A 144179-nucleotide genomic window follows, 5' to 3' on the forward strand; every position below is an offset into this window, starting at 1 on the left:
TGAGGGTTATGTGAGAAGATTAATTAGCCATCGCAACATTTCCTTAGATATTTTCTTCGAAGGAAGCAACTTCATGAAGTGGTGGAAAGAATGGAAAAAATACCAGCAAAATCAAATTCCTGGTTGGAGTTCTCCTTTATATAAAAGAATGGAAAGTGAAAGTTGGAAAGGATTATTTAACAGACTCTTTGGATGACAATTTGTTTTCAATAAGACTTCGATCCAATTAATGCTTTAGAAATGATGTAATTTCTTTTGATTAATCATTTAGTAATTAGAAATCTCTTGTATGACTTTTATTTAGTTATTTCTTTTGAATTGACGTAATTTCTTTTATTCTCATGCTCTTCGATTCTTATGCAAAAAAGGTTTTTTTATTACTAGGTGATTTTGTTCCCACAGTTGCAGAAATAGAGTTTTTTTTTTGTAAGTACAGATATTTTTATTGTTAAATATTTTTTGATTTTTGTGTAAAAAAGATATTTTTATTATTGGGTGATTTTGTTCCCAAAGTTGCATAAATGGAGTATTTTTTTGTAAATATAGATATTATTGTTCCCAAAGTTGCAGAAATGGAGTGTTTTTTTTAAGTATAGATATTTTTATGGCTAGATATACTCTAATTCTTGTGCAAAAAGGATATTAAAATTACTAGGTGATTTTGTTCGCAAAGTTGGAGAAATGGAATTTTTTTTTGTAACTAGATATTTTTATTGCTATGTATTTTTTAAATATTATTGCCCTAAGTAACCAATCTCCATGTCAAAGTTTTGCAGTCACAAGCCAAGGCACCGCTAGATATACTCCAATTCTTGTGCAAAAAAGATATTTTTATTACTGGTGATTTTGTTTCCAAAGTTGGAGAAATGGAATTTTTTTTTGTAAATATAGATATTTTTATTGCTAGGTATTTTTATTGCCCTCAGTACCCAATCCCATGTCAAAGTTTTGCAGTCACAAGCCAAGGCACCGCTAGATATACTCCAATTTTTGTGAAAAAAACATATTTTTATTACTGGTGATTTTGTTCCCAAAGTTGGAGAAATGGAATTTTTTTTGTAAGTATAGAAATTTTTATTGCTAGGTATTTTTTAAATATTATTGCCCTCAGTACCCAATCTCCATGTCAAAGTTTTGCAGTCACAAGCCAAGGCACCGCTAGATATACTCCAATTCTTGTGTAAAAAAGATATTTTTATTACTAGGTGATTTTTTCTCAAAGTTGGAGAAATGGAATTTTTTTTGTAAGTATAGACATTTTTTTTTTGACAAATTCGGTTGCTTTTATAAATTTGAAAAAAAGAAAAAAGAAAAAAAGGGAGACTGAGCTCCTGAAATACATGCTGAGGTGCCAAGAAGAGGTAGGGAAGAAGGAGTTACAGCTTAAACAAAATTCCTCCTTAATCCTGCCTTTTGGGCTTCTAAAACCCAAAGACCAAAGGTAAATCTTAACAAACTACAATAATAAATAACAACATTTACAAAGCATATCAATCTATATTATTGTGGCTGATATGTTGAGCAATGGACTCTTCAGGTTTGTCGTCGGCAATGACTTGCTTCAAGCTTGACGAACTTGTTGGAGCTGTGTTTTTATTTTTTTTTGTTCCTTTTCTGCTGTATTTTCTGCGGTTCCTTTTCTATTGTTCCGTTTTTTCTGTTGTTCCTTTTCTGCTGTTCCTTGGGGAATTTAAAGCCAACAAGCATATCAGGATTGCTGTAGATTTGGACAGAGCACGCCTTATAGTTTCGGTCAGGTGTTAGCCTCAAACGATTTGTCATTAGTTAAGAAAGAGATCAGGGGAGATAATGAAAGGATTCTTTGTTGTTGCAAAAAATATTTCCTTTGGTTCTGGTACAAGCTTAACTTGCGAGCTTGTCTGCTTCTCGGTTTAAGGTGCGAAGGACATGGAAAAAATTTAACTCCCAGGTTTGGCTGATCATGCTTTGACATCTACTGATGATTTGTTGTATATGGATATCGGAAGGCTTTCTCTTGTTGTTCATGAGACTAATGATAATAGCAGAGGCCCCAAAAATCCAAGCTTTTTTGATTCCGTGGATTTGAAGCTAGAGTAAGCTTTGATAGAGAACCAGGGCCTCTGCTCTGTTGTTGGAAAGAGTTTCCAGTCCCCACTCAAAAGCGACAAGGGGGTCTCCTTTGGGCGTATAGATGATTCCCCCTGCCCTCGCAGCTCCCGGATTAGACTTGGAGGCACCATCAAAGAATATGATATGAGTGTTGCTTTTGTAGATCCAATCAGTGAATTCACCCTGCTTTAATCTTATTTTCTAGTTATGACCGAGGGTGTTAGAAGAGCTGTTGTAGGTAATTTCTGGAGAGAGGATGCTACACTTGTCTATCAGATTTCTGATGAAGTCTCTCTCTTCATTACAGAAGCTAGCCATGTCAATTTTCTTTAGATTCTTGGCAGCTATGGTTTCTATTGCCAGACTTTTGGCTTTGCTACAAAGATGTCTGGTTAAAGTCTCCTGGTCCCTGAAAACCTTGCGGTTTCTGCAATCCATATTTTCCATAAGAGTGCGTGTGAGAGGGCATCCCAGACCCTCTTGGCAATGTTATTTTTCTTATTTTGCCAGGGATAACTTTTCTTCCAGATGCTTAAGGCTTCGCCAATGCTTTGATGTGAATTCCAGGTGAAAGAGTCAAAGGGGGCTATGCATTTCCAACAGGAGATGGCGAAAGGACATGAAATGAAGAGATGTTGCATGGTCTCTTTAGCTTCATGACAATTCGGGCATCAGGAGGGACCCATGATACCTTTCTTTTGCAGATTTTCTGAGGTGAGAGTCTTCCCTTTTAAAAGGGCCCACATGAAGAATTTAACTTTGGGGATAGCTTCAGCTTTCAAGATTGCTTTCCAATACGTCCAAGGAGAAGTAGGGTGATCCCTATTGCACAAATAATTGTAGCCTGCCTGAATTGAGTAGCTTGAACCCGTAGGGTCCCAACGGAAACCGTCGACACCATTTTTAGCTATAGGCGCGATGTTATGGAGATGGATCTGGAAATTGTTGAAGGCTTCTTTGAGATGAACAGGGATGGGAGGGAAGCTCCATCCCTTCCACGCCTGTGAATCTATATCCCAATGTGAAATTTGATTTAAGTGGTATAATCCCTTGCTTTGGAAATAGAAGATGATTGGTTCCATACCTGGGAAACTGTTGATGGCTTTATTTCCCATTATATTATCGCTTCCAATGCTGATTTTACTGCCACCTTTGGGAACCATTGAAACGTTTTGTGCCATAAAAGAGATGGCTTTTTTGCAGAGTTTCCAAATACCTGTGCTGCTCCTTACAGGTATTTCACTTGTTAGCAGTTGTTGCCTTGGACTGTTAAGATATTTGACCTCAATGACTTTTTTCCACCAAGCTTGCTGCTCCTCTAACAATCTCCAAATAATCTTGCCACCAAAGGCTAAGTTAGTGAACAATGGAGATCTGATTCCAAGCTCGCCTTTTTCCTGGCTTTGGATAACTTGTTTCCAACTAACCAGGTTATATTTTTTCTTATCATTTTTTCCACCTTGCCATAAGAATTGTCTGAGAATACTCTCCATTTTATGATGAAAATAAGTTGGCACCTGAGCTAAGGAGAACTGATATAAAGGAAGAGAAGATGTTACACTAAAAAATGTCACCGTGGCTATTAACAGTTAGTATGGCTCTATCAACAGTCATGCTATCCTCTTAGGCAAGTCTTATGCCTCTGCTCTCCATGTCAAACTCCAAAAAGAGAAAGTCTTTATAAATGTATTTATCTCTGGGTACGCAGGTTCTCTCAACCTTACCTGCGGGTACGCACCCAATGTTCACAAAAGCTGCGTCCTTGTACGCTCTGTATGTAAAGGGGCAGGTGCTTCCCCCTGTAAAGGTCAAAATGCACAAGTTTCATCTTTAAAAAGTTACTTGTGGTCATTTCTAGGGCATTCTAGAAGGTTGTTCGACGTGTATTGAGCGCCTCCAGATGGTTCATGTACCCCTACCAAAGAGGAACTTATCCCATCAATAAGGGAGCTATCCCATCCAAAGAGGGGATTATCCCATTGATGGTGGACCTGAATAACTTCCTCTAGATCACTATAAATACAGGCATTGGGCCAGAAGGAGGGGAGGTTGGAAGCTAAACATTTCTAAGGGTAGATGATGCAGGAATTAGGACTCCCATTTAGAAGCTTGTGAGGAGAGATTGCCATCTTTGCTTGTTCTATTTGGAAGTGGGTGAGCTTTGTCAAAGTAAAGGAGAACTCTTGATGGACCCTGGGAGGGACTTGCACAACACCAAGGCTCAGGTTGTAATTGTTCCTTTTGTTTCCTATTAATGCAAATGAGTCCATTCTTCTCAATAACTTGTTATTTATGAGTTGTTTCATGTACTCCTTGGTCTATGTGTTAAATATGTTTTATTCTATGAGATTATCAAGTGCTATTTAATCATTTGATTGTTAGTGGATGCAGGTTTCAAAGTGAAGGAGGAGCTCATCCGGATCAGCGGAGCTGGACTGCTACAACAGCGTTGGACTACAGGTAGGATCTAAACACTTGATTTCTTATATAGTAAATGCATGTTTAGAGAAGGATTGCTCTTGTTTGTCTTGTTTGTCACTAGAGAGTCTTAGGCTCCTAGGGAGGTTGGTTGTGTCCGCACTATCGACTCTTTCCGCCTGACAAATTGGCGACTCCGCTGGGGACTCCATTGATGTGAAAGTCTTTTCCTTTGCATGCAACTTTGATCTGAGAAAAGTCATTTATTTTCTGGTTTTTGGCTCTGTGACTTTGTTTTTCGGTGGGTTAGCTTAGGGTTAGATTCAATTTAGTTTTTCTTGAATTTTCCAGTAGGACGCACCCTCTGAGTATTGCACAGTGCGTCCCTGTACGCACTGTCGCTGTGTGCACAGAGCGGGCCCACACCTGTCTTAACAGGTTGCCTGCGTCCCCTGCTAAAATTTAAGAAAATTCCATTTTTTGCATTTTTTCTCTTAGATTTTGCTTTTTCTTAGTTTTTACTGCCCAGATCCATTAGTCTCTTGTCAAGGATCTTCACCTGAACTTGTTTCGATAGCATTGAGTGTTTTAGTGGATTTCATAGAAGTTTAAGCCCTAGGGTTTGATTTTTGAGTAGGTCTTGTAGTGACTTTGGCGGTAGAAGTTGTCAAGCCTTAGATCTCTCTGGTTTTGTCAGCCTTCTTAGAAGTCAGACCTGTCATAAAGTCTACCTGTGAGAGCAACTTACCTTTGAGTGGTCTCTTTGGCAAATTTCGAAGTGCTTGTTGATTGAGTATTGAATTCCATTTTACAAAAAGAACAAAAAGATTTGAGTTTTGTTTTGACTGGTCTTTTGATTCTGCATTAGCTGGTCCTTGACTTGATTTTGGTCAAGTAAAACAACCTAGAATCATCCTTGTAGGCTTTTGCCTCGTTAGGTTTGCTTAGAGTAAATTTCTTTTTGATTTGCTTGTGAGTCAAGTTTTCATAGATTTTATAGCTTTTGAGATTGATTTTCGTTAAAATAGATTTATATGCTTTATTAAATAAGAGAAAATACAAAAACATCTCCTTTGAAAAGTTTTGTTTCAAGTAGCTTTGAAGAGTTTTGAAAGAAAAAGAGTTTTTCGTGCACGTAAGGAGTGGTCATGTTTGTATGCTTGGAAAGATAAAGAGAATTGTTTCTTTGATTGTCTTTACTAAGAAAGTTGTTTTCTATAAAATTTGCATTTCTCAACTCTCTTAGTTAGGAATTTCATTGAAAGAGAAAAGTAGCGTAAATCATCTTAGGTGCATCTTTGTAGTGGTTTGAGTCGAGTCTACACACCATTGGTTTCACTTCCGCTACCTTTTGTCTTTAAGAAAAACCATAAAATTAACGCTTAAAGTAAAATCAACGTAGTAACTTTTATTTACTAGGGCTCTGAAACACCAATTTAGATCAGGCTAGTGTCTTGGAGTAGGAGAGTAATTAACTCTCCAAGACAACAAAACCAAACAAGTAGCTTATCTTGTGATAGAATAAATCCAATTGTCTCATTTGTACTCTGGGAAAGCTCCTCTTAAAGGAGAAGCACGAGCTCGTGTCCGAACCAGTGAGGGGATCAATCCCCCTCGTTGGGAACGACGCCAGACACGCACGTATTACAAATGGTAAACCTCGGATTAACCATTGTCGAGGAGCCAGGGGTCACTTGTCGGTAAACCTTGGATTATTGTCAAGGAACCGGCAAGGGGATTGAGCTTGATACTCTGCCCTTGCGTGCTGTCGGAGTGTAGACTGTTCCCCCAGGTGCATTTGTTGCGGTTGGTAACCTTAGTGACCATTATCTTTAGGATTCTACCGAGGTGACGGTGGAGGGAAGATCCCACTGTACCTGGAGCAGACGTCGGCTAGACTCACTTGGATTTTCCGGGGGGTTCACTTCACTCGAGACGGTTAAAGTGGAGGAACTTGTGCCGGTCTATTCATTAAGCAGGTTGCCGGGGTAACTGTTCCACCCGCCACTTCTGTACTGAATCCGGCGATGTTGGGTTTCATCTCCAACTAGCGTTTTTGGTCTGGAAGGCTACTGTTTGTGCTTGGTTTGACGCCCTAGATTCTTTAGGCGTGTGATTCAAATTTGTTTGGTTCTTTAGAGACTTTAGGTGGTTTGATTTGAGATTTTACTTTGTTTTCGTGTGTAGTAGTTAAAAGTTTTTAGCTGTGGCGGAATTACCGAGACAGTCCCGTAGACTTCGGGGCCAGTCTCCTGAAGTTGTTTCTGTGGCCGAATTGTTGAGAAGATCCCGTAGACTTAGGAGCGAACCTCCTCGAGACGACCCCAGTAATCTAGAGGGTTTGAAGGTCCTTGTAACTCCTCCTAGTGGCAGTAGAGTAGGTTCACCTGAAGAAGGAGAATCTTCCTTGGTAGTCCATTCAGATTACCAAGGCCTAGAGACAGGTTATAATCCCGAAGCTGTTACAGTTTCTGAGCTTGTTGGTAGTTTTTCGTCTGCTAGTGATACAGGCGAAGAACCTGAAATATCTGAACCTGTTACTCCGACTTCTAGTGTTCCAGATTCACCAAGAGTAGAACGAGTTATCACCGAAAATCTTCCTACTGGTCTGATTGCTATCGAAGAACTTGCTCCAGAGGAAGAAATAGGCGTCTCTAACCTTGAAGATCAACTTACTATTGATCTCAGGGAGCGTGAATCTATCTTTTACAGTCCTCCTAGAAGTACTACTTGGTACCTTTCGTTAACCAATTATTTAGACAACTCAGGGATAGGTTTTTCTACACCTCGTACTCCCTTTCCACCTGGAGGTATTTATACTCCTGTAAATATGTCTGGTCAGTCGTCCGTGTTTACTCAAACTCCTGAATCTTTCTTACACGGCGGTCCTTCTGTTCCCACCGGGTATCAATCACTTTCTGGTACCTTTGCGGGGGCATCTCCTCAACCCATTGATCATGGGTTATTAGCTGGAAACAATGGTAATATACCATTGGGTGTAGGAGACATTTACATGATGTCAGGTTCAGTTCCCGTTTCCCAACCTCAAGGTGGCCAATTACCGCCTGGGGGGCAGCCTCAGTTAACGCCTGGGGGGCAACCTCAAGGTACACCATTCGTGTCTGGGGGCAACCTCAAGGTCAGTATGTACCTATGGTGCAATACATGCCTCAAGGTCAACCCCAGCCTCAATATGTACCCCAGGGTCAACCTCAGTATCAATATTTACCCCAAGGATGGCAACCTCAAGGGTATCAACCCCAAGGGTATCAACCTCAAGGTCAAGGTCAACCCCAGTATCCGTATTTACCTCAAGGTTATCAACCTCAAGGTCAATACTCAAGTCAAGGTTATCAACCACCTCAAGGTCAGTCATATGTTCAAGGTATGGGAACTGCACCTTTCAATTATCAATCCTATCCTCAATCCGGTTATGGATCTCAGTATCCTCAACCTGTTACGGGTCAATACCCCGGAATGTTAGTGTGGGATCCATCACAGGGTCAACAGGTGTTGCAGCCAAGTATACAGTTGGTACCTCAAGCTGGACAACCCGTAGTTTCTGGTCCACCCCAGCAACCGCAACCTGTCCAGTCAAATGTTCAAACTTCTGTAACTTCGGTAGTTACTCAGCCGCCAATTGCACCTAGTACTCCATCTCAAACGGCTGCTGCAACTACCGCTACATCTGCCACACTTACTTCTGGAGTATCGACAGCTCCGGTTTCTACTGTCTCTGTAACCACTCCTCAGACATCTTTACCGTTGTCTGGATCTACGATTCAAACCACGGTCCAGATGCCTACAGGTCAGCCTGGTATAAGTACGGTTGTCACTACTCAACCTCAATTTGTTCATCAACCGTACCAGGGACAGTACCAACATGGGCAAGCTGTCCAACAGCCGGTTTACCAGTATCAACCGTATCCTGGGTACACTTATCAACAACCTCAACAACCCCAGTACGGTCCGGTTAATCCTGGTTTTCCAGGAGGATATAATATCCCTAATGCGACTCCTGTTCCTAGTTATCCTGGATATCCTCCTCCTGGGACTGGTCTTGTGACCCAGAGTTTTAGAGATCCTAACCGGCAGTTACCGTTTATCGCAACTTTGGATTTACCAGACTTGACGCGCCTAACGAACGATCCAATTCAATATCTTCCGTTCTGGCCGCCAATGCCAAATAAGTTGCCCAGTGATATACCCAAGTTCGAAGGTAAGTCTGGAGAGGATCCGTCCAATCATGTGATGACTTACCACCTCTGGTGTGCTTCAAATTCTATCTCGGATGATTCGATCCGCTTACGTCTTTTCCAGCGTACACTCATTGGTCTCGCGGCCAAGTGGTACATTGAGTTACCACGGGCCTCTTTTTACAATTTCAGCCAGTTAGCTACCTCGTTCTTAACTCACTTTCAGTTGCCGGTCAGATACGATAACGGCACGGAGTTATTAACTTCACTAAAACAATCGACGTCCACGTATATTTCTGATCACATTCATGAGTGGAGACGTCGAAGAAGGTTAGTGAAAGTTTTTATTCCGGACCAAATCTTAGCTGAATGGTTTGTTAAATCATTATTACCGAAGATTACTGAAGATGTAGCTAAGGCCGGAGTAGTTACTGAGGAGCAAGTCATTGCTCAGGCGCAATACCTTGACTTAGTTTATACTCAGTCGGGTACGTTACACGAGAAGATTCCAGATCTTCCAAAATCGAATCAAATCGCTGCTGCTCCTTCGGGATCTCATGCCGCTGATGGTATGATTGGTATCGTGAATACAAAGAGCAAGAAGAAGTCTTCCAAGGCTTCAACTACTCCTATAATCACTTTGCCTGATTCCCCGACAGGAGAGTCTTCTCCTGAACTTTCCGCCGATATTCACGCTGTAGAGTCATCTACGGCCAAATCAAAAAACGGTGGAAAGAAGAAAGGAAAGAAGAAGGCTAAAGCAGACAAGGCTCCGAAGGAGAAAATAGAAAAGTCGGAAACCAATGACGAAAAGCGCAAACCTCGATATCCTTGTCTTATTTGTGAAGAGGATCATTTTACGAGAGATTGCCCTCATCGGGCCGAGGTTGTGAAAATAGTCAAAGGTTCTCCCACTCCTGCTGTGTTAAAAGATCCATTTCCAAAGCAGGAAAGTAAGATGATAGGTTCTTCCTCGACTGCCAGTGAAGAACCCATTTTGATGATGTCTCATGTGAGGATTGCGACTCGATCGCAAGATTATGGTAGTAAGAATCCTGTTGATGGTAAGGAAGCAGAATCTTCTCATTCTAATCCATCAACCTCAGCTCCTGGTTCCGATCCACTACAGATCGAAAAACCTAACCCGGACTTAGTAATCAAACCGCCCGCCAAGGGTGTACTTCGAAGGTCTGCTTTCAATCCACATGCGAGAGCAGCCCAGAATTACAACATTGTTGAGGACTTAGCTGTTTCACCCTCAGCAATGTCGGCTTTAGAAGTGCTGCAATCATGCCCAGCACAACGAAAATTACTTTTGTCGGCTATCGGAGCTGTTGATGTTCAGGACCCGAACCTGATAATCTTCGATCTAGAAAATAGTACACCGCGTCTACCCCATCAAATGGCTTTCCAAATTCCAGTGATAGTCAAAAACAGGCCTATTCATCGGACTGTGATTGATGAGGGAGCTTCTACGTGTATTATGTCGATTCAATGTTGGAGATCGCTTGGTTCTCCTTCGTTGAACCAATCCCCGACCATCCTTAAGGCCTTTGATGGCCGTGGGTTCCGTCCGTTTGGTATTCTACAGGAATTGCCTATAGGGGTAGAAGGTAAAACCGTTAGTCTGGATGTGGAGGTGGTTGATGCCCCTCTAGACTACAACCTTCTTTTGGGTCGAAGTTGGTCATATGCTATGACAGCGGTCGTTTCATCGGTCTTCAGAGTAATAAAGTTTCCACATAACGGTAAGATCGTGACCATTGATCAGCTGACATACTTTTCATCCGACCCAGCCTCTTCAGAGAGTATCCAGCATGTCGGTAAGACGACAATCCCTTATAGGGACGTTGGCGTAGGTTTAGTTAAAGATTCCGGTTTACTGGGAACTTTTCCTTTCCCTCCAATCAACGCAGACCCTTCATTTGCATCAATTCATATGATTACATCAGAAAACATTATTTATGATGATCCTTGGATTGTCCCATCTGAATCTGAGATAGACTCATTCGGTGATGCTATGCCTTTGAGTCCATATGAAATTGCTTATGAAGCCGTCATGTCTTTTACCGACTCGCGTTCAACCGAAATCGACCAAATGAATGTGGTCAGTGAAGAATCACTTTTCACATCAACCTTAGAACGGATAGCGTTTCCCGAAGTCGTGTCATCTGACGAACAACTTCGCGAAATCCTAAGTGTAGACGATCTACCATGGGAAGATCTCCATCACAGATCTTCGTTTTTACCTAAGGATGATGCTTTTGAAAATGATTTTTCATCTATCTTTACCGCTGAATATGTCAAAGACGCTCAGGATCCAACGAAACATTCTGATTCAGAGTTGAATTTAGGGAATATTTCTCGCACTATTCCCATTGATATTTCAGTGAAGCCCGGAATTGAGGAAAACATTCATATAGGTGCCTCATGTACAGAAGATGAAATCCAAACTTACAAGGCCCTATTCCAAGAATTCCGCGATGTGTTTGCCTGGTCTTACGAGGAAATGCCGGGAATCGATCCTGCCATTGTTGTTCATGAAATAAAGACCTACCCGGATGCTAAACCCGTCCGGCAACGGTTGCGTCAGATTCACCCTCGGAAAGCGGCTGCGATTAAAGCAGAAGTCGAAAAGCTGTTGAAAGCAGGTTTCATTTATCCAATCCCGTTAACGGATTGGGTATCGAATATTGTTCCGGTCAACAAGAAACAAGGAACAATAAGAATCTGTATCGACTATAGGGATATAAATCGAGCTTGTCCAAAAGACAACTATCCTACGCCTTATATCGATCAAATTATTGATGATTGTGCCGGAAGTGAAATGTTTTCCTTCATGGATGGTTTTTCGGGCTATAATCAAATCAATATTCTACCTGCCGACCAACCAAAAACGGCATTCATTTGTCCATGGGGGACATTTGCTTATTGCAAATTACCTTTTGGGCTTAAGAATGCCGGGGCCACTTTTCAACGGGCGATGTCTTATGCATTTCATGACATCAAGCACATTGTGCAACCGTACCTCGATGATTTGCCTGCTCATTCTTTACATCGAGCTGATCACCTTGTCCACTTACGAGCAATCTTTATGAGGTGTAGGCATTATCGAATTCGGTTGAATCCCCACAAGTGTGTTTTCTGTATAGAGACGGGTCGATTGCTGGGATTTGTTGTTTCAAAAGCCGGCATTCGCGTCGATCCCTCGAAGGTCGAAGCTATCATCAAATTGCCTCCTCCTTCGAGTTTGCGCCAACTCCAAAGTTTGCAAGGGAAAGCGAACTTTTTACGCCGATTCATTCCAAACTACGCCGAGGTCACTAAAGGTTTTACACGGTTGTTGAAACAGAACGCTCAATTCTTTTGGGATGAGATTGCCCAACAATCTTTTGATGCACTTAAACACGCGTTGACCCATGCACCGTTGTTGCATCCTCCCAACTACAACCAGGACTACTTCTTATACCTCGCAGCTTCGCATTCCACCATTGGAATGGTGTTAGTTCAAGAAGATGAATTCGGAGCGGAACATGTGATATATTATCTTAGTAGGACATTAAACCCCACTGAGCTAAAATATTCGCATGTGGAGAAATTGGCCCTGGCAGCCGTTCAAGCTGTCCAGCGTTTTCGTCACTACATTCTTCTCCGTAAAACTACAGTTATTTCGGATTGCAACCCTATGATTTATATTTTGACAAAACAACTGCTAGGGGGCAAGTACTCTAAATGGATCGTTATCCTGCAAGAGTTCGACTTGGAGTTCGAGAAGTCCAAGTCTAAGAAATCCTTAGTTTTTGCGGAATTGATGTGTGATTTCCCGCGTGCTGACACAGAAACTGTGGCAGAGGAGTCCATTGCGGACGAATCTTTGTTTCTTATCAGTACTTTAGATCCGTGGTACGGGGATATAATCATCTATCTCCAAACCCAAACCTTTCGGCCTGAAGCTTCAAAGTCGGAACGTCGAAAAATTCGGTTTCAATCCCAGCAATACAAGATTATTGGAGATACACTTTATCGCCGGGGGGCAGACTTAGTTTTTCGACGTTGTTTAACTCACGAAGAGGCTGAGAGGTTTTTGAATGATTGTCACTCTGGAGCATGTGGCGGTCATATGTCTGGGTATGCCACAGCTCAGAAGGTGTTGCGCGCTGGCTATTTCTGGCCGTCCATGTTTAAAGATTGTATCATTGCAGTCCGGAAGTGCCACAACTGTCAAGTGTTTGATCGCAAGATGCGCGCACCACCTGCTCCTCTCCACCCTATAATTTTCGTTGGTCCATTCGCCAAATGGGGTATCGATTTTATTACTTGTAACCCTCACTCGGCCGGGGGGCATGCGTATATCATCCTCGCGGTTGATTATTTTACTAAATGGGCCGAGGCGATGCCTACATTCGACGCAAGCGGCAAAACAGCTGCAGTTTTCGTATTCAATCATATTATAACTAGGTTTGGTGTCCCACAAGCAATCATCACTGACCATGGGAGCCATTTTCGAAACATCATGATGACTGAGCTTACAAGCCAGCTTGGTTTGCGCCACGATAGCTCTACTCCTTATTATCCGCAAGCCAACGGTTTGGTTGAGTCTATCAACAAAGTTCTGGTTATCATGATCCGACGAACCATTGGTATTCATCGGTCGAATTGGCACAACATGTTATTTTCAGCGCTATGGGCATACCGAACCTCAGTGAAAACTTCAACAGGGTTCACTCCTTTCCAGCTAGTTTATGGCTTGGAAGCTGTGTTACCCATTGAATGCGAAATCCCATCACTTCAAATGGCTGTCGAATTACTTCCAGCTACTTCCGAAGAGGAGAAGCGTTTATTATACTTAGCTAAATTAGATGAGACTCGACGTGACGCTGCATTGGCAATCGAGACTCACGCGAAACGAATGAAAGCTCAGTATGATAGAAATGTGACCCCTCGAAGTTTTTCGGAGGGAGACCTAGTGCTATTATATGATCAAGCTAACGATAAGCTAGGTGCTGGAAAATTCGTTCCTATGTGGCATGGACCCTACATTGTAAAGCGAAAGCTAGCAAAAGGGGCTTATGAGCTGGTAGATTTTGATGGGGACTCTTTGGGTAAACCCAGAAATGGACTTTACCTAAAGAGGTATTATGCTTAAATGGTGGGTATGGAGAATTTTTAGTTAGGTTAGGTTTTCTTTCTAGCTAGTATGTTTGTTAGTTTAGTTAGTGTGCTTAGCTTAGAGAGTGTGTTTTTTCGTCGTTATTCTGGCTTATCTTGGTTTTACTCTTGATATTGCAGATGTCGACGCCTCTCCAAACATACATTGGATTTGCTGATGGTGCTTGTCGTAGTACACGGAATATCTCTTCCGCAGCTTGGGTTATCTATTCGCCCTCTGACGAGTTAGTTTCTATGCATGGGGTAAGCCTCGGTCAAACGACGAACAACATTGCAGAATACAGTGCAGTGGTTGAATTATTATCTGAATCTATTTCATTTGGAATTCGACGTTTGATAGTGAGGTTAGATTCTGAACTTGTTGTATTACAGCTTAATAGAGTATATGCCATTAGAAATCCTGTGTTATTAAGGTTTTTTTTGAGAGTGCGTCTCTTGGAACGTGAATTTGATTACATTGAATATCAGCATATTCCAAGGTCTTTAAATACATTAGCAGATGCAATTGCTTCTCGAATGTTGGACAGACATTTACGATAATCATGCAAGTAAATTTAAAAACATTTCATCACATATGTTAAACAAGATAAGCCGGTAATAATGATATATATATATATATAGATAGGAGTGTGTCAAAAAATATACATCGTCTTCGATCATAGGTTGAAAAACACCTTATGATCGGCAAAAATGATAAGTACAAAAAGCCAAAAATGTCATATGTGTCTACAAAAGTGACTAGCCAATCACTGGTGGTGCTCCCTATACGACACCACTGCACGGGCTACCTTACACAAAAACCTCCTAAACGGTCCAGGGACTGCGACTACATAGCGCTGAAGTCTGATAGGAATATCATCTATGGTAGTCTCAGGTATATCCACCGTCAGACGCTCTAGATCCTGCTCCAACTCAGCTAGTGACTCTGCAGCCGCGTCCTGTGGAGCCGGTACCGGTGCAACTGGATGTCTCCTCTCAAAAGGCCGGAGGTTGGCTGGGCGCTGTGGACCAACATCTGCATTTTGAAAATTTTTACTGTCAGTTTTGAGACGATATATATAAAAAACAAAAAAATATATATAATTTGAAAACTTGTGAAAAATAAAGTACCTCTGTCGTCCCATTGTTCTCCCTGTGGAAGAACCATGTCCGGATCACCTCGAAAATCTACTCCGGCATACGGAAAGTCCTGGATCGAAAAAACCTGGTCCTCTAACCAGTGAAAATAACTATCAGGGAATCGAACAACCGTCGCGCCCTCGTCAGGATGTCGGGCCATCACCGTAACCCATCGTATCAGCTTTGGCTCCCGAGGACCCAAGATATCAACAGTGAGTTGCTGAGGGATCAGCATCAGAACTCTCTCTAAGGCAAAGCTCACAACTAGAGGCCCATATCCAAAGGTCTTCAGTTGTCCATTCTTTGCCCTAGTCAGTTGGCCCTTCATATTGGCCGACACAGCATCACACCAGTTGAAAATGGTGCCTTGGAAACAGTCAATCGCCATCCGCATTTGGGACCCGGTGGCAATATGTAAAGCGGCTGCGCCGCAAATTCTGGTAACCGTGAAAGCTATAACCTTGAGTTCACGCCGAGAGATGTGTTTGATTTCTACGCCTTTCGCATGGTGTCGATTGGGTATGCACCAATCTGCCCGGAGACTAGCAAGGGATTGGCCACCCGGCCTAGTCCCGGCTAGATTGAGTTGCTCGCCCCTATTTGGCAAGCCAGTGAGAAAGTATATGTCAGAGGGCTCTATCTCGAGCTGGTGCCCTCCGATGTAAAAGCATTGCTCATGAATGTTCCATCTCTCAACCAGCCACTCCAAGAATCTCACCTGAGCCCTCATGCCAGGTATGGCCCAGTATTTATATAGTCCGCATGCTTTTAGGGCATCAATGGAAGGTTGATGATTAATTGCAGCTAAATCAACGTCCTCGTGCTCTCTTTCTCTCCAATCCAACATGGTGAGTGCCCTACACACCAAGAAATGAAGATTAGAATTGATTGGGGAAAATTCAAATGGTTATTTTTGGAGTTTGGGGTTTCAAATTCCGCCCTTCGCGGGGGACGCACCCCGCGTTTAGGACACAGAGCATCGGGACGTAGCTGGCCTGAAGGGGGGCTGTGTACCCCGACCTTTTTCCTGTGTGGGAAAAAGTCAGGGGACGCAGGTCACCCTCAGGGCACCTGCGTACCCCGCAGAGCGGGTTTTAAAACCCAAAACCCCCCAAAAATCAAAACTAAAACCTAAAACAAAATTTTAATTGGATGAAATTGAAGAGGAGGATGTTGTGAAATACCTGGAAGAAACGGCGTTCGATTCTGACGGTCGGATTCTCCGCAGCGACCACGGGAAGTTTCTTGCCAAAAGCCCTTTTTTCAACCTCAACAGTAAAATGGTAAAAATGACATGGTAAAAAGTCTTTTTATAGGTTTTTTGGATGAATGAATGCTAGGTTTGTTCATTTTTCACCATGGAAGGATATTTTTCAATGCATTTTTGCCTATCTTAAACAGGTATGAGTAATGTGTCATTTTTGTGCAGGACAAAGGGATTTAGAGGGAAAATTGTCATTTTTCACGAACCAAAATATCAGAGTCATCTTTTAAGCCCTTTTCTGACTCCTAAAATATGAAAAGATTGCCGAGCGTTTCTTTTACACTCGTTAAAACGGAATTAAAAGACGGTCCCCTTATAGCTCTTTTCTGACCGTAAAATCAAGAAAAGATTGCCGGGTTTTTGTCGTTTCAAACTCGATACTGGAAATAAAACGACGTGTCCTTGATCGCTTTTTACTTTTCAGGTCAGTGGAACTAATTATGAAATTACTCCTTGGTCCAAGATCAAGCGGTTCCCCTAGGTATTATTTTATACTTTTTCGGGCTTGAGGGACACAAATCTACGAAAAAGTTCAACTTGGAGTCTTCTTAAGTTTTTCAGACTCTCTAAAATTGAAAAACGCCGAGTTTCTCCTATACTGGACTCGTTAAAATTTCACAGTAAAGGACCTGTTCAATTACAAACAGGAACGAACCACTCCTTCCTAGGGTTCGAATCAAAACTAGGTTGGACTCATCCGAAGGATGAGCTTATAATCAAGCATATGTTATCCTCCTCAAGCTTGTTAAAAATAAAGAGGTACTTGCCAGAAATGGTGGGGGAAAAGAGAGAAGAATGAGCCTATTTGTTATCCTTTGTCTCAGAAGAAACTTTATTACCACTCTTGGACACGACACTTTTCATTCACCTGGGTTGGGAAATCCTTTACCTCACAGTTGATCAAACTACTTTGAAAGTCTTCAGCCGGGTTCCGGGGATTAACTTTGAGTCGTTTATCACCAAACCATCTGTCGTGTCGTTATGTGTTCAAGAGGTCTGCAAACAAAACTTTCATCTGCAAAATACTTGTCATCCATTTGACCATCCCTGAGTCAGTCCTTACAGCAACATTTCTTCAACTTGAACAAATGATTTCGTGTTGTGGGCTTGCCTGCAACAGGTCGCTTTCTATCGACATCAACACATTATCTAGAGAGATGACTTAGAAATCGTTAGTACCTTGAAGTCTGCATGCATCAATGGCAGGTTTCTCGCCTTTGACGTCAGTTTACATCATTGACTTTCGATCGAAGGATTCCGTGAAATGTTCGACATCAACTCATTCATTCACATCTCATGGATTGTACTGGGTACTTTGAGAACCATTGACATTACTGGTGGTCTCTCTCACACTTGTTAACAGTTTACATCATTGACTGGTAATCAAGTGGTTTCTACCATGTTTGACATCAACTCATTTATTCGCATGGCTAGAATCGTACCAATTCGGGAAGTAGAAATGAAGACCCTGGATCTAGTTTCCACCATCCAGGTTGCGAGGAGTTTTGTATTCATTATCTAAGTAGACTAATCATAAACAGATGGCTGCGCCCATACTGTGTCTACAAAAGTCTATGATTATGATGTACTGCAAGATCATTCCTGTATCAGAGTAGTTAGTCTGTTAGTTAAAGTTTTGATCTGAGTATGGGAATGCCTACCTCAGTGATGATATAATCTTATACATGTATTTTGTGTTGAAAATTGCAGGTTCTGACCAGGCTCTCCACGAGATAATCCTTGAAATGATAAAGCGCTTCACCCTTCCTAGATAATACAAAACCCTAATCTATTACAGGCTTCGCACTTTAGGGGGCAATCTGTTACACTAAAAAATGTCACCATGGCTATTTACAGTTAGTATGGCTCTATCAACAGTCATGCTATCCTCTTAGGCAAGTCTTATGCCTTTGCTCTCCATGTCAAACTCCAAAAACAGAGAAAGTCTTTATAAATGTATTTATCTCTGGGTACACAGGTTCTCTCAACCTTACCTGCGGGTATGCACCCAATGTTCACAAAAGCTGCGTCCTTGTACGCTCTGTATGTAAAGGGGCAGGTGCGTCCCCCTGTAAAGGTCAAAATGCGCAAGTTTCATCTTTAAAAAGTTACTTGTGGTCATTTCTAGAGCATTCTAGAAGGTTGTTCGACGTGTATTGAGCGCCTCCAGATGGTTCATGTACCCCTACCAAAGAGGAACTTATCCCATCAATAAGGGAGCTATCCCATCCAAAGAGGGGATTATCCCATTGATGGTGGACCTGAATAACTTCCTCTAGATCACTATAAATACATGCATTGGGCCAGAAGGAGGGGAGGTTGGAAGCTAAACATTTCTAAGGGTAGATGCTGCAGGAATTAGGACTCCCATTTAGAAGCTTGTGAGGAGAGATTGCCATCTTTGCTTGTTCTATTTGGAAGTGGGTGAGCTTTGTCAAAGTAAAGGAGAACTCTTGATGGACCCTGGGAGGGACTTGCAGAACACCAAGGCTCAGGTTGTAATTGTTCCTTTTGTTTCCTATTAATGCAAATGAGTCCATTCTTCTCAATAACTTGTTATTTATGAGTTGTTTCATGTACTCCTTGGTCTATGTGTTAAATATGTTTTATTCTATGAGATTATCAAGTGCTATTTAATCGTTTGATTGTTAGTGGATGCAGGTTTCAAAGTGAAGGAGGAGCTCATCCGGATCAGTGGAGCTAGACTGCTACAACAGCGTTGGACTACAGGTAGGATCTAAACACTTGATTTCTTATATAGTAAATGCATGTTTAGAGAAGGATTGCTCTTTTTTGTCTTGTTTGTCACTAGAGAGTCTTAGGCTCCTAGAGAGGTTGGTTGTGTCTGCACTATCGACTCTTTCCGCCTGACAGAAGATAGGCCTGATTTTAGGAGCACCATACGGCCAGCTAGGTTGAGCCAGAAGGATCCCCAGTTGTGGACTTTCTTTTTCAATTTATCAAGCATTTTGTCCCAGATTTTAGCTCTAGCACGACCCATGCTCACTGGCATTCCCAAGTAACTAAAGTGGTCCCAATTTAATTTGCACGACACCCCAAAGATGTTGGATAGATTTTGGAGTGTTTGAGCTGAAGCATTCCAACTGTAAATGCAGCTTTTGAGATGATTTATCATTCCCCCAGAGTATCTCATAAACTTATCTAATAGGATCTTGAATCTTCGGGCAATAATTGCAGATGCTCCTCCTATTAGCAGGGTATCATCAACAAATTGGGAGTGATTGATGTTTTTAACTCCATCTTCAAAATTGATTCTGGTGATGAGGCCTGCTTGTCGCTTATGATCGAGGACACAACTGAAGGATTCAGCCATTAAGATGAATAAGTAGGGGGAGAGAGGACAACCTTGCCTCAATCCTCTTGAAGATTGGAAAGCAGGTCCGGGCCTTCCATTAATAAGGGGGGCAATCCAAGGTCCAGAAATGCAGGTTCTTATGAGATTGATGAAGAGGGAAGAGAAGCCCATTTTGTGAAGAGTAGCAAATAGAAAGAAGTGTCGGACTCTGTCAAAGGCGTTTGCCAAGTCTAATTTCAGAATGAAGCCCTTTTCCTTCCTAGAGAGGCTTGAGTGGATGGCTTCCTGGACTAATAGGATGGAGTCGGAGATTTGTCTATTGGCCATAAAGCCGCCTTGATTTTCAGAAAAACGACTTGGTAAGAGAGGCTTGAGTCGTGAAGCGAGGACTTTTGTGAAAATTTTATATGAAGAGTTGCATAGCGATATAGTTCAGAAGCGGGAAAAAGAAGAGGGGCGGTTCTCTTTGGGAATGAGGACAAGATGGGTTGAATTTGTGAAGCCTCCCATTTTATTTTTCCTTTGTATCCATTTGTAATACTTGATGAGATCCTTTTTGATGGTTTCCCAGTACTCGCTATAGAAACAAATTGGGAAACCATCCAGTCCTGGAGCTTTGTTAGGCTGGAGGCCCCAGATTGCTCCCAAGATTTCTTCCTCCTTTATCTCTTTAGTCAGTCTTTCATTGGCTTCTAGTGTTATTTTATTTGGAAAATGTTGTAAGAAGTCAGCGTAATTCTCTTCTTCCCCTTCTTCAGATAGAAGCTCTTTAAAATGTGTTGTAGCCGGATTTTTAATGGAAGCTTGATCATTGTGTTGATTACCCACGCTATCTATAATAGCTTTTATGTTGCTCCTAATTTGTCTAACAGTTGCTTGCTTGTGGAAGAAGGTTGTATTCCTGTCCCCACTTTTCAACCAAACCTATCTTGATTTTATTCGCCATTTTTCTTCCTCTTCTCTTCTGATACTATATAGTTGACTGTAGAGGTCCTCTTCTTGGATTTTCCTTTCTTGAAGGTATTCTTGGTTTTCCATTGCATGGTGTAAATTTTCAATTTTAGCTTTCACATCTAGCTTCTTTGCTTCTGGTTCTTTATATTGAGATTTTGCCTAGTTCTTGAGAGCGTTCCTTACATTTCTTAGTTTTCTTTCCCATATGAAGCTTGGTGAGCCTTCTACATGCTGGTGCCAAGTTTGCTGGACAAGAATTTTGGCAGCTGAAATGTCGTTCCATAAAGGACTGTATTTAAAAGGGATAGGGCCCAGGGGGTGATGGGATTCAAGAAATAAGGTAGTGGGATAATGATCTGAAGCATCGAAGGGGAGAATAGAAGCATGGACAGCTGCAAAAGTGGAGAGAAGAGACACATTTACCAATATTCGATCCAACCTTTCCATTATATTTCTTTTTCCTAGCCTGTCATTGCTCTAGGTAAACTTGCGATTCTTTGTAACAATATCAACAAGATCTCCAAACTGCATAACATTCTCCAACTGATTTCTATAGGGATCAGGAGTAAAGCTACCTCCTCATTTTTCGTTAGCATTCAGGATAAGGTTTAAGTCACCACCTAGAATTATATTACCGTTCTCTTCCTCTGCTATGTTATTTCTGAGTGAGTTCCAACAAGCTTCCTTATCTCTATAATGATTCGGAGCGTAAACATTGTAGATGATTAGCTAATAACTGCTCATATTATTCTTCAAAGTAATCTTTATCCAGTGTTGTTCCACTGTTTCTACTATTTTGTTCCATTTGTCTTGAAGCCAAAGTGTGGCGATTCCTCCTGAAGCCCCTCTGGAATCACACACACATCCTTTATAAAACTTATGCTTCTCAATAATTTGATTCATCTCTGCCTGTCCCAGTTTTGTTTCTTGAAGTAGAACTATCTTTGGTCTTTCTTGGATTAAAAGATCTTTTAAGGCGTTTGTTTTGGTGGGGTGCCCCAATCCCCTGCTGTTCCAAGAGAGCATTTTCATCATTTCAGAGGGATGTGGGGAGTTGCTCTTCCTCCCAAGTCTTTATTTACTGAATCCTTGTTTATCTGCCCTTGTATATAAGGTTCTATAGGGTTTTGTATATCCAATGCTATGTCTTTTTGTGCATTTTCGTCTCTGTGTTGTTTGGTAGATTTTCTTCCAGGCTTCTTTTGATTATCAGGAATGGATCCATGCTCCTTGGAATTGCTTCTTGTGGTTCTGAGAGGGGGAGGATCAGAAGGGAGGGAAGAGGAAATGGACAAGGGAAGGGAAGATTCAGAAGGGGATTGAATCTTTGGAGAAGGGGGATCCTCGGGTTGGGAAAGAATGTGGAAGGGATTGGAGGAAGGAAAGGAGGAAAGGGGATCAGGCCGGCTAAGAAGGGGAGGAAGGGAGGAGGAGGGGGGCGGAGATGGGGGAGTGGGATTGGGAGGGGGACGAGGGATAGGGCCAGCTTCATGAGTAGGGATGGTATTAGGGGTTGTCTTTTTTTTTTTTACTATTTCCCATTGTTTTTCTTGTGGAGAACTGTCTACATTAAGAAGTTTAGAGCATCAATTTGCAAAGTGGCCATATTCGTGACATACCTTACACTTGAAGGGGATCTGTTCATAGTCAAGCTAGTGAATGTGGGTCCAGTCATCCACCTTTAGCTTGATGGCTTCTGGCAGGCCTTTGCCCAAATCAACTTCAACACAAATATGAGCACAGGCCTGCATGTTGTCTTTAGGTTCGCTCCGGTCAATATATTTCCCTACAGCATTCCCTATAGCGCGCAGTAACTCATCTCCCCAACAGTGCAGGGGGAGGTGTGGAAGAAGGACCCAAACAGGCACAACACTGGGGATATCCAACTTCGGATCAAAGTTTGGAGTCCACTTATTGAGGTACATTCCTCTGGAATCCATAAAATAAGGCCCATTATGAAATATCAAGTCCTTATCTTCCTTAGTTTCAAAATGAAATGTAAAGTATCCTTTTCCACAAAATCTGATAGAGATTTTCCCTTGAGTTTTGTCTGACCAGTTCCTTTCCACCCACCTCTGCACTGTTTTTGGAGAGGGCCAGAGACCTGTAAATTGTCCAATAAGGCCTCTTTCAACTAAGGGAAGTGCAGCCATACGGGGTAAGGTTGGAGGCAGATAAACTTCCTGTAACCCTTCCAATTTTTTCACAAACTTCGTAACTGAGGGACGATTTCGCTGAGGCGGAAGAGAACGAACCAGGTCGGAAAACGCTTGCTGGAAAGCCTCCTCCAGTGGCACCTCCAGAGGGGCCATAACGGACCGAGAGCCGAATCAAGATCACAGGAACAGTCGAGGCGTGGGCAAGCCAAAATCAGAGACGGAGAGCCCAACAGCAGGGGCTGCCGGGCAGAAGGCCTATAGAGATCCGTAGGGGCCAAGGATGGGCAGGGTGCGGGAGATCCGGTTCTGAAAAATTAAAACTAAACTTCAATGCTAAGAAAAGTATAGACATTTTTATTGCTAAGTATTTTTTAAATATTATTGCTCTCAGTACCCAATTTCCATTTCAAAGTTTTGCAGTCACAAGCCAAGGCACCGCTAGATATACTCCAATTCTTGTGCAAAAAAAAAAACTATTACTAGGTGATTTTGTTCCCAAAGTTGGAGAAATGGAAATTCTTTTGTAAATATAGATATTTTTATTGCTAGATATTTTTTAAATATTATTGCCCTCAATACCCAATCTCCATGTCAAAGTTTTGCAATCACAAGCCAAGGCACAGCATTTGCAGTGCCAAGGCACCACATTTCACCAATAAAAACAATCTCCATGTCAAATTTTCGCATTTCCAGTGCCAAGGCACCGCATTTCATTTCACCAATAAAAACAATTTCCATGTCAAAGTTTTGCAGTCACAAGCCAAGGCACCGAATTTCAGCAATAAAACCAGTCAAAGTACACCAAATCTAGCGCCCATACAAGGCGCCAATATAGGAGCTCACGAAAGAACCAATACATTGCTCAAATGGTCGATTATGATTGAGAATGTTGGGTTATATAAAGGCAATAAATTCCTGGACCTACCAATGTGGGATAAAGTAAAACCTCTGGACGCGCCCATGCAAATGAATGTGGTTACTACTTCTCATTCTAAAGCCCACTCTCGCCAAAGACTCCAACCTGTTAAGTTACAATGCTAATCAACACATTCTTTGGATGGAAACAATGGAAATTATTGACACGTTTAATTCCCGACATACCTGAGCATTTGAAACATGAGCTCCCAAGACTGGGGAGAAAGCGATCACAATGTTTATTACTGTTTAGGGATATGGCATGCCCAAAACAATGTCGTTACAAATATGTTGGTATTACGTCGGACTATCAACAGATAGACCTGCGGAAACCCACAAGAGGTCGATCAGTTTTGTTAGAGTGAGATTAAGGGATACAATATCAATATGGGGAATCTTGTGGGCTATGAAAACAATGACCCAGAAGATGACTCTCCTCGATAAAAGAATGCAACCCAAGTTAACGAATTCTCAGGAATGGAACGTGTTAAAAAGGAGAATGGAGACTCTATATCTACTGTTATGTGGTAGCCACTCTACCTCGAACCATTCTCCCCCAACACATATGATGCAAGCTCATCGAGCACGCACTCGAGTAGCATTAAATACATTAATCAAATATATTATTTTCATAGTGGTTATGTTAGAGGAAGGGGTACAAATGCAAAAGTCAAATTCTTTGGTTTATGGTCCCTCCTTTATTTCAGAAGTAGGGATTAAAGAAAATTAAGGTGATGGGGAGTCCAAAATAGTGATCGATTGGGCATACCAAAAATTTGTTAATCAAATTGCTTGTTTAGGCTTCTTTCTCTAGAAAATTCAAAACATCTTGCTTTCATTCTAGTCTATTTCCTCCACGCATATTTATAGGGAACTGAATAAAAAAGTATATGAGTTATCTAAAGCCTCACCTTGCTTTCATTCTAGTGGACTAACTCCACACATATTTATAGGGAATTGAATAAAAATGCAGATGAGTTGTCTAAAAAGGCTTTCGAAATGCAGTTTAACTCTTTCATATTTTATGAATTCTATAATGTAACCCTGCCATGGAAATGGTGGAGTTTGTTTTTAATTTTATTGATGTCCTGTTTATCTCATGTTTTTTTGGTTGTTTTATTATTTCTTGGTTAAAATATTTTTGGAACAATAATTATTGTAAATAAGTTTGGGATATGTTATGCTTTCGATATAGAAGATCAAAGAGGATTAAAGGAAGCACTATTTTGTGAGAATTTTTGAACAATTTGCGGTGGGGATATTTACTATTGCCACTATTTGCAAATGCAAGTTGGTTTTCCATCTCTATTCAAGAAAAACAACACAAACTAAAATAATCTATTAATAATAGGTAAGAGGCAAGTCTTTCAATATTTCCACATGTCTCTAAATCATAAATTAAATAGTTTTTTTTTTTAATCAAAATCCAAAAAAACATAAATATATATATTTCTCTATTTTTTTATTTTCTAAATAATAATTTTGAAGTTGATTTAGAAAAATGAGAGATATAAGGTGCTAATAAATATGACTAATGAAAATTAAAAATTAAACACAAGAATGAAGCAATATCCTTCTTTCGTCGAAGGAATTAGAATAAAATTATGTAATTTATATTTATAAGAATACAATGGATATTGATGGGTATCATCATTGAATTCCTATCAAGAGCACAACATTAACAAGCTTCACACTAAAATCATCAACAATATACATTCTTATTACACAAACATTACTAACCATAAATACTTTTAGAAATCATGAAAATATTGAACAACCACCAAACCATGACTTCTAGAAATTCATGAAAACATTAAATAGATGCCAAACCATGATCCAAATTATCTGCACCTCTTTTTACGTTACATTTTTTTTTTTTTTTTCCCGTAGAAAAAGTCGTAATTTCTATTATGAAAAAGAGAAATTACATTCTGTAGATGCTGTGCATATGCATACTGAGGTTGTTTGCCTCTCAAGTAACTTCAAACCAAAATATTGTTCTTTGTTTCAGACAGCTAAAAACCAGATAAGCTAGACAGTAGTCACTCCTCTCACCAAACTGTTTGTCCACGCAGGGAGTTTGTGAGGTATATATCCAAAAATAAATATAACCAGCAAAACAGATTTGCACAAGTTTCCCATAGTTTCGGTTATCACTATGCAGCTGTTGCTTGCTGCCCGAATATAAACATAAAATAGTTGTGTTTTACCACCATAGTCCGTAACAGAAGTATATATAAAGTATGTAAACAAAAAAACCAGTAAATACTGAGCATGTTGGGACCCCTTTCAAATGAGAGCATCCCTTTGAGCCTGAAAGTCATCAAAGGGTCTGTGATAGTGCTGAAAGTAGGTGCCATCCAAATCTTCTTGAATTAACCAGTCCTCTTCTTGCCTCTGCGCTGCTTGCTTGGATAGGTAGTCCGCCCGAGTGTTGCGCTCCCTGTATATATGGCGACAATCAAATTTTTCAAATGCAACTGTTAGTCTGAGTGCCTCATCCAGGATGTGTCTCAAAGAGAAAGCAGTGCATGATGATTTTCTGGTGAGCCAATTGCATACAATCATTGAATCTCCAAACAGTTGTAATTTTGTACAGCCTTTCTCAAGTGCAAAAGATATGAGGTGTTTGGCAGTAGAGAGCTCCGCAAAATTATTTGTGCCTCTACCCAGGGGAATTTGGAGGGAGAAAGAGTGATTTTCTCGCAAGTAAAGGAGGCCCCCCCCCCCACAGCCTTCCTCTTGGGCTGAGCCATCGAAATATGCCCAGGGGAAAGATTTGTCTATGAATTCTGGGGTGATGGACCGAGGGGGAGCAGATGGAGGATCATCAGGAATGAGAGCCAGGTCTGCAATAATGTGGGCAATGGTGATAGGCCAGTGGGGAAGCTTTTGGTCGAAAATTGCTCTGTTCCTTGCAATCCAGATAGACCAACACATGAGGAGAGGAATATTCTTGTCTTTTCCAGAGTGCTGGGCCAGCCAGGTGCTCCATGCCTCAGAGATAGATTGCCCATGCCACTGGTGGAGGGAAGGGGAGCGAAAAGAGAGGAGTGACCATAGATCTTTAATTGCCGGGCAGGTAAGAAAAAGGTGTTCCGTATCTTCCTCATTACTTCTACAAAGATGGCATCAGAAGGGTCCGTGGAAGGATCTTTTTTTCGAATTTGCCCCAGTGGGAATCTTGTTGGAGAGAATAGCCGACATAAGAAGCCTCGTTCTAGGGGCAGCTTTTAGGTTCCAAATAGTTTTCCACCACTGTTGTGAGTTGTCTGGCTGGTGATTTTGCATAAGTTGCATGTAACCCTCCTTTGGGGAGTATGTACTAGATTTTGCTAGGGCCCAGACTATCTCATCTTCTCCCTCCGATATTATGATGTGAGCTTGTGAGAGGGCCTCAGTGTATGATGCCAATTCTTGTCTCCATTGTTCCGGAATGTGGAGGTCTAGTGAGGTCCTCCAGGCCTAGTGGAGGAAACTGGAGTTTCTTTGGTCAGCAATGTGGGCAATATGCGTGGCGCCTTGATCCCTTAGGTGTGTTAGGAGCTGCTCTGATAGTCTTTGCATGTTTCCACAACCTATCCAGGGGTCAACACCAATGCGGACAGAGTTCCCCTGTTTTATTTTCCATGTCAGTCCCTCTTAGATAAGGGGAAGGGAGTTTAGGACAGCTTTCTAAATGATGGAGTGACTACCACTTCCCCTGTGTTCCCTTCGGATCCAGCTGAAGATACTTTCCGGAGCAATATATTTTTCCATAACTACTTTCTGCCAGAGACTGTTTGATGTAAGGAGTTGCCATCCCATTTTTGCTGCTAGAGCAGATGCAAATAAATCTAATCTTTTAATTCCCCATCCTCCCCATTTTTTTGGTTTTGCTATGGTGTCCCATTTGACCCAGGCAAAAAGATTTCCTTGTTTTGATCCCTTCCATAAGAATCTGCAGCATATTTTTTGTAGCCTAGATAAGATTCCTCTTGGTATCCACGCCAGGGACATCCAGTATACTGGCGTTGCTTCCAGCACAGCTTTGATAAGAGTGAGTCTGCCTGCCCTTGTGAGGTATCTGTTATACCAGACATTGATCCTTTTCTCCACTTTAGATATTAACCAAATCCAATCTGCAATTCTGTAACCTCCATGTTTTACTCTGAAGCCCAGATACTTCAGCCCTTCCTCCATGGGGTGTATCTGAAATGGAAAGCGATTGTTTGTGAAGATGACTTCTTGTGGGGAGCAGTTAATCGCTGTAAGGGTGGATTTTTGTACATTTATTACCATTCCAGTTGCTTTCTGAAAGAGTTCAAAAACCTGATGTAATGCCGATGAGTCTGCCATACTGCCATTTAAGAAGATCAAAACATCATCCACAAAGAGTAGATGTGTAAGGAAACAGTTGTCCGTGATCTTGATTCCTCTTATTCGCCCTCTTCGGTGTTCAGCTGCAATCAATCTACTTAGCCCTTCCATAATAAGTAAGAATAGAAGGGGAGATAGAGGACAACCTTGCCGGAGGCCTCTTTCGACAGTAAAAAAAGGGGTGGGGGAACCATTCAGGAGGACACTGTAAGGAACATCGGTGATGCAGCTCATGATTCTTTTGATGAAAAGGAAAGGGAAACCCAGATGAGTGAGGAGCATTCTGATGTACAGCAAGTTTACCCTATCAAAAGCTTTTGAGAGGTCCACTTTGAGGATCATTCCTTTCAGATTTTTGCTTTTCATAGAGTGAAGGAGCTCTTGTGCAGTACCTATAGCCTCATGGATCTGGCGCTTATGGAGGAAGGCAAATTGTTCAGAGGATATGTTGGCCGATAGGATGGGCTTGATCCTGTTTGCTAGGATTTTGGCCAGGATCTTATAGAGACAGTTGCAGAGCGAGATGGGCCTGAAATCGTTAAACGATACAGGTTTATCAGATTTGGGGATGAGAGCAATGAAGGTGGCTTTGATGCTAGAGGGGATAGATCCATTTAGGCAGCAGTGGTTTATGGCTTTGAGAATATCATTACCTATTAGCTCAAAAAAGGCTGAAAAGAACTCAATTGTCCAGCCATCTGGACCCGGGCTCTTGTCCTTTTGGAAGCATTTGATAGTGGCTTCCAGTTCCTCCAACGAGATATCTTTAATAAGCTCCTCCGCCTCATCCTCATCCACAAATCTCGGGAAAAGTTCTGCAACCCTCATTATTTCTAAGAGATTTGCTTGACCTGGAGCTTTGTATATATTCTTAAAATGAGAAGAGGCAAGATAGGCAAGTTCCCCTGGGCTGCTGATCTGATGTCCTAGCTCATCTTGCAACTCCCAAATAGTGTTGATCGCTTTTCACCCATTTGCAAAACGGTGGAAAAATTTAGAGTTCTCATCCCCCTCCTTGAGCCATATGGCTCTGCTTCTTAGTCTCCAGGAGTCCTCTCTGTCTCTGAGAATCTGGGTTCTCTTTTTGATTAGATCTTCATACAAGGTCTTCTGTTCTGGGGATATATAAGTTCCATCTGAAGATGCTTCAAGTGCCTCTATAGCTTGTTCCGCCCCAGATATAGTCTGATCATCCTGTTTTCTCTTTGCTTTGGCCCATTCTCTTGATTTGCCTTTAATTTCAGAGAGGTTTCTAACTAAACCTTTGGTTGGGTCCATATTCTCTGAGATCGGATGTGAATGCCAGAAATCCGATATCAATTTTATGTAAGAGGGATCCCGGAGCCAAGTTGCATTGAATTTGAAAGGGGCATTTTGGGCTCGTTGTCTAGCTTCTAGTTCCAGAAAAATGGGCCTGTGGTCTGAGATCCCTCCACTTCCCACCCATTGACGAGACCTAGGATATTGGGAGCAGAGCCCTTCCTTCATGATGAATCGATCCAGTCTTCTCGCTAGGCTTTGATCCCCAGTTCTATTATTCTTCCAAGTGTATTGGAGTTTTGCAGAAGGGAGATCTATCCAATGGCGATCTTCAAGCAGTTGCCCAAAAAATTCAGAGAGGGGGTCAATTTGGCCCAGATGTCCCCAAGATTCGGAGAAGCTTAATGAGAAATTTAAATCTCCTCCCAAGATAGTATTCTTAGCTTGTAGGAGAGGGGAGTCTAGGAGCTTTTGCCAGAACAGCTCTCTGTTTTGACAGGGGCCATAAACATTTATAACTTTGAGATTTTCCTCCAGATCTCTCGAGTATATATCTGCCCCCAGAAAACCCCCTCCACCCCAGATGTTATTTAGAAGAATAGAGTTGTTCTTTGATCCCATAGCAATGCCTCCCGAACGGCCAGATACATCAATGGCTGTAAAGGTCCACCCGGGTAACCATGAGCCAAGTATGGAAGATGCGGTGTCCGCTTTGCATAAAGTTTCTAGTAAGAAGATAATGTCCACAGGGTTTGTGAGTAAGAGTCGCTTCAGGGCCACTTTTTTCTCCGGGCTGGCCAACCCTCGACAGTTGAAGGATAAAATTATCATGGAGGGGGATGGGGGAGGGTATCTTGTGCTCTAAGGGCCTTGGGAAGAGTTTGCTGCTTGCCAAGGAGGATGTCTTCCTCCGTTTGTTTTTGTGCTATTGACTTTGAGGAAGGTCGACCACGCCCCGGCTTGGGCGAAAGGAGATGTGATTCCAACGGCAGCCCTATGGAGTCCGAGACTTTTAGCTTAGTGGTCGAACGGGTTGGGTATCTCGGGGACGAGTTTACAGAGGGAGACGGCGAGGGAAAAGAGGGGTGGGGGAAGGAGGGGACAGAGGATAATGATGGGAGGCCCGGAGGTCGAGGGATGGGGCAAGATACATATAACGAGCCGAAGGGGGAGAGGGATGAGCAGGCCACCTTTACCAGGTCCTGGGCTGACGGGGATGAGGGGGGGGGGGGGAGCTTAATAGGGGGGGGGGGATGCCAGCAGTAGATAAATTCAAAGATGTAAAATGTAAAACAGAGGCAGACGAAGAAGTGGACATACCCGAGGAGAAGACCGCTCCCTTTGCAGCTTTGGAGCACGTCAGAGGAGGAGATGGGGGCCGGGGCGCATTTGATGCTTGCTTCCTGCGTCGAGGTGCCGAGGGCGCTTCCACCGTATCCGAAGTGATGATACGATCCATTCTCGGTGCCATAGCAGCCTGAGGGTCTAGCATCCCCTCAGAGGAGGGTAAATCCTGGCCTGTGGCTGTCTGCTGAGTCTTCTGGAGGAGGGGGCAGTCCTTATATAGATGTACCACCTGGTGACACCTTCTGCATCTGTAGGGTATGCCCTCATAATCCAGCTTCTGCTTCCTAGAAGTGGCTTTCCATTGAATGGTAATGTGTTCAGACACTCCCCCTCGGGTATCCATATGTACTAGGATCCTTGCAAAAGCCATAGAGCCTGTCGAGATATAGGATTTATCTGTTTCCATGAAGGTTCCAAGGGCATTTCCAATTCTTTTGAAAATATCTTCCGACCAGTACTGCAGGGGCAAGCCCGGAAGCCTAACCCAAACAGGCCCAATGCCCAAAAGCTCCGTCTCTGGGTCGAAGAGGGGCGTCCACCGTTTGAGGAGGACCGGGGCCTTCTCAAAGTGCCAGAACGAGGAAAGAACCCAGCTCGTGTGGTCCGCCCTTGCAAATCTGAGCGCGAACCATCCTCGAACGAACGTCTGTACCGATGGGATCTCCACAAGATATTGCCCCCAAATCTCAGTCGCCCATTGCTTGATTTTTGCAGCCGTTGCATGTCTGCCTCTAATCCGTCCCACAAGGACACAGTCCACCAGATCCATGGCTTCTCCCCACTGAATATCCTCTTCCAGCTGCAGGAAGACGTCCTCCGCAGTGGATTTGAAACAACGTTGCTTCTTGGCAGGTCGGGAGGACATGCGGCCCGGGTTAGCAGTGGCCTGAGAGCCCACAGGGGGGGAAACAGGGGGGGGGGTAAAGGGTTTTCCCCACAAGAGGGAATGGCTTCGGGGAGGGGAGGGACTGCATTGTAACTACCCGAGGGAGTGGAAGGGCCCGAGGGGGGGTTTGAAATCGAGATGGTAGGGTTTGCTGCCGAAAGGGAAGGGAGCCCCAATGTGGTTTCCGGGGGCAGGGGAAGGGAGGGGATAAACAGCGCTTGGGGGGATATTCCAACTGGAGAGGAGTGTAAGAAGTTCTCCAGGAAGCCCAGAGAAGCCGGCGAGGGGACCGCAAAGGAATTCCAGGAGGAGGGCTCGCCAGGGTAAAGAGAGGAGGGGAGCGACGGGTCGATAGTGGGCAACAGATGCTCAAAACTAGCAGATAAGTTCCCGCTGTGCAAACCCTCTGGTGAAGTAAACGTGGAGTGCCAGATGGAGCTTTCCACCAGCGGGGACTCCGAATAATCAACTAGCTCAGTGTCCATGTTGACAACTGCAAGATGCCCTCCTCGAGATACTGGTAACCGCCCGATAGAGAATTCCTCGAAACCAGGTAACCGTATGGCGACGGCACCGACAACGGGGGGACCGTTTGGGGCAGATCCTGAAGAATAAACTTGTTGTGGGTCACGTTCTCCTTTGGCAGAGAAAATGACGCCGTCAAGCTGTTGGCCAAGCTGTGGGTCGCCGTTCCGATGCAGAGAGGGCAGCGAAAAAAACTTCGGGGGGGAATAACCAGGGTGAAAGTGCGGGGAGCGCGGGAGGAGCTAGGGTAAAAAGGGAGGGGAAGAACAGGACACGGGGGACCCAAGAAACCGCTCGTGGGCCAAAGAAAAAACCAGAGGATGATGGGGGGAGAGTACAGGGGTTTACAGGGCCGTGGGCCGGCCTGCAAACCCCGTCAGAGGGGAATCATGGGAGTTCATGCAGCATCCGGTTCAGTCCGCCATTGCCCAACCTTCAGTTGTTGTTCGATTTCCTGATCTCAATTCACCACACCAATGTTTTCATGTCTATGTTACATGCTATTATCCACTCTCTTTTTTTATATTATTTGAGTCACTAATTTTGCATCAAAACAACATCATCTTTTGGCTATAACATTACCTTAAGGCCATATTGCATGAAGATAGTCAGCCCTAGCTTGGGATTCACGAGGTTCTCGGGATTGATTCTCATGTGGTAATGGAGAGCAACCAAAAAAATTTCATATCAACATAATACATCTCCGTTCTCAAGCATAGAAGAGGCTCGACAATGAAGACGATATATTTATAATTTGATTCCCCTGTGCAAATTCCATCTTGACCAATCCATCTCTTGGGCTTTAATTCCTTGCAATCCTTACCCCACATGCTCTCCATTCAATTTCTTGCATAAATAAAATATATAAGCTTTGATCCCTTCTTCCCATGGGTTCCATCTGGTAAAATGCTGTCGCGTATTTCCTTCTTGTAGCTGAAGGGAATAGGAGGATAGAGCCTCAAAAATTCAAACAGAGCAACATGCAAATACTACATGCCTTTCAAATCATCATGACTAAAGAAAAGCATATTGATAACATAAGGGTTATTATTGAACTTAACCTTTAAGATATGGTAGATTTATGATAGGATTTTTGACTCTACATTCGGATGTTGGTTTAGTAGCCAAAAGAGTAATTATAACACAAGAGAAGATATATTTTTGGCAACAAGAATTATGCTGAGACAAAGAACTCATAGCCTCCCCATCATTTAACCCTCTCGACGAATGACTTATCATCCTCATTTATTATGGAGTCCTCTGATGTAGAGGATCTCATTTATTTTTCTAATAACTTTCCTAGATCCCCTATCTTATGCCCACAGTTGAATTACTCAACCCATGAAAACACTAGACTAAGGAAAAAAAACTAGCATCCCTCTCATTCTACTATGTACCATATTTAATTACTCATGAGTTTCCTATAATTATGGCCCCTTGATCCAGGTGGATCTCGAGACACCAAGGGGATGGATAAGGCTCGAAATTCAAAATGGCAGAAAGGAGAATTTGGTGGCATCAGCTGAGAGGGCTCGTCTTCCTGATCGCGGTGGTGTGAACGGTTCGTCAATCTGAGCTCGTATGCAAAAGATAAAGCTCTTCAAAGTTTGGTATGGTAGGGGAAAAATGGGGCCCACAGTGCACCACATGACATCCCAGTCAGCACATGGGACCCACATGGTAGCCTTCAAGTTTTGACACTTGGCATCCCTCTAGTGGCCTCCTAAGCCTGCAAAAGAAAACATGGGATATTTTGGTTATAACTAAAATTTTTATATAGTTATCCAAATTAACTATATAAATAAAAATATATATAACCAAATTTAAAAAAAATACATATAAAACATAACCAAAATATATGTATCCCAATGATACAATCAAATTCGAAAACCATATATGGTTAAACAAAAACATATTGTATATTAATATAAACCCAAACCATTTATAACAAAAAAAAAACGCACGGTGGAGCCGTTCAAAAATCAACGCATATGGTATATAGTTAAAGGGTAATATATATTGATTGGTTATATGGCATGGGTATAAAAAAAACCGTATGGTCCACTCCATTTTCAACGCTGGCATATCCGTGACATAACTGTGGGATGGTCAACGAAGGGATTCAGTGGGGATTGGTTAGGCAGCCACGTAGGTGGTCCTGCCACCCAAAGCCACCCACCATACCAAACATATCATATGACAACCGCCGACTAAACAAAATCAATGAGCGCTGCGGGTTCCATATCATGGTTGTTGGATGAGGATGGGTGCGGGTCCCATGAACTACGGGCCCACCCTCGAACTTTGGTTAAAAAATATATGATATGTCCATTTAAAAAAACAATGCGGTTGGGGGGTAAAACAAATATATGTTAAAATAGTTGGGGGGTAAAACAAATATATGCTAAAATAAACATTACCATAACCACCTCTATGGTAACTCCGCCTCCCATCTTATTAAAACATAAAATATTGCCAGCACCCAGGGGGGAGAGCAGAGGTACAACAGCCCAGGCACGGAAATCAAGACAGAGGCAGTGGAACCCTAAGTAGTCAAAAAACACTAGTGGAACCATGCTTGGCTGAATTTTTGCAAGAGGGTGATTTTTGTCCAGACTCAGAATTGGGAAAATTTTATATCGTTTTTACACCTCTTGGTGATAGGAATTCGATGGTGGTGTCAGTTTTTACAACAAAGCTCTCTATTTTTCAGGCATTTTCCAGCATGGAGGTATAATGCTCCATTTTTGTAACTGATGAATGTAACTTCTTTTAATGCCATTTTTAATGAATGAAGGCCTCCCCATTGATCGAGCAGGGCCTAGAGACATAGTCCAGGAGGGACGAACTGCGTTATCAAGTTCTTGTCTTCTTGTCTTCTTATGTGTTGCTTCTTCTTCTCACATGTGCACATTTAAGTTTCTCTTTGGTTAAGCTACAAACTATTTATGTAATTCTTTTAGTGCGTCTATAAACAAAAGATAACCTGGATCAAGTGGTATCAGAGCAAGTGTTTTTAGATGTGATTTGCATGTTTGTATGTTAACGAGAAACAGGCTCTGAAGAGGCGAAAGAAAATTACAGTCTTTCGATACCAAGGCGAGACGTGCAGATCAAAAGAGAAACATGGCAGATGAAGAGGATCGGTATGAGGAGGAGCTCAATTTTTTCAAGACTTTCTATATGATGGCAGATCATGTTGAGAAGTTGTTCTCAAGGCTCGAAAAACCGGAAAATGCAAAGGGGAAAACTCCAGAAGGGCAAGGTTCAGTACATGGAGATGATGAAGGAGATCCACCTCCTTCTCCTTCCACAAGTGGAAGTTCTTCCTCTTCTTCTCACCATCATAATAATCGAAATTCAAAAGATACATCTAAGAAGCCCTTTTTTAAATTAGATGTTAACTTTGATCTCCCCATGTCCAGTGGTGAAAGCAATGCAGAAAAACTTAATAATTGGATTAGGTAGATTGAGATCTACTGCAGGATTCGACATATCGTGGAGGATGAAGCAAAGATTTAGTTGGCCTCTTTGTGATTAACCAGCACTGTTCTCATTTGGTGGGAAAGAAAAGTGCAAAGCAGTAAGAATGTTGGTAATCTTTATTCCTCTTGGCCTAATTTCATTTCTGCATTAAAGGCACAATTTTATATGTTGGGTTACATGCAAAAAGCTTTAATGAACTAGCAGTATTTAAGGCAAGACAAAGGTCAGGATGTTCAGATTTTTACAGAATAATTTAGGAAGCAAGCATTAATTTGGGTATTGCACTTGATACACCTAAAATTGTAACTAAATACATTGGATCATTGCATAATTATATTAGGCACTCATTGTTATTGTTTGAACCAACCACCATTGATGCGACCAATGTAAAGGCCATTCACATTGAGAACAGGGGAAAATATGACAGAGATGACCAATCAAAGAGAACGGCAGCAGTCAAGAGAAAGGGAGCAAAGCCCTCTTGTACCCATTGTGGGAAAGAGGGGCATGATGAAGAGAATTGCTGGAAGCTGCACCCAGAACTGAGACCTGAGAGGAATGGCAGAAATAGGAAATAGAAGGTCGTCGACTCCCTACAGCAAAGCCAAGATTCCTAGTCAAAGGAGGATGAGAAAGTCACAGCTACGGGATTTGCACGAGGTAGGCCCGTTGACTTGGGATCTGACTCCGGTGATGAGATGAAGTTTTCAGCCCTGGGGGTCGCGACAAGAGGGCCCATAGATTTGGGGTCTGATTCTAGCTATGAATCAAGGATTTCAACTGATATAACAAAAAGGACACTCCCCTTAGTAGAACTTGAAAAGATCAACCACCACATCCAATCAGAGAATGTCGAGCTAAAGAGGCTTCTACAGGAGGCAAGGGATGAAAATCAAAGATTACTACGCCAGTTGCAGACCGAGGACTAGTCGCAACATAGCTATCGCGAGGTAAAAAGCGATTCTCCAATTTCATATGATTTTCATGATGATGAGTTTGCTGCTTTTGAAAAACATACTACAGGGATTGGATCCAAATTAATGAAGAAAATGGGATATCAAGGAAAGGGCCTCGGCATCAAAGGCCAAGGCATCATGAACCCCATCAAAGTCCAGGAGATGTCGCATTATGCAGGACTCAGATACGTCCGAAAGGAGATGGGGAAAAGCTCCGATATAGCCAGTAACCAGCCAACGACAGATGATGAAATTCCTTCCTCACCATCCAGCGATAGTGAAGGCTCCATGAACACCTTTCGAAGGAACACCAAGGGTAGGCGCCCCAAGGCAGTTTGGAGGAGAAAGAATCGTTGTGATCATTGCAACAAAGAGGGACACCAACAAACCACGTGTTCGATGCTCCATGTTCCAGACACATCGCTGGAGGAGTTGAAAGATGAACATGTTCAACAGATGAATCCACACCATTCACGATGGTCTGCTTTGATAAGATGGTTTTTTTTAGGTAGTAGCTTGTTATGGTCACCATTGTAAATCATACGTTGCAATGTAAAAATGATGGCGTGTTTCCCATCACTTTAAGATGCAACGATGATATTTTGGCCTTTCCTTATTAGTATTTGAGGCATTAATTACTTTTTATGTAATCCTTGGCCAATGAGTGTGTGCTATGAACTCTTGGCAAGGAGGGGTTTTTGAGTCATGTGTGGTGTGCATAATTGCAAGAATGTACCAGTTTCGCATGCAAGAGAGTGACAGTGTGGATTGACAGTGTGCTAATGCTTTTGGAGGACCAAAAGTTCCCCAGTGCGGAGGAATTATCCAGGTGGATCTCGAGACACCAAGGGGATGGATAAGGCTTGAAATTCAAAATGGTAGAAAGGAGAATTTGGTGGCATCAGCTGAGAGGGCTCGTCTTCCTTATCGCAGTGGCATGAATAGTTCGTCAATCTAAGCTCATATGCAAAAGATAGAGCTCTTCAAAGTTTGGTATGGTAGGGGGAAAATGGGGCCCACAGTGCGCCACATGGCATCCCAGTCAGCACGTGGGACCCACCTGGAAGCCTTCAAGTTTTGACACTTGGCATCCCTATAGTGGCCTCCTAAGCCTGCAAAAGAAAACATGGGATATTTTGGTTATAACTAAAATTTCTATACAGTTATCCAAATTAACTATATATATATATATATATATATATAACCAAATTTAAAAAAAAATACATATAAAACATAACCAAAATATATGTATCCCAACGATACAATCAAATTCGAAAACCATATATGGTTAAACAAAACCATAATATATATTAACATAAACCCAAACTGTTTATAACAAAAAAAAAAAACGCAAGGTGGAGTCGTTCAAAAATCAACGCATATGGTATATAGTCAAAGGGTAATATATATTGATTGGTTATATGGCATGGGTATAACAAAGACCGTATGGTCCACTCCATTTTCAATGCCGGCATATCCGTGACATAATTGTGGGACGGTCAATGAAGGGATTCAGTGGGGCTTGGTTAGGCAGCCATGTAGGTGGTCCTGCCACCCAAAGCCACCCACCATACCAAACATATTATATGACAACCGCCGACTGAACAAAATCAATGAGCGTTGCGGGTTCCGTATCATGGTTGTTGGATGAGAATGGGTGCGGGTCCCGTGAAGTACGGGCCCACCCTCCAACTTTGGTTAAAAATATATATGATATGTCCATTTAAAAAAACAATGCGGTTGGGGGGTAAAACAAATATATGTTAAAATAAACATTACCATAACCACCTCTATGGTAACTCCGCCTCCCATATTATTAAAACATAAAATATTGCCAGCACCCAGGGGGGAGAGCAGAGGTACAACAATCCAGCCATGGAAATCAATATAGAGGCAGTGGAACCTTGAGTAGTCAGAAAACACTGGTGGAACCATGCTTCGCTGAATTTTTGCAAAGGGTGATTTTTGTCCAGACTCGGAATTGGGCAAATTTTATATCGTTTTTACACCTCTCGGCGATAGGAATTCGATGGTGGTGTTAGTTTTTGCAATAGAGCTCTCCATTTTTTAGGCATTTTCCAGCATGGAGGTATAATGCTCCATTTTTGTAACTGATGAATGTAACTTCTTTTGATGCCATTTTTAATGAATGAAGGCCTCCCCATTAATCGAGTAGGGCCCAGAGACGTAGTCCAAAAGGGACGAACTCCGTTATCAAGTTCTTGTCTTCTTGTATTCTTATGTGTTGCTTCTTCTTCTCACATATGCACATTTAAGTTTCTCTTTGGTTAAGCTACAAATTGTTTATGTAATTCTTTTAATGCGTCTATAAACAAAAGATAACGTGGATCAAGTGGTATTAGAGCAGGTGTTTTTAGATGTGAATTGCATGTTTGTATGCTAACGAGAAACAGGCTCCGAAGAGGCAAAGGAGAATTACAATCTTTCGATCCCGAGGTGGGGCGTGCACATCGAAGGAGAAACATGGCAGATGAAGAGGCTCGGTATGAGGAGGAGCTCAATTTTCGCAAGACTTTCTATATGATGGCAGATCGTGTTGAGAAGTTGTTCTCAAGGCTCGAAAAACTGGAAAATGCAGAGGGGAAAACTCCAGAAGGGCAAGGTTCAGTACATGGAGATGATGAAGGAGATCCACCTCCTTCTCCTTCCACAAGTGGAAGTTCTTCCTCTTCTTCTCACCATCATAATAATCAAAATTCAAAAGATACATCTAAGAAGCCCTTTTCTAAATTAGATGTTAAATTTGATCTCCCCATGTACAGTGGTGAAAGCAGTGCAGAAAAACTTAATAATTGGATTAGGCAGTGTTATAGACATTTTTGGGCACTGCAACCCTAATCATAAATGTCCATAAACCAAGGGATCTTAAGTCCCTAAAAGTGTTGTTCCAACCTCTAAAAGAACAAAGTCAACTGATTACATCTTCTCCCAGAAGTCCTCCATGAAAAACTGCTCAGAACTGGTCAAAACTGGACCATCTCACCTGCTCCATTATCAAAGTGCGTTGCATCCCACCTAAATACACACGGGAGGTGCGATGCATCTTGAAAAGCCCTTCTATGGGGTGCGATGGGCGAGAGTGGACAAATGGCAGGGTCAATCTGCAAGGTGGAGGATCATGGAATCTTCCAGAAACTTCTCCTGTGACACTTTCCTCTCTGCATTCGCCCAGGGATGAGTAAGAGATCATCAATCTCCAAGTGGAATCAAGAACTATCAGAGAGAGAACACTAATCAAATCTCAAAAGCTGACTCACCGCCCTTGCAAACATCTATATATGGATCCCTCATCCCAGAGATCCAGAGGCTGGAATTTTGTATCTTGTAAGGAAGTGTTGTTGGTTTCTTGGTGTAACATCATAGTGTTGGGTAATCTAAGCTTTTCATGAGGTGAAGAAGGGATTTCTTGTTGAGAGGATGATGTTGGGTCAGAACAATTGGTTGTAATCCTCTTTGCTATTCTTGATTATTAATAAAGCTATTCAAGTTTTCCTCCAAATTCTTGTATGATTGATGATATATGCATTTCTGTGGTCAATATATATCTGGTCCTATATTGTTTATGATAGTAGATCTATGTTCTTGGATAGTGTTATGCTGATTTAACTCTACAGGTGCTCTTTGAAGCTGGGTAGACGAGGAAGCAAGTGGCAAATATCTATCAAAAGGGAGAGGAATCAAGCAAGGAACCAAGCGCAAGACAGAGGTTGGTCTCCTTTATTCCCCTCTTATCTACTTCTCATAAAGGAAAAAGAAAGTGGTTTTAGTTTGTTTGTTTCTAAGGTAGCTACCAGCCTTAGTGGGACTAGCAGCTCTGCATAGACACTAGTTTTCTCGATAACAAAATGGCGACTCCACTGGGGAGCGAATAAATTGTTTGTTTATCTATATTTGTTTACTTTATAAACTTACAGACAGAGCCTGAAGTCAAGCCAGCTAGCCTTCGAACTGCATTTGCTATGCAAGAGCAAAGTAGATCAACTCTACTTCAGTCTATCTCTGGGTTTTGTTTATGAACTGAAAAATTGATTTACAAGCTCTCTAATTGCCCTTGTGGTGGCTCTAGTAACCTCTTTAGATCTACCCCTGTGATTGATTTACTGATTACCACTTTCTCGGCCTAAATCCCTGAACTGAGCTGTAAACTATGACCTGAAACCCAGTTAAAGTCTTGTCCCTGGTCCAGAACACTGTCTCTTCTTTGGATTCTAGATGCATCGCACTTCCTGAGTGTAGTAGGTGCACTGCATCTCTTTTTCACTGTGTTACAGGTGCACTGATCAGACAAGGCATTTTCTGCTCTTAGATTTTGGTTTTTGTTTTCACTCTTTTTAGCTCTATTCAGGAGTTTTGCTGCCTGTAGTCAGTACACCTCTGTTGAAACCCCCTTCCTTGCCATTATTCTGCCTCCATTGTGCAAAGAACTGTAAATGTTTTTATGTATTTTGAGCCATTTTTAGTTCTCTTTTACAAAGAAGTAGCATAATTGTATTGTCGATTCTTGATTTGAAAGTGTTGCAAGTGTCGTTTTCGGTCGTAGAAGAGAATCTGAATTTTCTTGATAGTCGATTACACTGTTACTCTTGTATTTGATTTGAATTAGTATTTTTTCAAGTGTCAAAAGCAAGTTTTCAATTCTAAATTGCAAAGTGTTGTCATTATCTTCATTTTGTCTTGAAAAGAAACTTGTTAGTAACGTCACTTTGGAAAATAATTCAGATTTGCACTTAGCTTTCTTTTTATCATTCATACATTAAGAAGGCTGAAAACAAATACATGCACGTGCATTTTCATTTAGACTGTTTGTTGGTTTGATTTAGGATAGTGCATATAGTGTGTGCTTTCTGCTCTATGTTGAAAGAACGTCATCTCTCTTTCCTTAGTAGCTAGGATTTTCATTGCAAAAAGAAGATTAAATGATTGTTTATCATCTTAGATTGCATTTTAGGAATTGTACATATACATCACGCGGTGAACCTGAAAGGCAAATTTCTTAAGCAAGATCAACTGTAAAATAAATTTAATGAATCTAAAAACGCTTTGGAACCTAACGCACAACATTTAGAAGTCTAGGCTAGAGACGTATTTCGGCGTTGTAAAGCCTGGTAACTGTTGTTTTCATTGTTGGTTGGGTGATTCCTCCACTTTGAGACGATAAGTGTCAGTATGGACTTGTTCTCCCACGTACTGTCGAGTATATATTGGGAGACCACAATAGGCTTTATCCTTTATCCATAGGAAGTCGTGTCTGCCGCCCTATCGATCGCAATGCACTGAACACAACATTCGGGAAGATTGACTGCCATACCGTAAAAAGTATTCTGCAGTTTTGCGATTGGTTTGGTAATCCCTCTGTCTAGATTTCTAGAGCAGTCTCTTTCATTCCTTTTCAGACTCCTTAAAGGAAAAGGTCCATCTGAGCACTTGTCACTTCAGGCTCATTAAAAGTCGAAAGCGACTAGAGTCATCTTTTGTTTTTTCTCGACTCTTAAAAATTGAAAAAGAAAGTTGTGTCAAAGCATCTAAAATTCATTTAATTTGGAAACATATTTCCCCTTGATTTTTAGTTGATCGAGTAATCCGCAATCGTGGAAGAAAGTCAATTGAAACCCCATCGTTCGCAGAGGCTTACGAGTCAACCGTCTTTGTCTCCAGAATCGAAACTGTTATGGACAAAGCGAACTCGTTTAACCGGTTCCAAATCCCCTGGTAAAGTTAGAACAAGTGTTCCGACACCTTCAGAGACTCCAGTTACTCCAAAACATTTTGGTATCCCTGCCTTTACAGAAGAAGTTCAGCAGCCACCAAAGGACAGTAGAACTAATCCTAGTGTGAAGGTAAACACTTGTATTACTGAACCAGCTCCATCTACAGTTGATTCGGAAGGTGTTATTCCCCAAACATCTGTTGCTGCAGATTCTATACCTTCTTCAACACAAGAAATATTTGACGGACCTGACGGTCTACCTCTTCCACCTGGTCTGATTGCTATAGAAGAGATTGTCGGGGATCCTCCATCTAGTACTCCATCGCGATTTGGAGTCAGGATCACTCTATATCCTTCTTCATCAGAAATTAGTCTACCGTCATCTGAAGCTCCTGTAGAATCGCTAGGCAATCTTTTGGATAGACTAGAAATGTCTGAACAACTCTCGACATCTAGGGCTGTGTCATCCGAGACAGCGATGACAAAACTTCCTGTTGTCACTCCAACAATGTTCGCTGGCATACCATCTGTCCCAACTAGCTCTCAATCGCTGGAAGGGGCCCACTCAGGGGCTATTTTGACAGTATGGTCCATTCTTGTTTGTTCATCTGTAATAGTATCCGGGAACTCTTATGTTGAGTCTCAGCAAATTGATCCTTCAGGGTGTCAATTTGGGCAGTCCGGTTCTCAAGGACAAACAATTCCTTTAAGTACCAGATTACTGTCATATGGGGTGCAATATACCCTTTCATTGTCTCCTCCGGGAGGACAACCATACGTGAGTTCACAACAAAATTTAGGTTATGCTGGAATTACATCTAGCGGTTGGGAGCTAATACTGCCTCAACAACCAAGAGTTGTATATTCGATGCAACAATGTTTACCTATGTCAAATATACCAACTACGCTGGCTATTGTGACGGTGTCGCAAGTACAAGCCTTGCTTGTTGTATGCCAACCTCAGGTTTCTCAGGTTGTAACGCAACAACCTCTTGTCCCTGCGACTCAACCACAATCGCCAACTAATGGAATGACACAAGCCCAAACGGGTACAATTACCCCTCATCTTGGTCAAACAGTCAGTATTGGACAACAGCACATGGCTTCGCAACCATGGTTGGTGCAATACCAACAACCGCAATTCCAACAAGTATACCAAGGATCTAAGCAATAAATCTTTGCAAATAGTGGGCAGTTGTATATTCAAACTAGTCAAAATCAACCATTCTACAATGGTTATGCCCATCAACCTTACCAAAGTTACTAGCATCAAATGCATTATGCTGGTATGCAAAGACGAACTGCTCAAGCCATTCCATCCTATCCTGGGTATGCTTCGCCAAACCTGAATCAACAGTTACCCTTCGTGGCAACTTTAGAGTTACCTGATCTAAATTGGCTAATGAATGATCCAATTGCTTATGCCCCTTGGTGGCTAGCGATTCCGCATAAAATTCCGTCAGATATTCCTAAATTTAATGAAAATCCAGGTGAAGACCTATCGAATCATGTGATGACATTTCATCTGTGGTGTTCATCAAACACCCTAAACGATGATTCGATTAGGCTTCGCCTTTTTGAGAGGACGTTAACTGGTCCGGCAACAAAGTGGTATATCGAGTTACCCAGAGCTTCGTTTGACAACTTCAGTGCCCTAGCCACAACCTTTTTAACCCTTTTTCCGCTACCGATAAGGTACGAAACGGGAACAGAACTTCTTACCAATTTCAAACAAACAACGGCCACTCACATATCCGATCATATTCATGAGTGGCGACGTCGTCGTAGAATGGTAAAAACATATGTTCCTGATCGGCTTTTAGCTGAATGGTTTATTAAGTCATTATTACCTTCCATTACAAAAGATGTGGCAAAAGGAGGAGTCATCACTGAAGAGCAAGTAATTTCTCGTGCGCAATATTTAGACTTGATTTATACCCAGTCTAGCATGCTCTACGATAAAATCCCTGACGCTCCCAGACCGGAATTTTCCGTCCCTCCTCCTCCTAAATCGAACAATGACTCTCATGCCGGTGATGGCGTGATTGGTACGATAGAAACGAAATCGACAAAGAATACATCTAAAAAGGCCTGTAAGATTTCCAGTCAAAATGCAAAAGAAGAACTTCTCGCCTCGGAAGTAAATGCCATCTCGACTGATAAAGGCAAAGAAACCAAGCAACCAGGAGGCAAGAATAGAAACAAAGGGAAGAAGAAGAAACAGGAGGAATCATCACCTGAAAATTCTTCTGCAAACCCTCTTCGAGATAGGAAACCAAAAAGTCCATGCTTAATATGTGATGAGGATCATTGGACAAGAGATTTTCCACATAAAGCTAAGCTTAAAAGATTCTTCAAGAATTAAAAAACCTCGGCGGTATTGACTGATCCGTTTCCAAATCCAGGAACAAATCTGGTTGCTAGTGAAAATGATTCCCTGTCCCAAGTGTTGATGTTTTCGGTTTCGAAACAACAAAATGATGCTTTGATATCGACAAGGAATAAAGATTATGGGAATCCACAGTTGTCGAACAACAAGGACAAGGATCAACCTAGTAGTTCGACAACAACTTCGACAGAAGTTGCGCCGCCCATAATTCCAGAGCTAACAATAAAGCCGCCAAAGGGAGTAGTACACAAGTCGACATTTAATCCTTGTGCCAAAGCAGCACAACATTATAATATAGTGGAAGATCTAGCCTAATCGCCATCCGCTATGTCAACACTTGAGGTACTGTAAAATTGCCCATCCCAAAAGCAGGCTTTATTATCAACTATAGGTGGGATAGACCCAAAGGATTCTAATCTTGTGTCCTTTAATCATAAAGGATATGACCCTCAGTTACCAGCTCAACTAGCTTTCCTTATTCAAGTGAAAACCCTCAACAAAACTGTTCATCGAACAATTATTGATGAGGGGGAATCTACATGTATTATGTCGATGAGTTGCTGGAAAAATTTAGGCTCACCACCCTTGTCGCGATTGTCAACGATGTTAAAATCATTTGATGGACGATCGTACACTCCATACGTGATTTTAAGTAACTTGCAAGTTGAACTGGGGGGCAAAACAATAGAAATTGATGTTGAAGTAATCGACGGAAACCTCGATTACAACATCCTACTGGGAAGGCCCTGGATATATGCCATGACCGCAGTTATGTCGACCTACTTCAGGAAGATTGCATTTCCCTTCCAAGGAGGAATTACAATCATTGACCAACAAACATTTCTCCCCAACAGTTCACAAGTTACGGGAAGCATTCCAATGATCCATGGAAGCAATCATTCACTTCAAAATATTGGAGTAGGCCTCCTAAAAGACCTTGCCTTAATGGGTACTTTTTCCCTACTACCTCCGAGTAATCTGGCAGAAGTGGCCACAGTGGAAACTTGCAATATGAATCTTCTATATCTAATGGATTTGGAAGATTCCTAAACATTTTGTCAGCATGGATCATCGTCATTTTAGAAATATTGTAGCAATCAATTTTCTTGGCCTGGGGGCAAACCCAAATCAACGCTCATCGAGTGTTTGGATAGATAGGTCTAAGGAATATGGTACCTCTTCAAAACCTTGGTCGCATGTACGTTCTACAGACAAAGGAATCATTCAGCGAATGATGATAGGAGAGGCACCATGGGAAAATCACCACCATCGTTCCCGTCTTCCCAATTACCACGAAGATTATTCCAGCAACCTTAATCATCCTTCAGTTTTTGATTTTCTATCAAATACTGTAAATACTGTGGATATCGAGGATGGTTCTTATCTCGTGTCGACCTTGTTAAAAAATGAAACAAGGAATCATGAGGATAGTTCTTTTATTGCGTCAACCTCATTAAAAAATGAAACGACTCCCTTTCCAAATCGAGTCTTTGATTACGATCTCGTAAAATCAAAGTCGAGTCTTTCGAAGATCTTGAAGGTAAACCTTCATTCCAAACACCGAGATGAATGCAATGAAGCTTGGGGGGCATGCACCTCGATTTGCATTATTATGCTGGGGGCATGCAAACTTATCACGAGCAGTGCTACCATAGGTTTAAAGCTCGTTAAAAAATAAACCCGCATCGAGCAGTTTTAACGCGGAATTCAAGCTCGTTAAAAAATAAACATAAGCAATGAGCAAATGTTCCCCCAGAGTTTAAGCTCATTAAAAAATGAACCATTTTCTAGTAAATAACCATTGTGAATGTATTATCATCAGCCTTTGAAGCCTTGGTCATGTTCTCATCATCACCTCCACTTTGTTTTGGCCGATCATTCACCTCCATTTGATTGTTTACCCTTTTTGAGGAACAACTACGAAGAGTGATCCTGTTAGCCATCCTTGTGACACTGCCGTGATTGGAAAATTCCAAACCTTACCTGGAATCAGCTGCTACCCAAATTTATCACTCGTTCCTCAAAAAATAAGTCTCCTTTAAGCTCTTTTCAACTGACTCGTAAAATATGAAAAGATTGTCGAGCCATTGGCCTTTCCAGATCGTTAAAGTGACCGGAAGTGTTATCCCTCCTTTAGATTTTAATCTTTTTTGGACTTAAGGGATTATTACACAAAAAGATCGAGCGCCTGTTTTGTTCAGCTCGTTAAAAGTACCGAAAATTCATCCCTTTTGTATTGTTTTATACTTTTTCGCACTCAAGGGATTATGTGACGAAAAAGGATTATTGGAGTTTTCTTTACGTCCCTTTTTCAGACTCTCTAAAATTGAAAGGACCGAGTTATCCTTGTTGTTAAACTCGTTAAGACCTAATAGCGACAAACTTGTCCATACAGACAAGAATGAGTTTCACTATTGCTAGGCTCGTTAAAACATAGCGACAGGTTTTCCCGAAGGGAAAATTATAGAACAAGCATATGTTATCCTCCTCAAGCTTGACAAAAATAAAGAGGTACTCGTCAGCAATGACTGGGGAAAAATTGGGAAGAAAACTTGAAGAAACTTTATTGGTAGCAAGTCACTCTTGAACATGACACTTTCACTCCGCATCCGAGTCGGTTTGGGTTGTTCCATTCACCGGTCACATCACCATGGTTCCGTCACACCATCCATATTTGGGGTTAATGCTACCGATCCATCGTGTCAGTTTCGCCGATATGTTCAAGAGAAGTTGCTCAGAGAATTCACCTGTGTCTCAGCCACTGCAATATATTTACGCTCCATTCTTTCATGACCGCCACCCTGAACCTTATATCACCAGATCATTTTCACCTCCATTAAAATCATTTGCTTCATTCTGTGTCATTGATGTGGGATGCACTAAGGCCCTCCTATGACGGATCGGTTCTTGTCGACATCAGCTCATTATCCAAGAAATCGATCTAGGAACAACCCTTTCAGTACTTTGAAGCTTGCATGCCTCAATGACAAGTTTCTCACTTCCGGCGACAGGTTTACATCAATGGCCTTCGACCAAAAGATTTTGTGTGGTGTTCGACGCCAAGTCCCTTATTCACACCACGTGAATTGCACTGTAGTACCTTGAGGGTCATCATCATTATCGGTGATTCCTCTCGTGCTTGTTAACAACTTACATCATTGGCTGGTAATCAGGCGATGCCTTTTCATGTTCGACTCCAAAACATCTCTCACATGGATCGACTTGTACTTTGAGTGAAGATCGAACGAGATTGAAGACCCCGGATCTAGTTTCATCCATCCGGGCTACGATGTATATTCAGGAAAATAAAAACATCAAATGTAGATCATTACTGCACAGATAATCATCTAACCTAAGGGATGATGGCTCTATCAAAATCATCAGTCTACACTCAAATGATTGTCTGTCTTATGTACATGAAAATGAATTTATAACGCTGAGCATGGGAATTGTCGCCTCGGCTAGATCATGAAAATATTATGAAGATAATGAATTGTATTGTACCTTATTACAGGTTGCCTTCCAGCTCGAAAAAACTTTAGATCCTCATGATAAAGCATTTCACATGACATCAACAGATTAAATTAGAGAAATATTCTTCGGCGAAAATCACATGGAATCTCATTTGTCGACGCTTTTCGAACCAACTAGTGTGGTTCATCGTCAGGACAAGTTGAAGAAACAGATCTAGCTCATCATGCTAAATAGTCTGAGCGGAGACTCCAACAACTATCTTCCCTAACGGCTAGTTTGACTCAAGGACAGGGGTGAAAATTATTATAATAGTTTAATTCGTAAAAATAAATAAATTATTATTAAGGGTAAATGGTACGAGACCTAATAATTAAAAACTATAAGTTAATTAATAATTTAAAAGGAAAATTAGTCAAATAAATGACCATGAAATGCCTAAAAAATATAAATAATTTTATTTATAAGTATTAAAAGAAAATCAAAGTTAATAATTAAAAATTATAATTTAATTAATAATTTAAAAGGAAAATTAGTTAATTAAATGACCTTATAATAAATGGATAAGTGAAATGCCTAGATATATAGAGTAATAAATAAAATATTATTATTGAGGGTATTTGGCACAAGACCTAATAATTAAAAATTATAAGTTAATTAATAATTTAAAAAGGAAAATTGGTTAAATAAATGACCTTATAATAACGGAATAAGTTAAATGCCTAAGAAATATATGAAGAATATATAAAAATAATCTTATTTAAAAGTATTATTAAAATTGTATGTTAATTAAAAAATAATAAAAGGTAATAAAGAGAATCAAAGTTAATAAAAATTATAAGTTAGTTAATAATTTAAAAGGAAAATTAGCTAATTAAATGACCTTATAATAAAGGATAAGTTAAATGCCTAGATATATAGAGTAATATATAAATTAATTTTATATAAAAGTATTATTAAAAATGTATGTTAATTAATAAAAGGTAATTAAGCTATAAAAAGGACCTTAAATGGAAAATTAGTTAATTAAATGACCTTATAATAAAGGATAAGTTAAATGCCTAGATGCATAGAGTAATATATAAATTAATTTTATTTAAAAATATTATTAAAAATTGTATGTTAATTAATAAAAGGTAATTAAGCTATAAAAAGGACCTTATAAGTTCAGAATATAATAAAGAAAATCAAAGGATGATATGTTAGATCGGAAATTAGTTAAAAATATAAGCTGTAAAGAATTTGAAAGGAAAATTAGTTATATGAAGGCCCTTAAATAAAAATAATCAATATATAAAAATAATAGGAATTAAAATGGAAAAATAGGCATAAAGGACCTTGAAATATCAGAAGAAATAGGTTGCTATACATAAATAAATAAATATCACGCGAATAAAAACTAATAAATAAATAAACAAAAATTAAAAATAAAAATCGAAAAATAAATAAATCAATAAATTAAAAATAATAATAATAATAATAATAAATAAATAAATAAGTAAAAATAAAGATAAAAGACACAAAAAACCAAAGAGGACGGAAAAACTACTAGGAAGAGAGGGCTGGGACCCAACACCTACTGACTTTCCAACCATCCTCTCTATTGAGATTGCTTGGTCTCTTTTCAATCTCAAGCGCTTCCCTGAATTTTCGATGATGGAAATGTGAAACCTTAGCAATAACACTCGCTTCTCCAATACAAACATGATGATTGGTTTTCTCAGCATGTTCAGCCAAAGCGGAAGACTTAAGTCTCCAATGCTTCAGATCCGCTGTGTGCTCGCGAATCCTCTGATTAATGGAACGACTAGTCTCCCCAATATAGGGGGTCCCACAGGAACAAGGGATCATATAAACACCCTTCATATCTTTAGGGTCAATGGGATCCTTCACTGATCTGAGGGACGAACGAATGGTGTTCAGGGGCCTAAAGGACACAGGGATACTATGTCTCCTGAGAATCCTACCAATTCTATCAGTGGTCCCTTGAACATACGGAAGATGGACACCAGGAACTCAATCTTTTGGTTCTCTTTTAGCCAAATTCTTGGAAGCTTTAAGGAAAGCCCTTTGACCCATGTATCTACTGTAACCATTCTCCACAAAGACATCCAGCAGATGGGATTTTTCCTTCTCAAAGCTCTTATTGTCCGAGATCCTCAGGGCCCAAGTAGCAAGGGTACTGAGAACACCCATCTTTTGAGCCGGGAAATGGTGGGAACTGGCATGAAGATACTGCTCCGTATGAGTTTTCTTTCGAAAAACTTGATGGGCGAGGGAACCATCATCATTCCTAGAAATAAGAATATCAAGGAAAGGAAGGCATCCCTCAACTTCCTGCTCCTTAGTGAACTTAATGGCTGAGGATTGCCTGTTGAGATGATCAAATAAGAGATCAAGCTCATCCTGGCCATGAGACCAGATGACATTGGTGTCATTGAGATGATCAAAGAAGAGATCAAACTCATCCTGGCCATGAGACCAATGTCATCTGGTCTCATGGCCAAGATGAGCTTGATCTCTTCTTTGATGACATTGGTGTCATCAAAGAAGAGATCAAGCTCATCCTGGCCATGAGACCAGATGACATTGGTCTCATGGCCAGGATGAGCTTGATCTCTTCTTTGATCATCTCAACAGGCAATCCTCAGCCATTAAGTTCACTAAGGAGCAGGAAGTTGAGGGATGCCTTCCTTTCCTTGATATTATTAGTTCTAGGAATGATGATGGTTCCCTCGCCCATCAAGTTTTTCGAAAGAAAACTCATACAGAGCAGTATCTTCACGCCAGTTCCCACCATTTCCCGACTCAAAAGATGGGTGTTCTCAGTACCCTTGTTACTCGGGCCCTGAGGATCTCGGACAAGAAGAGCTTTGAGAAGGAAAAATCCCATCTGCTGGATGTCTTTGTGGAGAATGGTTACAGTAGATACATGGGTCAAAGGGCTTTCCTTAAAGCTTCCAAGAATTTGGCTAAAAGAGAACCAAAAGATCGAGTTCCTGGTGTCCATCTTCCATATGTTCAAGGGACCACTGATAGAATTGGTAGGATTCTCAGGAGACATAGTATCCCTGTGTCCTTTAGGCCCCTGAACACCATTCGTTCGTCCCTCAGATCAGTGAAGGATCCCATCGACCCTAAAGATATGAAGGGTGTTTATATGATCCCTTGTTCATGTGGGACCCCCTATATTACGGAGACTGGTCGTTCCATTAATCAGAGGATTAGCAAGCACGCAGCAGATCTGAAGCATAGGAGATCTAAGTCTTCCGCTTTGGCTGAACATGCTGAGAAAAGCAATCATCATGTTTGTATTGAAGAAGCCAGTGTTATTGCTAAGGTTTCGCATTTCCATCATCGAAAATTCAGGGAAGCGCTTGAGATTGAAAAGAGACCAAGCAATCTCAATAGAGAGGATGGTGGGAAAGTCAGTAGGTGTTGGGTCCCAGCCCTCTCTTCCTAGTAGTTTTTCCGTCCTCTTTGGTTTTTTGTGTCTTTTATCTTTATTTTTACTTATTTATTTATTTATTTATTATTATTATTATTATTTTTAATTTATTGATTTATTTATTTTTCGATTTTTATTTTTAATTTTTGTTTATTTATTTATTAGTTTTTATTCGCTTGATATTTATTTATTTATGTATAGCAACCTATTTCTTCTGATATTTCAAGGTCCTTTATGCCTATTTTTCCATTTTAATTCCTATTATTTTTATATATTGATTATTTTTATTTAAGGGCCTTCATATAACTAATTTTCCTTTCAAATTCTTTACAGCTTATATTTTTAACTAATTTCCGATCTAACATATCATCCTTTGATTTTCTTTATTATATTCTGAACTTATAAGGTCCTTTTTATAGCTTAATTACCTTTTATTAATTAACATACAATTTTTAATAATATTTTTAAATAAAATTAATTTATATATTACTCTATACATCTAGGCATTTAACTTATCCTTTATTATAAGGTCATTTAATTAACTAATTTTCCATTTAAGGTCCTTTTTATAGCTTAATTACCTTTTATTAATTAACATACATTTTTAATAATACTTTTATATAAAATTAATTTATATATTACTCTATATATCTAGGCATTTAACTTATCCTTTATTATAAGGTCATTTAATTAACTAATTTTCCTTTTAAATTATTAACTAACTTATAATTTTTATTAACTTTGATTCTCTTTATTACCTTTTATTATTTTTTAATTAACATACAATTTTAATAATACTTTTAAATAAGATTATTTTTATATATTCATCATATATTTCTTAGGCATTTAACTTATTCCCTTATTATAAGGTCATTTATTTAACCAATTTTCCTTTTTAAATTATTAATTAACTTATAATTTTTAAGTATTAGGTCTCGTGCCAAATACCCTCAATAATAATATTTTATTTATTACTCTATATATCTAGGCATTTCACTTATCTATTTATTATAAGGTCATTTAATTAACTAATTTTCCTTTTAAATTATTAATTAAATTGTAATTTTTAATTATTAACTTTGATTTTCTTTTAATACTTTTAAATAAAATTATTTATATATTTTTAGGCATTTCATGGTCATTTATTTGACTATTTTTCCTTTTAAATTATTAATTAACTTATAGTTTTTAATTATTAGGTCTCGTACCATTTACCCTTAATAATAATTTATTTATTTTTATGAATTAAACTATTATAATAATTTTGACCCCTGTCCTTGAGTCAAACTAGTCGTTAGGGAAGATAGCTATTGGAGGCTCCGCTCAGACTATTTAGCATGATGAGCTAGATCTGTTTCTTCAACTTGTCCTGACGATGAACCACACTAGTTGGTTCGAAACGCGTCGAAAAATGAGATTCCATGTGATTTTCGCCGAAGAATCTTTCTCTAACTTGATATGGATCACAGAAGCCTAAACTCTATTATCAACAGATTAACGACCTCATGCTTTAGGGGGGCAACTGTTATAGACATTTTTGGGCACTGCAACCCCAATCATAAATGTCCATAAACCAAGGGCTCTTAGTTCCCTAAAAGTTTTGTTCCAACCTCTAAAAGAACAAGGTCAATTGATTACATCTTCTCCTAGAAGTTCTCCATGACAAACTGCTCAGAATTGGTCAAAACTGGACCATCTCACCTGCTCCATGGTCAAAGTGCGCTGCATCCCACCTAAATACACACGGGAGGTGCGATGCATATTGAAAATCCCTTCTATGGGGTGCGATGGGCGAGAGTGGACAAATGGCAGGGTCAATCTGCAAGGTGGAGGATCATGGAATCTTCTAGAAACTTCTCCTGTGACACTTTCCTCTCTGTATTCACCCAGGGATGAGTAAGAGATCATCAATCTCCAAGTGGAATCAAGAACTATCAGAGAGAGGAAACTCATCAAATCTCAAAAGCTGACTCACCCCCCTTGCAAACATCTATATATGGATCCCCCATCCCAGAGATCCAGAGGCTAGAATTTTGTATCTTGTAAGGAAGTGCTGTTGGTTTCTTGGTGTAACATCATAGTGTTGGGTGATCTAAGCTTTTCATGAGGTGAAGAAGGGCTTTCTTGCTGAGAGGATGATGTTGGGTCAGAACAATTGGTTGTAATCCTCTTTGCTATTCTTGATTATTAATAAAGCTATTCAAGTTTTCCTCCACATTCTTGTATGATTGATGATATATGCATTTCTGTGGTCAATATATATTTGGTTCTATATTGTTTATGATAGTAGATCTATGTTCTTGGATAGTGTTATGCTGCTTTGACTCTACAGGTGCTCTTTGAAGCTGGGTAGACGAGGAAGCGAGTGGCAAAGATCTATCAGAAGGGAGAGGAATCAAGCAAGGAACCAAGCGCAAGATAGAGGTTGGTCTCCTTTATTCCCCTCTTATCTACTTCTCATAAAGGAAAACGAAAGTAGTTTTAGTTTGTTTGTTTCTAAGGTAGCTACCAGCCTTAGTGGGACTAGCAGCTCTGCATAGACACTAGTTTTCCTGATAACAGGAAGATTGAGATCTACTGCAGGATTCAATAGATCATGGAGGATGAAGCAAAGATTCAGTTGGCCTCTTTGTGATTAACCAGCACTGCTCTCATTTGGTGGGAAAGCAAAGTGCAAAGCAGTAAGAATGTTGGTAATCTTTATTCCTCTTGGCCTAATTTCATTTCTGCATTAAAGGCACAATTTTATCCGTTGGGTTACATGCAAAAAGCTTTAATGAACTGGCAGTATTTAAGGCAAGGCAAAGGTCAGGATGTTCAGAGTTTTACAGAAGAATTTAGGAAGCAAGCACTAAATTTGGGTATTGCACTTGATACACCTAAAATTGTAACTAAATACATTGGATCATTGCATAATTATATTAGGCACTCATTGTTATTGTTTGAACCAACCACCATTGATGCGGCCAGTGTAAAGGCCATTCACATTGAGAACAGGGGAAAATATGACAGAGATGACCAATAAAAGAGAATGGCAGCAGTCAAGAGAAGGGGAGCAAAGCCCTCTTGTACCCATTGTGGGAAAGAGGGGCATGATGAAGAGAATTGTTGGAAGTTGCACCCAAAACTGAGACCTGAGAGGAATGACAGAAATATGAAACAAAAGGTCACTGCCACCCTACATCAAAGCCAAGATTCCAAGTCAGAGGAGGATGAGAAAGTCACAACTACGGGATTTGCACGAGGTAGGCCCGTTGACTTGGGGTCTAACTTCGGTGATGAGATGAAGTTTTCAGCCCTGGGGGTTGCGACAAGAGGGCCCATAGATTTGGGGTCTGATTCTGGCTATGAATCAAGGATTTCAGCCGATATAACAAAAAGGACACTCCCCTTAGTAGAACTTGAAGAGATCAACCACCACATCCAATCAGAGAATTCCGAGCTAAGGAGGCTTCTATAGGAGGCAAGGGATGAAAACCAAAGATTACTACGCTAGTTGCAGGCCAGGGAATAACCGCAACATAGCTATCGAGAGGTAAAAAGCGATTCTCCAATTTCATATGATTTTCATGATGATGAGTTTGTTGCTTTTGAAAAACATACTACAGGGATTGGATCCAAATTAATGAAGAAAATGGGATATCAAGGAAAGGGCCTCGGCATCAAAGTCCAGGAGATGTTGCATTATGCAGGACTCGGATACGTCTGAAAGGAGATGGGGAAAATCTCTGATATAGCCAGTAACCAACCAATGACAGATGATGAAATTCCTTCCTCACCATCCAGCGATAGTGAAGGCTCCATGAGCACCTTTCGAAGGAACACCAAGGGTAGGTGCCCCAAGGTAGTTTGGAGGAGAAAGAATTGTTGTAATCATTGCAACAAAGAGGGACACCAACAAACCATGTGTCTGATGCTCCATGTTCCAGACTCATCATTGGAGGAGTCGAAAGATGAACATATTCAACAGATGAATCTGCACCATTCACGATGGTCTACTTTGATAAGATGTTTTTTTTAGGTAGTAGCTTGTTATGGCCACCATTGTAAATCAACGTTGCAATGTAAAAATGATGGCATGTTTCCCATCACTTCAAGATGCAACGATGATATTTTGGTCTTTCCTTATTATTATTTGAGGCATTAATTACTTTTTATGTAATCCTTGGTCAATGAGTCTGTGCTATGAACTCTTGGCAAGGAGGGGTTGTTGATTCATGTCTGGTGTGCATACTTGTAAGAATGTACCAGTTTCGCATGCAGGAGAGTGACAGTGTGGATTGACAGTGTGCTAATGCTTTTGGAGGACCAAAAGCTCCAGAGTGGGGAGGATTGATCCAGGTGGATCTCGAGACACCAAGGGGAAGGATAAGGCTAGAAATTAGAAATGGCAGAAAGAAGAATTTGGTGTCATTAGTTGAGAGGGCTTGTCTTCCTGATTGCGGTGGCGTGAACGGTTCGTCAATCTGAGCTTGTATGCAAAAGATAGAGCTCTTCAAAGTTTGGTATGGTAGGGGAAAAATGGGGCCCACAGTGCGCCACATGGCATCCCAGTCAGCACGTGGGACCCACATGGCAACTTGACACTTGGCATCCCTCTAGTGGCCTCCTAAGCCTGCAAAATAAAACATGGGATATTTTGGTTATCACTAAAAATTTTATATAGTTATCCAAATTAACCATATAAATAAAAATATATATAACCAATTTAAAAAAAAAATACATATAAAACATAACCAAAATATATGTATCTCAACGATACAATCAAATTCGAAAACCATATATGCTTAAACAAAACCATAATATATATTAACATAAACCCAAACCATTTATAACAAAAAAAAAATACACGGTGGAGCCGTTAAAAAATCAACGCATATGGTATATAGTCAAAGGGTAATATATATTGATTGGTTATATGGCATGGGTATAACAAAAATTGTATGGTCCACTCCATTTTCAACGCCGGCGTATCCGTGACATAACCGTGGGACGGTCAATGAAGGGATTCAGTGGGGCTTGGTTAGGCGGGCATGTAGGTGGTCCCGCCACCCAAAGCCACCCACCATACCAAACATATCATATGACAACCGCCGACTAAACAAAATCAATGAGCGCTACGGGTTCCATATCATGGTTGTTGGATGAGGATGGGTGCGGGTCCCGTGAAGTATGGGCCCACCCTCCAACTTTGGTTAAAAATATATATGATATGTCCATTTAAAAAAACAATGCAGTTGGGGGGTAAAACAAATATATGTTAAAATAAACATTACCATAACCACCTCTATGGTAACTCCACCTCCCATCTGATTAAAACATAAAATATTGCTAGCGCCTAGGGGGAGAGCAGAGGTACAACAGCCCAGGGACGGAAATCAAGACAGAGGCAGTGGAACCCTAAGTAGTTAGAAAACACTGGTGGAACCATGCTTGGCTGAATTTTTGTAGGAGGGTGTTTTTTGTCCAGACTCAGAATTAGGCAAATTTTATATCGTTTTTTCACTCTCGGTGATAGGAATTTGATGGTGGTGTTAGTTTCTGCAATAGAGCTCTCCATTTTTCAGGCATTTTCCAGCATGGAGGTATAATGTTCCATTTTTGTAACTGATGAATGTAACTTCTTTTGATGCCATTTTTAATGAATGAAGCCCTCCCCATTGATCGAGAAGGGCCCGGAGATGTAGGCCAGGAGGGATGAACTCCGTTATCAAGTTCTTGTCTTCTTGTCTTCTTATGTGTTGCTTCTTCTTCTCACATGTGCACATTTAAGTTTCTCTTTGGTTAAGCTACAAACTGTTTATGTAATTCTTTTAATGCATCTATAAACAAAATATAACCTGGATCACCCCTCAGCCTCCACACCCTCATTACCTTACCATAGCTTCCCCATAACGATGACACTCTCTTAGAACGCCAAAGGGTTAGATGAGGCCTGAAATTTTTTCCCCTCTGCTACCTCATAAAAAATCACAATCCTGGCATCATACTAATCTAGGAGAGCATGATCAACGATGTCATAGACAAACTGGCCATACAATACAGACTAAAGGACTAAACTTTCACAATTTTAGATGTAAAAGGACACTCAGACGAACTACTAATAGGGTGGAGTCCAAAATTTAGGGCCTTGGCCTCCACCTCTTACAAATCCATTGTTATGATTACACTATTTATCCTTGAAGCTTGGAACAAAAAATTTTGTACTTAATATATATGGGCCTTACAATGATCACATCTCCTTCTAGAATTATCTCACAAATTCTATTTCCTACTCCACCCCTTATACCATCCTTGGTGGAGATCTTAATCTCACCCTATCCTTAAGGGATATCTAGGTTACCAACCCTAGACCAAACCCATTCAATGGATTCTTCTCTAATTTGTTTACTTTTCTTCACCTCATACCATCAAATCCCTAAAGGTCTCCCATACCTTGAAAAATTTATGCACAAATGAGGATGACATATCCAAAAAGATCAATAAGTTCCTCATTTCAAATGATTTTCTCAACCCTCAGACTATCTCACAACTGATTGTCTAATCATCTCCCAATTTTTCTTAGATCATCTATCGATTCAAATAAACATCCACACCCACTTTGTTTCAACCACTCTTGGTTTTTTAAAGAGGATTTTAATAAGATAATCGAGGACACATTCTCACACTTACATCCCTCATGATTGAACTCCTATGTGGCTCAATTTGTGAAACAAATTTACAGACTAATACAGGCCGTGAAAGGATGGTATCAACAACATAAAGAAAATTAATAAGCCTATTTAAATGAAGTATAACATAACATAAATCCTTCTATCTTAATTCCAATGGGTCTTCTAGAAGGATGTACTAACCACTCTTAGAGAACTGGAACAAGAGAGATATGATCTTCCTAACAGAGAAGAGAATGAATGACACCCTAAAAGTAGATATGTGTAGATTGCTGAGGCTAATAAAAATACTAAGCTTTTCTATTGCATAGAACATGGTATTATTTATGAAAAAAAATATGACAAAAAGTTAGTTTAAAATCTAAGGGTTGATAATGTTAATTTTATAATGTCAACATAAGATAATTTACAAAATTGTTGGAAAACGGAGAACTATTGCAGTGTCATCATAAATTCAAAACCAATGAGAGGTGATCATAAAATAAAATAAATAAAACTAACCCTATGTTAAAATAAAAATTCTATGTTGTTTTTTTATCAATTTTTGTTGAGTAGTTTAGGTAAATTTGAAATAAAAGTAAAAATAATCTTATGTTAAAATAAAAATTCTACGTGATTGTTTTTTTTAATTTAATTTTTGTTGGGTAGTTTTGAGTTGGTCAAGTTATAGGTGGTTGTTGGTTTATTGGATTGTGTGAATAATCAATGTCTTGAACCATGTAGAGGGTTCTTCACCATGTAAACTGTTGCAATGGTATGTTCCATTATGAATATAAATTGATGATATATATAAGAAGTTATACTACAAATTAGAATTTTGGCCACCATGAGATGTATAACCTGTAATATTGAGGGGCCAATCCAAAATACTAAAAAAATATGTTGCTAGTGTCAATGCAATTCAAAATGTTTCTTTAAAATTTTAGAGATGATGTTTTCAAAGGAAACATTGGAGATATTGAACATCATCAACGACATTACACTCAAATTTCTCATCGAAGTTGCGGATTTTACACCAAACGTTATGAATAATTGGGAGCTGATGTCTAGCTCATTTTCATCTAATACGTGGTGATGTATGAAATGTTAGACAACTAATCCTCTGGATTAAGGTTGGGCTAGTTTGTGTTAGGGTGATTGGTTATTAGAGTCCAAAAAGACCCGGAAACTGAATCAACGGTTTTCTTGTTGTATTAATATGTACATTGTGTACATCATTCATTGAGAAAATCATTAATATATATTTTATTTATTTTCCAACATCATGTGTTTAATAGTGGTATCAAAGCAGGTTGTTTATCCATTCTGTTGATTGAATTTGTGAGCCACTAGTTTTGTGGCCATTTTGGAGGCTCCTTTCTTAATTTTTCATCAATGTCATCAAGTGTTGGTGTATGTTGTATGGTGCAGTTATGAAATACCTGTTGTTGTATAAGCCGAGCATGGTGGAGGCTAGTTGATTACTATTTAAACCTTGGACGTAGCAACGAGTTTGAGATGTTTATTGGCGTGAGTTTATTTAGGCATGTTAAGGAGTTTTGCTTGTAAGCATCTAATGGTGGCACATAGAAATGAAAAGAGGTCCCGAAAATGGCATGAACCGTATCATAATTTTTTTTGTTATTGATTTGGTAATAGGATGCTTAGTTAGCAATTTTATGCATTCAAGGAAGAGTTCTTGGAATTACACACAACACGACAGAAGAAGAATAGGGAGGAACTCATCAAGTTCACAATGCCCTTACTATTTGTAACATGACATTTTGTGTGTTTTGACGTGTATGTTGACTATGTCATTCATATTTTTGAGGCTTTCCCTTACAATTCTAGTTGATAATAAATCACATGCTTTCATCCTATTGATTAGAGGGACACATAGCATTAAAGATACTTTGAAAGTTATTACTGAGACTACTGTACCGCTTCATCACACTGTTCTTGATGAGCGTGATGTAAGCAATTTAGTTCTTGGATTTGCACATTGTGGGATGGTTGCAACTGCTCGATTGGATTTAACGACTTGCAATTCCTTAATAAAATTTTCTATGATTTCTGCATTCAACTATAGTTGGTCACGAATTCGATTTGATATGCATGTAATTTTTTCGCTATAAAAATGTTACCTACTTGATCTGCATCCAGGGGAATTGAACTGAGGTTGCTTGATTGATGCACAACAATAGCTTCATTCTAAAAGCTTAGCCGATGATTCTTTTAGAAAAAAGTTAGCCCTAGTTTGCAAGCCAAAGAAGAGAAATTTATTCCTATGCGCACGTGTTTGTACTTGAGTTGCAAATTTATTACACCGGGTGGACCAATGACCATGAGGATGTTTCCATCAACAAATAAGATAAAAGGACGAGAAGGTGAGGAAACATATTTCTTGGAGATAGAAAGAATCATCCTTCTCGCATCTCCTTTGTTTTTGGTTGTCTCCATGGTGATCATCATTTCAACTAGGAAAGCTGCAAAAGAAGGAGCGAAATGCTGGAATGTCGACCTGTTTTGATCACCAATTGTTGATGTTAGCACTGTGAGTGTCAATATGACCTGAACGAAGGAGAAAACCGATCTCAGAGACGGTGTTGTTGGGTGAAAGAATCATTGAAGGATCACGATCAATTGCAGTTGTGAATGAGATGAAGGGTCTTGTTGATTGAACTGTGGGAAAATCAACAATTTTATCTTTAGAAGTTGTGTGTCTGTGCATGACTGTGTATAAAGGGTAGAGACATGTAGGATGATTGGACGTTGTTTCATGTTATAAAGCACTATTTGTGGAAGCTACGGTATGGATAGCAACAGACCCGTAAATTGTTGGCATTTCTGTGTACAGGGACTGTAGAGGTGTTTCCAGAGTTTTCAGAGACTTCTCTTCCAATTTTGTTTTCTACAAGAAGAAAATTGAAACCGTGAAAGCGAGTTGGCTTTCATCATACTTGGAGTACGGGTCCTGGGTGCCAGTCTCCAGACGCACATTGGCACATCGCATGTTTCCCTTAAAACCATAAACACCTCCATGGGAGCACTTGAGCGGTTTCTAGCATAAGAAATAAGTGATGTCGTAAGAGATTTGAGTCGTCGACTAAAGTGATGAGTGGTTTTGTCAAACCACCTCCCAGTACCACCTTGCTCGTTAAACTTTGGCAAGAAATATGATGTTAGGAACCTTTAGATACATCAAGAACTTCTCTGAACTGTCGATCTTGTTTGATCATTACGAGTACATGGGACCACTCCTTTGCATAAGTTTCATGTATTTTATGTTGATGGGACTCCATTGATTTGAACAAAAGTGTTGTGGGGCGTCGATATTAGGCTCGAATAATATGAACCGTTGTGGTTTTTGTTTGGTCATTTTTCATGTCTATTTGAAATCCATTACACGTTTTCATTAGAACCTGGTCCTATTTATCAGATTACTCATCTTAAAGTTGATGTTGTAGGGGTCAAATGTTGTTTGAAGTTGATATTGTTTGTGGGTTTCCCTTCTAATAGAAAAGAGCATCATAAGCAACATAAAGCCAAAACTTCATCTTGTTCATGTTGAATGTCTGTAAGTTTGGAATAGGAATCAATTGCTTACTCTCTCACATATATTCCGCATTCTCTGGTTTCTTTTTAAATCATTTTCTGAAAATTGTGCCAGTAGTGTTGTTTGTGTGTTTCCATTGATGGTTTTACTTGTATTCACATTAATGCAGGGCGAAGAGTAATGATAATAGAGCAAGGCTCAGACACAAATTCATATGATTGATATGGTGACTATAGATTGTGTATTTAGTAGCGAACCTGTGCAGAGAACATGTTTCGTTGTGCCTACATCGTGAAGCACCTAGCGCATCAAAAAATTGACAAAGTGTATGGCTTCGAGTATTGGCCAAGTGTGAAGGTGATTCATTATTTATTCAATTTATTTGGTGTCTACAAATATATGTTTTGAGTGGCATGTTTTTAAATTCAGTATGAGTGTAATATTGTCATTGTCTTCGTGTACTTTAATGCTTTCCCTTCTTCTTTGGTATTGACAATCATTTTTGTTGATTTCAAAAATGATTTGAATTGTAAGGGTGCATTTTCAGTTGAACGCGACACTCGAGATTGAGTAAAATGGCTCAAATTAAGAATGCATTAGAAATCCTAAACAATCTCATCAATTCTACTACTGATGAAATTGTAAATCAACAAATTAAGTCTTTTCAATATTATATTTTGTTCACATGATGCATTGGAGATAGTTGAATTTCTCCAAATTGAGTCTCAAGTACATTGAGATGAACTTAATTCCAAAAAAAATTTGAAGAGTAACGAAGTCATTTCAAGAGAAAAAATGGATGCAGTTAAAAGTCCTAATGAGAAGCTTGTCATTCCTAAGAATTTTATAAGACTGTGGGAAGAACTCACACATAACAAACACATAACTAGTTTGGGGTATAAAAAATATCTCCCGGATATATCTTTTAATATTCTTGATTTTTCTAAATCAATACAATTTCGAAGTGCTGGATTTCTGGATGATGTTGTTCCAGAACAAGTTGATCAATGGCAACAATGTAATAAAGTTGGACATGTGAAATATCAGTGTTTTGATCTTCACTCATGTGAGCATTGTGGAAAGTGTAATCATCACTCAAACAGATGTTCCAGAAAGAAGACTATTACAAGAAAGAAACTAAGTTTCAGATGTATTTCTTCTTGGGATTGGTCGAAAACAACCGAAAAGATTTGCAGGTCATACCACAGGAAATGTTCAAGAGTGTTGACCAGCCTTGCAGTAATGAAAGATAATTCATCTTCTCACCCTATATCCGACAATAGGGGAATTGTTGATGGTCTGCTACAGGTTCAAATATTTTTCAAGCGAGCTTGAGACGGAGATCAAAATTTTGCAACTACAGTCTAGAGTCTGAGTTCAGATTCAGAGTTGTAGAATTTTTTTTATTTATTTATGCTCTATGAGAATGAACATGATTTCATGCTTTTGGCATGTTGTTTTGATTGATCTGAGAGCTTCTATGTAGGTTCCAAACGTGGGTATCATTTGTGATTTTTTCTTAAAAAGCACCATCTTTGGTTTGTGGTTATCCTTAAAAACCAATTATGAGAGACATTTAGCTCTTGGCTGAGATGCATTTTGAGCTCTCATTCTTGGAATTTGATACATCCTTTCATATCAAGAGAGGAATGTTAGACCGTTAATCCTTGGGATTAACGTTGGGTTAGTTTGTGTTAGGATGGTTGGTTATTAGAGTCCAAGAAGACCCAGAAATTAAATCAACCGTTTTCTTGTTGTATTAATATGTACATTGTGTACATCATTCATTAAGACAATCATTAATATACAATTTATTTAATTTCTAATATAGTGTGTTTAACATGAAATTTGTGAGTTTGTGATGCAAATTTAGATTTGGAAAGATATCCATCATATTGTTCATGAATTAATATTATTTTATTTATCCTATCTAATGTCATCTACTACCTATATTTTTTCAAAATCTATCAAATATTTGCTATTGGAACTTGAAACACCATTTTTGAAGATTAAGAGGAAATCTATATTGGAAACGTTATAGAATCTGTCAATTTGGCATAATGTAAGTGATTTTTATTTATCTGCTAGCTTTGAATGTCATTTTGTTTACTAATTTTTATTTTCAATGATGTTTATATGGCACGATTCTTCTCGAACTAAGGCATAGTGTAAGTGATTTCTCTTTATCTTCTAGCTTTGAATGACATTTTGTTTACTAATTTTTTATCTTCAATGATGTTTATATGGTATGATTCTTCTCGAATTCATGTCTTACGGTGTTTTTTTGCAACATCTAATGCATTTCCTAGTTATGAATATAATAAAATATTAGTTTAGTTATATAAATTAAATAGTTGATTAATATTGTAAGTTTTAGTTATATATAAATTAAACGGTTAATAGTTGTCCATAGGTTTAAGTATGATGTAATTAAGAAATATAAGTGTGGCAACATGATTGGGAAAAATTCAAATCTTAAGGTTATAAGTCAATTATGTGGCTAAAAAATCTTCGTAATAATGCAAATAACCATAAATCTCATTTATAATTGCAAATAATTCAAATCTTAAAGTTAAAATTCAGTTATGTAACTAAAAAAATCTTTGTAATAATACAAATAATCAAAATCTTTTAGTAAATTCAAACAATAAAATAAAATAAATCCAAAATATCACACTTTCTTTCCAAAAACATATATAATACCTTGTAAATACAAAATTTTAAATTATTCTAATTATAATATAAATAACTTAAATAAAACTTTTAAAAGAGTTTTTTTTTTTATTCAAAATTATATTAAAATTTACTATATTCAAATTTATTTATTTATTTATTTTATTCAAAATTATATTAAAAATTACTATATTCAAAATTATTTATATTAAAAATTAATTCTAGGAGAGCACAATGAAAGTTGTTTTGCATTAATCGATATAGATTGAGGTGTAAAACTTAACCACCATCACTTTGTTGAAAAATGTTTGTATAGTTTTACAATATCGAAATATTTATTAATATTAAAATTTTAATATTTTGATAATTTTAAATAAAATATATGAAAATAAAGAGAATATATATATAATTTTAAAAATAAAAATTTTAATAATATTTATTTATCTATATTAATATAATAAAATTATATTTCATTAAATTATTTATATATATTTAATAATTGTAATTATTAAAAAATTAATATTAAAATATATATATATATATATATATATATATATATATATATATATTAATTTTATCGACATAAAAAATTGAAAACAATACAATGGCATATTCAATAGCAAAATGAAAGGTCATCGCACAATGTAACATTTAAATAATTTTTTATTTTTATTTTTGGAATATAGTGTAACACTCAAATAATATGCTCCTAAATCATACCCCAGCGTGGGCTAAATAATGGTTCAAGTTTCCGTATGGTAGTTTCAGTTTGCCAAATTATGGTGGATCACTAATCTTTTCATCCACAAATTACATAATTATGTTGTAAGATGTTCTTCTCTGAAATTAACTCCCCTCTTGTCATACTTGTCTTGCTATAATCCGTCTGATTGAAATGTTAGATGATTCAAATAATTTCCATCGTTGGATTAAACATATAGTTATAATTGAAACCATATTGATCTTTCCTGGTTGAAATGCCACTCCTCGGAAACCCAAATCAATGGCACTCTTGGGAAACCCAAATCAGCGGATGATGCCCCTCCTCAGAAACCCAGCGCAGCCGATGCTTGATGCCCCTCTTTGGAACCCAGATCTTTCCCTGCTGAAGGAAACATTCTTGCTCAATGCCCCTCCTCGGAAACCCAAATCAGCGGAGTCCCAACCCTCGTTTCAAGAGTCCTCACAACAGGAAGAAAAAGTCTTAGGAAGAGGATATTAACAATGGGCTCAATTCTCCTTTTGCTGCCATTGCTGGAGAGAACCGTGATCGTAATTTTAGTGCGAAAACATCTAATGGGCCTGTGAAAAGCTCTGGTGGGTCTCTGAAAAAAACCTTCATTGGCTAATGCCTCTAGCATTCATTCATGTAAATCTATGAGATGTGCTACTAACTACCCAAATTGGGGTTCGGTCAATTTCAAGGCTCAACCCCACAAATTCCTTGTTGCAAAGAGGCATGATCGGCCCGAGAAGGAACCTGCTAAATGCAAATGCAGTGAAAGGAAAGAAGATGGAGATATATCTAGAAAATGTGATTGTGTTGCTTCCAAGGAATTGAGGGTTTCTTAGGAGGACCCGCTAAATGAAAATGCAGTGAAAGGAAAGAAGATGGAGATATATCTAGAAAATGTGATTGTGTTGCTTCCAAGGAATTGAGGGTTTCTTAGGAGGAGTTTTGTAAGGATAATCTGCAGTTAACACCTTCAGATTGTGCGGAAAAAGAAGAACATATGGGAAGAGGTAAGGACTGCAAAACCCATGGCTCTAATGTGAATATTAAGATTGCAAATGATGATAAACGTCATGAATTTGAATGTAATGTAGATGGAAGATATGGGTTTGCTGAGAAATATTTCCCTGCTGAAGGAAACTTTCTTGCTCAATGCCCCTCCTTGGAAACCCAAATCAACGAAGTCCCAGTCGTCGCAATAGGAAGAAAAAGTCAGGAAGAGGATATTAACAATGGGCTCAATTCTCCTTCTGTTGCCATTGCTGGAGAGAACCGTGATCCTAATTTTAGTGTGAAAACATCTAATGGCCTATGAAATGCCTATGGGATTCATTCATGTAAATCTAGGAGATGTGTTGCTAACTACCCAGATTGGGGTTCGGTCAATTTCAAGGCTCAACCCCGAAAATTCCTTGTTGCAAAGAGGCATGATCGGCCCGAGAAGGAACTCGCTGAATGCAAATGCAGTGAAAGGAAAGCAAATGGAGATATATCTAGAAAATGTTCTTGTGTTGCTTCCCAGGAATTGAGGGCTTCTCAGGAGGAGTTTGGTGAGCCCCAGTATTGTAGCAATAATGCTACAACTCCTGGAACTCCCTTCTTTAATTTTATCAACCCGGTAGTTCGTAACAAACTTGGAAGCGACGGTGCTGTATGCACAAGTACTAGCTCTTGCCGCAGTTGTCACTTGGTCAGCTGGCACAAGTCCACTAGGAGCTTATGCTAACTTCTATGACCTCTTAGAAGAAGCTTTTTAATCGATGGATGAAAGCTAACTCGAAGGAAGCTAATCTAATTGCAAAAAGAAACTGAAAGCCAAAAATAAACACAAACCCTACCAAACCCTAATTCTACCAGCTAGTCCTACTGACGCAACGGAGAGCATGCAAACTAATGAAAGAGATGCCATTACTTCTATGAAGGTAAAATACATGTGTCTAGACTACCTCTATCTGAAGAAAACATCTTTTTGTATTTTTGATTAAGTTGTTAGAATTATCATGCATGTGCTTTTAACTATTTTTGACTGTGCAGAGGTGGATCAAGGAGGAGAAATGCTTGGAAGAGGTCGGGAAGGTTCAGAGAGGGTCTAAGGAGTCCCTAACACCCTTCCAAAGAGTTTCACAGAGTTTCGCTATGAAGAAACCTCATTCGTGAGCTTCTACAGGAAGTCTGCAGGGGTTCTACAGGATGTTTAGGATTTCTACAGGATGTTCTGTAATTTTTCTACAGGATGTTTAAAAATTGGATTTTGGAGGATGGGTGAGTGAGGTAAGGTGCATGAATGGATAGGGAGGCATGGTAGGGGCCTGAAATGACCCAAGGACTGATGGATAGTGTTGAGGAGAAGGTGTAGATGGCTGGAATTGTTCCAAGAAGACTGAAGTAATGCTGCACAAAAGGTAGGGTTATGAGGGCAGTATGGCAACGTGAGGCAAGAAACCAAGTTAGGAGATGGAGAAGATGGGTTTGAGGGAGTTTGGGTAGACAGGGAAGTGGTATAGGTGCTCTGAAATTTGTGTTTCCAACTGAACCAACAAAGACATGCAAGAAAACAAAGATCTAGTTATGCTACCCTAATATGATCTAGCTAATAGTAACAAGAATTGACAGCAGCTTTATTTGCAAGGAAACCATGTATATTAACTATGCAATGAAGAATTCAAAGATCTGAACATGTAACCAACTTCTGCAAATGAAAACCAAACACTAATGATTGCATGGCAAAGCAAAGTCAGTGTTTTTATGGGCAGCAAAGTCATCCTAGTCACAGCTCCTGATCCCACTGAGGGAGAGGTGAAACCATAGATGTTTGTTGGCCCTTTTCTTGAAACTTTTTATTTTAACAACCTATCAACTAAATTTGAGCATGAAAAGCTATTTTACTCATCAAAAAACAAACTAAATAACAAAACAAGATTTAGATCTAAATAGCAGATTTTATTCTAAGAATGCAGCAAAAACACATAAAGGTAAACAAAGGAGGTATTGGGCGCTTGAGATGGGCCCAACCCCAAGAGCTACAGCCTCCTAAGAGAGATTTAGAGCTGGTGCAAAGCTGGATTCATCTTTATTGATCAAGAAATGAAGAGTTACATCAAAACTGTCCACAAGGAGAGCTTGAGAATGAGCTGAAAGCAAAGCTAATCTATTGCCTAAAAATCGAACTACAAAATGACTACAACAAGACTATGAAATGACTAACTACCAGCTACAAAATGACTAACCAATAGCTAACCCAAAATGAGGCCCTAAGCCTTCTTATTTATACAAATTGAGGACCCCAACAGTCCTCCTAAAATTTAGGGACTCGGCTGCCCAAAACTTGTAGTTAACATCAGTCCTACTTGACTTGCTTGGCTGCCCTTGTGCTAATTGATTTGGTGGCCTTTGAACTCCGAGCTGATGGTGGAGAATTCGAGGTAAGGGCCCATAAATGAAGGGGACACCTTCCTACAAATCCTCTCCCTTGTTCTCCCACGAATTTAGCTACCAAGTGCTCATTAAGACCTTCAATTTTGTCTCCAAATTGACCAAAAAGGCTACACAAAGCACCCATTAGACTTGTTGGCATAATGACTAACCAAATTCACTCTATTAGCATAAATATAATCAAAAACATGCAATAAACTAATGATAATGGTGGATTAAGTCGAATTAGGAGGTTGAATGAGCCCAAATAGTTATCCATTTTTGGGTTCATCATCACCCCCTACTGAAAGTGTTGCTCATCCTCTGAGCAACCAATCTATCTCTTCATCTTTGATGGCCCTGGTGGCTTCCCTGTCATGCCAAGATTCTGAAGTGATTCCCTCTTCTCTGTCATGAAACCATGCTTTTCTCTCTGCTCCTTCCCACTACTTGCTCCTTTTTCTAGAGAATTCTCAGCTTTGGTATGATTGTGCAAATATACTCAATCTGATGGTGGCAATGGTGGCGAAAGGAGATGAAACCAGTGGAGGATGGAAGAAAAGAGTGGTTGCATGTCTCCTCAACAGTCTTCAAGCTTCGAATCCCTCTCCATAATTGATTTTAGCCTACCCAAAGGCTTCTACAGGATGTTTCTGGTAAAAATATAGAACTTCCTGTAGAAAGTTGAACCATGACTAAATTGTGTCCGAACCCTGAAAAGAATGAGTGTTCATGGAGGGGATGGATGTGCTTAGGGTGGCCAACACAGGTGCTGCCTCCTTAGCTAAAATATTGGCCGATTTCTCCTTTTGCTGCCCTTTTTCCAAACTTCCTGTAGAAAGTCCTGTAGCTGAGTTCTGGCTTCCTGTAGAAACAGTCTTCAATGTTTTTGCCTGCTTGACTGAAGATGCATTCTCCTTGACCTGTGCTGTGGTTGCCTTGGGTGTGTCCCTACTTGTTTTGACATTTTTAGTCCTCTCTACCCGTGTTTGAAACCATTTCTCCCTTGGTGTTTGTGCCTTCATTCCTCCCACAGTTTCGGCCTCAACAATTTGGTCGTTTTTCTTGCTTTTCCTTTTGTTGTTCTTGTGGCTTTTCCTATGATGGCCTATCCTAGGTCTTCTTACCACTTCCTTTCTCTCTTGCCTCCGCGTGTTTCCTTTCTTCAATTTTTTGCCACACTCAACTTGCTCCAAAAAGGATGTAAGCTGGTTGGTCTGGTTTGGTGAGAGTGCCCTGTTTCAATGCTTCGAGCAGAAAGGGACTGTTGTTTTATGTCTTCCTATTTTGATCCTTAGGATAGGTTTTCTCAGGTGTGTCAGTCTAAACATCAATCTGGGTACATGAGTATGGAAAACTGCAAAGGTTTTGGGGCTAACAAGTAGTTGGGGAACAGAATGGTAGGAATACATCCATAGTTTAAATCAGAATGGTGCTTTTATCACCGATGCAGAGGATAAAATGTATTAGGTGGGCACATAAAAAAAAGGACAGATTTCTATCAAAGACATATATATTGCTATACCAATTCCCTGGTTATAATGCTTTTGCTGCCCAAACTCGATTGTCAAAAGGGAATTAAGCTCCCACAGACAGAGTGCAGAGCCTCAGTCAATCTTCACTGATAAGTATATTGTCCGCACAAACCAAAGGCATGCATAGAAACAGTCAAATAAGATCTCCACCACCAGTTGTAATCTTCACTGCACAATTCAAAGTGGCACAAGACAATGGTGATCTCTGCACATGTAACAATGAGGATCACAAAGACAATGAACAGGAACCCAAATATACAGTAGAACTGATGCAGCCATATTGAAGTTAATCTGAAGAACAGTCCAATGGATATAGCTCCAAAAGGCAAAATGCCTCCAATTGGTATTGAGAAAATGGGCTGCATATACCAAGCTTGCTCTGGAATCTGCCTGGGGATTTGATTGGTCTTCACTGGATCTTCAATTGTAGGTTCCTTGTAGCCAAAGTAACTGCCCACAAAGACCACTGGCACAGAAATTCCGAACCATGAAAGGACCAAGGCAAACATAGTCTCGAAAGGAACTACACCAGCTGATTTTTTCCCCATAGCAGTGCATTGAGAATAAAGAAAATGCAAAAGGAAATGCCTGGAAACAAGAATGTTGTCTTCAGCGTGTTCCTCCTCTATTCTATGCCCTTGAACATCTGATATAGACGTGACAATGCATACCCTGCAAAGAAACCCATAAACACCCATAATAGCAGCATAGTTGTCATTAAACTTCCACGGTTCAATGTTTGCATCATGATCATTGCAACCATTTCGGAGAGAAATAAAACAACCATCAATGATTTGATGATAGAGAACCAATTAACCGATTGTGCACACTTCAGTTGAGGATGTGGAAAGTGCAGATGAACAACAATTCATAAGTTTTAGCTGATCCGCCTTTAATTGCTACGTGATTTGCGTGAGAGAGTGAAGTGGCCAAGTGTACGTGGACACATGCAGACGCAGTGCTGTGATGAGCTGCATGTCCTCTTCTTGTTGATCAGTTACACTGGAGTTAAAGCCTCTACCACTGTCTGTTTTTATTTTTATTTTTAATTTTCACGTAAGTTGACTAACATGTACGTTGCATGATTCCTAGCTGATTGCTAGAGAATTGGAAAAGGAACTATCGACTCAATGTTGCCATATTCGTGCCTTAATTCCACCATTCCATTTGTTTAAGCATTTCTTCAATTAGATTCATGCAACAGAGGAACAAGTTTTAGTCACGTACCTGAAGTCAAATGGCTGCTATGGCCTGTCATTTGTTGCATGCATTGGTTTTTCTGATTGCATGTGGCTTGGCTGCTAATTTTTGGTTGTTTTCCTTGTGCAGGTGTCCTCTAGCCAGATGCATGCTGCAGGAGTCCATTTCCACGCTCAGATCTACACCTTGACGCTGCTGCTGCTGAATTTTCACCAGACCAGAACTTATTTTCGCCATTGCTCCCAATGGTAAACCGGATCGATCTGAAACTTGCTGAGCATGTTCCTATCATCATTATGCGCCTCCCATAGCAAAATCGTGATCAATGGATGCATGGATTCCGAGAAAAATTGAAAATGGCTGAAGATTTCAGAGATCGATTTCTCAGAAACCGTGCATTGGAATCGGCTGAAACTACTTGGGTAGGTTACCATCACTCATATGCATATCCCCATGAAACAGGTTTTGAAACGGATCCACGGATATGGAGAAAATGCAAAAATGGCTGATGGCTATGGAGGCTAATTTCTTGGAAACCATGCACCGGAATTGGTTGAAACTGCTCAGGCATGTTGCCATCACCCTTGTACAATTCCCCATAAAACGGTTTATCAAATGGATGCATGGTTTTCAAGTTATGGCAAAAACAAATTTTGTTCTAGGTATTTTTGCTTCAAGGCATTTTGCATTTTTGTTGCGTGGTATGAAGAATGAATTTGGGTTGTGATGCAGGTATGGAAATGATGGAGGAGGAGTTGGAAGATTGCATGAGGACTTCCGAACCCTTGAGGAAGCTACCATGTTTACCAAACCACTTTTTTTCAATCCATTTTTAACTTCTTGTAGTTCCTATAGGAACTTCCTGTAGAAAACACAGTTTTGAGGAAAGAAGCACAATGACATGAAAAAAAATGATGGAAAATGGGTGAGGGATGGAAACATGGATGCTTGCAGGCATAACCAATAGATTCCAAGCTTTAGATTCCCTTCCAAAATCGAATCTGGCTCGCTTGAAGGTTCTATAGGATGTTTCCTGTAGAAATACATAACTTCCTGTAGAAGGCACAAAACTCCCTTGGACTTGGTTGTGAGTGATCCTCCTGCCCTGCAATGTCCTTGCTGCAACATGAAATTAGCCAATGGAAATTAGTTTTATTTCTATTTTTCTTTTTCTCTTTTTTTTTTTTTTGAAAAACAACTAGGGTGCCTCATGGAGGTTTTCACCCTAATTGCCTGCCTTGGCGCCTCCAAGGGAGGTTTTCACCCAAGGATCTTATTCCCTTTTATTTCCCCTTCTTTCCAACCCATTGACCGCCTCATGGAGGTTTTCAATCAATGAGCCAATCTAAGGCACCTCTAAGGAGGTTTTCACCTTAGATTTTTATTTCCTTCTTATTTTCATTTTTTTTCTTTTTTTTTTTTCTTTTTTTTTTCTACCCTACCCTACTTGAAAAACAAAATCATTTTCAAGTATAAGAATACTTCCAATGGAGCCATGTGCACATCGAGATTAGAGAAAAAATGATGTGAAGGCTCGAAATTCATGCTTGGACAACTATCCGGACTTTAGAGACCAAATGATCTGACTTTGAAGGGATCACACATAGCTGAAGAAGAGAGTACCGCTGCAACTTCGTCACCTTCTGAAACCATATCTCAATATAGCTTTGATATCCTTGGTCCTTTTGCTAATCTGGATCATTCTTCATGTCACCTTCTATCATGACCTTCTCATCTTCCTCTTTTTGTTGATCTTTCTCTTGAGTACATGGAGGATTTGATGGTAACCATGAAGGAACTCTCTCGATCTCTGATTCTGATCTCTTCTCTTCATCAAGTGCAGCCCATGGTTCTTTGATCTCCTCTTTGGAATCTTCTTTTTCCTTTGGTCCTTCAATGTTGTCAATATAATCTCTGTTTTGCAACACTCTTCCTGAGCTTTGGTGAACATCATTGAGCTCAAAAGGAGTCATTTGCACATGCTGTGCCTCAGCTTTGCAATTGGGTTGAGCTACTCCATTGTATGGTTTTGGAAATGGTGGTACATGTAGCTGAGTAGGGGTGTATATTTGAGATGGATGTGGATGGGGTTGTGGTTGAGCAGGCATTTGGGGTTGCCTTGGTGGAGCAAGAGGCAATGGTTGCGTATGAGCAGGTGGTGGAGGAAAAGAAGCGAGAGGAGTGCTGTATTGGGGCCTCCACCCCTGATGAGGTGCATTCCATTGAGGTTGTGGCTGAGCATAAGAGTGAAATGAATGAGCAGCTGGTTGGGCATAATATGGATCTATGAAGGAACAAGGAGGAGGTGTGAACCAGGAAGGATGAGCAGGGGGACCCCAAGAAGGCATGAAAGTGGCTTGATAAGGGTCATAATAGGTCTTGGATGTCCCTTGCAGTTCCTACTGGTAAGATCTAGGTCCAGGCGGCTTCCTTTGGTTCATATGATAGAGTGGTTCAGTGGCTCCTTTAACTCTTTGATATGCAACTTTAAGTCCAGGCAAGGAAGGGCACTGATTCGTAGAATGGTATTCTTCACAGACAAAACACACTTCTAGGGAGTGCATTGGACATTTGTTCCGAGGATGCTTTCTAGTGCACCTAGGACAAAAGATGACCAAATCCCTCTTGGCTTCCTCTTGCTTCTTTTGGATCCATAGGGTATCCAATTGCATGGCAAGAAACTGCCTCATATCACTCTTGAAATCTTCTATATGATCTTCAAATTCGTCTTTGGACAAGGGACTGCTCCCAACATTTCTGCTTGTAGCCATTTGCTCCAAAGGAATGGTTTCTTCTTCTTCTCCCCTTGAGGTTCTTCAAATATTTCTTGTTGTCCACCTAAGGGTTCTTTAATCACAACCATCGAAGAAGAGAGAGAAGGTTGGTTGTGTGAAGCAGTGGGAGTGTTGTGCAATCATTTTTCTAACTTATCTCTACTCCTACAAGGCATGAAATGAAAAGACTTTTGATTGCTTTTGTTTTTTTTTCTCTGGTACCTGCAAAACTAAAATAGATTGAACTACAACTAACTATCTTGCTGAAATGAAAATGCGGAATTGAAATGAAAGAAGGAGGGGACTAATCTATTTTGCTCAAATGAAATTTCCGGAATGAAATGCTAGGCTACGCTTGCGAAATTGAAATGATAATCTACGCTTGCAGAAATGAAATTACGGAATTGAAATGCTAATCTATGAAAGCAGGAAAGGATAATCTACTTTTGCATAAATGAAATTGCATAATGGAAATGAAATAAACTACTTAGCAGAAGATTGTAGTGGAAAATAGAAGAAAAGCAACAATCACCAATACTCTGACGCTTCCCCGGCAAACGGCGCCAAAAAGATGGCGAGCCCCAGTATCGTAGCAATAATGCTACAACTCCTGGAACTACCTTCTTTAATTTTATCAACCCGTTAGTTCGTAACAAACTTGGAAGCGACGGTGCTGTATGCACAAGTACTAGCTCTTGCCGCAGCTGTCACTTGGTCAGCTGGCACAAGTCCACTAGGAGCTTAAGCCAACTTCTATGAGCTCTTAGAAGAAGCTTTTTAATCGATGGATGAAAGCTAACTCGAAGGAAGCTAATCTAATTGAAAAAATAAACTGAAAGCCAAAAAGAAACGCAAACCCTAGCAAACCCTAATTCTACCAGCTAGTCCTACTGACGCAACGGAGAGCATGAAAACTACTGAAAGAGATGCCATTACTTCTATGAAGGTAAAATACATGTGTCTAGACTACCTCTATCTGAAGAAAACATCTTTTTGTATTTTTTATTAAGTTGTTGGAATTATCATGCATGTGCTTTTAGCTATTTTTGACTGTGCAGAGGTGGATCAAGGAGGAGAAATGCTTGGAAGAGGTCGGGAAGGTTCAGAGAGGGTCTAAGGAGTCCCAAACACCCTTCCAGAGAGTTTCACAGAGTTTGGCTATCAAGAAACCTCATTCGTGAACTTCTATAGGAAGTCTGCAGGGGTTCTACAGGATGTTTAGGATTTCTACAGGATGTTCTGTAATTTTTCTACAGGATGTTTAAAAATTGGATTTTGGAGGATGGGTGAGTGAGGTAAGGTGCATGAATGGATAGGGAGGTAGGGTAGGGGCCTGAAATGACCCAAGTACTGATGGATAGTGTTGAGGAGAAGGTGTAGATGGCTGGACTTGTTCCAAGAAGACTAAAGTAATGTTGCACAAAAGGTAGGGTTATGAGGGTAGTATGGCAACGTGAGGCAAGAAACCAAGTTAGGAGATGGAGAAGATGGGTTTGAGGAAGTCTGGGTAGACAGAGAAGTGGTATAGGTGCTCTGAAATTTGTGTTTCCAACTGAACCAACAAAGACATGCAAGAAAACAAAGATCTAGTTATGCTACCCTAATATGATCTAGCTAACAGTAACAAGAATGGACAGCAGCTTTATTTGCAAGGAAACCATGTATATTAACTATGCAATGAAGCATTCAAAGATCTGAACATGTAACCAACTTCTACAAATGAAAACCAAACACTAATGATTGCATGGCAAAGCAAAGTCAGTGTTTTTATGGGCAGCAAAGTCATCATAGTCACAGCTCCTGATCCCACTGAGGGAGAGGTGAAATCACAGATGTTTGTTGGCCCTTTTCTTGAAACTTTTTCTTTTAACAACCTATCAACTAAATTTGAGCATGAAAAGCTATTTTACTCATCAAAAAACAAACTAAATAACAAAACAAGATTTAGATCTAAAGAGCAGATTTTATTAAGAATGCAGCAAAAACACATAAAGGTAAACAAAGGAGGTACTGGGCACTTGAGATGGGCCCAAACCCAAGAGCTACAGCCTCCTAAGAGAGATTTAGAGCTGGTGCAAAGCTGGATTCATCTTTATTGATCAAGAAATGAAGAGTTACATCAAAACTATCCACAAGGAGAGCTTGAGAATGAGCTGAAAGCAAAGCTAATCTATTGCCTAAAAATCGAACTACAAAATGACTACAACAAGACTATGAAATGACTAACTACCAGCTACAAAATGACTAACCACTAGCTAACCCAAAATGAGGCCCTAAGCCTTCTTATTTATACAAATTGAGGACCCCAACAGTCCTCCTAAAATTTAGGGACTCGGCTGCCCAAAACTTGTAGTTAACAACAGTCCTACTTGACTTGCTTGGCTGCCCTTGTGCTAATTGATTTGGTGGCCTTTGAACTCCGAGCTGATGGTGGAGAATTCGAGGTAAGGGCCCATAAATGAAGGGGACACCTTCCTACAAATCCTCTCCCTTGTTCTCCCACGAATTTGGCTGCCAAGTGCTCATTAAGACCTTCAATTTTGTCTCCAAATTGACCAAAAAGGCTACACAAAGCACCCATTAGACTTGTTGGCATAATGACTAACCAAATTCACTATATTAGCATAAATATAATCAAAAACATGCAATAAACTAATGAGAATGGTGGATTAAGTCGAATTAGGAGGTTGAATGAGCCCAAATAGTTATCCATTTTTGGGGCTCATCAGAGTTTTGCAAGGAGAATCTGCAGTTAACACCTTCAGATTGTGTAGAAGAAGAAGAACATATGGGAAAAGGTAAGGACTGCAAATCCCAAGGCTCTAATGTGAACCTTGAGATTGCAAATGATGATAAACGTCATGAATTTGAATGCAATGTAGATGGAAGATATGGGTTCGCTGAGAAATCTAGTATAGTTCCTCTTCCTTGTAATCAGTTTATGGATGACAATGACCAATCAGCATAATTGAAATACAGGTCTACATTGACAAAGGAATACTCTCGCTCCAAGAACTGCGTGGATTTATCAATCTATGGGTGGCAGATAAAGTTGATGGTGTGCAGCCTCATTCATCGCCCACTCTTTCTCAGTTCATTATTTTCTCCGAAAGCTTCTCCCTCCCAAATTGTTGCACCTTCACCCATTTTTAGCACAACTTATCATCTCATTTCAGGCCAAAAGTTTGGAGGTTTAATCTGAACTTGCAAGAGACCAGGAGGATGAAGAGGAGCACCAGGAGGACGAAGAGAAGCATTGAGGGCCATGGCGTCTAATTCATCCGCAACCTTCAAGCCTTTTGGAGTTCTCTTTGTTTGCCTTGGTGAGTACCATCCATCCAATGATTCAACAAGTGAGTTCGGTATCGGTCATTATTCGCGACGCTGCTTCCATAACGTCTACCATTATTGTCAACCATCCAATTGTAGAAGATTATAGTATATTGTACACTAAAGATCATGCCTAACTTGAGCGAACTAAATTTTGTAGTTCTATTCAATTCAACTAAAGGAGCTAGGTTCTCCATAGCTTCTATATTCTTAAAAACCTTGACCCATTTTCTCATCTATGTTTCTATTAGAACAAATCATAATAAATTGGCCTAAAGATTTTTACACTCATACAATCCACCCAATGATTGCAGAGAGGCAAATTTCAGTAATGCCTGAATACTAGCGAACGTCTCGTTAGGACATAGAAATTTTCTTCTACCCTTTTGAGCATTTTAAGAAGAAACATGATGTGAGGGGCTGCATTCTTCGACTGAGGTGCCAGGTCTAAGGGATAACTATTCGGTTAAAATCCTTTGAGATCTGCACCTGGCCTTATTCCATGGTGCCATATGGATGGGGTAGCCCACAGTGAGAAAGCTTGCTGGACAGCTTAACACTTCGCCAACCTCACTGGTGAATCAATATCCCCTTAGGCTATTAATGATATGGGTGTGACCTCTCAAGCTAGGGTGGGTGCCTGATAATCAAGGAGTTAAGTTTGAGCTCAAAGCCGTGCAACTCAAACATGAAAAACAATGACTGCAATATATACCTCTAATTTAAGGATTATTAAACTTAGGATGTATAGTTTACTCAACATCTGATGAGATTTAGTACACAGTTACTACAGAAATATATCGAATCCACCAATTAGGCTAAACTGGTCTAATGTAGGGTAACAACCAACGTTGTGGAACCGCAACAAAATTAAGATAGCTCATTTGGCTACTTTTGTACAAAATGATATTACTATGATAGGCTACATGTTTATCATTGTTTGTCCATAATTGGAAAACCATCTCACTGACAAGTTTCAAACTAGCCTAATGTGCCCGCAAGGGGATTTTTTCATCCTTACCTTGTTATTGTGAAGTTTACAAAATTAGTGGAGATCACTGAACAACTTTACAACCTGTTAAGCTAGTTACCAACAACCAACTGTGAAAAATACAAAAGGACATAGACACTAAAGGCTGTGCACTATCCTTATGTGCCTTGTTGTCTAAATTCTATTGAATTTATTGTGCAATGCATAGACATCCATGGCTATCCCTTGTTCTATCATTTTTAGATCCATGATACATCATCAGAGTGTTTTAGCAACTGCTTCTTTATATATATATATATATATATATATATATATATATATATATATATAAAGGAATCAACAACTAAGCCGGGGACAAGTTTGTACTCGCATGATATGGAGTCAATTGTGACTGCTACCACTATAACTTTTTTGTGAAACTATGCATACTCCCACACACCGTCCACAAAGATAATTAAGGATTTTGGACAACAAACTTTACATAAGACTTTATATGACATCCACCGCCGATTGCGCTGCCTAGGGACTATTAGTGGTGTTAGCTTTATCAAACAACAATGCTTAGATTTACTTTGGAACTCATAGGTAGAATAGCTTTGATTGCCACAATAGGCATGCTGCTTATTATGTCCATTTCCATTCCATCTATGACATGTTTTTGGTTTATCTGAGAGCTTTCAGTTTGTGGTTCTCTACACATTTTCAGATTCTCAAAGTCCCATCAAGGTAAGTAATAATCATACAGATAGTAACTCTATGATAATATATTTTTAACAACCTTAAATATTTATTACGAGCACAGAAATACCATTAAATATTTTCATTGTTGTTTAAGGACGAACTGTTGACAAAATCTTGGTAGTTTTTACGATAAAACTAGATCTGAGTAAAATTTCTAGAGAAATTAGTATGGAGTCTAGGGGCTAAACACCAACTCTTGATTGGGTGGAAGTTGCGGGGCAGCTGGGGTTGTTAGTTAGGGTACAACTTTGCCATGATGACATAAGATTTAGAAATGGTAAATTAACGGGGAACTGGGTCCTCATGAATAAGGAGCGCCTATTTACTATATACAGGAGATTATTATAGCCATTCTCACACAGTTGTGTATGATTTTTCAATCTTTTGGTTATTAAGAGATATTTTCCTATTTCTAAAGAGTTGTAGATGTGTCTCATATTATACTTTTGAGCCACACTGCCTTTCTATATTTGGTGTATTTAGTATTTCTCTAGTTATTTACTTCTCAATAATTGAATTCTTTTTTACTGCCTCTGCCAACATGAGATGATAGAGACTGTACACCTATATCTAATATGTGTATTACATTTAATGGAGTTGATAGAGACTGAATTTTTTTTCCATGTGAATTCCAGTGGTGATTCTGGTTATACCGAAAATGAAGGAAAATTCAATGAAATATGCTCCCCTGGACAGCTTGTATCCAAACTCGATGTACGCCATGAATTTTTTTTAAACTCAAACAGAAACTGAAATTTGGTACAAGTTGTATAGGCTTGCATGTGCACCATCGTGACAGAGTTTTTATTAAAGGAGGTGTGATGTGGGGACAAATTTTGATTTGAGACGGTACAAATATATGAGTCTCTTTTGTGTTGGACTACATGGATGGTGGAACCCTTGCGCAGGTTCTTCAAACCCATAAGAAAATCCCAAAACACTATTTGGCTAAGGTTCCCAGGCAAGTGCTCAAGGGCTTGCATTACCTGCACCAGAACAAAATTGTTCACCGTGATATAAAGCCCTCCAATTTACTAATCAATAAGAGATGTCAAGATTTTCGATTTCGGTGTCAGAACTATGTTGGCTCACACTTTGGCCCAGTGCAATTCCTCTATGGGCACTTGTGCTTATATGAGTCCTAAAGGGTCGATCATGATGGGTATTAATATACAATTTATATTATCTTTTGCAATGCAGTTCCTCGAATACCCTTCAGATTATGGAGCAGAGAAGTATTTGCTCAGGAAAGCTACAACCATGGTGAATCGGTCTTGCCACTTATATTCTCAGTTTTCAGGTAATCAAAGATCCTCATATTTAACAATTTGAGAGATCTATCAAGAAACATTACCTTATGGCATGCATGTCTGTAAAAGAAATCGGGCTAAAACTATGTTTCGCTATTGATGGCACTCTTGGCTATTGTTCATCAGATTCAAAAAGAAGAGTTATTTGGTAAATCTCGGCTACAGTACATGAAAGGACTTGAAAACCCCAATTCAGCACTAGGTCCAGTGACCTTCATAGGAAATCTGGATGTGAAAGAAAGAAAAAGGTATTTCAATTATTCTGAAGGGACTGATTTGCCTTGTGGTTTTGCCAATTACCGTACCCCAGGGTTCCTTGTGTTTGAAGAAGATAGGAAGGCCATGGAACAGTGCAAGGGGGTTGTGGTGATTTCAGCTATATTTGGAGCCTATGCAAGATTAAGCAACCCAAGAATGTTAGGAAAATCATAGTAGAAAATGTGTGTTTCTTCATGTTTATGGACAATGCAACTCCCACACTTCTTTCCAGATACCATATCAAGCCCAATGAGTCTCATAGAATTGGAATTTTTCACATTTTTTTGGTCAAGGAGTTTCCATACAAGGAATATGTAATGAATGGCCTCATACCAAAGTATCTTTCCCACAGGCTTTTCCCAAACTGTATTTACAACATTTGGATGGATGCCAAGCTACAACTTCTTATTGATCCTTTGTTAATTTTGGAAAATCTCCTTGTAACTCACAACGTTGATATTGTTGTCTCAAAGCATCCTTACAATATTCATACCATGGAAGAAGCCATTTTTATAGTCATATTGTTGGGTCCCTATAATACTAGTGATTACCCCATTACTATTGTAGTTATACCCTTATTTATATTGTTGTGCCCCTATTACCCCCATATTGTTATTTTTGTGCCCCATAGAATCCCTCTATTGTTATTTTTGTGGCTTTATATTATTATTGTTAGGTCGGCTGGATTATATTGTGACTCCTTAGACTCCTATATATAGAAAGGAGGTTTTGTCATTTGTATCATCCAAGAATTGTTCATTTATGTAATGTAAAGGAGGTTGCCCCCTCGAAGAGGCTGAATTCTAAGGCGTTGATCTATCTTTTCTATCTTTTCTTGAGCTGGTTTCATAACATTTGGTATCAGAGCTTTGGATTCTAGGGTTTCGCTGCTCCAAACAGGTCATCGTGGCATTTTCGCTATAACTTTTTTCTGTGACGTTTCAGAAGTCGCAAAAAAAACCCATTTGAGAAGAATTGGCGCTGAACCTTGGGTCCGAATTTCAGAGCTTTTCGCGTGATATTTTCGGAGATATGATCTGAGGAAGTTGGTCTTTTTGCAGACTCCTGAATTACATTCAAAACAGGTGACCTGGGGAAAATCGTCATAACTCTCTCTGAGGATCGGATTGAAATTTCGTAAAAAGGTACAGAAAGAGGACGGACTGTAGTTTCTTGTGTGTGTTTCAGATTCAAAGGTTGAAACAGTGACTCGTGGCACGTCGTACAAGTTCTCTCTACTGAACTAGTCTAAAAGCAAGTCACTGTGGGAGATTTCACATAACTCTTCCTTGGAGAATCCAATTTGGCTCAGACTTGTGGCATTGGAAAGAGGACACAGAAGGCTACTACAGGTAGCAATTTCAGAACTGGATGATCCGAAATTACAGAGATACATCAGATTCAATATCAGGCTTCTATAAAGTGAAAAAAGGTGTGTAGTTTTTTTTTTAAATTTTTGTGTAAGCTTGGTTTAAAGGAATTCAAAGGGCATAGTAAAGCATTATTATCGGTAACTGATGCCCCGAGGAAAGAAAATGCAAACACCTAGTAAGGAACCTGAAAGCTCTAGCATGACTCATGAAGAAGAGGAAGAAATGCTACATGATATATCAAAATTACAAGAACAAGTGCAACAAATGTCACGCTCACAAAAGCTAACAGAAGCTAAGATAAGTGGCGTGGAATCTAAGATAAAGGGCATGGAAGCTAAGATGGATGATTCAAAGACAGATTTGAAGAGAGACATGACAGATTGAAGACAGATATGGAAGAATTGAAGAAGTTGCTACAAGAAAGGGTCACTAATGGTGAAAAGGTAGTAAAGGAAACTCATGATGAGAACAAAAGAAATGTTAATCATGATTCCATAGACTCTAATGTTGGATCGAAGACTCACCATATTCCAAAAATCGATATGAGGAAGTTTGATGGCAAGGATCCCGCCACATGGATATTACAGATGGAGCAATTCTTCGATCTCAATAATGTGCAAAACACACAAAAGGTACGTATGGAAACTTTATATTTGGAACCAAATCAGTTTGTATGGTATCAATGGCTTTGTTCTCGTAAACAATTTGTCACTTGGGCAATTTTTACGGAAGAATTGATAGCACATTATGAGGATACAAAAAGCAACACTTTTTTTAGCCAATTGATAAGTCTCAAACAAAAGGGTTCAATAATGGAGCACATTGAGGAGTTCCAAAAATTGAACATAAGGGTAAAAGATATTCCAGAGGAGCATAGGATTGATGTGTTCATAGGGTCTTTAAAGGATAATATCCAACATGATGTGCGCCTTTGGGAACCTGATTCATTAGAGAAGGCATTCAGGTTAGCAAGAAAAATGGAAAGCAAAATTATGGCAACTAGGAAGCATACCATTCACAACTATAAAGACGGAAGTGTTGTTGCCCATAGTCTTCCACAACCTACAAGGTTGACACCACAACAATTGGAAGAAAAAAGAGCAAAAGGGCTTTGTTACAATTGTGATAGCAAATACACAAAAGGTCATAAGTGTGCTGAGAAGAAATTATTCTACATAGATTGTGAAGAGGAAGAAGAAAAGGAGCAAGAAAGGTCAAAAGAAGAGGATATATTCCAGGAACAAAGCCTAGATGAAGAACAAATAAATCCGACCATATCTTGTAATGCATTGGCGGGAATTACCACTCCTCAAACCATCAAGATAGAAGGACAAATCAAGAAGAAAAAGGTAATAGTGTTGATTGATTCAGGAAGCACCCACAATTTTATTCATTGTAGGGTAGCAAAAGAATTGAATTGCTTCCTATATCCAGCACCAGAGTGTCAAGTGATGATTGCAAATGGAGGAACAATAAATTGTTCTGGAAAGTGCCATAATATCAAGCTATCCATGGGAGAATATGTATTGACTAGCCCAATGCTTTCCATTCCAATGGGAGGTGCTGATGTTGTACTAGGAGTCCAATGGCTACAATCCTTGGGTACAATAGCTTTTAATTTTCAAGAACTTTTCATGAAATTTTCTGTGGAAGGAAAGGAAGTTGAATTAAGGGGTATTGCAGGGAAACCAGGAAAGATAATCAGCTCTAATGGCATGACAAAGCTTCTAAAAAAGGAGCAAAGAGGTGTAATTGCACAATTATGTTCGCTAGATGTTTCCACATTGGAATCATCTATTTCTCCAGATCTCCAAAAAGTCCTGGACAATCATTCCAAGGTATTTGAGACTCCCAAAGGTCTCCCACCTATGCGTGATCATGATCATGCTATTCATCTGATTCCAGGAAGTGTTCCTCCAAACATCAGGCCGTACAGATATCCCTATGTCCAAAAAAGTGAAATTGAACGTATGGTTGCAGAAATGCTAGAGGCTGGTATAATTCAACCGAGTCAAAGTTCTTTCTCAGCTCCAGTAGTATTGGTGCACAAGAAGGATGGATCATGGCGCATGTGTCCAGATTATAGGGAGCTCAACAAGCTCACTATTAAAGATAAGTTCCCCATTCCTGTCATTGATGAATTACTGGATGAATTGCATGGATCAATTTACTTCACCAAGTTGGATCTTCGTTCAGGATATCATCAAATCAGAATGAAGATTGAAGACATTCCGAAAACGGCATTTAGAACTCATGAGGGTCATTATGAATTTTTGGTCATGCCTTTTGGCCTTACCAATGCACCTTCAACATTTCAAGGTTTGATGAATTCAATTTTCAAACCATTCCTTAGAAAATTTGTGTTAGTATTTTTTGATGATATACTAATCTACAGCAAGTCTTGGAAGGATCATGTTGAACATGTTGACAGGGTGCTACAACTATTGGAGGAGAAACAATTATATGCAAAAAGATCCAAATGTTTCTTTGGAGTCCAGGAGGTGGAATATTTGGGTCATATTGTATCTCATGAAGGAGTTAAGGTAGACCCTAGCAAAATTAAAGCCATTAAGGAATGGAAAATCCCCACATCCATAAAGCATCTGCGAGGATTTCTTGGGTTGACAGGGTATTATCGCAAGTTTGTTAAGAATTATGGGAGAATAGCAGCACCTCTAACAACATTATTGAAGAAAGATTCATTTTCATGGACTCCGGAAGCAACAAAGGCCTTTGAACATCTTAAAGAGGCAATGTGCCAAGCACCGGTCTTAGCTACACCGGACTTCACAAAAACCTTTATTGTGGAATGTGATGCTTCAGGAAATGGAATTGGTGCTGTTCTAATGCAAGATGAAAGACCCATTGCTTTTGAAAGTCGTCCAATCAAGGGAAAGTTTTTAAGCAAAGCTATTTATGAGAAGGAAATGTTGGCAATACTCCATGCACTTAAGAAATGGCGACCCTACCTAATGGGAAGACACTTCAAGGTAAAAACGGATCATGATAGCCTTAAATACTTTTTAGAACAAAGATTATCCTCTGAAGAGCAACAAAAGTGGGTCACAAAGATGTTGGGTTATGACTTTGAAATCATCTACAAAAAAGGGAAGCAAAATGTGGTGGCAGATGCACTCTCAAGAAAGGATGAGGATGTGGAAGCATTGTTGTGTGCCATTTCTATTATCCAACCAGATTGGATAAACGAAGCAAGGGAGGAATGGAAGAATGACGAAGAAGTGTGGGCACTTATTCGAAAGCTACAACAAGATTCCAGTACTTCTGATACATTTAGCTGGCAAAATGATTCGTTATGGTACAAAGATCGCTTATACCTCTGTAAGAATTCCCAGCTAAAACAAAAGATTCTTATGGAATTGCACACTTCTCCCTTAGGAGGGCACTCAGGATTTTTAAAAACTTACCACAGGGTTAAGAAGGAATTTTTTTGGGATGGCCTTAAATCAGATATTCAAAAGTTTGTGGCGGAATGTTTGGTTTGCCAACAAAATAAAGTTGAAACAATTAAGACACCGGGTCTATTACAACCTTTATCCATTCCAAGCCAACGTTGGGAGGAGGTTTCAATGGATTTTATCACAGGTTTACCCAAGTCTGAGGGAAAGAGTGTCATCATGGTGGTAGTTGACAGACTTACCAAGTATGCACACTTTTGTGCATTATCACATCCATTTAAAGCCAGTACAGTTTCTACTGCATTTATGGAAACAGTTCAAAAGCTACATGGAAACCCAAAGATTATTGTAAGTGACAGAGATCCCATTTTCACTGGAAATTTTTGGACAGAATTATTTTCTTGTCTTGGTACTCAGTTAGCTCATAGCTCATCTTATCATCCTCAATCTGATGGGCAAACTGAGATAGTAAACAAATGTTTGGAAGGATATCTTCGTTGCTTTGTATCTGATAAACAGACACAATGGGTCAAATGGTTGCCTCTGGCTGAATGGTGGTATAACACTTCCTTCCATACAGCAACAAAAATGACCCCATTTATGGCACTTTATGGGTATCAACCACCATCCATCACATCATATTTAAGAGAAAATTCTAAGGTTCAGGCAGTGGAACATCACATCGAACATCAACAACAAGTCCTCCAACTCTTAAAGGATAACCTCGTGTTGGCACAAAATAGAATGAAACAACAGGCAGATCAACATCGCAGTGAAAGAAGTTTTGATGTAGGTGATTGGGTATTCCTACGGCTACAACCATATAAGCAAATGTCCCTAAAGCAAGCTAAGAAGGATAATAAATTATCACCAAAGTATTATGGTCCGTACAAGGTGTTGCAAAAGATTGGTACTATGGCATACAAATTGGAGCTTCCTGCAGCTTCTCGATTGCACCCAGTTTTCCATGTTTCATGTTTAAAGAAGGTTATAGGCGACAAGCTCCCAGTTCAAACAATATTGCCAGAACTTGACGAGGAAGGAAAAATTATATTGGAACCGGAAGCAGTCACAGAAACAAGAACTCGACAGCTACGAAATCGATCAATTTCAGAGTATCTTATCAAGTGGAAGAACTTATCCGCTGAAGATTCCACATGGGAGGATGAGAATTTTATGCAGAAGTATCCAGAACTACTCAAGCGTTGAGGACAACACTTTTTTGAAGGAGAGGGGCATGTTGGGTCCCTATAATACTAGTGATTACCCCATTACTATTGTAGTTATACCCTTATTTATATTGTTGTGCCCCTATTACCCCCATATTGTTATTTTTGTGCCCCATAGAATCCCTCTATTGTTATTTTTGTGGCTTTATATTATTATTGTTAGGTCGGCTGGATTATATTGTGACTCCTTAGACTCCTATATATAGAAAGGAGGTTTTGTCATTTGTATCATCCAAGAATTGTTCATTTATGTAATGTAAAGGAGGTTGCCGCCTCGAAGAGGCTGAATTCTAAGGCGTTGATCTATCTTTTCTATCTTTTCTTGAGCTGGTTTCATAACACAGATGGAGAAAGTGGAGCAAAGAAGTCGTGAGGTATCAAATGGACAGTTACTATGCCGATGGCTTGCAACCTTGGAGCTTTGAAAAGCTTCCCTCAAGCAGTGGTATGAGAACTCATCTTTGCTCAATTATGGTGAAGTTTTAGTGTGATAGCATCTGACATTTCTTTTCAGGATGGTTCTCTCTTTAACTAATTTTTTATTTCATGTGTTGTTGTTGGCACTATAGATGCCACTGATACTACACTGATATTGAGAAAGCACACCCTTCCAATGAAGCTATTTTCTTGCCTGTTATTCAATGAATTAGAAATCTTCAATCCTCGGGATCAGTTTCCATTTGCATATGTAAGAGACATGATGACCCCCAAAGTGAGGATTCACATGTTTGAATCAGCCATTTTTAATACAATAACAAATGGATATCGACACTCTTACAATGTCAATCGAAGCATTTTCAAAGAGCTTCCTTTGGACCTACAAATTTCTTTGGGTTATGAATCCAGAGCCTACAATTCGTATTTGGACAGAATGTGGGCTACATATTATGTTTGATTGTAATAATTCATTTCAAATTTGATTGGATGCTAAGATTACAGCTTGCAGAAGTTATCAATTTTTTAAACTGTGAAGGGTCATGAAATAACAGGAAATAGCAGAATATGGGAGGATCCATACCTGCAAATTTAACCATCCATGATGTTGATGGATGCCATGAGTGTTATTTTTGTGCTAGATTGGATTAGATGACTGATTTACTTCTCAATAATTGAAATCATTTTTACTGCCTCTGCCATCATGAGATGATAGAGACTGTGCACCTATATCTAATATGTGTATTGCATTTAATGGAGTTGATAGAGACTGAATTGTTTTTCCATGTGAATTCTAGTGGTGATTCTGGTTATACTGAAAATGAAGGGAAATACAATGGAATGTGCTCTTTTGGACAGTTGGTATCCACACTGGGTGTACGCCATGAAAACATTTTTAACTCAAACAGAAAAAAAGAATCTTTCTAGGTGGCTCTTTGTTGTCAATGCAATCCTGAAATGAAATTTGGTACAAGTTGTATAGCCTTGCATGTGCACCATCGTGACAGAGCTTTTATTAAAGGAGCTGCGACATGGGGACAGATGTCCCTAGATGTTGATTGTTACATTTCTGCATCTTATTTAGATTTTCCTATTCCTATGTCGCCATTGCTCTTCGATTTATGCACATTTCTGCATTTTATTTAGATTTTCCTATTCCTATGTCACCATTGCTCCTCAATTTATGCACATTTCTGCATCTTATTTAGATTTTCCTATTCCTATGTTGCCATTGCTCCTCAATTTATGCCTTATGGCGTTTCCTTTGCAACATCTAGTGCAAATGCTAGTTTATCTATTTTGATGGGTGATCTCTTAAGAAACAAGCAATTCACTATCAAAAACTTTTTTAACATTGTGAAACTGCCCGATGCACTCTCACTACTTATCCCCAAATTAGGGAGCTCCCTTAGTTCATTACAACGCCACAATGCCAACCTCTCCAAATTTGGAAACTTGCGAATGTAATTGGTTTTGAGCTCATCAAGCTTAAGATATTTCCAAATACCTTAAGATCATCAAGCTTTCTTTGAATGGTGTTGAGCTCGTCATCCTTTTGGGAGAGTTTTATTTTAAAAATCTAGTGTTCTTATATGATGAAAATGAGGAAATTGTCATGCTAATGAATTTTCTATTTCAAATCCAAATTTTCCACTCACAAGGCCTCTATATGTTTGTTGCATGCATTACAAGTGGAACTTTCAGACATGGCAAAAGTGTTGAGGTTGGTAGACATGGTTGAATAAACAGTGAGGGCATCCAAAGAGGTAGCAGAGGTTGTTTGCCAGTTGAATATGTAGAGGACATCACAAGGTATTTGAGAGAAAATAATGGGCTTAAGGGTATTCTGGGATGAGGGTGTAGCACAAAAATGATCATTTAAGCCTAGGGTGGTCTGACACTGTGTTGGGGCCTTCGTTTAATTTTGAAAAGTTTTGACCAATTTTGACTGACCGAAGGGCGGGAAAGAGACAGATGGCAACAACGGTTGGGTGGTAGAACGAATATTTGTGGAGTGGTGGCAAGGTGGCAACAGACAGCAAAGGAAATCGAGGAGGCGAGAAGACACAGAAGCAGCCAAGGGAGAAAACAGTTGAGTGATAACTGGTAGTCCAGGCAGTCGATAAGGACATAAAAGGGGAAGACCAAAGAGGAAAAAGGTTGTTGTTGTTGTTGGACTAGCTAGCGGAGGAAGGAGTCAGTTGCAGCCGAGAGCAGGTGAAGGGTTACATAGTTGCAGAGGCTGAATGACAGAGTGCTAGGATCTGAGGGACTTGGTCGCGGAACCAATCTGAACCCAAGCGAATGAGCTGGGTACTTTATGTAATGTTTATGGTGAATGTCGGATTACAATGCAATCTTTCATGTTAAGGTTAATATAAGACATAGTCGATGTTGGTTGCGACTTCTGATGTATTTGGGCCTCATGCTTAGTGTGTCTATTAAAATTTTGAATAGCCTATTAGTTGCATGTAGACATTAAATCATAGATTGATTCAAGGATGTTGTTATCTCTTTTTTCTATATAATGGATATATGTGTATGATCCTAGAATGTTGCTATCTCTGTGTTCTGTATAATGGATATATATGTATGTGATCAACTCCACCCAATGGATACTCCTTCCGCCCCATGCCGAACTCTTCTCCCTTTTGGTCGCAGCGCACCTCGGGTGAGACTCCCTGCCCTTCAGGGTAAGGTGAAAATGTTGGTGCTGTCCTAGACTACAACAGACCACTATTGGCCTCCTGTGCTCGAACCCAGGGTCTTCCCCCTAATGACTCTTTCCAGCCAACAAATGGTTCTGTTGTTGGGGCCTGAAGTTGTGAGAATTGGTTCAGAATATGGTTTCAAGGGTATTTAAAAGAAATCAGAGATTGATGGAATCATAAAGTAGATCAATTTGTGGCAGAGAAAGCTTCCCGTGGGAATCAACCGATTGGCAAGGTAAGTGAAGGGATTTTATATGCTGATGGCATCAATGACTAGTATGAAATTTTTTGGTGCAAATTCCTCGAGGGCCTATACAATTTGTTGAGGGAGCTGAAGAGGTAGAGTCAGTCAGGTGGATCGGCGACAGTTCACCATAATTAGACTCCGTCCAATATTTCACTGCTACAACTGCTGGATAACGATCGGATGAGAGCAATTGATTTCTGGGTGAAGACTATGGTGGAAGGGTATGTGGTCGAGTTTGTTGCAGAGAGATACCAGTCTTTCTCAAAAGCAGAAGCTTTGTTCAACTCTGGGTTGAGAGGGGAATTGATAAGAGAAGTCTTGACATGGATTAAGATGTTTATGGTAGAGGAAGGACTGCTACCTTTACCCACTACCGGGATGGAAGCGTAAAACCCCAGTACTGGGGGAAGGAATTAGAGGGGGAGATGCTACCTACTAAGGGATAGGGATGCTGCTGAGGGGATGGATGTGGAAGGATTGAGAAGAGCTAGGGATGTTAGAGCACAGAGGAGGGCGCTGCTAGTGGACAAGTGGCAGGAAAGAGCGGCTCAGGCTCTAGGGAAGAGAAGGAGGGGGCCCCACCAAGTAGGAGTGGTGATGGGAAAACCCCAGGTTGAAGAGGAAGGAGAAGACAGTGCTAGGAAACCCGAGTGCAGCAAAGAGGGATGTTGGAGCCGAGGAAATGAAGAAGGACATTCCTTGCAGGTTGCGGAACTAGGATCGCAATAGGGAACTGAAGGATGACTATCACGGAAGATTTTGGAAGTATTATCGCAACACGATACTGATGGAGGACCTTCCCTGTAGGTTGCGGAAGGAGAATCACAAGATCAGAAACCATATTGGCATGAGGAAAGAGATGAAGATAATGTGGGCGATGGAATGAGGAGGTTGTTCGATGAGGAAGAAGCATCCGTCAAAATTCAGCAGCACTAACCCTAAAACATAAGTGGCATTTTCCCCAACCTTCCCTTGGTACCTTATCACAAACCGGAGGAATTTTTTATTAGCTTAGCCAAGGCAGCGTGAGTATATAGTGCGCGGGAGAGATATAAGGTTGGTTTCAATATTGGAAGTAACGCAAGAACCAGCTATAGCAGTAACTTAGGAATATTGGGATCCCAACAGCCAGGAAGCAAAGGTTTTGTGTTGTTAGCCCATACTTAGAGCAGTATGGCGGGGTTGTTTACTAGATACCCGAAATTTGCAGGAAGGGGGGAATGAGGATGTGGAGCAACACTCGTACCTCTGCGAAGCCATCTGGAGGGCCCATCAGACTCCGGATAAAGTCCGGGCGATGGAATTCCAGACCACGCTAAGAGAAAAGGCTCTACGCTGGTTCATAAAGTGGGCAGAGAAGAACCAGAAACCCCCAATAGATGATATTAAGAGGGGATTCATGCAGGAATTAAAGGTGTCACAAACAGACCAACAAGGGTTATCAGAGCTGTGGGAAATCAACCAAAGGGAGGGTGAGATGGCTTGGGAGCTCATGCAAAGGTTCAAGAATTCCATTGCCAAGTCGAGTTACACCCTGGACCCAAATCACCAGTGGGATTGGTTTATCAAGGCACTCTTGCCTTTGACTAGAACACTGCTGACACAACAGAAGATAAGAACCCTACAGGATGCATTGGAGCAAGAATCCCATATAGAAGCTATGGCGGGATACCCCCATGAATATCGGGGAGGCACATGTCTGCAAGACTCAACGATCACAGGCCTGTAGAGCCAGATCATGAACTTGACGGAGAAGCAGAGGGATATCCATCCTGTACGACCAGCTAGGCCCAATGTTTGGTGCACCCTTTACCTGGTGGACGGGCATGTTGCAATGGAATGCCCACGGTTGCGGGGAGTTAATCACCCAGGGGGTGGCGGGGTCGTCAGGGGCCCCTCCCACCACAGGGGTTGTGACAGTCGAAGCGCAAGGACCCTTCCTAGGAAGGAATAACTAGGAATTCTACAAGATCTGTAGGGAATATGGACACCTACTATGGATGTGCCCAATTCTGCAAAAATAATCTAATGTCCCCAATAACAACTACTGTGAGTTCTGCGCATCGACAACTCATCACACTGATTAGTGTCGAGTCCTAGACACTCTAGTAGAAATACTGGACAGATCCACATTCAGGGTCAATGAAGCAAGCCGAGGAGGGCGAGGAGGAAATGGACGTGGAGGAAGAACGGGAGGAAGAGGACCCTTAAGGTGTTACAATTGCGACCAGGAAAGACATGTCACTAGAGAATGCCCACTCCTGAGGAGACCCTAGTGTTCACAATGCAGAGTTAACACCCATTCGACAGAGGACTGCCCAGAGCTCATTGTGAAGTGGGAAGAGAGAACCCAGCAGCGGGGGGGAAACTTGGTAAATGCTGAGCCTCGGACCGATGATGGCCTCCCCACAACCAATATCAATATAGTCACCTGAGGAGGGAAGAATATAGGGGACGACTGCTATGCAGAGGACCCCCCTCAATCGTTAAAGCGGCATCACCACAGAGGGCATATCAGCCCGAGCGCCAAAAATAGTACTATAAAGAAGTAGCCAAATTGTTCGAAGGAATGACCAAAGATAGGGACACCCAAAGACCGCAATTCTATGTGCCCAATCACACCCAGCCAATTGGGGAGTGTTTTAAATTGTTCTTGAAAATTGTTGAGGATGAGGCCATGCTGAAGGAATTGCAGAAAAGCTTAAAGGTCGGAGTATCCATAGAGGAAGGGGCAGTGGGACAACCGTGTGAAACCTTGCCAGAGAAAGCCTCTAGGAGGGTGAAGCGGAATAAGAAAAGGAGCGGAAAGGAGTTTTGAATCAATGCACAAGTGGCAGGGTTCTAGATAAGCAACACTATGCTAGACTTTGGGTCGGATGTAAACATCTTACCCAGGAAGACTTGGGAGGCAATGGGGAAGCCACAGCTGAAGTACTCGCTAATTCAATTAAGAATGGAAAATCAGTACTACATACTGCCCATTGGGAGATTGGAAAATGTAGAGGTTGATGTAACAGGGATGAAAACACACAACGAGTTCGAAGTAATTGACATTATGGGGGATAAAGATATGTATCCAACACTCTTGGGGATTTACTGGGAATATGAAAACTACGCTATCATAGATTTGAAGAAGGAGCTAATGATCTTTGAAGTAGATGGGCTAAGAGTGATCTAGCCGTTAGACCCCTACCAAGGACCTCGGTTCACAGAGCCAGCAGATGATAGAGATGAACCAGGGGTATTAGAACAGCTATATACGCTCACAAAAAGGAAAAGGGAGGACTACATAAATCCTACAGCCGAAGAATATGTTAGTTGGAGAAGCATTCAAATCTTGAAAACTGGTTCAGAATCTACATGGGATGCATGGCAGTAGGGTGGATATGAACGGACAACTCAATAATGTGCAATGATTAGCCAAGTAAACTCAGGATACATGGGAATGGACGACTACCCAAAGTACTATGGCCTTGAGCCGGTGCATAGTTTTTTAGATAGGGTGGACCAAGACATACTAGAAGACCAAAGGATTCCCTTTCTAGACATCGGGCTTATGGCAACACCAGCAAGATGGTGGAAGGCGCATTGCAAAGTATTAAAAGACTGGGGGAACGCTAAGCAAGCAATGAAGGAGAGGTTTGACAAAGAGGTAGATCGACCACAGGATGAAGGGAAATACACGGGGAATTCAAGTCCTGAGAAGCACATCAAAGACTGCATGACCAGCTGGGAGAGCCAGGGACTACCAAGGAATCGGTGGGTACATGAATTTATATATACCCTCGGCACTGCGCCTGACACCTTTGTCTGTGATTTATCCTATGGCATAATCTGAGACTTCCTTACCTTCTACATCAACAGTATCAACTGCCATGACATCAGTTCCACCTCTTAGTGTGGCTATACCCACTCCTCCATCCACACCTCTCAATTCTTGTTGGGGCATTCCACTAATTTATTTTATAAATCTTACAAAATTCTTGAACTTTTCCATGCCCACACCATCTCCTATGCTGACCATGATGCCTCAGCTTAGTCAGCCGCTAGGTTCAAAAATATTTTCACTGCACTTTTCCTAACCAACTATTCTTGTTCCTCAGTTAGGCATAGTCACTTCTAGTAATAGGTGGGGGGGATCACCCATTGTTCCTGGTCAGCCTAGGGGCAACGTTGCTTCTAGTATTTCACAAGCCTGGTACAATTCTCTCTTTGGAGGGGTGCTACCTACCAGTGCTTTTACTGGAGGGGCTAGTTTACCTAGGGGGAACCCTGCTGCTAGTACTATTTCTCACGTGGGTTATACCCCTTATGTCAGTCCTACTACGCAGAGTGGTCCTTCTTCTATACCTGGGTACAACCCCATTAGCATCCATGCTTTTGGGGGTCCTTTTCTCTCTGATGGTACTTATCCTGGGGGGAAACATTCATTTACCAGTCATGTTGGCCCGTAGTAGTCTTATGCTGGGGCGAACCCTTTTCCTCACCAGCAGGTGCATCATTTTACTCCTTATATAGGGGGACCACATGGTTGGTCTGGGGCTTCTCTTGCCTATGACCCATTTAGTCAAATTCACAATCCATTTTTATCTTCTCTTGATTTATCGGATTTGGTGAAATTGACTAATGACCCCATCCATCATGATCCCTGATTGCCACCCATGCCTCCTAAATTACCATAAGATATTCCCAAGTTTGAAGGAAATCCTTAGGAGAATCCATCCATGAACATTACCAATTATCATTTGTGGTGCTCATCTAATTCTTTAGTGGATGATTCTGTTAAACTTTTCTTACTCTAATGTACGTTAACTGGGGATGTTGCAAAGTTACATCAAGTTAGATACTACATCCTATGGTGACTTTTGCTCCCTAGCTCAAACATTTTTGACACACTTCCAATTACCTACTCAGTATGAAATCAACTCTAACCTCTTGTCTAATTTCAAGCAAGATGATTCCATGTTAATTTCTGATCATATTCATGAGTGACATCGCTGCAAGAAGTTGGTAAGAACCAAGTTACCTGATGAGATATATGTAAATCATTCATTTGATCTCTCTGACCTCAGATTACCAAGGATGTATCTATGTTTTAATCTATTACCGACGAACAATCCATTTTAGCTGCCCAACAGTTGGATCTCATCTATACACAAGAGGTTACGCTCTACGAAGTGTTTCCTAATGCCCCTAGGCCTTCGTCGACATCACATTTTGACTGTTAACACCATTTTTATGGGAGTCGTCTAATGAGGTGGAGGAATTGCCCGGATCGTCAAAAATGGCCGGAATCTGGGCAAAAAAATTCAAAAAATCTTGTAGAGGCAGTGTTTGAATCATATTTTTGATGGTGGAAATGGATTCAACACCATCAAAAACGTCTAAGACACCTAAAATTTTGAAGTTTAACAACTATAATTTAGATTTACATAAATCTTTGTTGAATTTTGACTGGAATTTCCATAACTTTCCGAGCAACTCGTCTGCCTTGTGAGACTACGCGATTTTTATGCCTTAAGGCCGACCCGATCAAGTTGTGACTTTAGCCACTTTCCTTTATGACTGTCGTCACTTGGCGGTAGAAATTACCTGATCATGGATTCCCTAGCTAGCACCTCTTTTTTTTCTTCGTGCCCATGCAGTCATTTTATTCTCTTCTTGGAATTCCTCCTTCTAACTCGCCATGACCTAGAATCTCAGCCACATGTCCTCTTCTTCATCTTATTTCTAGATTTACCCTAGGAGGATTCCACCATCCTTATCCCTTGTGATTGACACTCTTTTATCAACCTATTTTTGCAGTTTGAGCCTTGGCTTCTCTTTTCCATTGTCATCATCTTCTTGGCTTACATCCACTTTCACTTGGTGTTTACCCTTTCTTAAGGGAACTACTACAATGAGTGGTCCTATTAGTTAGCCTCTTATCATCATTATGTCATAAGTAATTCCAACATTACTAGAGGAGTTTTCTTTGAGCTCTTTTCAGACTCCTTAATTTAGAAAAGATTTCGGAGTGAACTTTTCTACTTCATGCTCATTAAAGTACCTGAAGTGTTGTCTACCTAGTATAAGTTTATCCCTTTTCCAGACTGGGATAGACTAGTTATGAAAAAGGAATACCCTAGTCTATTGTGGTTAGGAGGTTCCCCCTTGTATAATTTAATGTCTTTTTCAGGTTTGGGGGACAAATTTACGAAAAATAAACTTATAAAAGGAGAAGGGAGATAAATCTTTTTCCATTAGTCATCTAAATGGAAGCATTAGTTGCATCCACCTTGAACATGGCACCTGTCTATTTCATTATCTCACAGTTGGGTTTTACCTTGCCTAGGAGCCATACCATCCATATGAGTCTCTTTACTCCTCCGACTGGTTACTCTTCTAGTCATATGGAGAAACCTTTGATGCCTCTTGTGTCATTGCATGATATCTCATGGTGCTCATTAGTCATGCTACCAAGTGACTCTTGTGTCATGTCTTTATGTGTTCAAGGGAAGTCCCGACCTGTGTCAGCCATCTGCAGTAGCATGTTGACTTTTTTTCATCGGCCATCCCTATGTTAGTTGTACATCATCTCATGACTTCCACCATACATCACATCATCTTTTTTTGTTCTGTGTCTATTGATGGGGATACATCAAGGCCCTCCTTCGACAGATCTTCTCCTGATGACTTCAGCTCATTATCCAGGAGCTTGATCTAGGAACCAATAGTACCTTGGAGCTTGTAGACCTTAGTGGTAGGTTTCCTCGAGATCGACAGTGGGTTTGCATCATTGGCTTCTAATTGGTTGCGTTCACTGGTGTTTGACATCCACTCATTTATTCACACTTAGTGGACTATATTAGGTACCCCAGGGTCAATTTTCCTTATTGATGGTCTCCATTATGGTTTTTACTAGTTAACCTCATTGTCTACTAATCAGACAATTTCTACCATGCTCGACATCAGCTCATATATTCGCATGATGTAGATTCGTACCATCAGGGTTATGTCGAACACCTTGGGTTAGGGACATATCACACTTATATGGCATCCTTCCCAGGCTGTGTTGGAGTTATTTATCATTGATGTACTTTGAGGACTATCTTGGGACACTTCTCTGTCTGTCATGTGTCTATAGTCATACTGATGTATACTGTGACATAGATCCACATTATTTTTGCTGGGGGCTATGCTTTATCTATTGAGTCACATAGATCCACTATGTACATCTTCATGTCCATGTTCTACAATTTCATGTCATGGATTCATAGTGTATTTTATGGAGGCCATGTTCAACGTCTTCTTCTGACCAAGCATGGGTATGCCCACCTTGGGGATGTTATCAACAAAGTTGACACTTCATCACTTGAGTTCCTCTGATCTAGCTTCATAGTCTTGGCTCCTTCCTCCCATTTTGAGCATTGAGTATTATTATAATGCATTTCAGCCATCAGTTTCTCTTCTAACGTCATGCATTAGGGGGCATATTTTATAACCCTATTTTCCACTCCATTATAGTGAGAGAAACTCAATAGCAACTTACCTCAGTTGTTTGGATAAAATGCATCCATTGTCACCTTTTATTTTACTTATGTGAGATTTATCCCATGATAAAAGGGTGTAATTACATGATTGAGTTATTTATCATAATTATTTTGCCAAAATATTATAATTATGAGGTAATAAGTATTTCATAATTCATATAATTGATATAATTGAGAAAAAACTCATAATTGTGAAAAAGTTTTTTAGAGTTTTTCACTCCCAAGGAGATCAAATTGACCCACTTGTGTGTGAGTTAGCTAGGGATCCATTATTGCAGAAGTTTCCTAGCTTCTCAAACCCCTAGGTGTCTATATAAATTCTCCCAGATGATAGAATGGACATATGTAATCTCACCAAGAGGAAAGGGGGTAAAAAGGGAGAGTGGTCACATGTTCAAACCTTAGCACAAGTTGCAAATTTAGGCCATGGCACAAGTCAAAATTATGAATCTTTTTTGTGGAAAAATCATGGAAAATTAGCCCACTAGGCGAACATTAGCCCCTAAAATTTTCCATTGTAGAGTGGCAGGCCTTGATCTTGAATCAATTAAAGTGGCTAGTCACGATCCTACTTGTCGAACTCATTCCTTCTCTCTCTAACTGTAAACTACAGAAGTGATCTGTGAATAGGCATTTCACTTAACTCTTTAGGTCGCAAGTCACATCCACAACCCTTAGTATCCCTGTAATCCATAATTTTGACTTGTGCCATGGCCTAAATTTGCAACCTGTGCTAAGGTTTGAACATGTGACCACTCTAGAAATTGTGATGCACAATTTAATTCACCACATGACAACTACTTTATTTTAATACAATTCATTGAGAGCTAGAATGTTATGGGTAATGTAGAAAGGGCTCTATAGCCATTTCATTAGAAACAAAAATCATTCCCTCATGGGATGAGGTCCTAATGAAAGCTAATGATCACAATTCTAAAACGATGGTGACCATGACAACATTAGATATGATCATTGTGAATTGGATAGAAATCATTTTCAAATGCTAAAAAGACCATGATAGGTTTTATACAAATGTTTGAAGAGGATTTTGGAATGAAGGTACTTCAAAAAGTGGATATGAAAAATTAGATAACAGATTTTGATAGAGTTCATTTGGAAATACCAACTCTTTCAAATATGACTTGGTTGTGCATCACAAGTAGATCAATTTGTCCCAATATTAATTCTTCGTGATATTAATGAGGAGGGTTGTATAAGCTACAATTGTTGGGATACAAATGCTTGAACTATGAAAAATGAAAGCATATCGGTCTCTCTTCTACTTCATGTAATGAAATAGTGGAGGCTTCCAAGTTTGATGATAGAATTATCAATTGAAAGTTATCAAGGTAATTGAAATAGATGTTTCTATAGGGAAAATTTCTACAAAAGATGCGACTACAATTGAAAAACCCCGATGAGGATCATCCCAAAGACCTTAACTATGTTTGTGTAAAATAAGGACATGATTGATGGTAAGGAATTTATTCCAGAAACTTGGTTAAGGAAGCTCGAAATAATCCTGCATAGGTTATACAAACCTTCGTAATATTGCAGTACAGAAATGGACCGTATAGGGGTCCAAATTAATATTTGAATTTTAGTCAATTTGTTAAGCTTGTAATATTATTATTTGATTAAAAATGTGTTTCAACAATGTGTTTTCTTGCAGGTAGAATAAAGGTAATGAGAGTGGTGACCTATGTGGATGAAGCTAGGGTTTCTCACAGAGACTTTGCAACTAGGGTTTCAATGAGCAGGTAAGCTAGACCCATATAGGATTTTAGAACCAGTTAGCAATACCAAAGGCACTACATCAAAAGTTGGTTAGATGTAAATGATGTGCAGTAGTAGGAAAATAGTCATTTGATACAACAAGTGAATAATGCAACCTTTTCTTGTGACTTGGAAATAACATTTGAAAAGAGTACTCTAGGGTTTCCAAGAACCCTATGTATTCTCCTCATAACTCCTCTTTTTCCATAATGTGAATATATCTCATCATAATTCTAACAACTATGATGAGATTTATTTGAGCATTTAATATTCATTAGAGACGAGAGAGATTCATGAGGAAGTTCAAGAGTCATTAGGGTAGGTGAAAGGTCATTGTAGGTGAAAAATCACCTTGCTTATATATACCATCATTCCTCATTTGTAGGGACTTTTTAGCACTTGAACTAGGCTAGCTTTAGGTAGTTCTTCTATGGTTAAAAGGTTAGAGGAATTCAACTCTTGGAATCTAGTAGGGTGTGTTCTGGTGAGGCTAGGGTTTTTCTTTGGGTGATGGTATGAACAACCCATGTTACATTACTGGCCCTTGATGGACTTGTTGAATATGTACTTGCATTTGCAACAAAATTAATATGAATTATCCTCTTTTGGCATTAATTCTCGTGCTTCTTCATTATGGTTTGATCGGTTGTTTGGTATTTCCATCATGTTTGTTCATGTGCTTTCATCTCGGTGATATGTTAATGAACTAGTTCATGGATTTTTTCTTACATGTCTACTTGAATCCTTGCTTTCTTATTCAATGCTATGATGGTAACTTATTGTAAACTGATTTATAATTAACCTCTATCACTTTTCTATTCATGTATGTTTCAGATAGTCTTAGCTAACTAATCCTTCTTGTGGCATGCTTCTTCTTATTATTTTTCTATTGCATTCTCGTATCCTATTTTGCAGGTTGTTAATCATGGGTTGGCCTCATTCCCATTGTCCGAGAATTTCTGTCTTCTTCTTTCTCTAATATCTCCACATTCAAATTCCATGAGAGAAACTTACACGATGGAAGTCAGGCCTACATATTGGATGGGGTACCCATCCCAAATGGTGTGAGATCTAATAGGGACTTCACAACGGGGAGACCCCCTAGCTATTGGTGGGACATTTTCCAAATGTCAACACTAATTTAGCCTATGATTCATTTGAAGAAGACCATGAAACTATTTTTGGGAATCAACATCCTTATAACACTTGCAACAAAATTATTTGTGATGATACTAGCTCATCTACCACTGTTAAATGAAAAAATGTGAAAAAAGAAGTAGAAATTTCCAAAATCCTTGTTGTCCTAGACTTAGAGTATGATTTTAATAAAGGTCTAAAAATATTGAAAGCCATTATTATAGTTCTTGAGTTTTTGAAAATTCCTATGATGCAACAAAAACCTTAGTATACTCTAACTAAAAATTTTGGTGAGAAAACAACTAATCCAAATAATGAATTGGAATTTTTTTATAAAAATGGGATAGGTTCAGTCACTATTAAAAAATGCCCTATATATGGTTCCCCCACTCAAACAGAGAAGGCTAATTTTCCCCCTTTCTTACTTTTGAATTTTATAACAAGATTGTGCGCAACTCTTTGGTTGGTTCTAAAGCTTCCTCCAATGTGATGCCTCTTTCTATTGCTAAGAAACTTAATATAGGAAATATGCCATCCAAAGTCAAAATCATCAAGCTTGACCACACAAATGTTAGAGTAGTGGGATAATTAAATGATGTTCTTATTAGAATATCCTTAGACCATAGGATTCATCAGATAATAGACATTATTGTTGTCCATATTCCTGAAGCTTATGGTCTATTTTTAAGCAGAGATCGATCAAAACACCTCAATGGCTACTTTGCTACTGATTGGCCACATTTATGGCTACCCTAGAAAGGTAATCCAAAAGAAATAAGGATCAATCAAGATTGATACATGAAACATATTGTCACTGGTCTCAATGATCATAATGATCCAATAATAATATTTAATTGTTTTGTTGAAATTTTTGATACATTGTTTTGGCAATTTTTCCAGGTTTCACCTTTGTCCAATTCACAACAATAATCTCAACTTGCATCCTATGATAATGATCCGAATGGAAAATGACTTCCACCCATGGTATTCATCCACCCATATTATTCATTCCCAAATGAAATTTACCCATGGTATTCATGCACTCATGGTATTTATCCACCCATGGGATTTACCCATGATATTATAAGTGCCATCCACCCATGGTATTCATTCACCCATGGTATTGTAAGTGATATCGACCCTTGGTATTCATACTCCCATGGTATTTATCCACTCATGGAATTTACCCATGGTATTGTAAGTGACATCCACCTATGGTATTCATTCACCCATGGTATTTACCCACCCATGGAATTTACCTGTGGTATTGTGACCAAAAAATTCTATAAGTAACAAGTTGCATTTTGGAAAAGGATAGACTGTCCACCACAATGTAGCCTTTACTTTCTTTTTTATTTTTATATTGTGTGTTCTCCTCTCTTGTTCTAGAATTTAATTTTTTACATCTTGGAGGGCTCCCCTCAAGATTCAGATCAGTGATATCGGATTCAGGTTACGATTCCATGGGAATGAGGATTTGATGCATATTTTAGTTTCAAATTTTTGCAGCAATATTCAACAAACTTTAGGCATGTGCTACAGCCTCCACATAGCACTTTCTTGGGCAAAGCAAGAAGACCTTTTCTTTTTCGATTTTTTTGCAGGAATTTTCTTGGGTGGCAAGTTTGTAAATCAGATATGAAACTTTTGGTACAAAATTTATAAAAATAAATAACATATCTAGATTCCTTGCGAAAAAATACCCAAATTCAAAAAACAAATCATCCAAATTGGAGTTCGAATGAGAGAGATATCGCTAATTTAAAATCATCTATGTTGGATAATTTTTTCTGATTGCAATTCGTGGATGACGACTCTCTTATCATTTTTGGCAGTTTTTTTGCAGAATTTCAGAAAAATGATGATATATCTGAGCTCCACTCAAAAAATCACCCAATTTAAAAAAACAAATTGGTCGAATCAGAGTTCAGATGAGGGAGATATCGCTGATTTAAAATAGCTATTTTTTTCAGAACTTTTGTGACGACGGTATAGTTGCAGCGTGAATCTGAGTTTCCAGAGTGTCGAGAATTTGGAGCGGGTTCCCTTTGGATATTTTCTCTCCCACCCCGCTTTAATAGGCACCTACTTCACATTCATCAATTTCAGCATAGCATCATTCGGCTTGGGTTCTTTGGAGACATGCCCTCCCACCCCAGGATATGTAGGCACTTGCTACTTCATGAATAGTCAACATCACGGTTATGGCTCAACCACACAAAATATTTTTCATCGAAGCCCATTTTTTAGGCCGCACACTGTTAGTATCACAGTTGGTCACAAGCATTACAGGGTATCTTTATCCTTGGATCTTCGGTTGTCATGGATATGGGTCATCCACAAACCCACACTTTATTGAAGTCCATTTTCTAGGCCGCACACTGTCAATAAAATAGTTGCTCACAATCATTACATGGTATCTCTATCCTCGGATCTTCGTTCATCATGGTTATGGGTTAACCACACAAAACCCTTCTCTTCAGTGGCTCTTCATATTCAACAAAGGCTTCTCTGGAGGGAACTTCATGCAATGGGGACCATTGCTTCTTAAGGAGGGAGGAATGATCCGAATGGAAAATGGCATCCATCCATGGTATTCACCCACCCATATTATTCATTCACCCATGGAATTTACCCATAGTATTGTAAGTAGCATCCACCCATGGAATTTACCCATGGCATCCACCCATGGTATTCATTCACCCATGATATTTTCCCATGGTATTATAAGTGGTATCGATCCTTGGTATTAATACTCCCATGGTATTTATGCACTCATGGAATTTACCCATGGTATTGTAAGTGACATCCACCCATGGTATTCATTCACCTATGGTATTCATTCACCCATGGTATTTACCCACCCATGGAATTTGTTTGTGTTATTGTGACCAAAAAAACCTATAAGTAATAAGTCGCATTTTGTAAAAGGACAAATTGTCCACCACAATGTAGCCTTTATAGTTATTATCTATTTTAATAAAAAAACTTTCTTTGTGGTTTTGTTATTATATGTTCTCCTATTTTCTTCTGACATATAAATTTTTTAGATCTTTGAGGCCTCCCCCCAAGATCCAAATCAGATAAGTTGATCACACCAAATAAAAATTTATTTGATGTTAAAACTATTAAAAACAATGATGATGAAGTATGGTCCTTGTATTTTGATGCATCTAATACAAAGGAAGGTGTTGGTGTCGTTTTATTATTACTTGGTCCAAATAGAAACAAAAATTTCATTTCTTGTAGGTTAGAGTTTAATTGTACTAATAACATGTCTGAAGCTTTTATCCAAGGGTTCAAGAAAGTCATTGATATCAATGTTAAAATTTTAACTATACCTTATAATTTTGAGATTATAGTCAAGCAGGTACGAGATTCCATTCACCGTGTTTCTGCTCAATTAAAATATTACCAAATTGAGGTATGGAACTTACTCTCTAATTTTATAGCTTTTAATATTACTTCAATTCCTATATTTAGTAAACAAGAAGAAAATTTATTATCAAATGTTTCTTCTAGGTTGATTCCTACTAAATTTTTTGAACCTGAATAATTTTCAGTTGAGTTGATTTTTATACCATCTATTCTTGATAATATGACTAATTGGTGTGTATTTATGATTACCAACAAATCATGAAATTTATTCATATGGAAGACAACTTCCAATATGTGGTTGTTGATGAGATTGATCATGATCAAAATATTCAACAATTTTCAAAAACTCATAAACAATGGTCAATTGTAGGAATGTTCAATCTGGTAAACTCTATTCCAAATTTGTTATCAAGTTGGAATTTTTGTATTGTTTGCATGATAAATTCAAAGGGTTTTTTTAACCGAAAGACTAATAGTTTATCTATACAATATTTAATTATCAATTTGGAAATTCCAGATAACCCACATAACATTAATCTAGGGATTGATTGCACCCTACAAGAAAAACATATTTTATTCAATTGTTCAAATAATACAAGGATGTATTCGCTTGGACATATGATTATCTCAAAACTTTTGACCCTAATGTCATGCATCATGTTATCCCAATGATTCTCAGACCAAATACTTTTAACATAAATTGAGAAAGATGCACCCCAATTTAGAACCTGTTGTGAAAAGCAAGTTAAACAAGCTTCTAGTAACTTGAACAATTTTCCATGTCTGTCATACTTAGTGGGTTACCGATTTGGTGCTTGTCTAGAAAAATAATAGAAACATTAGACTTTTTGTCAATTTTCACAATCTCAATAAAGCCTTTGAACAAGATAATTATCCCATTCCATCTGTGGAGCAAATCATGTGGTGTGTTTTTGGCTCTGAAATTTTGTCTCTATTGGGAAATTTTTCGGGCTATAACCAAGTTATGGATTCCCCTGCTAATCAAATTAAAAACACCTTTAGATCTCCATGGGGTACCTTTTCTTGTTGGAAGATTCCTTTCAGACTCATTAATGTTGGGGAAACCTTCCAAAGGATAATGGATATTTCTTTCATGGCTTAATTAATGAGTGAGTTGTCATCTATTTGGATGGTGTCATCATGAATTACAAGAAGAGATCTGACAACTTGTCTCACTTAAGGAAAATATTAAAGATGTAAAAAAATTGGTGTTTCCCTTAACCCTAAAAAGTTTTTCTTTATTGTTACTGAGGGAAAATTACTTTTTTTTGTGTGTCTAAGGTTTATTGCAAGTTTCTTTGAGATAGAGAGACCGTTACCAAATTTGGTCAAAAAAATTATATCTTTAAGTGGGGTGACCAGGAAAGGAAAACCTTACATATGATCAAACAATCCATCTATGGAGCTCCTACTTTGATGAGTCCTAATTTTACCACAAGATTCATTCTCTACACCTTTGCTTTCGATACTATGTAAGTTGTTCTCATCACCCAAAATAACAATCAAAATGTTGAAATTCCTATTTCCTTCATGAGCTCTAGTTTTAAAGGGGTAGAACTGAACTATTCAACAATTGAAAAATAGGCTTTCGTTTTCTTAAAGGCAGTGAAAATTTTCAAACCTTACTTGTTGAAGTCCAAGACTATAATTATTTTCCCTTACACAATAGTGAGAAACCTTTTGGTTCAAAAGGAGTTTAGCGAGAAAAATCACATTAGATGACAACTCTCAAGGAGTAAGACCTCAAAATAAAACCTGCAAAAATTGTTAGAGGTCAAGGTCTTTGTAAGATAGTTGTCGACTCTATTAATTCACCCACTAAAGGTTATTGCTTAAACAATGAAGCTTTTACTGAAAATTAAATTTCATGTATTTCAGCTAACTCTGATTCATGGTATGCTGACACTAAATTCTTTCTGATGCATGGTACAGCTCCCCACACCTTGATGTAAAGAAAAGAAGAGCATGTATATTGAAATCAACTCCTTTCTAGCTAATAAACAATATTCTTTTCTAGAAAAATTAGGATGGAGTATTACTTCATTGTCTAGAACACAAAGAATCTAAAAAAAAATTAAATGAATTTCATTCTAGTCCTATGGTTTCCATTTGGGTAGAGACACCACTGCACGTATGGTGTTAAGGGCTATATATTATCGGCTAACATTATTTAGATATTCCCATGCCCTCACCTGAAAGTGCGAAATCTATCAAAAACTTGCTAGTAGTGTTAAGAAACATGCCTTTCCCTTATATCTCATGGTCGACACTTCTTTTCAACAATGGTGCTTAGACACTATTGGTCCCATGACCCTTGCCTCATCTCTTCAATTTCATATTATTATAAAAACAACATATTACTTTATAATATGGGTAAAGGCAGCTCCTCTTCAAGTGGTAAATACAAATACGGTAATATCATTCCTTGAAATCAATATCATCACTCAATGATTTGGTGTTCTGGAATCACTTGCTTTTGATAATGCATCATATTTTTCTTCTCTTGAAGTGAGTACTTTCACTCTAGAAAAATGAATCAAAATTAAATATTCAACAAACTATTACCATCAGGATAATGGACTTACCGGATCTACAAATAGGAATTTTGATCAAAATATTGAAAATATTTATTTCTAACAATTAGAAGAATTAGCACACTACCCTATTTAATGAATTATGAGCTAATGGATCCCAAAATATACTATTTAAAACTCTCCATTTTTCCTAGTTTATGGGAGAGAAGTCATACTTCCTCCTAACATATTTTTACCTTCACTACAATTGTCCCAAAAAGTGCCTTACTCAAGTTAGAATAAGAGAGAGAAATGATAAGAAAAAGCTTGATGAGCATCAACAAACTGTTAAACATTGTTTTAATGATAAGTCCACCTTTGGAAAAAAAAATTAAGTAGGATACTTAGTACTAAATAGGATAAAATCCACAAGAAAAATGGAGAGCATACAAAGTTTCAGAAGTTGTGGCCAGGTCCATTCATTATTACATAAAATATTGGTCCTAGTGCTTTTTGATTGCAAATTTTGGAGGGTCAACTTGAACCCCTTCCAGTCAATGGGGAACTTCTAAAAAGGTACTTTTCTTGATTCCATGTGGGGAATTCTATTATGTAAATATTTAATTTCAAGCTTGGAGACTCTTCATTTTATTTTGTTTTGTTTTGAGTTGATTTGTCGATTATTTTGTTTGATTGTGTGTGATTGAGTATGGATTTGTTAGTGTTTTTAATCATAATCACTGCAAAAAGTAGCATTTATGTCTGAGACACAGTGTTACAGGATATATTTTTTGGAAAATATGTCTCTCATATTTAATATTTTAATTTACTTCTCTCCAATTTTGATAATGTCTTACCTAATCTGATGAAGTTATTTATATACTATTGACATCAATATTAAAACTTTTATTTTAATCTTAAATAATAACAAATCCGTCGCGACATTTTCTTTGAAGCAACCAATTTTGGAAAATATGATTAAGAATTGAAAAGGTGGTCATGGTCAACTTCTTACAACATCCGTACTCTTAAGGAGTATTTTAGATCTACTTTCCTATATGTTATGACATTTCTTTTCCAAAATTGATTAGTAAAACGGTAGGAGGTGTTGGGTGCGGGATCCCCCAAGGGCAGTTTTGGGGCTAAAAACCCATATTTTGTTCATAATTTTGTAATCCAAGTGTAAAGACTTCGCATTTTGTGGTTGCGTAGCGCGTCGATGTTAAAGAGTCATAGGATTGTCCGCCCTTATATTGGAAATGTAATGTCGGTTGTAGAAGATCTACCCATGGTCCGCGTACCATGGGATTGTATAAATAGAGCTAAGCTCTAAGTAGTTAAAAGATAAATCAATCAAGCAAGATTGAACATGTATTGGAGATAGCTCTGAAGTAGAAGTCTAATTCTTGGGTTGTAGCGTAGGTAGAGGCTCTGAAGCTGAGTGCACAGAGGCCTAGAAGTCCACAGCTGAGTGCGCGGACCCCTGCAGCTGAGTGCGCAGGGCGGGTTGAGTCTGTAATTATTTGGAATTATCAATAAATAGAAGTATTCTACAATTTATGCGTCTTTATTTCCAGTTTATGCATCTGGTTATGTTGGGTATGAATTTCACTTATAATGCTTATATGATGCATGAATATATGTAATTGTGTTGGTTAAGTGAACGCAAGTAAGAATATTTGTTTACGTGAAGCTAACTAAGATACGTTAATAAGACAAGTAAGACACTTAGCCTGGTTTGGGAAATATCACAATTCACTGCCCTAGCAACGCGAAAGTATATCAATCCTTGGTTAGGGCTGTGGGAAAACCGATTGTACCCTTTCGCGAAGGTACTAAAAGGTGGAACATAGGGCTAAGCAAACTGTGTGAAGGCAGGTATAGCCGGAATAAATTGACATCACATCCATCTCAAGGGTGTGGAAACTTGGTTCCAGCATCCCCCATACTGCTTCAGGTGAGACTTCAGTCCGCGCTCCACAGGCTGATGCTGAAAGGTCTAGTAGTGTAGGGATTTGTTTGGCTAAATAATGTTGAACCTGGGTCAGGCCCCCTCAAGCCAACAAATGGTTCCGTTGCCGAGACTGGAATCTTCATAAGAAGATGTGTGATGTCGTATCACTGGAATCCAACTAAGAAAGAAATCGAAGGTTGGTTGGACAGAAGGATTCACGAGTTTGCAGCACAGGAGAACAGAAACCCGCAACTATCAAAAGAAAAGTGGTTGGACTGATACCTGTATACGGAGATCCACGAAATCTTTTTCACCTCCTTTCCTACTGAGCTATATGAGTAGATTGTGAAGCTAGTAGATAGCCAAGGAAGGTGGAAACTTGACGGTCCTATTGTGTGGACCCCGAAGCTAGCGTTAAGGTTGGAAGTATCGGAGGATAAGATCACGCGCACTATTGATCATTGGCTCGATCGCATCATAGGAGGATTTGTTATTGAATTTGCGGTCGACACCTCGGTCAACTATAGTGAGGTAGGGTGACACTTTTTCAAAGGACCGTGAGGTAAGTACGTAAAATCCATGAATACTTGGAGAAAATGTTGTTGTGTGAAAAACGGGTTATGCAGCTACCTTGATGTTTGGGACTACGTGAAGCAGAAAAAGTTACAAAAACGAAGGAAATAAGGGTCTAGAATATAGCCCCTTGATTTCACCTCCACGAAGGGATGAAGAAGGAATAACGAAGGTTTCTCCGCGAAGTGCTATTCAGTTGATAAGACAAGGATTCCTGCAAATACCACCTCCACCTACACCACCTCCGTCTTCACCACCATCACCTCCAACTTCACCCATACCACCTCTACCACCACCACGATTCAGTATGGAAAATATAGTGAAGTTTCCTTTATTCAAAGGCTTGGGAAATGAGGACCCGGACCAATTTTGGTTCATTGTGAAGGCTGTATGGGAAGCTCAAGGTGTTACAGATGATCATATAAAGAAGGTGATGCTGGTTAGTGCTCTGCAAGATCACGAGCTAACTTGGTACATTAAGTACTGTAACGATAACTTGAATGCTAGAGTAGCGGACATCCAAGAAACACTAAATAGGGAATTTAGCAGGCCTAAGTCCGAGTCACAGTAGATTGTGGAATTCAAATAGGTCGCGATGCGACCAAGTGAGACACCATGGGAATTGGATCAAAGATGTCAAATCCGCGAAGCCAATATAAATTTGATAGATGGACAACATTGCGAGTGGTTTGTGGCTTTGCTACTACCCCACTTAAGGAGTGTGTTGTCGCAGCAAAAGATAACAACTCAAATAGAGGCCTTGGAGATTTCCATGAGACTACATGAGACTCTAATGAAAGATCCTAATCTAGGAGTTCAACAAATCCACGCGCAACTGCAGAATTTGTGCCTTGAGATGTAAAGTCTGAAGCAGGACATGACAGTTCAACCAGAGGTACGCGAGGAGGTATGGTTCTTGAAATGCAAAAGTCAGGGTCATGACAAAGACCACTGCCTGGTCTTTACAAATTACCTTGCAGGAGGAGGACCAATGCCTTTAAGGCTGGAAGCTCAAGCAGGACCTAGCATGGCACCTGCTTTATGGTGCGCTATCTGTCAAGTAGCCAGAAAGCATGCTACGGATAATTGTCACTTGCTACAAAAGTATGTGCAAACACCGCAACAGTTGTTCTGCAACTTTTGTAGGTCGATAGGACATGATGAGAATACTTGTAGGAGCTATGAATTGATGATGGATAGAAATCTCGCCTATAGGGTTCAGGCCGAAACGCGACCCCTTGACCAAAATGCAGGGATGGTGTAGATAAGATTTCAGGGGCCCAGACGAGGCCGAGGAGGAGGAGGACATGGTAGGGGTCGACAACAGTTGATTTGCTACAATTGCGGAGGGCCAAGACACTTTGCCCGCAATTACACTAATCCAATGCGCCTATCGTGCAAATATTGCACGTTGTTTGATCATGAAACAAAAGATTGTCCTACGCTAATAGCTAGGATACGTGACAAAGGGGCGCTACTGCCTCCCCCGACTTGGAACATGTAGATGATGAGGTATAAGCCGTGCGAGGAAGATTCGAATGTAAATATAGTTCTTCTGAGTGGAATCATGACAGGAGATGACAAGGGGAAACAACCAGAAGACAGTACATGGGTTCAAAAAGCCCTGATAAAAGAGGCTGAGTTTGATTTGGAGCATGCTCGTGAAGCATTCATGGAAGCTAAGAAGAGCTTCGCTGAGGACTCCACTTTAGGAAGCAAGGATAAAATGGAGCCAGAGATGGACCCCTCTATGCTCACAACTTTGCTGGAAACCTGTATGAAGTTACTGCACGACATTAAGGCTGTGAAATGGTTACAAGAACTCATCAATAGATGTGCTGGGACCACGCCAAGTGAGCCCCACGTAGTATGAAATATTAGCAAGCATAAGACAAGGACGGAGTGTGAAATGAGACTCACAACACAAATCGGAGAATACAAAATGGATCAAGTCATTCTATATTTGGGATCAGATGCGAATGTTCTACTGAAATGGACATGGGAGCGAATGGGGAGACCTGCACTGCAATGGTCTCCAATTCAAGTAATGATGGAAAATCAGCAGAAAATCATACCCATGGGGTGGTTGCAGGGAGTAACCGTGGATATTGAGGGAGCGAGCGCGCTACAGATTTTGAAGTAATAGAGATTGTTGATGACAGCTATCCCTACCCTGCGCTCTTGGGAATTGACTGGGCTATTGATATGAACACGGTAATCAATATGAAGAAGCGAAAGATGATCTTTGAGAAGAAATCATTGCGCATAATAATACCCCTAGATCCTGCTGAGGGATTGAGCTATGCGGAACTAGTCCGCGACTATGAGAGTGATGATGATCTGGACTGCGTCTATAAGACAACAGTGCGAGACCAAGACTAGGTGAATCCCATCGTGGATGGACGGATTACATGGGAGCATGAGAGTTCCTGCACTTCAGACTCTGACGAATAAATAGAATGCTAGCAGAATCAGTTACATGAAGTAACTATGCTGAATTGCGACATGATGACCTAGTCATTGCGCTGTGTGTCGTTAGAGGTAAGAAATCTGCCTATTTATGATGGTCTAAATGAGTTAGATACCTTTTTGGATGCATTTGAAAGGGAGGTGCCAAAAAAGCAACGCTTCCAGGCCTTGGACTAGGCATTGCACACTACGCCCGCCAGATGGTGGGGTACGCACAAGGGAAATTTTGATGATTTGCGCGAATGTAGGAGGATGATGAGAACATGGTTTGGGAAGCCTAAGATGTGACTAATAGACAAGTACGATGGGAAAAATGATTCGTGCACTCATCTAGCCAAACGGATGCAACCCTATGGAGAAAAGCCACAACCTGAGTGGGTTCACCTATTCTGTCATACCTTGGATGTTATCCCAATGAATTGGTATATAGAAATAGAGCTTCGCCATGGGACAGGTGAATGGGATATCCTGTGTGAAGGATTCATTATGACATTTATTTCTGAGGACGGGTTTGACGGTATTGATGAAGCACTACAAGAGGTGAAAGAAACCATCTTTAGGATATCGCATGATCCTTTAGACCTCATGCAGCCTGAATGGGCTACTCAGCTGAGTCGCGCACCGGAATGTTATAATGTAACTACTGAAGAGGAGGATGAGGATTTGCAGAAGATTAACGTTCTAGAAATAGAGGGCCACCATGAGGTCTAAGGACCGTAGATTGAGAACCCTGATATAACCGCACCGATGAGAACTAAATAGGTGAACATTGGTACGGAGGCAAACCCCAAATTCACGAAGATTGGAGACTACTGGGATGACATGACGGTGGATAAGGTCGCTGAATTACTCCACGAATATAAGGACTTATTCCCTACCAATTTTACGGATTTGAAAGGAATAATCAGAGATCTAGGAGGGATGAAGATCAAATTAAAACCAAATGCAAAGCCAATTAAGCAGAGGCCTTACCACCTGAATCCGAAATACAAGGAAAAGGTCCACTTAGAGCTAGACAAAATGTTAGTAGTAGGCATCATTGAGCCTGTGGAGGAATTTGATTGGGTAAGCCCAATGGTGGTGCAAGAGAAGAAGTAGAAGGATGAGATAAGGATATGCGTGGATCTCAGAAAACTGAATGACGCTTGTGTGCATGATCCTTTCCCAACTCTGTTCATGAATGAAGTGTTAGACAATGTAGGTGGCCAGGAAGCATACTCCTTCACTGATGGGTTCTTTGGGTACCGCCAAATCAAAATCGCACCAGAGGATAGGAGCAAGACAACCTTTGCGACTGAGTGGGGTTGTTTTCAATACACTGTAATGTCATTTGGGTTGAAGAATGTGCCTGTTATCTTTTCGCACGTGGTCATCGTGACATTCAAGGAATTCATTCATAAGTTCCTGGAGGTATATTTTGATGACTGGACTGTATTTGGGCTGGTTAAGCGCCATGTAGCGAGCTTGTGCTTGATGTTGGATACCTGTCAAAGATACCAGATCATGCTTAGGCCCACGGTTAGTAGTTTGAAAGGGGTAGGACTAAATATGGTCGCACTCACTCGAGAGATGCTCTACCTCTTGCAGGATGGAGTCACCGTGGAACTCAGGGCCCGGGAGAGTCGCACTCTGCAGGTGACGAGCGAGCAGTGCATCATCATCGAGCAATTGGGCCTGCAACGCAACAAGGCAGTGGAGCAGAACAAGAAAATAATGCAGGTAGTGGAGGAAGCCTACTAAATGGGCCCGGAGTTGGACATTCAGGCAGAAGAACCGTAGAGGCGCGCGTCTGCAAGTTAGCCATAGTGGTGGGCGATGCTCGAGAGAGATGGCTCGGGTTCAGTTGGAACTGAACCTACAGATCACAGAATTGCAGTTGAGGGCTCAGCCTTCAACTCTGTCGGAAGTCAGGGAACATCGTACCACCACTGTTACAACAACAATAGTGGCAGTCAATAGTGTAGTAGCAGACTACATGCAGCTTTTTGAACAATCATTCAAGGTCCTAACCACCCTGCAGGAGGACCTGAATGTAGAGTGCCTGGAGACAGAGGTGCGCGAGCTACAGTAAAAATATGATGAGGTCAAAGGGACCACGCAAATGGTTTCCCTTACACAGAGGCTCGCACAGATGCAGGAGGCAAAGGCGCTCAAGGAACAGGTGGATGCTACTCGGCATAAAGAAGCGGTCTTAAAAGCGTGCCTACAACCATGGATATACGAGGCTTATGTGATCACAACCTCCATTGAAGGAAAGCTTGCACATCTGCAGGTAGCTTAGCAGAAGATTCAGGGCAGCAGTTCAGCAACAGTCACCGAGCAGCGTGTGGAAGAAGTCCAGCAGGCGAAAGCTCAGTGCGTTGCCAAAGTTGCGGTGATCTAAACGGAGTTGGGAGGTCTTCGTGCTAAGATATCCGCACCTATAGAGTGACTCAAGGGAGAGTCACGATGTTTGTGTTGGGGTCCTGTTGGGTGCGGCATCCCCCAAGGGTAGTTTTGGGGCTAAAAGCCCATATTTTGGTCATAATTTTGTAATCCAAGTGTAAAGACTCCGCATTTTGTGGTCGCAGAGTGCGTAGATGTTAAAGAGTCATAGGGTTGTTTGCCATTATTTTGGAAATGTAATGTCAGCTGTATAATATCTACCCATGGTCCGTGTACCATGGGATTGTATAAATAGAGCTAAGCTCTCAGTAGTTAAAAGATAAATCAATCAAGCAAGATCGAACATGTATCAAAGATAGCCCTGAAGTAGAATTCTAAGTCTTGGGTCGTAGCGTAGGTAGAGGCTCTGCAACTGAGTGCGTAGAGCCCTAGAAGTCTGCAATTGAGTGTGTGGACCCCTGCAGATGAGTGCGCAGGGTGGGTCGAGTCTTTAATTCTTTGGAATTATCAATAAAGAGAAGTATTCTACAATTTCCGCGTCTTTATTTCCTATTTATGCATCTGGTTATGTTGGGTATGAATTTCACTTATAATGCTTATATGATGCATGAATATATGTAATTGTGTTGGTTAAGTGAACGCAAGTAAGAACATCTGTTTACGCGAAGCTAACTAAGATTTGTTAATAAGACAAGTAAGAAACTTAGCCTGGTTTGGGAATTATCACAGTTCGCTGCCCTAGCAGCGCAAAAGTATATCAACCCCTGGTTAGGGCTGCACAAAAACCAATTGTACCCTTTCACGAAGGTACTGAAGGGTGGAACATAGGGCTAAGAAAAATGCGCGAAGGTAGGTATAACCGGAATAAACCGACATCACATCCATCTCAAGGGTGCGAAAACTTGGTTCCAACACCCCCCCATATTGCTTCGGGTGAGACTTCAGTCCGTGCTCCGTGGGCTAATGCCGAAAGGCCCAATAGTGTAGGGATTTGTTTGGCTAACTAACGTTGAACCTGGGTCAGGCCCCCTCAAGGCAACAGGAGGTCTCATTACGAGTTGACCTGCCATTATCGTGAGTCATTAACGAATGATATTACTGAATCTGGTCACCAAGCCAAGGTAGTGAATATTGGTTGCAAAATTGAAGGAAGAGAGATCTCATCATGAGTTGACTTGTTGATTTTTTTAAGCTTTTGTGAATGGAGTTGTAAATAATTGGTCACCAAGCAATAACAATGGCCTTCAACTAATTCCTTAAATAGAGAAAAATGTAAAATTCCAACGTATGGGATAGAAGCATATGAACAATGGTTAAAGGGTATCCCTGTTGAGGCTATAAATCTTCGTTGGAAGTAGTTGACATGTTTGTGGAATTGAAGTTATTTTTATGATCATCTTGTACCTGTTTAACTTTATATGTCCTAAGATCCATTATTGTGGAATTTTACCTTTCCTACTAATTAATAAAACACATTTTATTCTATCAATTTCTTGATCGTGATGACGACTTGTCAGGCGGAAAGAGTCGATAGTGAGGACACAACCAACCTCCCTAGGAGCCTAAGACTCTCTAGTGACAAACAAGACAAACAAGAGCAATCCTTCTCTAAACATGCATTTACTATATAAGAAATCAAGTGTTTAGATCCTACCTGTAGTCCAACGTTGTTGTAGCAGTCCAGCCTCGTTGATCCGGATGAGCTCCTCCTTCACTTCGAAACCTGCATTCACTAACAATCAAACGATTAAATAGCACTTGATAATCTCATAAAATAAAACATATTTAACACATAGACCAAGGAGTACATGAAACAACTCATAAATAACAAGTTATTGAGAAGAATGGACTCATTTGCATTAATAGGAAACAAAAGGAAAAATTACAACCTGAGCCTTGGTGTTGTGCAAGTTCCTCCCAGGGTCCATCAAGATTTCTCCTTTACTTTGACAAAGCTCACCCACTTCCAGATAGAACAAGAAAAGATGGCAATCTCTCCTCACAAGCTTCTAAATGGGAGTCCTAATTCCAGCAGCATCTACCCTTAGAAATGTTTAGCTTTCAACCTCCCCTCCTTCTGGCCCAATGCCTGTATTTATAGTGCTCAAGAGGAAGTTAATCAGGTCCACCATCAATGGGATAATCCCCTCTTTGGATGGGATAGCTCCTCTCTTGATGGGATAAGTTCCTCTTTCATAGGGGTACATGAACCATCTGGAGGCGCTTCATACACGTCAAACATACTTCTAGAAGCCTCTAGAAATGACCACAAGTAACTTTTTTGGAGTGAAACTTGTGCCTTTTGACCTTTACAGGGGTACGCACCTGCCCCTTTACATACAAAGCGTACAAGTACACAGTTTTTGTGAACATTAGGTGCGTATACGCAGGTAAGGCCGAGAGAATCTGCGTACCCAGAGATAAACACATTTACAAAGACTTTCTCTCTTTTTGGAGTTTGACATGGAGAGCAGAGGCATAAGACTTGCCCAGGAGGATAGCATGACTGTTGATAGAGCCATACTAACTGTAAATAGCCATGGTGACATTTTTTAGTGTAACAGATTGCCCCCTAAAGTGCGAAGCCTGTAGTAGATTAGGGTTTTGTATTATCTAGGAAGGGTGAAGCGCTTTATCATTTCAAGGATTATCTCGTGGAGAGCCTGGTCAGAACCTGCAATTTTCAACACAAAATACATGTATAAGATTATATCATCGCTGAGGTAGGCATTCCCATACTCAGATCAAAACTTTAACTAACAGACTAACTACTCTGATACATGAATGATCTTGCAGTATATCATAATCATAGACTTTTGTAGACACAGTATGGATGCAGCCATCTGTTTATGATTAGTCTACTTAGATAATGAATACAAAACTCCTCGCAGCCTGGATGGTGGAAACTAGATCCAGGGTCTTCATTTCTACTTCCCGAATTGGTACGATTCTAGCCATGCGAATAAATGAGTTGATGTCGAACATGGTAGAAACCACTTGATTACCAGTCGATAATGTAAACTGTTAACAAGTGTGAGAGAGACCACCAATAATGTCAATGGTTCTCAAAGTACCCAGTACAATCCATGAGATGTGAATAAATGAGTTGATGTCGAACATTTCACGGAATCCTTCGATCGAAAGTCAATGATGTAAACTGACGTCAAAGGCGAGAAACCTGCCATTGATGCATGCAGACTTCAAGGTACTGACGATTTCTAAGTCATCTCTCTAGATAATGTGTTGATGTCGATAGAAAGCGACCCGTTGCAGGCAAGCCCACAACATGAAATCATTGTTCAAGTTGAAGAAATGTTGCTGTAAGGACTGACTCAGGGATGCTCAAATGGACGACAAGTATTTTTCAGATGAAAGTTTATTTGCAGAGACCTCTTGAACACATAACGACATGACAGATGGTTTGGTTACGATTTGACCCAAAGTTAATACCCGAAAACGGTTGAAGACTTTCAAAGTGGTTTGATCAACTTTTAAGGCAAAGGATTTCCCAACCCAGGTGAACGGAAAGTGTCGTGTTCAAGAGCGGTGATAAGTTTCTTCTGTAACAAAGGATAACAAATAGGTTCATTCTTCTCTCTTTTCCCCCACCATTTCTGGCAAGTACCTCTTTATTTTTAACAAGCTTGAGGAGGATAACATATGCTTGATTATAAGCTCATCCTTCGGATGAGTCCAACCTAGTTTTGATTCGAACCCTAGGAAGGAGTGGTTCGTTCCTGTTTGTAATTGAACAGGTCCTTTACTGTGAAATTTTAACGAGCCCAGTATAGGAGAAACTCGGCGTTTTTCAATTTTAGAGAATCTGAAAAACTTAAGAAGACTCTAGGTTGAACTTTTTCGTAAATTTGTGTCCCCCAAGCCCGAAAAAGTATAAAATAATACCTGGGATAACCGCTTGATCTTGCGATCAAGGAGTACTTTCATGATTAGTGTCTCTGACCTGAAAAGTAAAAAGCGATCAAGGACACGTCGTTTTATTTCCATATCGAGTTTGAAACGACAAAAACCCGGCAATCTTTTCCTGTTTTTACGGTCAGAAAAGAGCTATAAGGGGACCGTCTTTTAATTCTGTTTTAACGAGTGTAAAAGAAACGCTCGACAATCTTTTCATATTTTAGGAGTCAGAAAAGAGCTATAAAAGATGACTCTGATGTTTTGGTTCGTGAAAAATGATGATTTTACTCTAAAGTCCTTTTTTCCTGCACAAAAACGACACATTACTCATACCTATTTAAGATGGGTAAAAATACATTGAAAAATGTCCTTTCATGGTGAAAAATAAACAAACTTAGCATTCATTCATCCAAAAAACCTATAAAAAGACTTTTTACCATGTCATTTTTACCATTTTACTGTTGAGGTTGAGAAAAGGGCTTTTGACAAGAAAACTTCCTGTGGTCATTGCGGAGAATCCGACCGTCAGAATCGAACGCCGTCTCATCAGTTATTCTACAACATCCTTCTCTTGCTTTCCATTCGTTTAAAATTCATTTTTTATTTTTTATTTTTATTTTTTGGGGGTCTTGGGGTTTCAAGATGCGCCCTTCGGGGTACGCAGGTCATGCACTACTAACCTACGTACCCCGATATTTTCTCAATGGGGAAAATACCAGGTGTACACACCCGGCCTTAAGGGAAGCTGCGTCCAGACGCTCTGTCCCTAAAAGTCGGGGTGCGTACCCCGCAAAACGCATTTTGAAACCCTCATTTCTCCAAAATGAACCAAAATTTTAAAATTTTATGGACTCTAACAGATGTTTTATGATGTGCAGGGAGCACACCATGCTTGATTGGCACGAAAGAGAACACGAGGACGTTGATTTGGCCACAATAGGTCATCAACCTTCCATTGATGCGTTAAAAGCATGCAGACTGTACAAATACTGGGCCATACCTGGCATGAGGGGCCAGGTGCCATTCCTTGAGTGGCTGGTTGAAAGGTGGAACATTCAGGAGCAATGTTTCTACATCGGAGAGCACCAGCTCGAGATAGAGCCATCCAACATATATTTTCTCACTGGCTTGCCTAACAGGGGCGAGCAACTCTCTCTATTCGGGACTAGGCCGGGTGGCCAATCCCTTGCTAGTCTCCAACTAGAGTGGTGCAACAATCAAAACCAGGAGAAGGGGATAGAGATCAAGTACATATCCCGACCTGAACTTATGGTGATAGCCTTTACTGTTACCAGACTTTGTGGCGCGGCCGCTTTGCACCATGCCACCGGGTCCCAAATGCGGATGGCTATAGATTGCTTCCAAGGCACCATTTTCAACTGGTGCGATGCTGTGTTGGCCAATATGAAGGGCCAACTAACTAGGGCAAAGAGAGGACAACTGAAGACCTTTGGATATGGGCCTTTAGTCGTGAGCTTTTCCCTAGAGAGAGTTCCAATGCTGATCCCCCAGCATCTTACAGTTCCAGTTGGGGCTCCTCGGGAGCCTAAGTTGACGAGATGGGTTGCGGTAATGGCCCGACATCCTGACGAGGGAGCAGCAGTTGTTCGATTTCCTGATGGTTACTTTCGCTGGCTAGAGAGCCAGGTCTTTGCTATTCAGGACTTTCCTTATGCCGGAATGGATTTTCGGAATGATCCGGACATGGTTCTTCCACAGGGAGAACAGTGGGACGATAGAGGTATTTCATTTTTCACAAGTTTTTAAATTATGTATATTTTTTTTGTTTTTATATATCGCCTCAAAACTGACAGCACAAATTTTCAAAATGCAGATGTAGGTCCACGGCGTCCAGCCAACCTCCGGGCTTTTGAGAGGAGAGTACCAGCTGTACCAGCACCAGCCCCACAGGATGCGACCGCAGAGACCTTAGCCGAGCTGGAACAGGATCTAGAGCGTCTGATGGCAGATATACCAGAGACCACCATAGATGACATTCCCATTCGACTTCAGCGCTATGTGATCGCAGTCCCATGACCTTTTAGGAGGTTCTTGTGTAGGGTAGCGCGGGCAGTGGTCTCGTATAGAGAGCACCACCAGTGATTGGCTAGTCACTTTTGTAGACACATATGACATTTTTGGTTTTTTGTACTTATCATTTTTGCTGATCATAAGGTGTTTTTCAACCTATGATCGAAGACGATGTATATTTTTGACACACTCCTATATATATATATATATATATATATATATATATATATATATATATATATATATATATATATATATATCATTATTACCGGCTCATCTTGTTTAACATATGTGATGAAATGTTTTTAAATTTACTTTCATGATTATCGTAAATGTCTGTCCAACATTCGAGAAGCAATTGCATCTGCTAATGTATTTAAAGACCTTGGAATATGCTGATATTCAATGTAATCAAATTCACGTTCCAAGAGACGCACTCTCAAAAACAACCTTAATAACACAGGATTTCTAATGGCATATACTCTATTAAGCTGTAATACAACGAGTTCAGAATCTAACCTCACTATCAAACGTCGAATTCCAAATGAAATAGATTCAGACAATAATTCAACCACTGCACTGTATTCTGCAATGTTGTTCGTTGTTTGACCGAGGCTCACCCCATGCATAGAAACTAACTCGTCAGAGGGCGAATAGATAACCCAAGCTGCGGAAGAGATATTCTATGTACTACGACAAGCACCATCGGCAAATCCAATGTACGTTTGGAGAGGCGTCGACATCTGCAATATCAAGAGTAAAACCAAGATAAGCCAGAATAACGATGAAAAACACACTTTCTAAGCTAAGCACACTATCTAAACTAACAAACATACTAGCTAGAAAGAAAACCTAACCTAACTAAAATTCTCCATACCCACCATTTAAGCATAATACCTCTTTAGGTAAAGTCCATTTCTGGGTTTACCCAAAGAGTCCCCATCAAAATCTACCAGCTCATAGGCCCCTTTTGCTAGCTTTCGCTTTACAATGTAGGGTCCATGCCACATAGGAACGAATTTTCCAGCACCTAGCTTATCGTTAGCTTGATCATATAATAGCACTAGGTCTCCCTCCGAAAAACTTCGAGGGGTCACATTTCTATCATACTGAGCTTTCATTCGCTTCGCGTGAGTCTCAATTGCCAATGCAGCGTCACGTCGAGTCTCATCTAACTGAGCTAAGTATAATAAATGTTTCTCCTCTTCGGAAGTAGCTGGGAGTAATTCGACAGCCATTTGAAGTGATGGGATTTCGCATTCAATGGGTAACACAGCTTCCAAGCCATAAACTAGCTGGAAAGGAGTGAACCCTGTTGAAGTTTTCACTGAAGTTCGGTATGCCCATAGCGCTGAAAATAACATGTTGTGCCAATTCGACCGATGAATACCAATGATTCGTCGGATCATGATAACCAGAACTTTGTTGATAGACTCAACCAAACCGTTGGCTTGCGGATAATAAGGAGTAGAGCTATCGTGGCGCAAACCAAGCTGGCTTGTAAGCTCAGTCATCATGATGTTTCGAAAATGGCTCCCATGGTCAGTGATGATTGCTTGCGGGACACCAAACCTAGTTATAATGTGATTGAATACGAAAACTGCAGCTGTTTTGCCGCTTGCGTCGAATGTAGGCATCGCCTCGGCCCATTTAGTAAAATAATCAACCGCGAGGATGATATACGCATGCCCCCCGGCCGAGTGAGGGTTACAAGTAATAAAATCGATACCCCATTTGGCGAAAGGACCAATGGAAATTATAGGATGGAGAGGAGCAGGTGGTGCGCGCATCTTGCGATCAAACACTTGACAGTTGTGGCACTTTCGGACCGCAATGATACAATCTTTAAACATGGATGGCCAGAAATAGCCAGCGCGCAACACCTTCTGAGCTGTGGCATACCCAGACATATGACCGCCACATGCTCCAGAGTGACAATCATTCAAAACCCTCTCAGCCTCTTCGTGAGTTAAACAACGTCGAAAAACTAAGTCTGCCCCCCGGCGATAAAGTGTATCTCCAATAATTCTGTATTGCTGGGATTGAAACCGAATTTTTCGACGTTCCGACTTTGAAGCTTCAGGCCGAAAGGTTTGGGTTTGGAGATAGATGATTATATCCCCGTACCACGGATCTAAAGTACTGATAAGAAACAAAGATTCGTCCGCAATGGACTCTCTGCCACAGTTTCTGTGTCAGCACGCGGGAAATCACACATCAATTCCGCAAAAACTAAGGATTTCTTAGACTTGGACTTCTCGAACTCCAAGTCGAACTCTTGCAGGATAACGATCCATTTAGAGTACTTGCCCCCTAGCAGTTGTTTAGTCAAAATATAAATCATAGGGTTGCAATCCGAAATAACTGTAGTTTTACGGAGAAGAATGTAGTGACGAAAACGCTGGACAGCTTGAACGGCTGCCAGGGCCAATTTCTCCACATGCGAATATTTTAGCTCAGTGGGGTTTAATGTCCTACTAAGATAATATATCACATGTTCCGCTCCGAATTCATCTTCTTGGACTAACACCATTCCAATAGTGGAATGCGAAGCTGCGAGGTATAAGAAGTAGTCCTGGTTGTAGTTGGGAGGATGCAACAACGGTGCATGGGTCAACGCGTGCTTAAGTGCATCAAAAGATTGTTGGGCAATCTTGTCCCAAAAGAATTGAGCATTCTGTTTCAACAACCGTGTAAAAACTTTAGTGACCTCGGCGTAGTTTGGAATGAATCGGCGTAAAAAGTTTGCTTTCCCTTGCAAACTTTGGAGTTGGCGCAAACTCGAAGGAGGAGGCAATTTGATGATAGCTTCGACCTTCGAGGGATCGACGCGAATGCCGGCTTTTGAAACAACAAATCCCAGCAATCGACCCGTTTCTATACAGAATACACACTTGTGGGGATTCAACCGAATACGATAATGCCTACACCTCATAAAGATTGCTCGTAAGTGGACAAGGTGATCAGCTCGATGTAAAGAATGAGCAGGCAAATCATCGAGGTACGGTTGCACAATGTGCTTGATGTCATGAAATGCGTAAGACATCGCCCGTTGAAAAGTGGCTCCGGCATTCTTAAGCCCAAAAGGTAATTTGCAGTAAGCAAATGTCCCCCATGGACAAATGAATGTCGTTTTTGGTTGATCGGCAGGTAGAATATTGATTTGATTATAGCCCGAAAAACCATCCATAAAGGAAAACATTTCACTTTCGGCACAATCATCAATAATTTGATCGATATAAGGCATAGGATAGTTGTCTTTTGGACAAGCTCGATTTATATCCCTATAGTCGATACAGATTCTTATTTTTCCTTATTTCTTGTTAACCGGAACAATATTCGATACCCAATCCGTTAACGGGATCGGATAAATGAAACCTGCTTTCAACAGCTTCTCGACTTCTGCTTTAATCGCAGCCGCTTTCCGAGGGTGAATCTGACGCAACCGTTGCCGGACGGGTTTAGCGTCCGGGTAGGTCTTTATTTCATGAACAACAATGGCAGGATCGATTCCTGGCATTTCCTCGTAAGACCAGGCAAACACATCGCGAAATTCTTGGAATAGGGCCTTGTAAGTTTGACTTTCATCTTCTGTACATGAGGCACCTATATGAATGTTTTCCTCAATTCCGGGCTTCACTGAAATGTCAATGGGAATAGTGCGAGAAATATTCCCTAAATTCAACTCTGAATCAGAATGTTTCGTTGGATTCTGAGCGTCTTTGACATATTCAGTGGTAAAGATAGATGAAAAATCATTTTCAAAAGCATCATCCTTAGGTAAAAACGAAGATCTATGATGGAGATCTTCCCATGGTAGATCGTCTACACTTAGGATTTCGCGAAGTTGCTCGTCAGATGACACGACTTCGGGAAACGCTATCCGTTCTGAGGTTGATGTGAAAAATGATTCTTCACTGACCACATTCATTTGGTCGATTTGGGTTGAACGCGAGTCGGTAAAAGACATGACGGCTTCATAAGCAATTTCATATGGACTCAAAGGCATAGCATCACCGAATGAGTCTATCTCAGATTCAGATGGGACAATCCAAGGATCGTCGTAAATAATGGTGTCTGATGTAATCATATGAATTGATGCAAATGAAGGGTCTGCGTTGATTGGAGGGAAAGGAAAAGTTCCCAGTAAACCGGAATCTTTAACTAAACCTACGCCAACGTCCCTATAAGGGATTGTCGTCTTACCGACATGCTGGATACTCTCTGAAGAGGCTGGGTCGGATGAAAAGTATGTCAGCTGATCAATGGTCACGATCTTACCGTTATGTGGAAACTTTATTACTCTGAAGACCGATGAAACGACCGCTGTCATAGCATATGACCAACTTCGACCCAAAAGAAGGTTGTAGTCTAGAGGGGCATCAACCACCTCCACATCCAGACTAACGGTTTTCCCTTCTACCCCTATAGGCAATTCCTGTAGAATACCAAACGGACGGAACCCACGGCCATCAAAGGCCTTAAGGATGGTCGGGGATTGGTTCAGCGAAGGAGAACCAAGCGATCTCCAACACTGAATCGACATAATACACGTGGAAGCTCCCTCATCAATTACAGTCCGATGAATAGGCCTGTTTTTGACTATCACTGGAATATGGAAAGCCATTTGATGGGGAAGGCGCGGTGTACTATTTTCTAGATCGAAGATTATCAGATTCGGGTCCTGAACATCAACAGCTCTGATAGCCGACAAAATTAATTTTCGTTGTGCTGGGCATGATTGCAGCACTTCTAAAGCCGACATTGCTGAGGGTGAAACAGCTAAGTCCTCAACAATGTTGTAATTCTGGGCCGCTCTCGCATGTGGATTGAAAGCAGACCTTCGAAGTACACCCTTGGCGGGCGGTTTGATTACTAAGTCCGGGTTAGGTTTTTCGATCTGTAGTGGATCAGAACCAGGAGCTGAGGTTGATGGATTAGAATGAGAAGATTCTGCTTCCTTACCATCAACAGGATTCTTACTACCATAATCTTGCGACCGAGTCGCAATCCTCACATGAGACATCATCAAAATGGGTTCTTCACTGGCAGTCGAGGAAGAACCTATCATCTTACTCTCCTGCTTTGGAAATGGATCTTTCAACACAGCAGGAGTGGGAGAACCTTTGACTATTTTCACAACCTCGGCCCGATGAGGGCAATCTCTTGTAAAATGATCCTCTTCACAAATAAGACAAGGATATCGAGGTTTGCGCTTTTCGTCATTGGTTTCCGACTTTTCTGTTTTCTCCTTCGGAGCCTTGTCTGCTTTAGCCTTCTTCTTTCCTTTCTTCTTTCCACCATTTTTTGATTTGGCCGTAGATGACTCTACAGCGTGAATATCGGCGGAAAGTTCAGGAGAAGACTCTCCTGTCGGGGAATCAGGCAAGGTGATTATAGGAGTAGTAGAATTCTTGGAAGATTTATTCTTGCTCTTTGTGTTCACCGTACCAATCATACCATCAGCGGCATGAGATCCTGAAGGAGCAGCAGCGATTTGATTCGATTTTGGAAGATCTGGGATCTTCTCGTGTAACGTACCTGACTGAGTATAAACTAAGTCAAGGTATTGCGCCTGAGCAATGACTTGCTCCTCAGTAACTACTCCGGCCTTAGCTACATCTTCAGTAATCTTCGGTAATAATGATTTAACAAACCATTCAGCTAAGATTTGGTCTGGAATAAAAACTTTCACTAACCTTCTTCGACGTCTCCACTCATGAATGTGATCAGAAATATACGTGGACGTCGATTGTTTTAGTGAAGTTAATAACTCCGTGCCGTTATCGTATCTGACCGGCAACTGAAAGTGAGTTAAGAACGAGGTAGCTAACTGGCTAAAATTGTAAAAAGAGGCCCGTGGTAACTCAATGTACCACTTGGCCGCGAGACCAATGAGTGTACGCTGGAAAAGACGTAAGCGGATCGAATCATCCGAGATAGAATTTGAAGCACACCAGAGGTGGTAAGTCATCACATGATTGGACGGATCCTCTCCAGACTTACCTTCGAACTTGGGTATATCACTGGGCAACTTATTTGGCATTGGCGGCCAGAACGAAAGATATTGAATTGGATCGTTCGTTAGGCGCGTCAAGTCTGGTAAATCCAAAGTTGCGATAAATGGTAATTGCCGGTTAGGATCTCTAAAACTCTGGGTCACAAGACCAGTCCCAGGAGGAGGATATCCAGGATAACTAGGAACAGGAATCGCATTAGGGATATTATATCCTCCTGGAAAACCAGGATTAACCGGACCATACTGGGGTTGTTGATAAGTGTACCCAGGATACGGTTGATACTGGTAAACCGGCTGCTGGACAGCTTGCCCATATTGGTACTGTCCCTGGTACGGTTGATGAACAAATTGAGGTTGAGTAGTGACAACCGTACTTATACCAGGCTGACCTATAGGCATCTGGACCGTGGTTTGAATCGTAGATCCAGACAACGGTAAAGATGTCTGAGGAGTGGTTGCAGAGACAGTAGAAACCGGAGCTGTCGATACTCCAGAAGTAAGTGCGGCAGATGTTGCGGTAGTTGCAGCAGCCGTTTGAGATGGAGTACTAGGTGCAATTGGCGGCTGAGTAACTACCGAAGTTACAGAAGTTTGAACATTTGACTGGACAGGTTGCGGTTGCTGGGGTGGACCAGAAACTACGGGTTGTCCAGCTTGAGGTACCAACTGTATACTTGGCTGCAACACCTGTTGACCCTGTGATGGATCCCACACTATCATTCCGGGGTATTGACCCGTAACAGGTTGAGAATACTGAGATCCATAACCGGATTGAGGATAGGATTGATAACTGAAAGGTACAGTTCCCATACCTTGAACATATGACTGACCTTGAGGTGGTTGATAACCTTGACTCGAGTATTGACCTTGAGGTTGATAACCTTGGGGTAAATACTGATACTGAGGTTGACCTTGACCTTGAGGTTGATACCCTTGAGGTTGATACCCTTGGGGTTGATACCCTTGAGGTAAATATTGATACTGAGGTTGACCTTGGGGTACATATTGAGGCTGGGGTTGACCTTGAGGCATGTATTGCACCATAGGTACATACTGACCTTGAGGTTGCCCTCCAAACACAATTTGTGTACCTTGAGGTTGCCCCCCAGGCGTTAATTGAGGCTGCCCCCCAGGCGGTAATTGGCCACCTTGAGGTTGAGAAACGGGAACTGAACCTGACATCATGTAAATGTCTCCTACACCCAACGGTTTATTACCATTGTTTCCAGCTAATAACCCATGATCAATGGGTTGAGGAGATGCCCCCGCAAAGGTACCAGAAAGTGATTGATACCCGGTGGGAACAGAAGGACCGCCATGTAAGAAAGATTCAGGAGTTTGAGTAAACACGGACGACTGACCAGACATATTTACAGGAGTATAAATACCTCCAGGTGGAAAAGGAGTACGAGGTGTAGAAAAACCTATCCCTGAGTTGTCTAAATAATTGGTTAACGAAAGGTACCAAGTAGTACTTCTAGGAGGACTGTAAAAGATAGATTCACGCTCCCTGAGCTCAATAGTAAGTTGATCTTCAAGGTTAGAGACGCCTATTTCTTCCTCTGGAGCAAGTTCTTCAATAGCAATCAAACCAGTAGGAAGATTTTCGGTGATAACTCGTTCTACTCTTAGTGAATCTGGAACACTAGAAGTTGGAGTAACAGGTTCAGATATTTCAGGTTCTTCGCCTATATCACTAGTAGACGAAAAACTACCAACAAGCTCAGAAACTGTAACAGCTTCGGGATTATAACCTGTCTCTAGACTTTGGTAATCTGGATGGACTACCAAGGAAGATTCTCCTTCTTCAGGTGAACCTACTCTACTGCCACTAGGAGGAGTTACAAGGACCTTCAATCCTTCATACTGACCCGGAACGTCTTCAGGAGATCCACCCCGTGATCTACGGAGTTTCCTCAACAAATCAGTTCTGGTAACAATCTCAGGCGACTTGCCCCGAAGTCTACGGGACTGTCTCGGTAATTCCGCCACAGCTAAAAACTTTTAACTACTACACACGAAAACAAAGTAAAATCTCAAATCAAACCACCTAAAGTCGCTAAAGAACCAAACAAATTTGAATCACACGCCTAAAGAATCTAGGGCGTCAAACCAAGCACAAACAGTAGCCTTCCAGACCGAAAACACTAGTTGGAGATGAAACCCAACATCGCCGGATTCAGTACAGAAGTGGCGGGTGGAACAGTTACCCCGGCAACCTGCTTAATGAATAGACCGGCACAAGTTCCTCCACTTTAACCGTCTCGAGTGAAGTGAACCCCCCGGAAAATCCAAGTGAGTCTAGCCGACGTCTGCTCCAGGTACAGTGGGATCTTCCCTCCACCGTCACCTCGGTAGAATCCTAAAGATAATGGTCACTAAGGTTACCAACCGCAACAAATGCACCTGGGGGAATAGTCTACACTCCGACAGCACGCAAGGGTAGAGTATCAAGCTCAATCCCCTTGCCGGTTCCTTGACAATAATCCAAGGTTTACCGACAAGTGACCCCTGGCTCCTCGACAATGGTTAATCTGAGGTTTACCGTTTGTAATACGTGCGTGTCTGGCGTCGTTCTCAACGAGGGAGGATTGATCCCCTCACTGGTTCGGACACGAGCTCGTGCTTCTCCTTTAAGAGGAGCTTTCCCAGAGTACAAATGAGACAATTGGATTTATTCTATCACAAGATAAGCTACTTGTTTGGTTTTGTTGTCTTGGAGAGTTAATTACTCTCCTACTCCAAGACACTAGCCTGATCTAAATTGGTGTTTCAGAGCCCTAGTAAATAAAAGTTACTAAGTTGATTTTACTTTAAGCGTTAATTTTACGGTTTTTCTTAAAGACAAAAGGTAGTGGAAATGAAACGAATGGTGTGTAGACTCGACTCAAACCACTACAAAGATGCACCTAAGATGATTTACGCTACTTTTCTCTTTCAATGAAACTCCTAACTAAGAGAGTTGGAAAATTCAAATTTTATAGAAAACAACTTTCTTAGTAAAGACAATCAAAGAAACAATTCTCTTTATCTTTCCAAGCATACAAACATGACCACTCCTTACGTGCACGAAAAATTCTTTTTCTTTCAAAATACCTCAAAGCTACTTGAAACAAAACTTTTCAAAGGAGATGTTTTTGTATTTTCTCTTATTTAATAAAGCATATAAATCTATTTTAACGAAAATCAATCTCAAAATCTATAAAATCTATGAAAAATTGACTCACAAGCAAATCAAAAAGAAATTTACTCTAAGCAAACCTAACGAGGAAAAATCCTACAAAGATGATTCTAGGTTGTTTTACTTGACCACAATCAAGCCAAGGACCAGCTAATGCAGAATCAAAAGACCAGTCAAAACAAAACTCAAATCTTTTTGTTCTTTTTGTAAAATGGAATTCAATACTCAATCAACAAGCACTTCGAAATTTGCCAAAGAGACAACTCAAAGGTAAGTTGCTCTCACAGGTAGACTTTATGACATGTCCGACTCCTAAGAAGGCTGACAAAACCAGAGAGATCTAAGGCTTGACAACTTCTACCGCCAAAGTCACTACAGGACCTACTCAAAAATCAAACCCTAGGGCTAAAACTTCTATGAAATCCACTAAAACACTCAATGCTATCGAAACAAGTTCAGGTGAAGATCTTTGACAAGAGACTGATGGATCTGGGCAGTAAAAACTAAGAAAAAGCAAAATCTAAGAGGAAAAATATAAAAAATGGAAATTTCTTAATTTTTAGCAGGGTAGGCAGGCAACCTATTAAGACAGGTGCGGGCCTGCTCTGTGCACACAGCAACAGTGCGTACAGGTACGCACTGTGCAATACTCAGAGGGTGCGTACTACTGAAAAAACCAAGAAAAACTAAATTCAATCTAACCCTAAGCTAACCCACCCAAATACAAAGTCACAGAGCCAAAAACCAGAAAATAAATGACTTTTCTCAGATCAAAGTTGCATACAAAGGAAAAAACTTTCTCATTAATGGATTCCCCAGCAGAGTCGCCATTTTGTCAGGCGGAAAGAGTCGATAGTGTGGACACAACCAACCTCCCTAGGAGCCTAAGACTCTCTAGTGACAAACAAGACAAACAAGAGCAATCCTTCTCTAAACATGCATTTACTATATAAGAAATCAAGTGTTTAGATCCTACCTGTAGTCCAACGCTGTTGTAGCAGTCCAGCCTCGCTGATCCGGATGAGCTCCTCCTTCACTTCGAAACCTGCATTCACTAACAATCAAACGATTAAATAGCACTTGATAATCTCATAAAATAAAACATATTTAACACATAGACCAAGGAGTACATGAAACAACTCATAAATAACAAGTTATTGAGAAGAATGGACTCATTTGCATTAATAGGAAACAAAAGGAACAATTACAACCTGAGCCTTGGTGTTGTGCAAGTCCCTCCCAGGGTCCATCAAGAGTTCTCCTTTACTTTGACAAAGCTCACCCACTTCCAAATAGAACAAGCAAAGATGGCAATCTATCCTCACAAGCTTCTAAATGGGAGTCCTAATTCCAACAGCATCTACCCTTAGAAATGTTTAGCTTTCAACCTCCCCTCCTTCTGGCCCAATGCCTGTATTTATAGTGCTCAAGAGGAAGTTAATCAGGTCCACCATCAATGAGATAATCCCCTCTTTGGATGGGATAGATCCTCTCTTGATGGGATAAGTTCCTCTTTCATAGGGGTACATGAACCATCTGGAGGCGCTTCATACACGTCAAACATACTTCTAGAAGCCTCTAGAAATGACCACAAGTAACTTTTTTGGAGTGAAACTTGCGCCTTTTGACCTTTACAGGGGTACGCACCCGCCCCTTTACATACAGAGCGTACAAGTACGAAGTTTTTGTGAACATTAGGTGCGTATGCGCAGGTAAGGCCGAGAGAATCAGCGAAGAGATAAACACATTTACAAAGACTTTCTCTCTTTTTGGAGTTTGACATGGAGAGCAGAAGCATAAGACTTGCCCAGGAGGATAGCATGACTGTTGATAGAGCCATACTAACTGTAAATAGCCATGGTGACATTTTTTAGTGTAACACGACTATACATAATTTTTTGTTAACATCACAATTGAATTGCTATGTGAATTAGAGATCAAGATATTTCATTCTATATAACCTGATCATATTATCTTTAATTTCCCTATTTCAGCAAAGATAACTACTTCGCCCAATGAGTTGTCATTTGTTGGCTATATAATAACTCCCATCCCATTTTTCTAAAATTAAATGGGCCCCCTTTTTCTTATATTAAAATTTTATATTTTTTTAATGCCTTATTGATCTTAAAGAATAATTTTTCCTTCTTATTGGTTATTTAATCTTTTGATGAATGGTAGAAGTCATCATTTCTTCATCACTTTTTGTTTAAGCCTTGGTTTGAGATTTGGAATAGGTTCTCTTTACATTGCTCCATTGTTTATTTTCATGATGATTATCCTAATGGATTCCTAATGTTATCATGAATGATATATGGGATATGGTTTATCCTTATGTCTTCTTGAAAGATTGAGAACATTTTTGTTTTCATTACATTTATGTTACATGGACACTATTATCTCTTAGTTCTAACACCATTAGGGGTTGATTCTTTGATAAATGGTTGATACAATTCATATGGCATATGGTCTTTTTGAATGTCAATTTCATAGTTATATTTTTCTTAGCCCTTTTAAACTATGGATTAAACCTATGTAATTGAAACCTATATGATTATTCTCTCTTACTATTTGAATGTTGGTTTATTAATTTTAACACTTTATTGTGTCAATTCTTATACTCTCGAACCTAATAATGCACAACCATCTCATGAATGAAGAATTTAGTATGTGTTAAGGTCGGTAGTCAATGTGTAATTGATCTCTGTGGTTATGTGGAGAGGGTGGTATTAGTGGTTGTATGACTGATAAGTGGATTATGGTTACCATGAAAAATATCAAGGTTTTATTAATTTGATTATGGTTCTAAAAGACCTTTAATTTAGACCTGTATTGTTGGTACTCCACCCTTAGTGTTGTTTCAAATAGACAATTTAGTTGAATGTTACGCCACTATTGTATTATCCCATTCGAAACCCTACTTTGACAATTTGTGGAGATCTATGGTATGTTGTTCTCTCAACTCTCATTCTATAAAAACCCTATCCCAATGCTTTTTCGGTCTATTGTGAAAGACTCGGTCGAACCCTACATGATTCTCATATGAGTATCTTGCTACATTTTAAATGGCCTCAGCTGTAATAGTTGAGCACACTAATGGTGAAATAGTGGAAACCTACGAGGAATATTTGGCTCCATTCAAAAAACAGGGCTTGTGGGATTCCATTTAATCTTTTCAAGGGCATAATGTCAAAGTGGCTAAAGTGTTCACACAGACCTACAATAGCAAGGTCGCTTGAGTAGGATAATTGGAAATTCCCGTCAATGAGGTTTTTGGTGTTGAAGCCATGGGGTTTCCCTTAGAAGGAGAGAGGTGGTCAAATAACTTTCTTGTTAAAAACATTCATTGGGACAAATTCCTCATCTCGAAGAATGTGGTTTACAATGTGAAAGGTATGCTCATGAACTCATTAAAACCTAAATCACATGACCTATTTCTGATTGTCAGATGATATATTAAATGTGAAGGCCATTACAGTTTTGTTTTCTACTACCATTTTCAATTCTTGATAATTTTTTTGGGTTATAAGTTGACTCTTTCTTACTATTTGGATATTTTTTTTACAAAAAAGTCTAAAATCTATAAGGGGGGTTTTAAGAATCCCAACAAGAGTTTATTTCATTATGGATTAATTCGTATTTTGCTAGAGTTTCTATCGACACATTTACAAAATTCTTGGGAAGTTTTTATCTACAGAAGGAATTTCATCAAACCTGTAGAAAATCATGGGGAAAATCCCCCTAAAGATTGAAGAAATTAACGAGTGTTTGCACAAAAAATATATAAAACCCTCACTTCCCTTCCTCGTGAAGAACCAATTGATGAAAACCCTAGATTGTAGCCTCAATTGGATATGTCGAATAGCATAAAGGCCTAATGGAAAGATTTAGATTGCACCATGTTGTAACCTACTTCGATCCTATTCAAAAAATGGGTTAGTTATGTGGATTCCAACTCACATAAATATTCTTCCTCTTGTTGATGGTCTTACCCGACCTCCTAAATGCACGTTGACCTCTTCATATGGTTTATCCCTAAGTTAGATGAAAGAATTAAATATTTAATCAAAATAAATGTTAAATTATAAATAACGATGTCATAGATGAATAAGAATATATATGTGTACTATTATTATTTAATTTTTTTAATATTATTTCTATTATTAATAACATGCACATATATATTCTCAGAAATAAAATTATTAACTAATTAAATATTATATATCATTAAATCATTAACACTTATGTTGTCTACATAATAGGGAAAGGACTCTTAAAAAGGGGGAAACATTTTCCACAAAAGATGGAAATAAACTATTAAAATATAAAAAAAGTTGACTTTTGAAATTATTTGTAATACATATTATAGACTTCAATCTTATAAAGTCTAAAGAATTTTATGAGATACATTTAAATATATCAAATTAATATAAAGAAAACTTCATATTATTTCACATATGCTATCGGGTCAAATAAGAAAATTAATTCACTAAACTTTTTCACGCCAAAGATGAATGTGAGCCTTTAACCAATTTTAACCTTGACCGTTAGATCTTATTGGGGCTTACTTGCCTACTTAAGGTTTCCCTCTCCTCATCACCCTCTCAACATAATGTTATATAAAAATTTAATGAACATTTTGTTTGAATCTCATAAACATTTTAACATTAGTAAAAACCTTCACATTAAATTAAATGAAATTATTCTTAATGAATTACTTATTTTACATTACACTACATATTTTTATCACCCATGAATGTAACCTCCAGACTATATTTCTATTGCCATGAATGTAACCTCGAGACTATATGGGTGAATTATATGAGATGCATAACACAAATGAAATAATCTAAAATGATGATGAAATATAAAGTTCAAAAACAATACATACAAATTTATATTATTATAATGCACAAATCTCAAAAGAAAATGATAAAAACATTTTTACAAATAAAATACAACCTCTCTCTTTACAGTTTGAATGCTTGATGATTTATGTACTGTAAACATGAACCAAATCCACTTTACGACGGTTTATCAAATTTATTCAAATCAAACTATTCTCTATCAAATATTTCAATAATATTAAATGGACGCTAAAGTTGAAATATCGTATTAAATCATATGCGACTAAAATAATGCTCTAGGCCCACTCCACACGTGTGTATGCGTCGGGTTGGAACTGAAGGTTAATTTAGCCAGTTGTTTCACACCCGATGTGGACTTTTAACTAAGTCATTATAATTTATCTCTCCACGCTCTTCCATGGGCTCGAGATTTATACATAAGGAAACATGCATTGAAACCATACTTAAATGAGGCACATAAATAATATAAATATAATATCACGTATTAAAGGTTAAGTCGTTAATTATCTTCGAAACCCAACATTTTAAGCAAAATTTTATCCTCTCCACTTCCCGCTAGCATATTATTTTCCCATGGATTTTAAAATCATATTCACACATGAAGTAATGTAAATTATATTAAGATGAGGAGCTAAGGTTTAAATGGAACGTGGATAATCTAGGTTTATTTATTTTTTAATAATTTCATTATTTATTGAATCAACACGTGCGAATAGAAAATCTCATTGGGTAAAATAAGAACCATTAACTTCCCATCAATTTCCCACCTAAAGCTATTTTCAACTTTCTGTTAAAAGTGTTCTCAGCCTTTATATTTTATTAGATCACATCAGGACCATTAACCAACCTCTAACTCCCCACCCAATATGAAATAAAGGCCCTTCATCTAATTCATTATCAACTCTCATATATCATTTTCTTGTAGGTTGGATCAAAATGTTAACAACCCTTGCATGTAGAATGATTTACTTCATTCAAAGGTCCATTTACCTTCGTGACTAATTTTTTTCACTTTGTAAACTTATTCGGATAAGAATTTTTTTCGAAATGTGGAAAATTAAATTCCTCTCTATAATATACATTTAAGAGTTTGTGTTTTTGGTAGGAACTTAAAGGTTTTATGAGGATTTAGCATTGGGAATCAAATCAAGAAAGAATTAATTTATAAAGAAACATAATATCTACTTTTAATACAATTTATTTAGTGTTATTATGTAAATAAATATTAAAGATTAATTTGTGTCTCTGTAAGGTAGGGAAATTGATTATAAATGGATTAAAATTTTGGCAAATCAATTTTATTGAGAATTATTAAGGAAGAGAACATATAACTATTTTAAATTTAAAGAATGTGTGAAGTCAGGGAGAAATTAAAAATTTTAGAATTGTTTTTGAAAAAAAAAATTACAATTTTTTTTTATTTCATTTTTACTATGCAAACATTCATTACATGAGAAGGAGGTTGGTTAGATTTGGAGATGAAGGAGACTTATGCTATAATGGTTCTTACACATTTGCTATGTGAACCTGATTCTTGAACTCCGTAACTTGTTCATGATATTGTGATTTATAGTATTTTCTTTCTATTTGTGAAGTTTTGTATTTCATTTTCTAGTTATAGAATTGTTTAAATACATTGACTTGAGAAGATGATAGATTATTCTAAGGTTACTTGGTTTTTCTTCCCTCTTATATATATTATTTAAAGGAATCAAATCATGATATTTGCCTAATTGATTGCAAATTTAATTTATTAATGTATGATATTAACACATTTATTTGCAGTTTTCATGCCAAATATATTTACATATCATAGATTTTGTTTTTTCGTTTTTTTTTTTATATCTTTGTGTTTGTTAAATATTAGATAGTTGACTTGATCAACATCATTTATTTACAATTATTACTTGGATTTTTACATTCTAATATATATTATCAACGTGTATTTGATCCAAGATATTTACCTAAGTTGTATATAGAAATATTACAATACATGATATTGAATTATTTCTTCACAATGGTTATGGTAAATACTATTTATTATCAACTATATTCGTATGTTCATTTTTATTTCATCTTTCATTTCATTTTAATTATGTTATGTTATTTTCTTATTTTAGTTCGTCCCATTTATCTTAACTACATGCACTAAGTTACATTAGGTTTATGAATCACATATTTTACATAAGTTCCATTTAATAGCAAAGTTTAACCACTCATTCTTCTAAAAATGCTCTTATATCATTAATATGGACCTATGTGTATTTGCTTATTTGAATACATTTTGAGAATAGAAACAGGGATAAACCTTGAGGTGAAGGGAGGCCAACCCTTTTAACTTGAAGTGGGCAGATTTATGTCCTTACTGAATGTTGGCTTGAGGGGGGTTGGACCCATTTTCAAAGTTAGTTGCGCAGTATTGGGGGTTGCTGGAACTAGGTTTCTACATCTAGAAGGCTATATGATGTAGCAGCAAGGCATTTCCTTAATCTAGGGCTCGATTCAACCTTCACGAACCCTTATCTTCAGAATCACAAACTTAAAGCGATTTCTACTTAATTAGATCTATGAGCTTCGCCTAAGTGTTCTAACATGCATAAGTTATCACATAAAAGTAGATCTAGACCTTCATGATGCAATTAAAGCAATATCATAGAGAATCGAATCATAACTAAGCATAAACACATAAACATATGAGTATATAGAGAATTGCACATAATTGCTTCAAATATACTTTATTACTTCAGATCTTCAATGGATACACTTCTTTTGACCCTGCACACACAGCTGCAGGGGCCCACGCACTCAGCTGTGGACTTACCAAGGTCTCCGCACACTCAGTTGTAGGAGCCTTCGCCTTCGCCATAATACAGAATTACAGACTCAAAATCTTATTCAAACACTTCACAAAGTTGCTTAATGAATCCTAGATGACTCCCTTTTATATCTTTTACATTACATTACCATGGTCCGCGAACCATGGGCGAAGCTCATTGTTTACTCAAAACAACCCATCCCTTTACAAAATAAGGGTCTTTGACCTTCCTAACAACCCCTTTGGCTCTTCATGTTTTGCGTTATTTGCGCTCCGCTCCTCAAAATGTGGAGACCTTACAATATTACAAAAATTGACCCCAAAATTAGACCTGGGGGACCCCATCCCAACAGGTCCCCAACACAAAGACGTGACTCATTCCAAGTCACTCTGTCGGTACATCCTCGACGCATGATTTAAGACCACTGAATTCTGACGTCAAGGCTTGAAGCTTTGTTGTGAACTATGTGGCGACCCGTCGAACCTCCTTAACCAACTTCTCAGTAGTTGGCCCCTCTACTACTAAGCCAATGGTCCTCTGCATCTGTTGCATTCCTTTCAGTTTACTCTCTACATCCTAAGAGAGTTGACTAGCTTTGTCATCCCAAGGTTGCATTCTCGCTGAAATGATTGAGGCATTTCATCGCAGTGCGTCTATCTAATTCTGATTAGCCTTCCCTTCCTGGAGTCTAGTGAACCATTGCAGAAGTGATAAGGTTTTGCATTGCGACCCTAATTTCATCAAACTGTAGTTGTTTATCTTGTATGTCTGCTTCAATATTCTGTACATGTGGGTCCTCCTGCAGCGAGGCCCACATCTCCATGGTGTTCTCAAAAATCTAGCTGCAATCCTTAACTACAGCTTCTAGTACTTCCATGTCTGCCTTAATAACAACCTCGCATTGCTCTCGAACTTCTGGAGGTGTTGTTGGTTGTAGCTTCATCTACAGCTCTGTGACCTGCATCTGCATCTCAAACTTCACGCATTCAACCTCTTCTTTGGATTCCTTCACCATGGATGCCACCTTGTGTAGTTTCTCTTCGAAAGTTGCTTCAGTCTATATGAGGAGCTCTGGCAACTCAATGCAAGTCTAGGTGATGGCTTCCCCTAGCTCCTCCCTGCGCATAGTGGTTGCGTCCTATCCTGGATGGCCCTGGAAGCTTCATTAGCTAACTGCTCATTGTGGCTTTTGATGTCTTTGATTACGAAGAGTGTCTGCTCTTCCCAAATTTTCAATTCGGCAGATACTCCCTGGTGGAGTTCATGTAATGCTTGAATGGGCAGCGTCACTAAGTTCAGCTTTGAGTTCCTTCCATATGGCGTTGTTGCCTAATCTGTCGCGGTAGTAAAGCGCAGTGACCCTCCTGGAATGGGCACTATGTGGACCTCTGTGGTTACCACCAATGTTGAAGGTAATGTTGGTGTCACACTTGTCATTCCCACGCTCACTTAATTCTCGCTTACCTGAACCACGCTCGCTTGCACTTGTAGCTCCTTGAGGCCCTGTTGGACCTGCATCAATAGTGACTTGTATTTATCCTCTATGTGTCCTTAGATGTCCTCGGTGATAGAGCGCGTAATGTCACCAATCTCATCGATGTCCCCCTCAGTGAGGACCATTAATTCAATGTTGGAGGTCTTGTCAGACTTTTGCTTCTTGCGCACACCTCCAGTGGTGGGTTTGTTCCTCTTATTTAGGATGAAAGGAGACTCAATATCTTCTGCCTTCTGAAAAGGGTCTACTCCACCCTATTATGGTTCCACTGTGTCAGGCTCCTCTTCACCTACGCGCTTTGGCTCCTGCGTGGTATTCTTCCCAAGGTCCACAGTGACTTTTTAGGGCACCTTCTTGGGGTCTTCTGTTGGTGTACCTTTTGTTTTGTTGGTACCTTCCTGGTCTCCTTTGGCTTCCTTGCTAGGGTCCAGCCACACGCTTGACCAGTTAGAGATTACTAAAAAAATATCTTGCTCTGTAACCAAATAGGGAAACTCATACCATATTCCCTCTGCATCTTTCCTTGCCTATTTGTATACATTGTGGAAATTTTATTTGAAGTTCGCAACTCCGCAATATTAGGTAAATAACATAGGTGATAGTCATGGCTTTAGGCTGACCACGGTGCATAGATCCATCTTAAATAGCACCCAAAATAATTTATTCTCTACCACCTGACTTGGATCCTTCGATGCCCACAGCGAAGCGTAGCTCATAGCTTCGCACAATTCTGGGCCTGCATTAGGGAACTGTGACTTGTCGAGGGTTCTGTAGGCTGTCAAAGTAATCAACAAAAACAACCATGCATAATGGAATGATTTCCCATCTTCTTGGGCCTCGTGACAATCATCCAGAAACTCCTAGTAGAGGTATCCTGCCTAATTAAACTGTACCCCTTGGCTGCACTATGTAACCAATTGAATTAATGGGGCTAGCACCTCATCTACCCTGCACTTCCTCATAATTTTACCATCCAGAATGGATGCAACAAAGGTAACAAACTTATCATAAATCGAGCTAACAACGTAGCCTCATGACTTCTTGACGAAATTGAAATATTTCTTCACTTGGTCTATGAGCTTCTTTTCTTGAGATTTTCCAACAAAAGCACTGACAGGGTCTGCTCCTACACATGGCAATGTGATGATCCTCCTAATCAACATATCATCAATTGGGATCCTCTCCCCAATCCATAAGGCTCCATCGTGCACCAAAGTTAGAAACTATAGCACACATATTGTATTGATGTTTTTGCACCCAAAATGAGGCACAGTCAACATGTTTATTAAATTGGCACACTGAATCCCAACCGCCCACTTCATTGGTTCTACTTGTATTACACCAACCTTGTCATAGTATACCATCTTTAGGTATTTACTTTGCTCAAAATGGGGGAATTTGGCCCTGTCCACCAAATATCAATATTCCACGCGCAGTTTCGGTACCTGCGCCAACAATGCTCCTTCAAAGGGAACAATTTTGGATAGAAAAGATGTGAAAATGGAAAATTTTACTACATCAAGGTCCTTGATCACCTTAGGAGTCATCTTTCTCAGCTGCATATATGGAGGTAATCGCGAAATTGGCTCAGCCTCGTCGACACTTATGTCCTCAACTCTTGTCTCAATTTCTTCCTCCTTTAAGTCAACCGGCTCCATTGGTTGCTTATTTTTCTCTTTTTCCATCTTTTCCTTTCTCCTCTACTTAGTCGACACCTTCCTAGGCAATTTCCTTATTGGTTCTTTCTATTGTTTCTTCTACTTCTTCACTGTTGTTTCTTCTGCTGGTTCTATCGTTTCTTTTGTCACTGCTGCAACTGTGGGCTTCAACCTTGGTGATCTAGGAGTTGTGGTGTGTGTAGGAGGGGTAGCAGTCATGATGTTTGTTAAACCTTGTTCCAAAAATTCCTAGTAGACGTCCTGCCAATCCTCACCAGACATGCAACACTTCTCTCGGCTCAGACTTAGGCACAAAAGCTCACAAGATTTCTTCAAGAGGAAAAGTGTCCAAATGTAGAGTGGGATGCCATATTTATAGCCAAATTCAAATTTGAATGCCTTGAATGCCTTCAGATCCTCCTCATAAATGTGAATTTGGCAACAAATTTTCATAGATATGCTCCTTAAATGCACTTCCCCCACTCCCTTTAATGACAAAATTGCAGTCAAATCAACTGTAACATTTTCAATGGCCATATTTTGGGTAGGCTACGTTAGACCCTCCCATATGTTGCATCTATATTTTCGCATATTTCTCCATCTGTGCCATCTCCCTAAACATCATGTAGCCCTCCTTCTATGATAGAACCATTTCTCGACAGAGTAGTTTATAGTCTTGCGCTTCCTTTCAGCTGCCTGAAGCACTAAGACTTTCTTGCTGCCATATATTTATTGCATCCTTTCAGGGGAGGGATAATCCTTGTATAACCTCAATCTACTTCCATTAATCCTTGCATGAAACAACTCCCCATTCAGATTTGCGAGTTGAACTGCACCACCATCTGAAATATCCTTGATCACATAGGGTCCCAGCTAACGCATTTGAAACTTCCCTGAAAATTTGGTGAACTTGTTGTTATACATCAGGACCAAATATCCATTCTTAAAAGTGTGTTGCTTAATGTGGCGATCATGCCACGCCTTTTCCCTAGATTTCTGTACCTGCTGATGAAAATCAGCCAAAAAGCGATCCTCCTCCAGGGTAAGCAGGTGTGCTAAATGTTCCTCCTTGAAGTCCCGATTTTCCATCTCAGTTACTACTATGATCCTTAAGCTAGGCATAATATACTCCATTGGCATCACTTCTTCTTGTCCATATACCAGTCGAAACAGTGTTTTCCCTGTCAATTTCTTACAAGTCATGTTATATTCCCATAGAACCACCAGTATGCGCACATCCTAGTCATTCCTATTAACATTTCATATCTTCGTTAAAGAATTCTCCAATATTTTGTTAAGAGCTTCAACAATTCCATTCTCCTGGGGATGATATGGTGTACTCTTCTAATGGTGCACTTGGAATTGTTCTATCAACACCTTAATTGTTTCATTTATGAAGTTTGAACCTCGGTCACTCATCAGGATCTTCTAGCATCCAAATTGTGACAAAATATACTCGAATATAAACTTCGCAGCAGTTTCCATGTTGAAATCCTTTACAGGTTGTGCCTCAGCCCATCTGGTCAAGTAATTTGTCGCACTGATAATATAACATGTACCTGTCTTCTTCCCTCGTGCATTAATGGGTCCAACGAAGTCAATTGCCCATTTATCAAATGCTTGCAGCATGACCTGTGGACCTAATGGCCATCCCTTCACGATGGTATTCTCGTCCTATGACACACATCGCACGCCCTATAGTAATCCTTAGAATATTTATGTACCGTAGGCCACCATAGTCCTGCTCACAGAATATTTTTCACAATTTCCTTACCTATATAGTGTCCTCCTGCAGCACCACCATGCGCTTCTGTTGGGTCTTGAAATTGTCATTCATTTCCATTACACTTTCACTATTATGTCCATTATATCACCTCCAGTTCACCCTCATTTCACTACCATGTCACTACATTCATCTTACTTTCATTATCATTGGGTCACATTTATGTTTTTCCAAACTTTATTAATTCTTAGCCTTTTTAAGTGAATTTGTGGTTAAAAATTAGAAAATAATGTGCATATGCTTATACCTAACAAGTGGGTTGAGATTGTTGACATGTGTAGGTCAAAAGGAGGCTTGTAGAAGACATTTATGTGGCACCCTAAGGCCAAATTCGAATTTGAGTGGAGAGGATCATGGGATCATGAGGATATGTGTCACATTTCCTATTTGTATTGAAACTCTAAGAAGACATGTGTCTTATCATTTCCTATTTTGATTAGAAATCTAGAGGTATAGGGAGAGATTCATGGACTCTCATTAATAAGATGATTTCTCATATTTTTGTATAAATAGGAGATCTCTCTCCTTCATTTGGCAGTCTGAGAAAGCTTTTTAGTTTTGGAAATTTTTTGGAAAGCCTTGGAGCTTTTGGAAGCTTTGGAGAGCTTTGTAAACTTTTGTAATTTTGAAGAATTTGAATAAAGCTTTGATGTTCTCAACATGGAAGGAGATGTGAAGTAGATGTCATGGAGCATATTAGAATGTAAGGTAGATTAGATTTTATTTTGTATTTTTGCTTTGATTTCATTCAAGTATGTCATTTTATTGTTTTCAAGTTTAATAGTTTAGATTTTCCATTCATGCAAGTGTGTTCAACCGGTTGATTGTAGATTTATCTAACTGTGTAATCTATGCTTAGCAAAATAGTCCAAGAAAGTATTTTCCAATTGGTGATTGGAGCATTAGAGCACACAGTAGATTAGTTTTCCTTTACATGTTTTGTATTTGCTTTCCATTTCAATTTCATTAGAATAGTCACTCATTACATAAATGAATGTTTCCAAAGCCTTTCGTTGATGGTTTATCCTCAAACTAAATGGTGAAATGTTGAGTTTATGAATGAGATTTCTTGTTGTTCAATGCCTTTTTCTTCTTAGTGTAGTCACTCATGATATAAAAAATATTTCCAGAGCCTTTCATTGATGGTTTATCCTCAAACTAAATGGCGAAATATTGTGTTTATGAATGAGATTTCTTGTTGTTCATTAGTTTAGAGGTAGTCACTCATGATATAAACAAATATTTCCAGAGCCTTTCGTTAATGGTTTATCCTCAAACTAAATGTTGAAATGTTGTGTTTATGAATGAGATTTCCTGTTGTTCATTAGTTTAGAGTTAGATAGCTTAATGCCATTTTCTTATCAATTTAGTGACTCATGATTTAAGTAGATATTTCCAAAAGCCTTTCGTTGATGGTTGAACCTAAGACTAAGTGGTGAAATGTTTTACTAATGACTGAGTTTTTCCTTGCATTTTCATGTTTACTTCTTTTAGAATGATGAAGATTTTGTTGCAATTTCATTTAGCTGTTATCATTTTTTTTTGTTGCTTTCATTTCATAGACATTTTTCTGGCTTAGATTAATCTAACTGTTCAAAGTTTTGATTTGTTTCCTTTTCTCCTTTCTTTAGAAATTAGATTTTAACATTGAAAGTCATTAGATTTAGTTGACCATTAACATTTAGAGATTTTCACCTAGAAGCATAGCTTTTCTTTCTTAGATTAATTTCCTTAAGCATAAGAAACAAAACCCCCAAAAACAACATAAACTATAAAACAACGAAGTAAGAAAAAGGTTGACCAAGCACATATAGTGCACGACACTTCATCAGTTTACGATACCCGGATTGATAATTTATGTAGAGCAATTTAGGACACTAAATTGACTAGACAACTTCATCCAGAATATTGTGTCATTCATACTTAGGTACATATCGGTGCAAAACTTCATCCGATCCCATCCTATAGAAGGTTCCTGCAATCCCTGAAAAATCTACAACCCTGACTACTAGTTCCTTATTCTATTGTGTTGTGTCTCCTTCAGGAGCTATGCCATTAGATAGAAAATAAACAATTTCTGTGAAATGTTCATCAGACACTCTGACAGCGAAGAGTTGCTCGTCATGTAATACTTCATCAATATTAGTGGGTTCTTCGTCGTTCTCGATCCTATAGAGGTAATCAGGTCTAGCATTTAACCTCCACGGATTAACTACACTTCAAAATCATACTCTTGGAAAATAAGAAACCATCTACAGATCTCCCCCCCCAACAAAGGCTTATTGACCAGGTAGTTCAATGTAGAATGATTCGTGCACATTTTAAAGTGTGCACCTAGTAGAGAATGCCGAAATTTTTGTAGTGCATATACCATGGCCAATCCTTCTCATTTGGTGGTTGAATATTTTCTCTCTACCTTATATAGTTTCCTCCTTGCAAAGGAAATCAGATGGTCAATATCTCCTTCACCTGGTTAAGTTAAAACAACTCCCAACACTATACAAGAGGCATCCACACGCACATGAAATTCTTTCTTCCAAACTGGGAATACTAGGATTGGCATAGTATCATCTTCTTCTTAAGAACATCCAATATTTTTTTACAATCTTCTTCCCAACAAAACGTAGCATCCTTTTTCAACAACAT

General features: G+C 39.7%; 1 pseudogene; it reads left to right on the forward strand.

Moving 5' to 3' along the window:
• The first annotated feature begins 31591 nt into the window (after nucleotides 1-31591).
• On the forward strand, nucleotides 31592-87531 carry LOC149178105 (alkaline ceramidase TOD1-like; annotated as a pseudogene).
• Nucleotides 87532-144179: the final 56648 nt, after the last annotated feature.

This window comes from Pinus tabuliformis, chromosome 4_1 (assembly GCF_031772625.1).
Source record: "Pinus tabuliformis cultivar Carrire ecotype Pingquan chromosome 4_1, CPIR1, whole genome shotgun sequence".
Taxonomy (NCBI): domain Eukaryota; kingdom Viridiplantae; phylum Streptophyta; class Pinopsida; order Pinales; family Pinaceae; genus Pinus; species Pinus tabuliformis.